Genomic DNA, 144,179 nt, shown 5'->3' on the forward strand with positions numbered 1-144,179 from the left:
CTTTTTGAATGGATGATTTGGGAATTTGATGTTTAATTTTTTTAGTTCTTTATAAACCTGGATATTAATCCCTCCTCAGATGTACGCTGGAAAAGATTCTCTCCTGTTGTGTAGGCTGTCTCTTCACTCAACAAATCCTTGACGGTGCAGAAGCTTTTGAATCCCACCCAATCCCATTTGTCAGCTCGTGACATCATTTCCTGAAAGACCTAAGTCTTTTTTCAGAACATCTTTGGCTATACTTATCTCTTGAAGCATTTTACCTGTTTTCCTTGAGCAGTTTGAAAGGTTCCAATCTTGTCAGAGGCCCTACTGTTTGTATATAAAAAGCTACTGACCGTTATACTTTCATTTTTTTTTTTTTTTTTGCTACTTTATTGAAATGATCACTTACCAGTGCTATCTAGTGAAGTCAGAGGATCTTCTCAGTACAGGTCACGTCATCTGCAAATAGGGATGGTTGAACTTCTCCATTTGCTTTTGCATGCCCTTTATTCCTCTTGTCATCCTACTGTAATGAAGACTGCAGGCACTGTATTTAAAGTGCCTGGGCTAAGGCACTTCCCACCCAACCAGGTTTGATCCCCAGGACCCATGTGGTAGCAGGAAAGAATCAACTCCTGCCAGTTTTTCTCTGACTTTCATACCCACATCACAGCACATGCACACCCACACCGACCCCCGCCCCAGCCCTCATGTCTACCCCACACAATCAATTAATGCAATGCAATTTAAAATTGTTACGTGTATGAATAGATCAGCAGAGAAACCAGTAATGCTAAGCATGAAGGATTGTCCTTTCAAAGGGAAGGACATATAACCTATTTTTCCATCTAAAAAGCTAGGAAATGGAGGTGATAAATAGGCTGGTGATCTGCATTATCTGTTGGGCCAGGCCATATCAAGCTTCCAGAACAGGACCAGAAGTGGCTAGTAGTCAAAATGACCCTTACATTATCTGTATAGCCAGAGGGTCCCCCAAACAGAACTGGAAATGGCTAATATCCTAAATGACCTCTGTGCTCTCCTATGGCTGAGACCAGGCCAGATCCTTCCTTAGGCCCTTAAGCCAGTACAGGTAGCTCATCTCCAGATCCCACCTCCTTGGAAGAAATGGCACATACTTTGAGTGGAGTCGAAGTACTTATGCCTCCTTGAGCACCGGGGTTTACATTACACCAGGAAACTTGTTCCCAAATTGTACTGTGTTTAAATACGCTGGCAGTAAACTGCCTGGCATCCGACCCTCTAGAAGGTTGATCCAGCCTGATGAAGTCAAGCTGAACTGAGTTTTCATTCTCATCTCTCCATGGTTCATTTCCCTGCCTGCCATGATGCTTGCAGGGTCTCCCTCATAAAATCAAAATAACATTTTTTAGAAGGAGATAGGGAATCAAGTATGGTATGTAAGACAACATCACAACTGTAACAGGATACATCAAAGAGGTGTCAAATGCACCCAGACACAGCAGACAATGAGCAAAGGTGGGGTTTCCCCATGGAAAGGTGTCAGTGAGCATGGCCAACCAGCTTGTTAGTGACCACGGTCCAAAGCACTGTCTTCAGTACTGCGGATCCAGAAACATCATTGAGTCTGTGCGCACAAGATTAATCAGATGATATCCACATACCAAAGACATTGGTAATAAGTGACAGCACAATAATGTATGGAAAGAAATGAAGTTGATGTCCCTGGGGGCTCATTTCTTCCAATTTCTGGGAGCTTAGGAAGAAGTTGACTCAGCAAGCCTCCCAGAAATAATTCCAGATGCTGAGCCTCAAAGACGTTCCTCCATAATGAGGCCAGGAGCTTGGGTGACTACAGGGACATAGGGGCAGAGATATCTCTCTATCCATATGTTCCTGGGCTCAAAGCTCAGATTGGAACTGTTCTGATGGTGATGTGAAGGTTGCGTCACTCTGTCAATCAACATACTACTTCCTCCACTGAGAAAGTCTGACCACAGGAAAAACTAAAGCAAACACTGTGCTTAGGGACATTGTAGATTGACATTCTGGTGCCATGTCATGTGTCTTTGTGGACTGGCAGCAACCAGCTGGTGGAGTACAATGAGTAGTATCATAGATGTGGGTCCCTCTCTGTGCACATGAGAGGGACCCCGCTAGACCAAGCTTAAGTAGATCTCTTGGTAAGATAATGAGAATTTAGAGTTCCTATTCACCCTACTCCTTGATTTCCCTGCTTTCATTTTAATTCCCACAGTAGATCCTGTTCCATGTTTCTACTGCATTTACAGCAGTGAAGAGCATTCGTGCCCATTTTACAAGACAGCATCTGGACTGATGAACATCACCTTTCTAATGCCTGAGGTTGATGGTTTTCTCCTACTACCTCAGAGCATTTCGCACATCTTGGCACCAACACAAAGAAAATCCATCAAAAAATGCACTGTTTAAATAAGGCAGCTGTTCTTCATGCCCAGCAGCCCCTTGTCTATCACTTCACCCCAAAAACCAACAGAAGCCATGCTTCAGCATGGTGTAAGACCTTTGAGGCACACTGGTGTGCCCTGGTCTTCCTTCTCTCCTGGAAAGATACCCCCAGTCCTTTTCCTTCTATTGAGTAAGGATTCCAAAAGGGTAAGAGAATCCATATCTCAGCATAAGGCCTTTGAGGCTCATTGATGCTCATTGGTTGTCCAGCCTCAATCTTCCCAGAACACCTGTGATAAACTGAAGTATGGGCCTTTCCACTTCCATATCCCGCTATCATATGCTGAAGTCCCAACTCCCAGCACTTCAAAAAGTAACTGCGTTTGGAAATGAGAGCTTACCTGAGTGTTTACATATGACTGATGTCCTAGTAAGAAGAGGATGTGTATGCATAGACAGATCAACTTCTGAGAGCAAAACAGAAAGCGGCCATCCATTAGCAAGACAAAGAGCAGTCTCAGAGGACACCAGCCCTGCAGAGCCCTGATCCTAGACTAGTGGGAAGGCAAATGTCTAATTGAAGGCCCTCCCTCAGGGTATTTTATTATCACAGTCCTAGCAAACAAGTACAGCTTGCTGCCCTACTTGAGGGTTGTTTGGCAAGTGCAGGACACAATAAGGAGAGACTATCTTGTGGAAGGAGAATTCAGAGTCTGTGTCAGGAGCACGATACTAGATGGGGAAAAAAAGACCAGCTGGCCTCCAACATCTTTCCCAACATTTAGATTCTATCATTTTGCACTAAAGACCTAAATTTCTCTATGGGAAAAAAAATTGTCACCTCCATATCAAACATAGTTGGCTCCTTCTATCCAGAAATTAAAAATGTGTAAAGATTTTCCTTCGGCTCCACTGGCTCCTCCTTCCCTCACTCTTGAATCTATGAAATACGTGGTCTCTTTCTGCTGTTGCCATTTTCTTCCTACTTTGGGGACAGGAGTATTTGAAACTGACTTTGAGAAGCAGATAGCATCTTACCCAGTGGGAGGAAAGCGACTTGGGGTGTCTCTTCAGGTGAGAAGGAAGGTGGTATACCTATGCTCCCCATCAGGGTCACCAAGAGGGAAAATGGTCTTTGCAAAGCTGCAGTTACCATGAGGAAAGCATAGTTTGTTAGCATCTTCTGCCAGGCTGGAGAACCACCAAGCCTGCCCCACTGTGGTGGGTTCTGAAGAGTCAGTCATTCAGCTTAGGAAACTATAATCTACACTCGGTTATGAGTAAATCCAATTCTATTAAGAGAAAAACATAGCAAGAATAATGGCCCCTGCTAAGAGCACATTTTCATTTTGGTCAATGAATTCCACTTCTGGTGCCATCCAATCATCTACAAAAATGTTACTGAGAGAACTTGTTACACAATGGGGCCGTCTATCCTTTTCTGCCCCATGCTTTTCTTTGGTAAAAGTGCTAATGAGTCATGACCGTTAATCTTAACAACTTGACAGGGTTGAGAACTGTCTCGGGATCAGGAAAGCACACTTGTAGGTATGTCTGTGAGGTTTCTAGAAACAATTGACTAAGGCAGGAAGACCCACTCTAAGTGTGCACGTCACCATTCTGCACTGTGGTGGTCCTGAAGAAATCAGAGAAGAAATTAAGAAAGCCAGCTAACATCACCTTCCCCATCCCCAGCCTCCTGCCACAGAGGGGACAAAAGTAACTTTCTCTCTCAAGCTGTTGGGTGAGGCATTGTGCCACAGCAACCAATAGCTGACTAAGACAATCACAAGTGCCCATCCACCCCAGGTGAATGGCGATTTTATTTTAAAAGTTAACATATGATACAAATATCTCTGAACTATCTTATACAATTAAAAATGGTATAAATATAGGTTTTAGTTTTTGAATTTTGTTTTATTTCGTTTTGTTCTTCGAGACAGGGTTTCTCTGTGTAGTTTTAGAGCCTGTCCTGGATCGCACTCTGTAGACCAGGCTGGCCTCAAACTCACAGAGATCTGCCTGACTCTTCCTCCCAAGTGCTGAGATTAAAGGCGTGTGCCACCACTGCCCAGCCTATTTTTTGAATATTTTAATACAATAAAAAAAAACTACACAGAGTCTTAATTGCATAAGATATTGCCTGTAAGCATCTTAAGTCTTCTAAATGAACAATGATGAGCACCATGTCGGACAGCATGATGGGCAGGAAGTTGGCAGTGTATTAATGAGAAGTCAAAGTCTTCTGTTTAGACCAATACGATGACCTTACATGCAAAGGGGCAGTGACATTGCCCTGGTGGATTTCATAGGGTCACACCCTTTCACTGTTTAGAATTTTCTACAAGGTATTTATCTACCGGTTTTGAAAGAGGAGGTCAAGGCCCAGGGTAGAAGGCCAGACTCCAGATGTTGCCACTCACACTGTCAGAACCAAACTGACCCTTTCTGTGTGGACTGCAATTGGAAAAGACAATGGCCCCATTCCATGAAAAATCTCTGCTCTGTGTCTGCCTTGAGAGTGTGATTTCTTGTTTAGCTTTCAATGCAGAACCGTAACAGACGACACTGATTAGACTCTTGCTGTATGCAAAAACATACCATCGTCTTGGGGTTGTGGTGAACCCCTGCCATCACCAGGCTTAGAATCTGGACAGGCTGACAAAACATGTTTCTAATTAGCAATGGTTACCCTGATGAGATTACCAGGGAAGATTAATTACAAGGATTCTTCTTGGCATGCCCAGACTGTTTCCCTCAGTCAATATTTCAACTGCTTGTCATCTATTTTGTAATACAATTTTGACTTGCAGTCCAAATTCCAATGACAGCAACATTATGAAAAATAATTGGATCTCTCTCTCTAATTGAGCGAGCTTGACTTTCTTTTCAATGTGTGACTCGGGTTTGCTTCCTTTCTTACCCATGATGTTAGCACGGCCTTTGGTCCTGACCCAGTCCTTAACAGTTGAGTAACAGTCCAGTTCCGCGAGTGAGCTGGGTCAGTCTCCCAACGCCTCATTGCATCCGTGTGCAAAGCTCCCAGAGGCAGCTTCTGTGGGTGGAGCTGGCTGCCACAAAACACCACAGCCTGCCTGGTGAAATGAAAATAACAGCACATACGCGAAGTACTTACTGTGTACTTTGTCTAAGTGCTTTATTTTAAACTCTCACCGGGGACTTACTATGGTTTAGATAAGTGTCCACAGAGGCCCATGGATTTAAGTTTTGGTTCTCAGCCAATGGTTCTTTTGGGAGATGGTGAGCCATCTCTCCAGCCCCAACAATTCACAACTGTTGTGAAGTGTTTACATATAGGTGGTGGCCTTAGTGCTGCCTCCTCTACATAGTTTCTTTCTACCTATAGCCACAAGGTAGGATTCATATTGTACCCCTCAAATTAGAGGGCCTTCTTATGGATTTGTCTAACAGATGTGAATGAGATTGACGTGCACCACTTCCAAATGGAAGTATTTATCATCTAGTGATGGGCTCTTGGGCTCTCTCTGTCTATCCAGCAATTGTGTGTGCAGATCTTATTATAGCAGCATCATAACATAAAGCAGCTGAGAATTCTGAGCCTGGAAAATAGCCACCCACAGAAATCTTTGCCCTGAGAAACAAATTTCTGTTGTTTGGGTGGCAATTGTTTCAGCAGCATAGCCTTGCCCAACCTGACTGATATTGTGTGTGGTCTACGACTGAAATTACACTGAAGCCTAGAGCCAAGTACAAAACTTTTAAATAACCGTCTTGCCTCATCAATGCTTCAGCATCATTTTGATGATAGAATTGTGAAAATGGTTACTAATATGTAGTTCCAAGGGGAGTTGGGGGAAGATTGTGTGGTAGTTTGAATAAGAATGGCCCTCATGGGCTCCTGTTTGAATACTTGGTCCCCTGTTGTTTGAACTGTTTGGGGAGGATTAGGAGGCATGGCCTTGTTGTTACTGCAGGCAAGCTTTGAGGTTTCAAATGACTCCTCCAGTGTTCCTCTCAGCCAGGTATAGTGAAACACGCCTTTAATCCCAGCACTTGGGGGGCATAAGCAGGCAGATCTCTGTGAGTTCTAGGCCAGCCTGGTCTATACTACATAATGAGTTCCAGGACAGCCAGAGCTACATAGTGAGACCCTTTCTCACACACACAAAATAATCTAATATTCCTCTCTCTGCCTCCTCAAGATGTGAGCTCTCAGCTATTCCCACCACGATGCCTTTGCTCTGCCATCTCGGACTCTAACTCTCTGAAACTGTAAGCCCAATTAAAAGCGTTCTTTTATACAGTATTTCAGTCATGGTGTTTTGTCACAGCAATAGAAAAGCAACTAATATGGATTGTTTACATAAATCCTAATTCACAATGTATCTCTTTAATTCTATAAAAGGGAATGATGGCAAGCAGCCCAGTGATCAATAGGACAATCCTTCAACATAAAGAGCAGCCCATTATATCTTAAAAATCAAAAACCTTATTTAGCTAAATACTTCTGAAAGCAGAACATAGATAGTTACAACATGTAAACACCATTTCTTCCAGCACAAAGATGGTTATCAAAGGGCTTCTGGGTACACCTTAGGAGCAAAAGGAATCACTCCCAAAGCCATCAAAGCAATGCTTGCAACTGCATAAACTCAGCCTCATTACCCTCCTGCTAAGCAAATTAGGCTTTCCAAGGACACTCTCCAAGCACTAGAAAGCCCTGCTTCCCAGAGCACATTCTTGTCTGCACAAAGGGATACTTGAAATACATGAATGGGAAAAATGATTCAGAAAAATAAGGACTAACCCTTCTCAAATTTTAACCACACCATTTTTGAGGTTAAGAGAAAAGTTCTATTGGCTTTTTAAATTTTAATTTAAAAATCAAGAATTCCTCTTTTCAACCAAGTTGGTATGGGAAATGTCATATTGAGGAAAACAAGAAAAATTCTTTTTGAGATTTGGCAAATCTGTCCAAGTGCCAGACAATATTATGATCAAATTTCTACATCAGGAGAAATAGAGACAAGGAGGCACTCATTCAGAGACATCCCAGGCACAGTACACAGATCTCAGTGCATTTGGCAGCACTCTTGGAGACATAAGCAAGAGGGCAGCCATCATGACAGCCTCACACTGTTGAAGCAGGTACGGCTAGAGTAGATACATAAAGGTAATTCGTTATTGCATACGTCTCCATTCAACATATGATAAGTTCTTCCAAATTGTAATGTACCATTTGCTCATATTTTTAATTAGTTTATGTGTGTGTGTGTGTGTGTGTGTGTGTGTGTGTGTGTGTAGTGCAAGTATTTACATGCACATGTGTGGAAACCAAAGATTGACATCTGCTTTCTTTTCTCAATCACTCTCCATATTATTTTCTGAGGCAGGAGCTCTCACTTAACCTGGAGCTCCTTACTCAACCAGACTAGCTAACCAGCTAACCCCAGCAATTCTCCTGCCTCTGCCTCCTCCACACTGGGATTACACGTGGGCACCACCACGTTCAGATTTTTGCACAGGTGCTAAGAATCCACACCCAGGTTCGCACTCTTGTGTAGCAAGCATTTTGCCAGCTGAGCCATCTCCCAAGCCCCTTACTTGCATTTTTTTTTTATAAAACTTGGTGTGTATTCATTCGCTCTTGAAATGAAAAAAATATTGTTTTTCACTTTTTTTTTTTTTTTTTTTTTTTTTTTTGTTCTTCGAGACAGGGTTTCTCCATGTAGCTTTGGAGCCTGTCCTGGAACTCACTTTGTAGACCAGGCTGGTCTCAAACTCACAGAGATCCACCTGCCTCTGCCTCCCGAGTGCTGGGATTAAAGGCGTGCGCCACCGCCGCCCGGCGTTTTTCACATTTTTTGTAGATCAGAGTTGTGAAATTGAAGAGATTTCTACTAACTCCTTTGTAATTGTGTGTAATATGAATTTTTAAACTTCAAATATGTGTTACAAATGAAAAGATCTTTTTTTTTTTAAGAAAAGCAAGCCCTGAGTAAACAGTTTGACTTGAGTCTGTATGTGTTCCTTTTGTACTTTCTACAGTACTTACCTATTGGTTAGGGAAATGCAAAATTGTTCAGCATACCTCATTTATCTCATGGGCCATGTAAATTCCTGGTACATTTATTATAATGTAGGGTATTCAAATACATTTTCACTTTTCATTGACACAGTAACTGCACACAGGCGTGGAGAGGTGTGACATTTCCAGACATATATACAATGTGTGATGACAGATTAGACAGTGACCACAAACACTCATAATTTCTTTTTGTTGGAGAAACTCAAAACAACTTAGGGCTTTTAAGGCAGACACGCTCCTCTCTGAAAGCTGTTTATAACGTAGACAAAGAACCATCTCCCTTTGGCAGGTTAAGCTGGTCTTACATGAAGACAAAGAATGGGCCTCTGGAGACAGTCTGCACAGGTTTCTCTGACTTTCCATAAAACTGAACACACCACCACTCACTCAAACAGGACCAGCAATGGATCAGTCTTGGCTCTGTTGCTGCTTTCCTGGGTGACACATGTTCCTACCCCATGAAGACCTCCCCCCATTAACTGTTGGCTACTAAAAAATTTCTTGTTCTCAGAAAGCTGTGCCATCTTCAACTTTAAGCTAAATGCAGAAGAGAAGAAATTTTACTGTTATCTGCCAATACTAAGCCCCCCCAAAAAAATTCACTTGAAGTTGGGAACATTTTTACGTTAATGTTGCAGAACATGATAGAAGTCTTTGGATTGGATGGATGGAATCAAACCCCGATGGGATTCCTTTCAAGGCAATAGGCTGCATCATCGGTGAGAAGGGAAACAGCGTAAACTGTCCGGCCTGCGGTGACAAAGTGACATCCTATGACAATCACTGTCATGTCTACACTATCTGTAAGTTTCTTCAACTCTCATGGAAATGAATGTGCTACAGAGTAACACTATTTTCCAAAATTTTCAAAATGAAAATATATAGAGACATGATCTAATTTTGAAGTCGGGTATGAGAAAAAAAAATTACCCTCTTTTTTTTTTCCCTTTGTGGTCCCTCCTGCACCATCTCCCCTGAATAGAACAAGAACCTTCAGAAATCGAAGGTTTTAACATACTACCACCAAGCAGAAAGGACTCCAACACGTTTTCAGCATTTGCTACAGAGAAGAATCTGTCCTAGGAAGCCCGCAGGCTGTCTTGTCCATCTTCAGCTTTCATCTGGAAATGTGAAAACTGAGAAGGGTTTCTGGGCCCCTACAGATAACACATTATCATACTCAAAGCACTCTTCAACTGACTCTCTTCCAGGGTGGGACTTGTTGAGAGCCTCTTTAGCTAATTAAAACTTCACAGAAACAAGGGGGGAAACAGCTTTGCACAGTCCAGCCAAGATGATCACTAGACACTTCACAGACTGGCCAAGGACCAGGAACCCAATTTAACATTTGCAAATGTTTCTGTGACATATTTGACTCCTCCCTGTACAACTGGAGATTTACAAACTATTAAGGAATACTGAGCTTACTAACGAAAACTTTATAAATACTTAGTGCCAGTGAACTCAGCCAGGGCGCTAAGTCTGCCTGGGCTGGACACCACGGTCGGAAATAATATGTTGCATGCTTAACCTTAGACCAGCCCAAATCCTGCAGCTTACTAAAGCTGAGCATGTCCTAAACTGATGAGTCAATTGAATGAATCTGACAAACGTCTTTATTTGGGCTGTGAAAAAAATTCTACCAATTATAAAATCCCAAATTACAAAATATGGAGAAGCATCCCTGAAAAGATAATTCAGTAAGGATGGCAGAGCTTTCCATTCTGAAGTCCATCTGGGAAGAGCACACACACATGCAGCTGCTCAGGTTCCATCTGCTGGGGCTGCTGCTGCTGTCATTCACTCCTTGTTTATTTGTTTGTTTGTGGGTTTTTTTGTTGTTTTGTTTTTTAAGCAGAGCAGGGAGACCCTTCGCCCTTTTTCCCAAGATTTCAAGGGCCATTCTCTCCTTGAAAGAACAGACGGAATGGAAACTGGTCCATGCAAGATACTAGCCACAAACAACCTTCTCAATATGCCTCACCACCACCACCCCCTCCCCACCCCCAGAAGAGCTTTCTCTAAAGCAGTTCTCTGGTCCATCTCTAGTCTGCTGGTGACCGACTTTCCCGTGGCCAGGGAAAAGCACTGTGACCACTACAGATTAGGATCATGTTAGGGTAATCGTTTTTATCGCGGTAGAGCAACTGTATTCTACTGCTGTTTTTATTTTTGTCTTTGAAACAGAGTTTGGCTATAAAGTCCAGACAGGCCTAGAATTCACAGTGTAGCCAAAGCTTGCCTGAAACTCATGGCAATCCTCCTGCCTCAGTCTCCAGTGCCGGGACTTTTGTCTAGCTTCTTTTAGTCATTTTATGTGTAGTTGTGTTTACTTGAATGTATGCATAGACACCATGTGAGTACTGGTGGAGGAGAGAGAGCTCTGGATGTCCTAAAACTGGAGTTACAGAGGATTGTGAGCCACTCTTACGTGGATGCTGGCAACTGCCCCTGGCTTCTCCGCAAGAGCAAGTGCTCTTAACCACTGAGTGGTCTCTACCTCTTTAGCCATTGTTACAGAACCACCAAAGTATCAGTTCATTGACTTCTTGACCTTTGTCAATGAGCAAGTTCGCTACACTTGGGACAGAGAGGGCTCAGGTATCCTCAGGTGGTTGGAATCTGCCGACCACAGGATTCACTGAGACCCTAGCAATTATTGTTCTTCCGACAGGCTCCTTCTGGGGGTGAGTTAGCCACCAAGTCGGGCATGGGATAGCTCGGCTTTGTCCTTAGGGGATCATCGTTTCAGACGCCCCTGACTGCAGCCTAAGCCTGTGCTATCCCTCCTGGTTAAAAAAAACTAGATGTGGGCCTAACCCCCACCCCAGTAGGCCTCCTCCGGCCAACCAGCTTCCCTGGTCTAGTCCCTTGGCTGGTTTTCGCAGGTTGGAGCTGAGGCCCTTGAAATATTAATAAAGAAATATGCGCAAAAGCTCTGTTCAGTCGTTGGCATAGTCTTCGCCCTCAGTCTAGCCAGTTCTTAAAATGAAAATCCAAAGCACCGGGCTGCGGCCCCTGGGGTCACCCTCTCGAAAGTCCTGGGGTGAGAAGCACCTCTTGTGGTCACTAGCACTTGTGCTCCCTGCGCCGGCGCAGAAAGCTTCCCTGGAGTGGGGACCCGCGTCCTCGCTAGTGACCGGACGAAAGGGAGTCTAAGAAATGAAGTCTTTGTTCCTCCGAGCACCAAAAGCCATCCTCTTGAGCAGCCGGTAAGAAAGTAAAAGATCTCAAAGTTCCCACAGCTAGAGAGGGAAGCAACACTGGCCAGACTAGAGACAATCTCTGGTTTGGGAAATGGCGCCCCCAGATGGCTGCATGGAATCGTGGACAGAGACTTCGCCCTGGCACCTGGCAGCCTCACCAGGAGCCTGGGAAGACCCCGGAAAAGAAAGACAACACGCACCCCTGGAAAGTCAGTGGGTAAAAGCCAAGTAACAACACTGCTGGCGACAAACAAAAGGACAGAACCCTGAAATTGACAGCTGTACCACTTTCTGTGTCGCCTGGTTCACCACTTAACCCCTCTGTGCTTGTTTCCTTCCAACTGGGAAAACCCAGAAGAGTAACAATCAGGGCACCTTGAATGTTTGCCTTACCAGTAACAATCAAGCCTGACCATCTGAGCTTTATCTCCGGGACCCACAGGGTACAAGGAGAGAACAGACTCCTTAAAGTTGTCCTCTCCAAACGCATGCTGTGGTCCATCAACTCCCAAGAATAAATATGTGTGTGTGTGGGGGGGGTGTTTTTGTTAAAGATAATATTCACGGCCACCTGCTGGGCGGCAGTGAGGATTTCTAAGGACAAGATGACATTGGTCGGGCAGTTGTCCTACTACGTGCTGCTCCACTATTATTCTTAGCTCCGAGGCTGCTGTAGAGCCTAACCCCTCCCGCGACGTGCGTTTTAACAAGGAAATTGGAAACTTAGCACCCACATTTTTTCCATCTAAAGGAAGGACAGGCCAGTGATGCGAACACTGAAGGGTGGGGGTGAGAAACTGGTTTCCATTTCAAGTTGGCCTCCTGCGCTGCCGCCGGGAGCTGCATAGTTGAAATTAAGAAACCAGCGTGCACGCGGCTGTCTTGCTTTCACTCCTTCCCAGGGCTTCCGTAGGCTTTCAGGACCCCATTCCCGAATGCAGGCAGAAGCTCGCTTTCCCGATACCCAGTCCACCCCGCGACCTTCGCGAGTGCGAGTGCGGGGGTGGGGGTGGGGGGCAGAACTGGGGTTGACAAGCTCCAGAGCTTGGAGGTCCCCCAAGCATCTGAGTGTGAAAGCGAAGATCTTCCCTCTCCAGAAATCTAGCAATCAGCAAAGGTTTAACCAAGCAATAGAGAGACTTGGGGAGGCTTTCTTTGTCCGTCAAGATTCTTCAGTCCCCTAAAGACAGAAAACACCAAACGGAGAGGCAGGACCAAATGCAGAGTTGTGGGGACTCTTCAGGCCTGCAGCATTTGAGTGGGAGGTTGTTCGCTGTGCGCTGGGGTTGGGGGGGGGGGGGGGAGTGGCAGGAGGGGACCTACCCATCTCTAGCGACCAGTAAGCAGCGTCCTCTAAGCAGAAAGCCGAGGCCTGGCACTGCGGATCACAGTACAGTCCCTGTTTACTAACTAGGTGAGGGTGAATGGAGCTTCTCTTCCTGGAAGCAGGCAAGGAGTAAGTGGAAGAGGGTCAACATGGTCTCTCCGCGGCAAAGGCCTGTTGCTTTGCATAAATAGTGAGGAGGGGAGGAGACCTGTGAATCGGGGAGCCTCCAGGGAGCACTGAAGAGCCTGGGCTAACCCAGGCATGCCAAGTGAGTGCTTCTCCAGGAGTTCGCGCCTCCGGGCAACGTAAACTCACACAGAAACCCCCGTGGGGACGATCACCGAGTGTCGTTGGGCTGTGCCTTACACATAGACTGTGGTCCACTCTCTGCCGGAAGCGAATGCCCTGCTCCCCAGCAGCCGGCTGGCCTCACGGGAGTGCCTGTCACACACACACACACACACACACACACACACACACACACACACACACACACACTTGGATGGCCTCGCGGGCATGCCACACACACGCGCGCGCGCTTGCTTTTGGAGGGTCGCGGTCGAAAGGAAGGTTCATGGCTCGAGATGGAGAGGGAAATGCAGCTGGAGCCAGGTGTGATCCAGGCCGAGTGGCACCGATGTTGGAAGGGTCTGAGACAGGCCTCCTAGATTTGCGCCGCCGGCCGGGCAAGCCTGCAGGCGGGAGCTAGACTTTGCGCTCGGTGGCGCTACGGACTCCTGTACGACTGCGGGCGCCCCCTGGCGGCGAGCGGGACGGACGCAGGATCCCCCAAACAATGCCGAGGCCGGCGGGAGTGCGCCAGGCGCATGGGCAGCCCGCTGCTGGTCCGAACACAAAAGCGAGTGACTCAAACAGGGCGGGTTGGATTTGGGCTTCTTGAGCTCCCACTCAGGGGATCTGCAGGCGGGATGTGACCCCATGGGAGTGCTTTGGAGCCACGAGCAGTGGATACCAGAGAGCCCTGAATTCCACTCCAGGGTCCAAGTTCGGTATTTCAGAGTTCAGGCTCTGCGTAGCTGTTTGATTTAACCTGTTTGTGTTTATGTGGCTCACTTTCAAACTAGTTTGTATCTGGGAAGAAGGACTTTTAAGTCTCTGGCTGCTTCAGTTAGACAAGGGAAGGCCTAGGGCCAGTTGAATGGAAGCTGCCCCGATCTTCCTTCAGCAGAGCAAGAAAAATGGAAGCTGGACCTTTAGGAACTCAGATGGTGCGCTCGCTCCGGATGTTTGCTTGTGTTGTCTATTACCAGGAGTGGGTAGAAAACAGCATTATGTCGGCATTTCATTACCTCTTAACCTCTTAAAAACTGCGGGGGCCACAAAATGTGCTAACCACTGAGCCCCCAATGCATCATCCAGGAGGATGGAAATGTAAATCGGGCGACAGGGATCAGAGCCTTCGGATGGCTCTAAGTGTCCAGGAAGCTATAACAATGTACCCACCTTACATATGAAAGAGGATCGCTTTCCGGGGGCGGGGGTCACTGCCCAGGACCTACAAAGTCCCATAGAAGAGGAAGATGACTCTTAAGACAAGGAATAGGTTTGGGGAAAGGAGCCCCCTCCATTCCCTGCACGCGTGCAAGCCCACACATCCTCTCAGCCCTCCTTTACACTCGTTCCCTACCCGGGCACCTTACTATTCGTGGTTAGCCTCCACCCTCTTAGCGTTTACAGTCCACCAGCACTAAGTTCCCTATTCACACCGAGCAGAGGATGGCTTCTTGGTTCACTTCTCATATCTGGTGACCAGGATGGTGCCCCTGATTATTATAGGACGAATGAGCCAACTGTACCAAGGACACGCTCTTGTGAACCTCTAGGCAGGAGTCTCTGCCCAGTTCCTTCCCAATCTGTTCAAGCCTTCTGCCCCTAGTACTCATAAGCCCCAGTTATTGCTTTGGTGGCCTATCCTGAGGCAATCCTGAGCCCTTATGTATTAGAACCTGTTCTGCCTTCAAGTGTGGACGTCCCTGCAGAAGGCAAAGTCTCTTCTCCAAAAAAGGAGAAATGGCGGGCAAACTCTTGTTGAGTCTGACAAGTCCTCTGCAGCGACAGAATCCTATAGACACCCTAGCAAAACAGCAACTCGATGCATCATTGCTACTACGTTTTCTAATTCACAATGCGTCGAAAGGCAGTGAAAAGGCACTGCACGAGCCAGCCGGCTCAACTTCGGCTGGAGTTGAAGCCAAGTTCTCCCGGACAGCCTGGAGCAGGTAGTCCCGGGCTGGAACCCTGGGGCACAAAGAGCCCCGAACTGCCGGCTCCTGGTTGCCCGAGGACGCAGTGCTGATAAGTAAGGGCTAGGGCACATCAATAAGGATGCAGGCCACGCGGGGCGTGAAACACGTTCCAGCCCGAGAGGCTGCTAGCCTTGCTCCACGCGTGCCCTCAACTTTTCGCTGCCTCAGCTTCACTCTCCGCTCTCGCGCAGTGGGACGCAGGGGCCTCGCTAGTCCGCTGGCAAGGGGGTTGCCAGAGCGCGCGCGCAGCGGCTGCTGCATCGGGGTGGGGTCGCAGCCCGAATTTCCTGCCAGCTAGAGCGTGAGGGGCATTCTCAACGCAAAACCAGCTCCAGAAAGTAGTGACCTGCCTCCTCAGATTACTCCGGGCTGGCTCCTCCCTTGCTCCCCCCCCCCTTCCACCTCCAGATTTGCATAAAAAAAGCCAAGAAAACTCTGGCTGGGCCCCAGCCGCCGCTCACTCTGCTCCCCCGGGTCGAGCCCCCCGGAGCTGCGCGCCGGCTTGCAGCGCCTTGCCCGCGCCGACTTCCCCGCTCCCCGCTTCGCGCTCTCGTGTAGCCGGCCTTGCAGAGCCCACGAGCAGAGCGAGGGGGTCCGGGACGAGCTCGGGCTCCGGCTGCCTCGCGCTTCCCCGACTCGGCTGCCTCCGCCCCCCCGGGGGTCGCTAGTCCACGATGCCGCGGGGCCCTGGCTCGCTGCTGCTGCTAGTCCTCGCCTCGCACTGCTGCCTGGGCTCGGCGCGTGGGCTCTTCCTCTTCGGCCAGCCCGATTTCTCCTACAAGCGCAGCAACTGCAAGCCCATCCCGGCCAACCTGCAGCTCTGCCACGGCATCGAGTACCAGAACATGCGGCTGCCCAACCTGCTGGGCCACGAGACCATGAAGGAGGTGCTGGAGCAGGCGGGTGCCTGGATTCCGCTAGTCATGAAGCAGTGCCACCCGGACACCAAGAAGTTCCTGTGCTCGCTCTTCGCCCCTGTCTGTCTCGACGACCTAGACGAGACTATCCAGCCGTGCCACTCGCTCTGCGTGCAGGTGAAGGATCGCTGCGCCCCGGTCATGTCCGCCTTCGGCTTCCCCTGGCCCGACATGCTGGAATGCGACCGTTTCCCGCAGGACAACGACCTCTGCATCCCCCTCGCTAGCAGCGACCACCTCCTGCCGGCGACAGAGGAAGGTAAGCCTTCTCTCTTCGTTCCACCCACTCCCAACTAGCCTGAGGTGCTGGGACTGGGGGCGGGGGAACCCCGGAGCCTCCATTCTACATTCTCGTTCGCCCCGGCTGGGGATTCCAGCCTTAGATGTGGCAGAAGCTCTTCCCTGCCCTAGTCTGTTGCCATACCGTGTACCAAGCTTGAGATATCCACCCCATGTGCCAAGACCCCTCCCTGGTTATAACAACAACTCCCCTTAGGGATTTAAGCCAAACAAAAGTGCCAATTCTTGTTTGGAGATGCTTGCTCTGCGGCCACGCTTCTGAAAGCCTTTAGCATGGCCGGGTCCTGGGGATGAGCACCCAGGCCAGAGGCTTCTTCTGCTTAGCCTCTCTCTCTGCACGTTCTTGTCCCACTGGACAAAAACACACGATACACACGGACCGCCCTTTGAGCTACTTTGTCTCCTTTGCCAATTTAGGTTTTGGAGATAAAACGAAGGCTGGCTGGGAGTGAGTCGGTTTTAACTGCCCAGGTGTTGGAGGAAGAGAGGATAAAGGGAATCTCCAGGAATCATCTTTTTGTGTGTGTGTGTCACTATCAGCTTTTTTTTTTTTTTAATCTTAGGAGTGGTTTTAATTAACTGGAGAAAATCATGCAGAAGAGTCTCCTCAAGTTTTTAGAAAACAGAGGGAAGTTCATAGGCAAAAACCATCAAAGCAATGAAAACCTCATGGGCTCTTGATATTTTCCCTGAAAGGAAAAAGTATACAATGTGTCTGAGCTGATTTAGGCCCCCTGAGATAGAAAGGGGGCTTCCTAATCCGTCTCAGGGCTTCAGCAGCATCCCCTTTCAATCTCTAATTGTTTTCCTGTAGACATCATTAGTTAAAGAAAATACAAAGTTGTTTAGCAATCTTTCCTGGCAGGCACCATGAGTCTGCAATCATCTTATTGGTTAGGTTTCTAATTTATTGCAAATGTTTGGCATTTTTCAAACATTTGTCCAACATATACCATAGAGTAACCGATACAGACAGGTTGGTAGCATTTCATACACATTGTGAGCCTCCCCACTGGAAATGTTTCTCTCAGGTTGGGTAGAGCTGAGGCAATTTTGTGTGGGTTGCTTTTGTTTTGCTTCCTACTATCAACCCAAACATACACTGGGTGTTTTCTCCAAAATTCACTTTCCTTCTTCAAAATAAGTCCATATGCCTGCAAATTTTGCTCTTTGATATTTTTAAATATCAAATAACTTTTCTATTGTGAGTCACGATGGGAATTTCTGGGTGTGAAAATTCCATTTCATACTAGTGAAAACCTATATAATTACACTTAAGTTTTAAAGATAGCACTAGGCATATTTATAAAGTAGAGGGGGAAATGTTTTCTTTTCTTCTTGAACATACGTTCTTTTACAACACTCTTACACCTATAGCTGTGAAAGCACACAAAATCCTGGGTCTGCTCAGACAAAGCCCACAGAAAGTTTTCCTTCATCTGGATCAGCTTGTCTCCAGGTTTGTTGGCTTGCATAGGATGGGCAACAAGTACCTGTACCAGGGACCTGGAGGGGAATGATGAAATAAACCGTAAGAAATAAACCGTAAGTCAAACACAAACTTGGCAGGAAGCATGAGGTGAAGGAGAGCCAGTTAGAGCTGGCTGTTGGTATTACTGAGATGTGCTTCCAAGATGCAAGCAGGCCCTAGAGGTTCCCCACAGCACAACACTAGCCATCCTTCCCAGCCGAGATGAGAAAAATACATGCAAATTCCCCTAGACCTAGCACCCTGCTGAGCAGAAGGCTTTTCTCCATGTCCTGCAGATGAGAACTATCTCTTCGCTCTACTTTATGTTCTTACATTTTCCCAAGTACCTCCAGGATTTGGATCTTTTGGTGCTTTTTCCTTAGATACTTGGGAAGGACTGAAATCATCCGAGGGGCGAGGAGGATGAATTGAAAAGCTACGACCTCTAGGTTGTCTTGCAACACACACCTCCCCACATCTCCCTTTTTGTTTTTTGGGGGGGTCAGTGCTAATAAAGCAGGACATGGGCCATTCTCATTTCACCCAACCAGAAATGGCAAGGGCAGCACTTAGGAATGAGGGGTCCTATTTTTATAGAGGAGGCAGAAACAGGGGTCATACAGGACAATGGCTGCTCTGGTCTGGCTGCATCCTTTTGAGTTGTTTACAAACGCCACCTGCTGTTCCTGTGGAAGCAAGCTCACTAAAGACCTTGTCACGTTTCCAGCTCCGAAGGTGTGTGAAGCCTGCAAAACTAAAAACGACGACGACAATGACATCATGGAAACTCTCTGTAAAAATGATTTTGGTAAGTAACCGCCACCACCACCAGATACCACATCCACCCAAGTTTTATTTACCGGGGAAAGTTAAAAGTGTAAACCAGTAAGAAGTCTCCAGATGAGGCTAGGTGAGGCATGACCACATCTCTTGCTCCCTAAAGTTGCCTAACTGACTGGTTCTTAGTTCTTGTCACATGTCACTGTCGTACTGAGTTACACTGGATGACATTCACTGTTTCCTTAGACAGTAATCAAATGGGAATTTCTCAAATTACCAGTGCACAATGGCTAACTTCTGATCTCTCTTTGGTTTGTGGGTGTGGGTGTGGGTGTGGGTGTGGGTGTGTGCGCACTAGCACACAGAATCCTGTGCCATGTTATCTTTTTCAATTGCTTGAGATGTGCACCAAGAACAGAAAAGCACATATGACCCTCAGCAAACATTCAAGCCCTTAAACTGGCCCAAAATAAACACTTGCATTAGCATCAAACGAAAGTATTTTCACTCTGTTTGTAGCGCAGAGTGACCCATTGGTCACGGTTTTACAAACAGTCAGGAAAGAAGAACGTTTTCCAAGTTAGGTGAAGGAGGTTGTCATGCTGTGATGCTCGGGATGCACGAAGTAACACAACATGAGTGATGTTAGCCAAGGACCACAGACAGTAAGTCACTGCCCTTAGGGGGTTATAGGAGGAAAGACAGAGATTTTATCTGAAAAAAAACACTACCTGCTGTCCTCAAGCCCCCAGGTGAAGGAGGAGACTAGCCAGACACAGGGGCAAAGCCAAAATCAGAATCAGGAGCGGCCAGGGACTTTACCCAATTGCTGCCTCACCCAGAATGCACTGTTGTTTTAATCCTACTCCAATGATAGGTGCCTTTGGTTGTATTAGAGGGGTTAGTATCCCTTAAGGGTATTATTCAGTCAAAAGTGGGAAGTTATTGGTGAGCATAGAAGGCCACTGGTCTACCAAATAGCATGGAGTCTAACAGATTCATATGAACATTTCTGCACACTCCACAAGTCCCTAAGACTGAGGAAACTGGTGTAGGCTGCCACTGTGGAAATCTCAGGCTGAGTCACGTCTCTAACACTGTGAACAGCCCTGGTCGGCCAGTCTTCGTCCACTTCAGATCTTTGCAGGAAGCGTCCTGAGTTGAACCTTGGCTGGTTCCTGAACTGTACCCCTGACACAAGGAGAGACTTAACACTGTTGAGGAAGGAGACAGACAGAATAAGACTCCAGGTCCTCACTAACAACTTTTCCTAGCAGGAGGAGCCACGCATGGGGCCTACAAAGTTTCATATGTCTGTCTTCAAACATACAGACCTCAAACTACCTCAGTAGTGGATAATTTTCAGTCTCGAGTATCTTACCAAATCCCAGTCCTTCACTGCCACAAGTCAGAGGATTATTTGGTAAAATTTACAATTCTATGAAGTATTTTCTCCTGGAAGCTTACGCTCTTTATACCACACATAAAATTTCTCTTCTGACTTTCATGGGACTCCCAAGCAGATACATTTAGGAGACCACGTGCACACCCAGTGCACACCACTTGCTTGCTCTGTGGCTTACCTCACAGAAGACAAACTTACTGAAAATGCCAATATGAAGATCTGAGCCAAAGAAGCAGTGTGACTATGCTGTACAGTGTAGCAATGAGGATCTCTGCCCTCCATCCCCAGACAGGGACAATGAAGACGTAGTCCATTTTGTCTCTGTCCTTTGGGGAATCGGAGATGGAACAGGCTGAGCAGTGAAGCTTATTTACTGCACATCGGCAGCAGGCACAGCACGCCCCGCCCCACCCACACTGGAAACAGAGGACTGGAAAGCCCCTCCTTCCCTCCACGGTGCAGGTTACACAGCGTGCCACGGGGTGGGGAACTGTCACCTGTGCTTCCTACCACACCCGGTGTCCCCATTCACACCTTCCAGAGCAAGAATGCTATTTTGGGTCTTTAATTCCCTATGTTTTGTTTCAGCTTCAAGTCTAAAGAGGAATCCCACTTCCCCCATGATATATATTTTAGAGCTAAAGAAGGGTAATTAAGACACCTCCTTCCAGCTCAAAATGATAGATTTTTTTTTTCTGGTGTTTGAAGCTCAAGAGTGTTCCATTGACCAGATACGGCCTTGCACTGGCCCCGTCTACGTTAGAGACTGCACACTTTGCTAACGTATAGTCAGTTCAATTCACCCCTATGGTGGCCTCCCATCCCTATTAGAGACAGAAGAACATGTGGCATCTCCATGTGCTTATTCCTGAAACCCTGAGGAGTCCATGGTTCAGATGAGCACTGTATCAGACAAACCTGTCACTCACTAAGTCACAGCACCCTTGCTTTACTGGGTTAAGTAACCATCATTTCCTTTTTGTCTGGAAAGCTAGCTCAGTTGAGTTCCTCGTCTGAATTTTTTTTTTTTTTAAGGAAAAGAAAACCTCAAAGACATACACACACACACAATTCTCCACTATTACTAATTTAAACAATGCATTAAACCCCATCAAAGTTGGGAAGTCACACACGCGTGTCATCTACTACAGCTGTCAGTGGCACCAAGAGTCTTAGGACACACTGGAATTGAGTGACTTAATGCTTCACAAGGACGGGAATTTGACATCGCCTGGAAGAACACAGTGCCAGTGTAGAAGGGGGTCTGGGGACTAAGCTGGGACACAAGCTACCTGGGTGGCCTGGTACAAGTCATGGACACTTCTCTCAATTTGCATCTCCATGTACTAATGAGCTTTTAACAGGATGACCCTTTCTAACCTGAAAACTCTATCCTTTTCCTGCATGTGTGGAGTCCTGAAATTTAATCCCCGCATGTGTATTTCCCAAAGCCTAGTGTTCATGGCTATAAAACGTGTCTTTTATAGTAAACAACTTACTTTGGGGTCTTAACGTTCTAATGACTCTACATACACATTTTTGGAAACAGTACATACATGATCTGTAAATGCCTTGGCGTTGGCCAGGCAAATGAGAGCACACAAGGATGGAGTCTTCAGAAAAGACTTTTATGGCTAAACATGTTGTGCTCCTAAAAAAGAGACTTGCATATTTCTTCCTCCTTGTTACTTTCCCAAATCAAAAGCAGCTGCAAGATCCATTCTCCTTCCCCTGTAATCTGTCCTTCAGAAAACAGCGACCGAGACACCATTTCCTCACAGGTTTGTCCAGAAACCTCTGTGGCATAATAAACCCAGTTTAACATTGGCAGCCTGGGAGGCTCACGTTCCACTAAGAGTTAGGCCTTTCTCCCCACTCTGAGGTCTCCTCCAGTAGGGGAGTCATGTGCTGAGGGTGGAAAGAACCGCATGCCAAGGGGCTTACCAACGGAACAGCAGTGTGAGAAGAGTTAGTTACCTGAGTCCTGCAAGAAGGTTCTGAAAGGATGGCTGATTTGGAACGAAATGCCCAGCCAATGCTTTGGGACTTTGGAAATGGAGCCACCTACTGCTCCCAGGGCCAAAGCCCCTCCGTGCAGCCCCTGACCAAGCGCAGAACAGGCAGCCAAGCTGACAATCGACACAGTTCTCCCTCATCCTAACTCGTGTTTTGTGTTGTTCCCACCCCCACCCCCCCCCCCACCCCACCCACCCCCCGCTTGCCTTCACAGCACTGAAAATCAAAGTGAAGGAGATAACCTACATCAACAGAGACACCAAAATCATCCTGGAGACGAAGAGCAAGACCATTTACAAGCTGAACGGTGTGTCTGAAAGAGACCTGAAGAAATCGGTGCTGTGGCTCAAAGACAGCCTGCAGTGCACCTGTGAGGAGATGAACGACATCAACGCGCCCTATCTGGTCATGGGACAGAAACAGGGCGGGGAGCTGGTGATCACCTCAGTGAAGCGGTGGCAGAAGGGCCAGAGAGAATTCAAACGCATCTCCCGCAGCATCCGCAAGCTGCAGTGCTAATTTGCTAGTGGGGTGGCTTCTGACTAGCCAGGCCCAGGGCTCCATGGACCACTTCCGCTCTGCGAACTCACTTCCGGTTTCCCAAGCACAACCCCGAAAGCTCCAACTCCAACTTGCCTTGCCTCTTGCATGTGTGTGTGTACCCCCAACATTCCCTGAGTTATAAGGCCCCTAGGCGGCCTCGGGAATGGATAGCTGTCTTCACATAAAGCGAAAGCCCGTCCAGATCTTGTAGAAATATCCGAACTAATAAAATCGTGACTATTTTTATGAAGTTTTAAAACAGCTCATTTTAAGGTTAGTTTTGAATAGGTAGTACTGCGACCTGAGAGGCATGTTCCCTCTTTGGTCAGTCCGTTGGTTTATACTGTGCACTCAGATTGCCCCGTCAGGCAAGTGTTTGATTTTTCTCCGTGGGTCTACACTTGTGGGTCTCAGACTTGGTTGAGATAAAGCTGGCTGTTATCTCAACCTCTTCCTCAGCTCCAGCCTCGGCGGCGTCTAAGTCTCAAAACCCTTCATTGCTCATTTTACACCCTCCTTAACTTCGACTGTTGCATGCATCCCATCAATTTATAAGAGTACAATTAACCATTCCTCATTGCATGATGCCTTCAAATAAAGGCGAAGTAAATACAGTTTACAAATTGACTTGAGTATTTTAAACTTTGTTTGAAACATTTTTTTACTCTTATTTTTTTTTTCCAGTTTTGCAAATTAAATCATTGTAGCTTACCTGTAATATACGTAGTCGTTTACCCGGAAAAGTTGTAAAAATATTGCTTTAACCAACACTGTAAATATTTCAGATAAACATTATATTCTTTGTATATAAACTTTGCACCCTGTTACACCTATTCTTCGTCTTCTGTCATGACTCCTTTGACCAAGCAGCTGGGAGGGAGCTCTGAGGCCCGGTCTTCCCTCCAGCAGGTGGAAGTACCAGCTCCTCCAGGGTTTTACCAGGGACTTCCTCCTCCGACATGAGCAGGGACCTCACATTTCAGCCAGGTTTCAACACTGCTACTCCTGCAAACGGCGAAGACTTGAATGCTCCCCTTGGCCTCTCTCAGCAGTTCAGTTATGTGCAATACCACTCTGAGCTGCAGGGTCACGTGCTTCATAATCCTGCTGTTCCTTGCAGGAGGTTCTTACAGTGGAAAAGAGCAGCCATTGTGAACATGGTAATTCCTTCCCCCTCTTAAGCTCCAACCCTGAGGTAAAGAAAGCCACAATTTGGAGAGCATCGCTGGGAGCCAGGATAAAGGGAAACGGCGCTGGAGAGCGGATAAAAGTCAAACAGACAGCCGGGCGGTGGTGGCGCACGCCTTTAATCCCAGCACTCGGGAGGCAGAGCCAGGCGGATCTCTGTGAGTTCGAGGCCAGCCTGGGCTACCAAGTGAGTTCCAGGAAAAGGCGCAAAGCTACACAGAGAAACCCTGTCTCGAAAAACCAAAAAAAAAAAAAAAAAAAAAAGTCAAACAGACAGCCATAAACGTCTGTCTCAATTCATGTAGGCCACTATGACAGAGTGGCTTAGACTGGGCAATTAATAAACAACAGAAATCTATTTCTCACAGCTCTGGCAGTTGGAAAGGCTAAGGTCACGGAGCCAGCAGATTCAGTGTCTGGTGGAGCCTTTGCTTCATAGACGGCTCCTTCTCACTGTCCCCTCATATGGCAAAGGGGGTGAAAAACATCCCTGGACCTCTTTAACAAGGGCAGTAATCTCATTGCTGCCATTATGACCTCGTCACAAAGGCTCCACCTCCTAATACCAACTCACTGGGGATTTGATCTCAAGATGAATTTTAGAGAGGCACAACAGTCATTAGCAATCTATTTCATTCGTTTATTAGAAAACTTACTTAGAAATTCTAGCCAACACATGAAACCAGGCAGCAGAGCTCCTAAAACACTTAAGCCAGTGAGAGGACAGATTCTGCCACCTGCTCAATGTAGGAGTGAACTGTGGAACCATGAGGGGCTGGCCTTTGCACAAGCACTTAGTGAGCAAGTATTTACTGACAATGTGCCAGACGTGTTTTAGGTACTGAGGACACAGACATAGTCTTTTTCCTTATAGAGATCATGTGAGGGACTGAGGAAAATAAACAACCTCAAGATTGTATCTGTAAAACTGGTGACTTGAGTGGAGACGGAGTTCAGATCATGCGAGCACAGTAGTTCCTTATCTAGTCTGACTTTCTAAAAGATTTGTTTTGTTCTTTACAGTGTGTGTGTGTGTGTGTGTGTGTGTGTGTGTGCCTACACAAGAGTATAGTACCTGAGAAGTCCAGAAGATGACGTCAGATACCCTAAGCTGGAGTTCCAGGCAGTTGTGAGTCACCCAATGTGGGTACTAGGAAGTGAACTTGAGTTGTCTGCAGGAGCAGCACATGCTCTTCACCAGAATCATCTCTCCAGCCCGAACCTGGCTTTTATTTTGAGACAGAATTTTTCTGTGTGATAGCCTTGGCTGTCCTGGAACTCGCTCTGTAGACCAAGCTGACCTCGAACTCACAGAGATCTGCCTTCCTCTGCTTCCCAAGTGCTGAAATTAAAGGCATGTGCCACCACCAGCTGGCCCAACCTGACATTTTTAATGGTGGCCATGTGAGGACTTATTCTAACAAAATTTATTAGATCTAGCTGAATAACCTCTTATCTTCTATCCATGACCATCTCTCTATAGCACCCTCTCTCTCCATAGCTAATGTGGTCCACTGCCCAGGCTGCACAGTTTAGATGCTCCCTTTCATTTTCCTCTGCACTATCACTTAATTCTGCTTCTCATCAGATCTTCAAATTCAAGGCAAACCCCTGGATATCTACAAAGGATGACCAGAATTACCAGGGAACTCTGTGGAGGTCCCTGCAAATGCTATGTGGCCAGCAGAGTAACAATCCACATGAGGCAAGAAGGAAATCCAGTTCCCCACTACTTAGCTGGCCAGTGTTGGTTCAAAATTCTAGAGTCTGACCCCAAGCAGTTTGTTCTGAACATACTTAAACACAGTACAACTTTGGGGAAAAGTTCCCTTGAGACAATTATCATAATAGAGTTTAAGACATGACTACGTAGAAACTCCTTTGCAAAGTACCTGTGACCTCTTCCATAAAAATGGGTTCTATTAACTGAGAAACAATGCTCAGAAGTCTGGGAAGGAACTGAAATCAACATAGTAGTCTGGGAGATTTGTGTGAAGCCTGCCCCCACAGATAGCAAAAGATCATCAGGTTATTAAATACATCCATTCCCAGCTTTCTGGGCAGAAACAGGTATAAATCCTTCCATTAAAAAGAAAGCAGGCAAGTTTAATATTTTGGGTTTCCCTACTGCTATTTGTGAGCTTGAGGACCTCGTACCCTCTACAGAACTTATGGTCAAACAGTTAAACTGGGAGACTTGGGGATCAGGAAAAGACAAAGGAAGAAAATAGTAAATAAAAATTCACTTCATCAAAAATCAGGACTCAGAGTAACTTGGAAGGAACAGAGGTGCGATGGCAAAGGATATATATATATATATATATATATATATATATATATATATATATATATATATATATATATATAAAATCTCAGCACTTGATGGAGATGGAGACTGGAAGTTCAGGAGTTCAAAGTCATCCTCAGCTACACAGCAAGTTCAAAGGCAGCCTGGGCTACAATAGAGCATGTCAAAACAAACAAGCAAACAAACTTGGAAGAAAGCAATCTGTTTGAATGTTCTCTCTCCAAACAAGCCACAAGTTGCATACTTACATAATGGGATGCACAATCTTGGACTCTAAAAACCACTTTGATGCCAGACAGGGCCTCCCTCAGTCCCTCTAGCTCATGCCACCGTCTGCTTCCTGTCATGTACGTCTTTTTGTGCACTTTCCAGCTCTGCCCACGACTCATCTAGTTCCCATCTTTGACACAGTCGCAAACAACAAGGTGTGCTTGTAGTAAAGCAGATCGGCTTGTGCTAGATTTTATTGTTGCTGTTTCATTTTATACTAATAAACACAGCTTATTCATCCTTGAAATGGTTGTGACTGTAGTCTTAATTACATCTTCAATCACCAGATTTCTTTTGTAGGCAAATGGAACCACGACTGTGCATCCGTGAATGGAAGCAGGAAGGGCTTTGGACGTCTGAGTTCCTTTAAATGATTTGTGACTTGTGGAGACACTTAAAGTGGAAGACTGGCCTAAACATAAAAGCTAAAGAATATTAAAATTATATGTCCCGAGGCAGCGCATCCCTCTTCCCTTTAATAGATAGCTCAAGATAGGATTTGATCTATAAAAACGAATGTAGGAGTTTCTTGAGTAGCATTTCCCAATTCCACAAAGAATAAAAAGCATTGCTTACAAACACAGTTCAGTAGATTGAAACTCATAGCGCAAAGGCTCTTCTCATTGAACAATAATATGTCTGAGTATTTTACCTTACAGCTCCCTCACGCTCAGGTCTTCAGTGTTCTTGGGTGGAAGGGGAATGTCAACACTGAAAATCAAATCCAGACATAAGCTTGACACTGCCCTTTGCCCTACATTTCCCTTATGCAGTTACTGAGTCTGCGGGATTGAACTGGGTGATTTCTGCCTGTGAGACACACTAATGTATGTGCAAACTAATTTAGTAACTCAGCAAATATTACTGACCACCGGTTATTTGACAGTGGCTTCTTCATCAATAAATGCACATCAAGTGTATATCCACAAGCCAGGCCCTTGTCTGAGTGTGAGTGCAGCAATTCTGCCCTACTCCAACGTTAGTCTGGAGGAATTATACCAATTCTGGTGATACGGGGGTGGGGTGGGGTGGATTCCAAAAGGACTCAGAACCCAATAAAGAAGAGAGGCAGACACCATCAACATGATGTCAAAGGGACCTGTACATAGCCTTCAGGGATGCCCAGAGGAGAGAGAAGTTAACCAGAGTAGAACACAGAATGTTCGGCTCCAGTCGAGTTTTAGGATCATTCAAGAAATGTCAGTGACTCACACCACAATGTTGTCTATTAAGACAGTTCAGAGAGACTGTACTGCCTATGGTGGTTCATTTCAGCTGTTAACTTGACTGGATGGGGAAATGCGTAGTGCATTAGTAAACCCAGCTCTGGGTATCAGAGAGAGAGAGAGACATCATATGCGCTCTGATCTAATCCTTCATGAGTACATAATATGATAGCGTTATTAGGAAGTGGTGAGAGGTAGGGGTGAACTGAGTTGGAAGAGAGCGGTAATCTGTCACAGGGAAAGTGTCTTGAGGGCTGCATCTTGCTTGGTCTCTTCCTGTGTCTCCTTTCCCTGCTTCCTGGTTGCCATGATGTGAACAGCTCTATGCCACCATGCCCTAGGATAGACCAAACCCTCTGAAACCGTGAGCAAGCACAAACCTTTTGTTATTGTTGTTTTAAGTTGTTTATGGCAGGCATTTTGTCCCAGCAATGAGAAGGCTGGCTAGCACAGCACAGCCCCTTCTGGGGCTATCTGATGCAAAGACTCCCTACTTTGCTACTCTGTGATGCCATCTAGATGCAGAAGCCACCTTCCTTTTCTAAATGATGGGTGCTGTGCCGGGAAAGCCTTCTGCTGTGAGGAAAGCCACCTCTCCTCCAATGCTACCTGTACACCACCTACTAAGCCTGCTGGGTCCACTGAGGTAGCATCAACTTCCCCTCCGACTTTACCTGCTTTGTTCTGAACTTCATGAACTCACTGCACAGTACAGCAGAACATCCTCCAGCTCCAGAAACACAGGAGACATGACCAACCTCAGCCAACATGTAAGGATTGCCCAAAACAACAGCACACAGAAGTAGAGGTGAGTGACAGAGGAGGTTTGAGACACTCACAAAAATGTGGGAATTCATACATTCCTGGATGTGTTTGAAATTGTAAGAAAAGTGCTCTTCGTGAATATAAATTCCCATTCCTTTGAATATGTATCAACAGGCACAGATGGTGAGTCATACAGTAACTCTGTGTTTAGAATCTTGAAGATCTGTCAAACCGTTTTCCAAAGTGGCTGCGTTTTACAATTCTGCTTGTAATGTGTGAGGAATTTCACATCTTCACCCGAACTTGTCATTATCTGGCTTTTTCTTGCCAGCCATTCTGGTGGGTGTGAAGCAGCGTTTCAGCGTGGATTTGGCCTGTATAATTTCCCTACCAAGTTTTCATAGCATCATTATTCACATGAGCCCTAAAGTATAAACAACCCCAAAGTTCTTGATTTGTGAACAGAATGTTGTGTGTTCCTGAAATGGATTATTACTCATCCATAAAAGGGAATGGAATGCTGAGGCATACTACATGTATGCATATTGGAAGGACGGCACTTAAGAAGTCCCGCAAAGCCCACATAATGTAGAGTTGCATTTAAATGTAACGTCCATTATAGACAAGCCACAGGGAGAGAGAGTGGATTAGTGGTCACCACATGGTAGGGCAGGAGGGAATAAAGAGTGACAGCTAATGAACTTGGGATTTCTTCACAAGGGTAATGGAAGCATTCTAGGGTCAGTAGTGTTGACTGATCCAGTTTGTGAATCTATGACAAATCGCAGAACCATCAAATTTAAAAGGATGGATCACACTGTGTATAAGTCAGATCTCAGATGTGTGCGTTTTACAAAGCCAGGTATCCCAAGATTGGAAATCACACAGTGAGTGTGCTGTAATCGAATGAAGCCCAGCTTCTTGGTTGTCAATTCCACTGCCTCAACCATCACAGCACCTACTGGACCTTCTTCTTGTCTCAAATTGCAGACCTCTGGTGACATAGTCACTCCTGGAGAATTCACCACTGTCAAACACCAGATCTCTAACTTTATGTTTCCATTTTTGTCTTCTGGCCAAACACAAAAAATGATGTGCATTTCTATAGGGATATGAAAGTAAGTGAAACAGAACAGGCCCAGGCTTTGCCCTTTGTGTTGACTTCATGTCAGAGAGCACCTCCCAGTGATGGCAAAAATGTACTTTCTAGCTGGGCGGTGGTGGCACAGGCCTTTAATCCCAGCACTCGGGAGGCAGAGCCAGGCGGATCTCTGTGAGATCGAGGCCAGCCTGGTCTCCAAAGCAAGTTCTAACAAAGGCGCAAAGCTACACAGAGAAACCCTGTCTCGAAAAACCAAAAAAAAAAAATGTACTTCCTAATTAACAGGCTATGAACTAAGAACTACAGTAACATGCCATTCAGCAGCAGGGATGTGTTTTGAGAAATCCATCACCATACAATTTTGTCAATGTTTATCACCCAACGAACCCACACAAAGACAGCTACGGTGCCAGTAGGTCACAGAATCTCATGGGATCACAATAGGACAGACTCCACCATTAACTAGAACAGAGTTAGACATGGGACACGGCTGTAGCACACGCCCACTACAAAACATTAATAGTCTCATATAAAATAAGAACCTGCTCACACAGATGTGTGGTGCACGGTCACTGTACAGTAAGTAGCAGCAGGTGCTCATTCTGAACTTCATGGAATTGCGCTGAGGGCGAATGGGAAGCCTCTTTTCTTATTTGCAGTCTGTAACCCTGCGCAGTCCTCAGTGGTTCTGGAGTGGGTAGATATGGGAAGGCTGTGGCCACGGTAACCACAGCCCTCTCTCATTCCGAGAGACCCTCTGCAGGTGATGGGCTGAGGGGGACCTTCCGTGCTTCCTCTCCCTCCAAATGCCAGAGAGAGGCCTGGAGGAGAAGTGGTACCAATTGGACTTGGCTCCAGATGGATGGAGGCAAAGAAAACCGACTGGAAGATAGTCTCCACTCTTCAGAGGCTTGCAATGCTCTCTCTCTCTCTCTCTCTCTCTCTCTCTCTCTCTCTCTCTCTCTCTCTCTCTCTCTCTCTCTCTCACACACACACACACACACACACACACACGTACACACACTTATCTTTGGAGGTTTTTTTTTATTAGCTTCAATCACCTGTAGTCAACTATGGCCTTAAAATATATTACGTGGTTACATGGGAAATTCTAGAGATAAACAATTCACCAGTTTAAAAATCTTAAGCCATCTGAAATCTTTTTCATGGAAGCACAATGAGATCTTTTGTGGGTGTCTTGCCAAGGACATAAACCGCCCCTTAGTCCACTGTGTCCACACTGTATGCACTGCCCATCTGCTAGTCCCTAATAACTCCTTTAGTTATTAGATCCACTGAGGTCACCCTGTGGTCTTTTATATACTGTTTGGTGATATCCACAGTTTCAGGAATCCACTGTGCTTTGGAATGACCCCATCAAGCACAAAGAAGAATTATTCTACATACCAGCACCTTGAATATTAAGCAGTCTGGAGTGGAAGTAGATGCAAAAGACTGGGCGAGCGAGCGAAGGGTAGAGAGAAATGTATTGCCACTGGGGTCTGGGAAGGACCAGTGAATGAACAGAGGCAGCCAGGCCCTGAATGAGGGGTGGCACTTCCACCTCTTAAATGAGGAAAGCAGAAGGTTCTGCAAGCAGATGGGTGGCCTGGGAGCCCTTGGGTGTAGGCGCTACAAGAAGTTTCAATTACCTGGAATGGGGATGAAGCTCAGTGGCAGAGGGCTTGCCCAGCACATAGGAAACCCTGGCTCTACCCCTAGTGTGAAAATAAAGATATGGATGACAATAATAATGACAATTTTCAGCTATATTCATGGATAGGAAGCAGAGTAAGAGATCAAACGAGTGTTAGAAGTCAAAAATTAATGACAGCCTCCTGTTGGCAAGTCTATAGATGGTCTTGTTTAAAAACATTCATATTTTTCTTTCATAAGAACATGGCTTTAGTGGAACAGAGCCGTGGTGTGATTCTGGCATTTAATCCTGAAGTACAGGAGCTATATGGGCAAGTCCTAAATACAGGACCCACACCACCACAGCCTTGAAGGCAGGAAGCTGGGACAGCCTGGATGTTGCTGTGCATTCTCTTTTGATCTTGCTGTAAGCTGGTGACAACTACTACTGGGGATGATTCCGAAGACGAAATGACATCAGACACAACCCATGCTAGCCCAGGCATGGGCAAGCCGTGAGTGTTTGAGAAAGATCGACTCTTTTCACGGCCAGGTCAACGGACAGACGAGTTTGCCGGGGATGGGCTGTCTGGGTTCTGACTTAGTAAAGAGGAGACATGTTAGAGGAGCTGGCAAAAGAAAGCAGGGTGAGGGGAGGGGCAGGAGCCCCAGGGAGGACTGAACTGTGGTTTTCCCTCCCACTGAGGGGCCCCTGCACTCAATAAACTAGAATGACCCTGGCTGAACTTCCAAGCTTGAAACTGCGGCTGCTTTTTAAAAGGAGTTCTTCTTTCTCAAGATCAATTGTTCGGCAGAACTGAAAAGCTTGCTCTCGGAAGAGCCTCGGTCCTAAAAACCTGCAGGGCAAGCCATTAAAAGCAAGAATGTGGCGTTTCTCCTGGGGAGCGGGCACACCACACCCTCCGGTGTCACTGTGGAGACTCTGCTGCCCTCTACTCTAAACTACCCAGAAACCGGAGAACCTAAAAGCCCTGGGTCTAGCTAGCATTATTTAAATGAACTGGCTGTTATATGAACCTTAAACCACATGTCATTTGGTTGTGAGGGTGCCCTGGGCCAAGAGCTGTTTGTTAATACTGTCGGCCCCAGCTTACAAACAGACTGTGTTCCCAAAGTGCATTTGCAAGGCTGTGGTTTGAAAGGCAGAATGCATTTTCCCCATAGATGCAAAGTTATAAATGACAATTAGGGCTGCAAGCCAGCTTATAGGGGCGCACAAGGGCATGCACACACGTGTGTGCATGCACACACGTGCACATACACACATGACTATACGATGACCAAGGCCTGTACATTTTAGCTGGGGAAAAAAAAATACCAACCATAGTGTCACAATACCAATAACTAAAGAATGAGATAAGCAATAAAGTTGAGTATCTTTCCGTTGCACTGGTTCTCAATGTTTAAACAAAAGCAGACTTCCTCAAAACACCAGACAGCACCAATGGGTCTGTACAGCCAGGCTCAGGGCTCAGGGAAAAATGGACTATAATGAAGAACCAGGTGGTTGGGGGTCAGACCAACTTGCAGGGAGCTTAGAAATTCTTAAGGGTCCCCCAATGTCTGTACCTAAGGAAAACATGGTGTCCACAAAGCAGCCTCGGGTGAGAGCAGAGTGCAAGACTTCGCCTGATCAAGACTACACAGCTGTTCCTTCACCTACACTGGAGACTGGTTCGGAGCCCCATCCTGTAGGCAATTAATCCCACGGAAGCACAAGTTGGCCCCTAGTCCCCGGGAATCAGAGTCCAAAACCCTAAGTGTTCTTCCACACTGGTAACTGAGACCAGACAAGCTATTTCAACTCTAATGGCCTGGATGACTTTGAATTCAGTGCTCCCAGCCCTGACAGACACCAACCCTACTGTTCACAGAGGGGCCCCACCAGATGTCTGCATTTTACCTCTGCTTTTCCCAGTGCCCGGTGCTGCACCTGGCTCATTTGGAGCCACTCAATTAGCTTAATGCTAATCAGTTACACATTTTGTGTCACTGTGAAAAAGAAAAAAAGAAAAAGAAAGGAATAAATAGAAGGAAAATTCATTTGTAAAACAACACGAAGGAGTTTTGCAAGATCTAACCATCAAGGGACCTGTCAGCCCAAGGCAGTTGGATTGACCTCAGAAAGCCAGGAGAACGGGAAGAATGAACGGGCAGAGAATGGGTAGGAAGGAGCTGGGCTAAGTAGCTTAATGTCTCCATGATTCCTCACGCGTTTCCCGGACTAGTACACATCCACGCTAATGCAACTGTGCCCTCGAAATTACAAAACCTTTCATTTCTTCCAACTGGTTTGTGTCCTCTCCCATTTCCTACTGACTGGGACTTTTTAAAAACTATTTGCTTTGGGTTTGGGTTGGTGAGTTTTTTGCTTTTTGTTTTTCTGTTTTGTTTTGTTTTGTAGTTCTTGAGCCCACATGTGCTAAGCAAACAAGTGCTGCCCTCTGTACCTCCAATTCCTCTTTGCACTTTCTGTTTTGATGCAGGGTCTCAGGAAGTTGGCCACCCTGGAGACTTGAACTCGTGATCCTCCTGCCTCAGCCTTCTTTGCAGCTGGGATGACAGGCTTGCAAGTAGATTTTTAGCGCTTTTATCAGCTAGATAAATGCAAACAAGTTGCCTTAAAGAGGCAACACAGCTTGCCTCTTTAAAAAAAAAAAAGGATTGCTAGATTGATTGATTGATTGATTGATCGATTGGTTAGGGGGCACATCCTGGGTCAGAGGACAACCTGTGTGAGTCAGGTCTCTCCTTCAGCCCTGTGGATCAGAACTCAGTTCATCATACTGGGAGCCATGTGTCTTAACCTACTAAGCCACCTGGCTAGGTCCTTCACTTAAAGATAAGGTACCTGTCCTTGAGTCATGTTTAATGTAACCTTCCCCACCCAGAGCTCCAATTCCTCACACTCATATTAAACTTTAACTTTCCCATAGTGTTTTCCCATGCTGTGACATGACTGCTCACATGGATAGGTCATCTACTAGCCTTGCTGTGACATGACTGCTCACATGGATAGGTCATCTACTAACCTTGCTGTGACATGACTGCTCACATGGAGAGGTCATCTACTAACCTTGCTGTGACATGACTGCTCACATGGATAGGTCATCTACTAGCCTTGCTGTGACATGACTGCTCACATGGATAGGTCATCTACTAACCTTGCTGTGACATGACTGCTCACATGGATAGGTCATCTCCTAATCAACCTTTTCCCTGCCCATGAAACTAGGTCCCCAAAAATACATGTGCCTGTCTCGGGTGGTTCTATTCTGTTCCATGGGTCTGCTCGTCTATTCCTGCACCAAATATCATATTTAATTAGTTAGCTATTCTTAACCCCCACTATATTTTCCAATACCTCTACCACACTCACTCATTTCTTCTATTACATCATTACCATCACAGTCTCGGTGGCAGGGGGATGCATAGACGATCTAACATTTTAAAGATATTAGCACCAAACAACAGAAAAATTGTTCATCGCATCCAGAATTTAATATGCTGTCTACTGCAAACTGCCTGACTGGGAAACAGCATTGCAAATTAGTCTTACATCTCACTCTCTTCTGTTGTTTTAACAAAATACCCAAGGCTAAGCACTTTTAAAGAAAAGAAGCTATCTATAATAAAGTCCTGAAGGCTGAAAGTCCAAGACCAGGCAGTCATTGTTCAGCCTCTGGTGAGGGCCTTAAGGTGGATGGCATCATGATGGTAAGACAGGAAGCCAGAGAGATTCAGGGCCCAACCTCACTTTTTATAATAACCTGCCGTTCTCAGTCACCATTCTCTCGCTGTGAAGAGACTCCATGACCACGGCAACTCTTATAAAGGAAAGCATTTAATTGGGAGCTTGCTCACAGTTTCAGAAGTTTAGTCCATGATCATCATGACAGGGAGTGTGGTGGCAGGCATGGCAGGCGTGGTCCTGGAGGAGTTGAGAGCTACATCCAGATCCTCAGGCAAAGGGGCCAGGGGGAAGCGGGGAGGATTGGCCCTGAAATCTCAAAGCACACCCCCAGTGACACACTTCCTCCAACAAGGCCTCATCTACTCCGACATTGGCACACCACCTAATCCTTCTCATCTTTTCAAACAGTTCCACTCCCTGGTGACTAAGTGCTCAAGTATATGAGCCTGTGGGGGCCATTCTCATTCAAACCCCCGCAACTCCTCTTATGGACATTAACCAGTGTCCTGAAAGTACTACATTTTTTAACTCCCATGACCTAGTGCATTCCCATCAGGTCACACCAGCTCAAAACCACCCCCTTGTGTTCTTGAAGACTAAGGTTTTGGCAAGCCATGGCACCATGGTTCAGAGAAGTACCATAGGAGGTGTGTTTGGGGGTTTTATTCTGATGTTGCTGTTGAAGGGACACCAGAAAGAAGATGCCATCTTTGTGTCTCCCCAAGTCTTCAGTGCAGTATTTGGGCCTTTATGACACCAACCAGGGGAGACAGTCCCAAATCAGAAAGCCAGAACCCAATAATGATAACTGGTCAGAACTGTGTAGGAAGCGAAAATTCTGTTTTCGTCTGGAAATGTCTTATTGTCTTATTTATTTGACTGACTTGGAGAAATCCAGATAAATATGAGGACATTCTGCACTGGCTAAAAACACTGACCTTTGCCCCAAGAAGGCAGGCCAGAAGCTAAGACAGGGATGCAACCTGCTCCAGTGGACCTCAGTTGCCCCAAATCTGCCTTGCCCGTTCTCAGGAATGGCAGCAGCACCTCCCTAACTAAATGGAAGTTGCACCAGCCACAGGCCTCATCACTGAACATTAGTCATGCCTTGCAGATCCCATCACCTAAACTTTCGGGGTTTGCCCGAATCTTTCTATCCCCTCCCACTAACAAATATCCCAACAGACAGCCTGAAAGCTACTGTTATCTGTGGTGGAAATTACAGCGACTTCTGATTATTCTTTCTGCCCTAAGTCACAGCATTAACTGCTCCTTCCCATCCTCAGAGCCAAAAGACAAGCCTAGCAAATCCCCCTCACTTAAAACTGGAAATTCCTTTCCATTCTCCCGAGTCCACATCCACACTGTTTAATATGTCATACACAGACTCTCACAGCTACTACCTTGAGTGGTTAAGAGCCCAGGCAATAGATTTGGGCTTCTTGGGCTTCAAATTCCTAATGTACAACCCACTAACTTTAAAGTGTCAAGAAACTTTTTCCCAGAGTACTGGGACTGGAACCCATGAGCTTTGCATGTTAAGCAAGTGCTGTATCACTGGGGTATACCCTCAGCCTCTTTAATGAGCTTCTGAACCTCCATCCTTTAGTTTGGAGATGGTAAGAACATGTCTGTCTGGGAGGGTCGAATGACTTGATGCATATAGACAACTTGGTGTAGCACCTGGCACACAACAAGCATTCTATGTCATCTAGTCCTTTTATATTGGTCCCTTCCATCCATGGCACTTTCCCAGCCTCCAGACCTTCACAACCCCCTTTTCCTTCAGCTGGAACACTGTCAGTACCCTGATCATTCCAGGGAAATCTCTGGAGGTAGTCAATGGCAGCTGCATCACCAGAAAATTCTCATGCCCCGGCCAAGACCCCCTATACCAGAATCACTCAGGAATGGGAGTTGTCATAGCCTTTCTGACAGAGTTAAGCTGCAAGCCTATGCATTGACCTTCACAAGCTGTCCTTGGATGTTTATCTGTCCCTACCTCCTGCTAGGTAGTAAGTTCCCCGATCGCAGAGACATCACCATCTAATCTAGTTGGCCATTTAATCTACACTGGTAACTACTGGTAGGCGATGAAGTGAGCCACATTCTGTAGACTTGATGGTTTAACTGTGTTTCTTCGTTGTGTATTTCTGCAAATTTACAGCAGGTGTGTGTGTAGGGGAGCAGGACTAAGTCTTAGGAGAAAGGTGCCCTCTGGAGGTAGAAGGGCAAAGGCAAGTTGCCAGTGATTTCCCAAGGGACCTTGCAGGTCCTGGAGCAGCACCCTAAGGGCCATAAGGTCCTGCGTGCTCTTCCTTGTGGACCTTCTCATCTTCGTCATCTTTGGAAGTACCGAAGGTAGAGGAACAGTGGACCCAGGAAGCAAGACCTGAGGTCCAAGCTCAGCACGTGGGCAGCCACCCAGACTCTGCTCTTTTAATGGACCCCTCTGGAGGACAGCTAAGGAGGAAGCCTCTTTCTGCCTCCGGTCTCTCAGCCCCTCCCCTCCGCTGCTCCCAGTCCTCTGCCCTCTCTCTTCCTTCCTCCGCTTTTCTCCTCGCCCTCTTCCCGTCTCCTGATTCTTCATCTTCTGCTCCCTCCTCCCCTCCCTCCCTTCTCTGCCTTCATCTCTCCTCTTCCTCTTTCCCCTCCTCTCCTCACTCTTCTACCTCCCTCTCCTCGTCATTCTCTTTCCCTCTTCCCTCCCCCCTTCCTCTTTTCCTTCCTCCACTTCTTCCTTTCTCACCCCCTCTTCTCCCTTCCTCCCTCTCCCTCTCTCTCTCTCTCCTCTTCCCCAGCCTTCCTCTCTCCACCTCCTTCTGCCTCTGCCCCCTTCCTCCTTCCCGTGCCGGCTCTGATCCATTTGTCCTGAACTCCCCACGTCTCTTCCTACCTGTTCGGGACCCTCTTCCAGCCCAGTCACCTCTGGTTCCAGAGGGGAGCACGAGGCGGGGCGCGGGACACTCCGTCGCCTAGAAGGACCCACAGACCACGTCCCCGCAGTAGGTCCTGGGGCCGAGGGGATGCGCATTGCTCTGGCGAGGTGCATGGTGGCTCTGAGCTCCGGAGGCGGCACTGCATTGCGCTGCCACTGCCAGGCCGCCCTCCCGACCACCACCACTGGGCGCTCCCGGTGGGGATCCAGCGCAGGGATCTGGCGGCACGTAGGGCGGCGGCCATGCTGAAGGTGCCCCCACCCCTGCCCCCCGAAGCTCGAGCAGGTACGGGAAGGGCGAGGGCCAAGGACCTGGCGAGGGCCAAGGACCTCGCTAGGGTCCTGAAGATGTTGCCCAGCTAACGTGAGGCGCGGTCTGGTCTCCAAGACTCCGCCCACAGGGGTGTGAGCCGGCCCAGAATGGAGGCTGGGTCGCAGGACCTTCCGCAAGATGCTCCCTTTCTCTCTTTCTTCCTTTTCTCCAGGCCTTCTTTTTCCTCTCTGTCTTCTCTCCCAGGCTGTCCCCGACCCATCCCTACCCACCAGGGAGGCTGCCTCTTCCTCCTCCTTCCTGCCTGTGGCAGCCCCCAGTGGCCCAGAGGGTCTCGATCTAGAGTGTGCATCTGGATTACTAGGTGGCTCCTTAAAGGGCACCTTGCTGGACTCTGCCCCAAGGTTCTGATTCAAATCTGTGGGTTAGGGCCTGGTTAATAATTAGTTTGACGACCCCCAGGGAGTTGCCAATACTCAGGCTTGGAGGTCTGCTGGGCTAGTCCTTGCCTCCCGTGGGTGGGTACTGAAAATCCACTCTTTATGTTTGCTCATGGGATGGTTCTGCTCTGGCTGGAACTGGCGCTGTGTGGAGTAGGCTGGATACAAGGATACCATCAGAGATGGGCTTTTCTTCTGGGGCCTGCATCCTTAAAGTAAGGGCAAAAATAGCCCAGAGTGGGAGACTAGACACAAGGGGCTGCTCCTGGTGTGGGAGAAAAGTGGAGGAGACTGGGGGCGCACCTGGAGGGTGTGTATTTGAGCTGGTCTATGAGAACTAAGTGCTGGCTTCAGTCAAACCTCACAGGAGCTGGAGGTATAAAGGAAGACTGGAGCAGCTACTGACGGGCCTGTATGACAACACCCCACCACTCCAAACATCACCCCATTTTCTTTTCCTACATCACCTAAAGGTGTCTACTTGTGCATTTGCTTCAAGTTTCAGGAGAGCGGGCTCCTGGCCGCCTTTGCTAGCTGCTGGCTTCCCTGTATCCAGAACTGAGCCTGGCAAATGGCCGGTCCTCAGCATACACTTATTAAGTGAATAAGTCAACGACCAAATGAACAGTAGTACCATGGTCAAGGACCTCCCCTTCTAGCCCTCCTTCCTAGGCAAACACCAACCACAGGCCCTGTGGTCTAGTGGGCCAGTTAAAATGCCTTCCGTACCTGCAAGACTCCTCCAATCTACCAAGCGATTTCAAACAATTTTTAAAAGCAGGGACCATTTGTGCAGAAGGAGGGATCATAACTTTTTCTTTCAAGAATTTCGGTTGGTGCAGATAGGCCGCAAGCTGTCTTATAAGAAGGGGATTACATTCTGAAGAGCACAAACTGAGCACATAACTCAGGTACAGAGCACTTGTTCAGCATGTGCAAGACCCTGGGTTCCATGAAAAAAAAATGTTCTCAGAAAAGAAGGGAGAAATGGTAAGAATGAAGAGAAATTCTTGGGGAGAGGAGGTCTTGGGGGAAGATGGCCCTGGTCGCTGTGTCCAGCACTGAAATGTTCTACCCTAATGAAAACCGTAGCTCTCCACACGTAGCTCCAGGACGTGGCAACTTGCATGGCCTCAGAAGTACACTTGGAGGCAGGCATGACTGAAACATTGTCTCGTGTTCTGTCTGGCGTTCTACAGCAACCCAATCTGCTCTTGTCTGTTTGATTTTTTTTTTTTTTTTTTTTTTGTTATGCCCTAGAGTATGCATTGCTTAACAGGAACTCAACATGTGCTCACATGTGGCCAGGGGACATCAGCAATTTCTGAGTTCATGCTTCTGGCTTTGTCAATTTGACAAAATCTAAAATCACCTGGCATATGGGCCTGTGGGGGGTTATCACGATTATATGTCAGTTGATATGGGAAGAGCCATCTTAATTATATCTCGATTATGTCAGTTGATATGGGAAGAGCCATCTTAATTATATCTCGATTATGTCAGTTGATATGGGAAGAGCCATCTTAATTATATCTCGATTATGTCAATTGATATGGGAAGAGCCATCTTAATCACGAGAGGAACCATTCCCCCTGCAGGTGATCCTGGACCGTATAAAATGGAGAGTACAAGCTACACCTTGCTGTCAGTTTCTGACTTCAGATGTGATGTGACTAGCTGCTTCAAGCCCGGGCTGCCTTCACTTCCCCACCATGATAGACTATCCCTTGACCTGTGGCTAGCACTACCCTTTCACCTTGAAGTTGCTGTTTGAAGACAGTAGCATCTCTTCAAATGTGTTGAGTGTACAGTGTTCCACCCATAGGTATTGTATACAACTCTTCTGAAGCATGCTTTTCTCCTAATGTGCCACGACACTCTTTCTGTGTGGTGATTTGTTTGCCTTTCATGGGATCACACTTCAAGTTTGATGCAGAAGAGATCGCAGGGTGTGGGGGCAGGCTTCGGCCTGCTCTTCTCTATCTTGTCCTCAGGGTGTTCCCTAGCCATCCTAGCTCAGGAGTGATGGTACCTCCCTCCTGTTGCTTATTCTCAATGGCAAATTCTGTTTATTTTCTTCATAGTGCTTACTATATTAGGTGCTGGTTTTGATAGCTTATTTCAGTGGTTCTCAACCTTCCTGATGGTGCTTCCCTTTAATATAGTTCCTCATGTTGTGGTGACCCCAACCATAAAAATTATTTCATTCCTACTTCAGAACTGTAATTTTGCTACTGGTATGAATCATAATGTAAATATTTGTGTTTTCTGATGGTCTTAGTTGACCCCTTTGAAAGGGTTATTCTCCCTGGCTTATCCACAGTGGCTGATTTCCTCTGTAACATAGGAACCCTTTGTCTATCCTCCTTCGCCATTGTATGTCATCTCTTAACCTAGCACCTAGCACAGCCAAGACTTAGCTGCTGAATGGATGAATCAATAAATGAGAAGATAGTTAACAATCATAGGGGGTAGAAAGGAGTGGACATATGTGTGAGGTAATACTTAGAGATAGGGTCAACAAGAGGGTAGGATACAGAATGGAGCTCTGGGTTTCTGCTTTCAACAGTTAAATACGTGGGACGTGGGTCTATGGCACAAAATTGGAGACACAGAAAAAGGTGACTGGGGCAGGGGCAGGAGGTAATGTCCTCTCAGAGTCAGATTAGTTCACAGTGGGTGTGGCAAGTGAGTAGAGGTTTGTAGGAAACAATTAGAAGACTCTGAAGCTCAAATGTGAGATTTGCCAGGCTACAAAAAAGGTAAGAGGTAGATTCATTGAAACAATGTAGAGAGATAGGAAGAAGAGGTCCTAGTATCTGATCAGACAGAAGGAACAAAGATGGGGGAATGGAAATGGCTTTCTAAGTAGCATTATTCATGTAGAAGACAGTCAATGAAGACAGAAAAGGAGAGCACCTGTCCCAAGATACATCGCCACCCGTGGGACATTCTTGATCTTTATTGTAACCATTGTGAGTGTCTTGGTCATCCAGATGTCTTTTTATATAAGAATGCATGTACATAAATGGGTTTGTATTAGTCACAGCTATTTTTGATATATGCTTTCCTCTTAATAAGTCATGAAGCAGCAACCTGTGTTATCATTTTAAAGATCCCACAGACTTCTTTTCAAAGGAACAACAAATGTATGGGTATTTTCATCCACTTGGTAAGTATTTCATTTTTCAAAAGAGTACCTTTTAGGCTTTGGTAACTTTCTATGTAAGTTACACTTTTCTGCCATCTGCTAGAAACTGTTATTTGGATGCGAGCCCTCCTCACGTTCTCTAATATTATTTTCTACCCTAAATTTGTTCTTTTAAGAGTTCTTAGATTATTTGAGTTTCTTCATTTATATCTAGTCCTCCCATTTAGTTTTATTTCTGTTACTTTATCTTATTTTGTTTGTGTCATTGTAGGATTCTTGTCATTATGGGTGCAGAAACTTCTGTCTCAAACAGTATGCCTTTGGCTGTTCACTATACACATACTCCAAGACTGGATGCTCTCTTACAGCACAGAACACTGTCGACAGACTGTGCTGCTGGCTGACTTGCTAGACATTTTCTCAGAGTGAACTGTCCACAGCTACAAGTCCTTTTTCTTGGGTTCGATTGTTTCTACAGAATGGAATCTTCTCATCTTCCATGTGAGGGGTGTATCTGGTCATCAACATCTGAGTCAAGTGGGTAGGTCTGTATTCCCCAACCCAAGGCCAAGAACACAACAGAGGTTCACATGCCAAGTTCCTTATTATTACAAATCTGCCCATCCGCCCCAGGTCTGCACAGCCTGGAGGGGCTGTGTTCTTCCTGTTGTGCCAGCATGGGGGCCCTCCACTGACTCTCAGCCAAACCTGAACCTGTGGTTATTCAACTCTACATGCACTCCTGCCCTGGAAGTCCTGGGACTCCTCAGTTGGCCCCTTCCCTTGAGGGTGTTGGCATGGTCTCTTGCCTTTTGTGCCCTCCTATGCTGGCCTTCTTGGTGTCCTGTCTCCATGTTGCTTTCCCAGAGTCCATCTGCTTTCAACCCTGTAACTGTGCTTGGCTGCCCTTCTCCCCTCCTTGTATTTGAAAACTCATGCCAGTTTGTCCTTCTGATGTCATCCAGCTGGGTGTGAAGGAGAGGAGGCGAGTGCATCCATTTGACTTAATTGTGTTTCACTGGAAGGCCTTGTTTTTACTTGATTCTCTTTAAAAGAAAAAAAAAGCATGGTTATTATTAGTGAGTTTGAACATCTCTTCACAAATATACTGACTATATTTCTTTTGTGAATTTCTTGTTCGCATACTCCATCCTTTGGAATTTTGTATCCTTTTAATAGATATACTACAAAGTTCTTTTTAGATTTCGGCTGTCAACTTTAGGTCTCTCGGACTGTAGTTTTTTCCAAGCTTGTCTTTCGGCAGAGGCAACTGTAGTATATCCGATTCTTATGTGCTGTTTTGCTTTATTTATCATTTGGGGGCTCCGTGTCATACTTCTAAATGTCTTATCCACCACATGATGTGTAAAAATATTTACCCATATTTTCTTCTAATGCTTTTAAAAGTTCCATCCTCGACCATGGTAAATGAAGACCACATGAGAATAGGAAGAAACAAAGTGCTAGAGAGGCCCACAGAAATCCATAAAGATACCCCCACAACAGACTGCTGGCAATGGTCGAGAGACAGTCCGAACTGACCTACTCTGGTGATGGGATGGCCAAACACCCTAATAGTCGTGCTAGAAACCTCATCCAACTACTGAGGGATCTGGATGCAGAGATCCATGACTAGGCCCCAGGTGGGATCTCTGGGAGTCCAATTAGCGAGAATGAGGAGGGTTTATATGAGCGAGAATTGTTGAGACCAAGGTTGGATAAAGCACAGAGACAAATAGCCAAACGAACGGAAACACATGAAATATGAACCAATGGCTGAGGGCCCCCCAACTGGATCAGGCCCTCTGAGTGGGTGAGACAGTTGATTGGCCTGATCTGTTTGGGAGGCATCCAGGCAGTGGCACCGGGTCCTGTGCTCACTGCATGAGTCGGCTGTTTGAAACCTGGGGCCTATGCAGGGTCCCTTGGCTCGGCCTGGGAGGAGGGGACTGGACCTACCTGGACTGAGTCCACCAGGTTGATCTCAGTCTGTGGGGAAGGCTTTGCCCTGGAGGAGATTGGAATGGGGGGCGGGCTGGGGGGAAGGTGAGGGGGGCGGGAGGGGGGAGAACAAGGAAATCTGTGGCTGATATGTAGAACTGAATTGTATTGCAAAATAAAAATTAAAAAAATAAATAAAAAAATAAAAAAAAAAAGTTCCATCCTCACCTTTAAATATTTGACCCATATGGGATTTATTTTGAAATACAGAATGAGTATGAATTTCCCAAACCTTGACAGTTGTCCCAGCACCATTTATTAAACAATCCCTTCTTTTTCCAAACCAATTCAAAGTGGCTCATTTATCATAGGCATTTGGGTTGACTCCTGGATTGCTCTGTTCCCTCATCTGTCTTCTTGTCCCTCAGCAAGCAGTTTTCAGACGGCTGCTGAGGCTGTACCGTGGATTGCAGAGTTTGGTGATCCACACTCCGTGTTTTCAGATGGCTGCTGAGGCTCTATCATGGATTTCAGAGTCTAGGGGGTCCACCCTCAGTCTTGACTCTTGATATGCTCATCCTTCTAGACGAATTTCAGTGTTAACATCATTTCCAGACTCTTAGGACCTCGAATAGACTTACCAAATAGTGTCTCGGAAAACATGGCCTCCAAAGTAGATACCAGCTGGTGAGGTGGGTGTGGCTGTACTACTGAGAACTCTAACAAACAACTTTTTACAAAGTGTCTCTAAGAATATTGTCATTCGTCACCATCACCTTCTGTTAGGAAATAATAGTGTCAGTATCGTATTACCTAAGGGTAATCATCACTACTAGATAACAGAAAGTGTCTGAAGTACAATTCTACACCCTCAACTTGCCTAGGCTTCAGAAGAATAATTTAGCACCCTCCATTTAAGAAGTGACAGATTCCAGTGGATGGTTGCAGACAGTTATGCCCAGAACTCTGTTACTAGTAAAAGGCAAATAGATCGTTCCCCTACCGAATACCCAGTTCCTTGTTTGAATCTAATTTTAACATCAAGCACCATTAACTGAAGATCTCCAACAGCAAAAGGAGGAGAGTCCTCTAGATACTACTTTTGCTGAGCTAATTGGCTCTTGGGCTAAGTTCCTTCCTATAAACCTCTCACAGACTATCTCACATAGGCTCACACTATTCCCATGAAGTGGACACAAGCAATTATTATATCATTCCAGCGTCGAACGAGAAGAAAACTGAGACAGACACCAGGTTAGTGATACATTCGAGATCAATATCCAGAGAACTGGGAACTCGTTATTTGATAGTAGGCAGTGCTGGATGGACACAGGGCTCTGGGCTCTAAACCCATTCAATGTTTTCTCCTCTGAAACAGGAACCTGTAGAGGGAGATTTATCAAAGAAAGGAAACCTGTTGTTTTAGTTACTGTGAAGAGTATTGCTGCTGTGAAGAAACACCACGACCAAGGCAGCTTATAAAAGAAAGCATTCAATTGGGGGCGTGCTTGCAGTGTCAGAGGGTGAGTCCATGACCATCATGGCAGGAAGCATGGTAGCGGCAAGCAGGCAGGCACTGGAGCAGTAGCTAAGAGCTCACTTCTAACCTGCTTGTTGCAGGCAGAGAGGGATAAATTGGGCCTGCTGTGGGCTTCTGGAATCCCAAAGCCTGTCCCCAGTGACACACCTCCTCTAGCAAAGCCACACCTACTCCGCAAGGTCGCATCTCCTAATGCTTCCTACACAGTCCACCAACTGGGAACCGAACATTCTAACATGAGCCTACAGGGGGCATTCTTATCCAGCCCACCACACATAGACACTGCTATTACTTGAGAGTTTCTACGTTCCTAGAACTTGGCACCTGAGCCCAGCTGTGTGGTGACCTCTATCCAGGGCCCGCCTGTGGAAGCCATGGGATGGATGTCAGCATCAAGCATTGCAAGCAGCCACCTCCTGTTAACTGGCATCATCCAGGAAAATGTTGCCCGAGCCTATCTAAGAAACTGAGCAGTCGTCCAGAGCTTTGCTCTCTCTTCTAAGGGAACGCCTCGTGCCTCTCACAGAAGCACATACTCATATAGAGTCCATTTGAGTTGGAAATCTTAGACAGAGCCATGTCAGAATTGCCTGTACCATTTGAAGAAAGCATAGAGGGGAACGTGTGGGCAATGCTAAATCTGTGTAACAGGCGTTCTATTTGCCTTCTCTTCTCTGCTATCTTCAGAAATTTCAGCTTTTGGACGGGATCTTCTAACACTGCTGGCCTAGGCAATAAGCTGTCATAAGGTTGTTTTTTCTACTGATCGATTTGAAGGTTTTAAGTAACTAGAGGCACTCTTTGGTGGATTCCGTTCTGGGAATGTCTGCGCGCGCCAGTTCAACTGTAAGGGTATAGGGCTCTGCACAGTGATGCCTCCTTACCTAGAAGGCACAGCAGTAATGCCAAACAAATTCAACTTCTAGTTAGCTCTGACTCTAAAGCCTTGAACTTAGAGATGGCATCCCTCCAGACACCATCCACCAGATGGTTTTTAGGAGGACTGGATTTACAAGCCATATCCCTGAAGCTAACGGGGTGCTGCCCATGAGAGGCCACTCTCCACAGTCTTGACTGATTTGCCAAAGCTGCAGTACAGGAATTGGAGACACATCTGGTTTCCTGACCTAGGAAGAGAATCAAATATTTATTAACAGTGACCTGGTTGCTGGTGTCTTGCTGTGTTTTCTGTTTGTTTGTTTTGTTTTCATTCTGTAAGCAAATTATTTTATAATTACTTTCATCTTCAGTGATTCCAGTGTCGGAGAACGTTACAGGTTTTTTTTTTTTTCTAGTTTGGATTTCTCATGTAATGTTTTAAAATGCATGTTGAGAAAATAAAGAAATTTTAATGTGTCCTTTTATGTTTTCCAGCTCTCCAAGCTCTCCACAGATGATGCATGGAAGTAAGTTATTAGTACTTTTATGGCTGTTTTTATTAACAGTAAGATTCTCCTCTTAACAGTTTGAGAGATTGGATGAAGTCATTGTTGTGTTTGTAAATGTCCTAAGATAGAGTGGGAGCAAGATAGCGTGTGTGTATGTGACACAGATACTTTAGACCCAGAGTGTGGATTTTAATGTGTCTTCTCCCACGTGACCCTTGCAGTACCACCAAGTTAGATTTGTGTGTTCTTAAAAATGTGGCACTATGAAGTTCTCATTTATTTTAGGCCCATGACACATCTGGTTTTCTTTACGCATTGTTTCCTCTGTGTTCTGGGACCTATAGCAGGGCCATTGGGTACTGTGAGCACCACATGAAAGAAATAAAAATGACAAGCCCCTCCCTTTTTGCATTAGAGTAATCAATTATGAATGTATTCCTATTCAAAATAGGAAATAGTTCTTACATGTGTATACTAATTTATGCTCTTCAAAGTACTTCCATGTAGGTTCATCCACTTGGGATGCATTTTCATTACATATACATGGGGGAATGCAGTGGGGTGTTATATAGGTATACACACACACACACACACACACACACACACTAGATTACTGTCATGAGGCAGATTTTGTTTTCTGTCTATGGACGTCCCATTTTAGATTGATGCTGAATCCATGAGTCCTGTGTCCTTTCCACGTGGCCTTTCTGTGTGGAAAGGCCATTCATTTCACAGGATAGTTAATGCTCATTTTGGATTTAGGTCTGCAGAAGGCGTGAGTTCTTAGGCTGCCATTTCTCTTTCTTCGCTTCCATTTCTCTCCGGAGCGAGTGTGTCTCTCACAAACGTTCAGCAGTCACGCTTGTCCCTGATCGACGTCCAACATATCCATGTAACCTTATCCGTGTGACGTCCCCGATTTGACTCCACCTCCTTCACTTGGTAAATGAAAGGTTCTAGTCCATCCTTGTCCCTTCCAAGACTGATGTCCTAAGCCCATCTCCAAGCTCCACGTAATTATCTCAGAAAGCTCATTTCTGTGCCTTCTCCAGCAGGGGGCACCCCGGGGTTTGGATGGGGCCCTTTTCTGAAGTGCTGGACACTTCCAGGCTCTGTAGAAATGCTGGAAAAGGAGAGACCCCAAATGGCTGGCATACCCAACAAGAACCTTTAAAAGGCCACAGGCTTCTGGCTACAGCGCTAGCTAACTGCACATGATAACAGCCAGAAGGTTCTGTGACTGAGTGTGTCCCACTGCCACGGAGATCATGCTGTCCTGTACTGACATTTTCCTCCCCTCCCCTGATTGATTTGACTTTAAGTCTGACTAACTTTGTCTGTCTGCCTCCCTCTCTCTCTCTGTCTCTGTCTCTCTCTGTCTCTGTCTCTCTCTGTCTCTGTATCTGTCTCTCTGTCTCTGCCTCTCTCTGTGTCTCTGTCTCTCTGTCTCTCTCTCTGTCTGTCTGTCTCTCTCTCTCTCCCCCTCCCCTTCCTTCCCCTCCTCTCTCTCCCTTTCTCTCCTCTCCCTCTCCCCCCCTCTCTGTCTGTCCCACCACCACCACCACCACATTGTCTCTCTGTCTCTCCCTCGGCCTTTTGGACTGGTGGTTCCCAGTCTTGACCACCCTTAAAATCACATGAGGATTTTATTTTTAATTACTGACACTTTAAACATTATGCAGCCTATACGTGTATGTAAATATTGCACCACATCCCATTAAAATGCAGTTAGTTTTATGTAGCCATGAAAAGGAAACTTATCATAGCTAAATTTTTAAAAAATAAGTTTCTCTCCTGGGAATCTCCATCCCGTTGCTAGGACTACCATAATAAGATAACGCAGATGGGATGGTTTAAGCAGCAAACACTGATCTCCTGGTATTTGTAGAGGCTGAAGGGCTGAGGTCAAAGTGTTGTCAAAGTTGGGCTGACAAGTGATGGTGACAGGGCCTGTATCTCCAATGCATGAATTCTGGCAGGCTGAAGAACTAGGGGCTGGCCTTTCTGTGTGTGATCCAGCTCTCAGCGCCCCTTATGTGTCACTTAATGGCTCTGGGATGCAGCTTGGGCACCGGGATTTTCGAAAGTTCTCTAATAATCTTAATTTACTGTCAAGGTCAAGAATACTTGCTCTAGAGTCTCTTCAAGATCACATATCAGGTGGCATGCTATTTTAGTGATGTTATTTATCACAGTGCAAAAGAGTGTCCAACTAAAACTGAAGCCCATTTATCATCTGTCCTGTCCAAGAAAATTCTTAGACATGTTTTTCTCCCTGTCATGGTCGTATTAATATAACTGTTTATGCAGCCCACTCTAGAGCGATCAATCGCCAGTCGGTTAAGATCACCACCGTGGGCACAGGCACCATGTATCTGCAGGACAGCTTTTTGCTTAAAAATAGTGGAAACTAAAGTCAACTTGTAAGTTCTTTTATAGACCTGTGTGTTTCATGAGTTACTAAGGAATTATTGCAGAGAAGACAGATGACATTCTCAGGGTTGTGAGACAATAAAGTGGTTGATCTGGAACCAGCCAGAGCCTAACTCTCCTCTACCTACTTAGTCGCTTAAATGAAAAGACAAGACTGGGGTCAAAGTCGCACATGAAAGCAAAGGGCTGGGGGACTGGGGGGTTGGTTTTGCTGCTCCTTCCCCTGATCCCAAGGGAAAGGAAGAAACCAAGAAAATCTCTTTTCAAAGCTTACCACCACCGCCATTTGAAATCCTCATGTCCCTCTGAGCCAGGGTGGGGTTGTTTTGCCAGACATGCAGAGGTGTTTTTCATGGCCTGTTTGTCGGGTGCAGCCTGAGTCAGGAGAAGATGCCTCAGATGCATGGGGGCAATGAGGCCGTGCACATGGAGATGGTCTTCTTCTCTGACCTGATCACCGTGCAGGTGGTGCTGGAGACAGAGGCACAGCCACTCCTACAACGTGAGTCCTCCAGGCCGGTCCTCTGGCTGCCACATTTCCCCTTCATGGCCACTATGGACTAGGGCTGCGTTGGCTAGATCACTGCTTCCCAGCCAAGCACATTTCTGTTCTGCAGAGGTCCCTGGCAGTGTCTAGAAAGGCTTCTGGTCGTCAAGACCTGGCTAAGGGGACAGTGTGGAGGGAGAAGTTCCTTGTGTCCAATGGGAAGAAACCAGGGACGCTGGTAAACTTCCACCATGCAGGCCAGCTCCTTCAACAAAAATTGCCTAGCCTAAATGTCTTTAACGCCAAGGTGAGAAGCCCTGGATTAACTACCGTTTTCCCCTTCGTGCATGAAAAACCTCTGCCGAAAGCCTAGAAAACGAGGTTTTACGAGAGCAGAAATCAGAAGTTGAAACTGTTTCATGTTGTTTCCTCAAAGGTGAGTAACAGTAATGGCCATTGCTGGCAGTCATCTTGCCACAGATGGTCTGCATTTCCTTGGATATGTGTAACCCAGACCAGGATGTCCTTTCTGCAGACCAATCCCACTGGAGCATGTCCACCGAACCTCGCCATCTCTGTGGCCTAAGGTACATCAGAACTCCCTAAACAGCTTTGTCCAATCAGATTCTCAGGCCCCACTGTCAGAATTTCTGATTCAACTGGGACCAAGTTCGCAGGCTTTTCTGGTGCTGGCTTTCCTGAGACCACACTTAGAAAACCCCTGGTTTATGTTCAAAAGCAGCCCAAATGCAGAAGCAGAGCAAAGGGAGCAGGCCCTCTGTGGGTGTTGTCTGTGGGGATGAGCCTTGCCCTGCTTGCTATAAAAGACTTGCCTGTGAAAGATAAAGGATTATCTTAGACCAGTATTTTATTTTATTTCCCCACCATAAACATTATTTCCTGTGTAGCCCAGGGTTTAGCAGAATTTTCAGTACAATATACTGTGGTGATATATTGTGTCCCCCAATATATTGTGCATCCTAATAAATTTATCTGGGGTCAGAGAACAGAACAGCCACTAGATAGACACAGAGGCCAGAAAAGGGTGGCACACACACCTTTAATCCTAGCATTCTGAAGGCAGAGATCCATCTGGATCTCCATGAGTTCAAAGCCACACTGGAAACAGCCAGGCGTGGTAACAAGAGCCTTTAATCCCAGGAAGTGATGGCAGGAAATAGAAAGGTATATAAGGCATGAGGACCAGGAACTAGAGTCTGTTAAGCTTTTAGGCTTTTAGCAGCAGTTCAGCTGAGATCCATTTGGATGAGGACTCAGAGGCTTCCAGTCTGAGGAAACAGGATTGACTGAGAAGTTGGCAAGGTGAGGTTACCTGTGGCCTGTTCTGTCTCTCTGAACTTTCAGCGTTCACCCCAATAACTGGCTCCGGGTTTGTTTTTATTAATAAGACCTTTTAAGATTCGTCCTACAGTATATTATTTAAGTTGAAGCAATTTTTAATATTTTAATGAGAGAACAGCATCTTGATTTATTTTGGTTTTTTTTTTAAAACAAGCCCATCAAAACAGTATGTCATCATTATCTTGTCAATTTAAAAAAAGGGGGAAAAGGCCTACCTCGTTGGCCGCTGGTGGATTGTCATGTTCCTGTGAATGACTTTACAACCATGAGGATATGGGTAGTGCCAAGTGGACTCAGTGGGTCTGGGGTTTTGCCTTCTCTTTTTAATAAAGGGCATGAAATGGGGGTGTGGGTGGAGACTCAGGAGTTAGAGGGGGTGGGGAATAACATTGTATACCTCTGTGACCTTCTCAAGAATAAAAAAAAAAAAACATAGTAATAAAAACCTTTTTAAATAATAAAAACAACCTGTTATATTGCACTTGAATAAGTTTTAAATAGATGAAACTAGAATCAAATACCACTGGTTTTCCACTGTCTGCATCACAGAAGAACACTTAAGTATATCTTGCCCCCCACCCCAGGTAAAAGGGAAAAACCTAGGATGGAACTTCCGAATCCTCATGCAAAAAGGAGCCTGAAGACCTAAGAAATCACTCAGTGCTCCATTCCATCTCTGCTTTTTTAATACTTTAAACAATTATTTATTTTATGTGTCATGAGTGTTTTCCTGCATATATGTAGGCACGTCACATGGGTGCAGTGCCCGAGGAGGCCAGAAGAGGACATCATATCCCCTAGAACTGGAGTTATGGACCCGTGCTCTGAACCCCTGAGCCATCTCCCCATCTTTTCTCCATACTAGACAACTATCTCTGAATTAGATACATGGGGGATTTTGTTTCTGCACTAACGGGGTGTGAATTTTGCAGTTAGCTCCCTGCCCTTGAAGGGAAACACGCCACAGCAGCCCGGCTGCTTTGCCCGGCTTCCTTTGATAGTTTTATCTGTTGGGCTTTGTGGTGGCAAATGCTGAGGACTCCGTCCTTGTGTTTAAAAAAGTAGCTCCGGTGTCAGCTCTGAGAAAGTATGTCACTGCAGCGGCAAGTGTGGAGCTCTTACTGACGCCGTGACCCAGGTAAGCCTGTCCAGCGGAAAGTGTCTCTTGGAGGACTTGTGTCCGTCGTCGATATTTCTGGCCCTCTCTGGTTGAAGACACATCAGGTCCAGGTGGGCTTTGCAAGCCTGACGTCTCGGCAGCAGCTCTGCATTGTCTTCTCTCATTCACATTGCCGACTCAGACACTTGAGACACCTGTGCTTTGGGATGACCCCAGAACCCCTCAGTCACCTCCACTTTTGCTCTCTGAGGTTGAGGATTTCTGATTTCTGTCACACAGCTCTCCTATTTTATGAATCACTATGGAGATGACCAGGTGACTGAGATCATGGCCTCTCTTGCGGCAATCCTGTCTTACTCTTCCCGAAGCTGGGAGCCATGATTAAAGGGGTTCTGACAGTGATCGCATGCAGAGCCAGCTCTCTTTGGGGCCGTACTCTGTTGGGTTAGCTTAGAAACTAAGTAGGCCATCAGTTTCTTAACGGCATTGTCCCAAAGGAGCAAATCGAGTAGCTATTCCTCCTGCATGTCTCCACTGATGCTGTCACTCATGGGTAGATTCAGCAGTGAGGCCTGGATTTTCCACATGTAGGTAGCCCTGGTTGTTCTGGGCTTCACATCCCTTCTTGGAAATTCATCTCCAGAGCAGGTCATCACAATACAGCATGACTCTGGTGATATCTGCCACCACTGGAACTGGGAGTGCTTCCTGAAGCACCCACAGCCTGTTGAGGCTCCTCTTTTCAATTATGTGTTAAATAAACTATGTTCAGAAAACCAGGACTGAGTATGTTACTTGAGGTAGTATCTTGAGGCTACAGTTTGGTATTCTAAAGGACTACCCAGAGAAAGCCAAGTTTCTGAATATTTTCTATGGACACATGAGATCACATGGCATCTGCCAGGGCTACTGAGAGCCTTGAACTCACTTATAAGACTTATAAGTTTCTAGCTCTTCTACAACACAAAATAACAGAGGACCATATCATCTACAATATAATATAAAAAATGGTCATGTAATCTACAATGTAGTATAATAAAGGACCATATAGGTAAAGTTTATTGCCATGATTTGCTGCTGTAATTACCACCAATATATTAGTAGCATATCGATATACAGTATATGCAATTATAATTGCTATAATATCACATTATAGTAATTATTATAATCACTGTAATAGTAATGTAAACTTCCTTAATTACTATTATAGCCTTTTGAACATTAGTCCAGGTACGTGGAATGACACTTAATTTTTAATCTCACTTTGCACAGTGTAGTTCATAGAGTTTACACATATTGGCCAAAGCTGTATAATTAATAGTTGTAGATAGAAGTCTAGAATCCAGCCTCCCTTGCTAGTCATTTACTCTCACATCAAGAGCCAACTCCTTAAATATCCCTGAGTCGTGATTCCCTTCTCTATACACCAGACATATCTAAGGACCCGTCCTCACACAGAGTTGTGGCAAAGAAACATATCTATGAGGATTTCTAGCATGGAGACTAGATGGTTCATTAGTTGACTCTGAACGTGTGCACCAGACAGTCCATCTATCTAACATTTACACATACATAAACATGTACTACTAAAGCACTCTGTTAATGGAAGAATTCTTCTCTGGATATTTTTGTAAAGCTATATACCACTTTAACTCACTGGTCATTGATCTACATTTTATATCCGGGCATTTTGATGTATTAGCTTCTGGAAAGCAATACACTTGTACATGTGTCCCGCCTTGCCATACCCTTCTACTCTGCTGTGTTTGTTTGGAGAACAGTTCCCTGGGCTAATTTTGTGAGATGAACTCATTGGAACTGGAGGCAGGATGATGAAGGGGAAGACCACTGGCTTACTCAGGAGTTGAAAGACTCTAGCCGCTCATGTAATCATAGTGAACCTCATTTTCCTAATATTTAAGATAAAAGACTGTAAAGAAGTAAGAAAGACAGCCAGTTTCTGCTCCAACACATAAAAACTGTAGAAGTCATCACTCCCATCTTATAACAACAACAAAACAATCAATCACCTGAGCAAACTGAGCATCAAAAACTATTGAACCTGTCAGAGGAGTGAGGACACAGGAAGCCACCACCTTAAAATCACAGAGATAGGTAAATGGGGGCGGTCCCAGGGGAGGTCTACCATTCATAGTAGCAGTCAGAAAGCTTAGGCATATATCAAAGAAAATATGTGCAGGATCTCTATGCAGACAACCAAAAAGCTCTAAAATAAGCAGAAAGATACCTCAAGTTCAAATTACGTGATGTTAAATGCTAATTCTTCCCAATTTGACCTATAGAATCAATTAAAAACCCAATCAAAATTCCAGCATGCCATTTTGTGTAACACAAAATGATTCCACAGTTTACATAAAATGCCAGAGGCCTAGCAAGCCTGACACTGAAGGAGAATCAAATGAGAGGATAGATACGGTCCGACTTCAAGACTTGCTACAAAACTTCAGTCAACGACAGTGTGGTGCTAGCAAACAGAATAAACACACAATGACTGGCCAGAGTGGACAGTCCCCTAATGCAAATATAGTCATCCCAATCAAAGGCAGACAATTCAAAGAAAAATGTCTAGACTTTCAATAAATGGTGATGGATCAATTCAACTCCCATACGCAAAAAAAAAAAAAATCATTCTACTGGGTGTTTACTTGGTTGAGTTTAAAACCTGCATTCACTAAAAACTCTGGTGCAAGTGTGTGTGTGTGTGTGTGTGTGTGTGTGTGTGTGTGTGTGTGCATGTGTGTATGTGTGTGGGATGGATAGATAGATACATAGATAGATATATAGATACATAGTTAGATAGATACATGGAGAGGTATCAGCTTTATTCATAATCATCCCCAACTAGAAACAACCCAGGTGCTCTTTAACCTCTGAACAAATTGACTTACTGATATGTCCATGCAATGAAATACAATTCAGAAAAAAAAAGAAAAAGAAAAAAAAAGAAAGAAAGAAAAGAAGCTTCCAAGCCCTGGAAAGACATGGGAAAACCCTGGTGAAGGGCTGCGTCCTGCATGGTTCTAATTATATGGAATATGCAGAAACATGAACCTATTCAGTAAAACACCGAGTGGTCGCCAGTACTTCAGAGGGAAGAGGAGAAATAAACAGATGGAATGAGTTGGGTTGTTTTTCAAGATCAGTAAAATTTATCTGTGTTGTACTGTATTCATGAATACAAAACACTCATTTGTCAAATCCCATAGAACTGTATGGTGCAGAAAGTGGGCCTTACCAGACAGAAATTTTTAAAGGTGAGATGAGATTGGGGATCCCAAGAAGAATGCAGACTAACAAAAGGAGCTGAGTAAATTGCAGATGTGGGAAACAATCCTTCAGGAGGTTGGTGGGAAAGCTGCCAGGGACCAGCCTCAGCAGTTTCAAGGGTCTCGAAGGGCAAGGATATCTGGCAGGCTCAAGAAAAGACTCGGACACACGAGTTGGTGCAAGCTGACGAGTCTTGTCAGATCTGGAGATGTGTGTCTTCTCTGCCTTCTCCTGATCCGACTCAACCCCAGTCTTTTATTGTAATAATACAAGGAAATAGGGGATGAGAAAATTCAACAGGTGATTGGGTTTTTCACAATAGTTTCAAAAGTTCTTTTTGGAAATCAGCAAAGTGTACCCCATGCCCCTTGATTGCACATAGAAGTTCCCAGGCAGAAAGCCAAAGCATACCAGCTTATTCTTTCACAGGTTAATAATTACCAGAATATCTGAGGTTATCACCCCAGAAGCCATCTACTTTCGGGTTCTCAGAAAGCACAGAGGTATAAGGAATGGTTTAAGGTGCCAGACTGCCAGCTTCCTCTCAGCTTAAGTCTTCTTCATCACTCTGGAATCCATCAAGTTGTCTTCTAACTAGTGACATATAAATATGTTTTCTGCCACCAGCCTTCGGGGTTTTTCCCATGACCTGCAGAACAGCTTTAACTCCTGCCACTGTCACAATCGCAATATCATTTCTAATTTCATGGAAACCACCCGCAGGAGAGAGAAAGAAAGTCATAAAGAACAAATAGAGTAGGAGGATCATGAAAACCAGTAACAGTTGGATGGGTGAGAACATGACATGCATACGCCATAAAGTCTGCCCTCGGGACACAAGGGTTGTTTTCTCCCTGGCCCACAGAAGGCAGGCTTAGTAGAATATCTGGAGGGGCAGGTCCGGAGGGATCAATGCCCTCATTCTCGGGTACCTCCAGCACAGATGCCGCTGGCAGGTTTTTCATACGCCATCTCCGGCAGAAAGCTCACTCGCAAGTCATGTCAGGAATCAGTGGAGTCTGAAGATGAAGGCATTGCAGTCTGCACATAAGCACAGAATTCTTAGTTGGTAAAATAGCTTCCCACATGGTTAGTGGTTAGCGGTCTGGCCCTGCTCTGTAGTAGTATGCAGTTGGGTAAACAGGTTCAAGTGGGAGCTGAGTTTCTTGTTGTTTGTATAGGAGTTTACAGATTCTATGCAAGAGAAAGAAATAGGTGGATATATATACATATATATATGATATTCTTTATATACGTTGTTTATACTCTGATGGTATCATTACCTTCACATCATTTTCTTCAAGCATAATGCAGGGAATGTACTTAAGTGGACAGAGAATTTACAAATCTCAGTACACTTTCTGAAACAGGTGTGGTGAGCCATGCCTTTAATTCCAGTACTGCAGAACTAGAGGCCAAGAGTCCAGGAGTTCAAGGCCAGAGCCTGCTACACAGCAAGTTTGAGGCTACTGCCTCACACATCACACACAAACACACACAGAGACATGTACACATAGTTATAAAATTGTCGTTTAATTTGTTCTAACAGATTATGCTCTGTGGTCTACAGGAGCTGCAAAATTCAGAGCAAATTATTATAAATATATAAAGCAAAGAAAATTATCTACTTGTCAAATAAGGTCTAAAAATACAATTAGCTGGCCTGTGTGATATCAGAAGTGTAGGTGCAGAGTAGGAATCTCCTACTTTGTTTGGCATACTACTATATGTAGAGGGTTCTATCCCCCATTTTCAGCATGGCATAGATCGACCATTTGAAAGTTGGAATTTTTCTTTCCAGACAGTAATCTTTTTTTTTCAAGGTAATAATCTTGATATAGAGTAGGCATTGTCAGAACTTCAATGTTAAATCATTTCCAAGTGCTCTTAACAGCTCTTAATTAAAACATAAAACCTTTCAATGCTATTATCTCTCTCTCTCTGTTTAAATGTGAAGCTATTTTTCATATGTTCAGGAAGTAAAGAGATGGCTCCCCTGAAAAAGAATCCTTCAATGACTCCACAAATTAGTAGAGCCTGAAAACTACCTATACAGAATTCAGGGTTCAGACACACCATTAACTTACCTCAATGCAAAGGCAAATAATTTATGGCAGATCAAAGTTTTGTTCTGTTTAAATCAAACTTCCTACCTAGTAACAGACATGAAACACTAGAAATGATTATTGTGCTAATAGTGCATGTGTCTGCTCACGTCTTCTGAAAATAAAGCAAGATAAAAACACAGACAGTTATGAGTGTACCATTTCAGGATCTACACAGGCGTAGTTATGTACATACCATTGCAGGATCTTCTTTAAGAGTTAAATGACAAAATCAACTATCTGGGTTGATTGGGGGACAGCAGTGTGGGTAACTGCCATTCTCAGGCCCATCATATGCCAGGATTCCATGCGTTCTTCTTGCTCAGATTTATGTCCACACTTTCTGTAAGTGCCATAGAACTGATGGCATCAGTGTTTCCTGGAGTCATATATTTCCATAATGTTTCTCTCCTTCTGTCTGAGTATCCCCCTGCCCTCCCTGTATGCCATCCGCACATACAATGGTTGTAAATAGTTGGGGACTTCAGTGCAAGGAAAACAAGCATCACATAACTCCTTTCCCTTAATACTCTTGGCCTGTTCATCATTTTGTCCAATTAGACAAATGAAATGTAACTTTGATTTGATTTGATCTGTGATTCTTTTGCCATTCATTCATGTGCATGACAACACGAAAGAAGAAGAAAAAAAAAAGGTACATCTGATTTGTCAGGAAATCCCTCGTGCTATGATGTGTGGGTGGGGAGAACATGGGTGATGTGATCCGGATGCTGGAGCTGCCCTCCACCAATGATGCAGATGTACGTTCTCCTCACATGCCCAGATGGTGACCCCTCTGGCATTGTTAATATGTTCCACATGCCAGGCATCCTTCTTTGCATGTGTACGCCTTGATCTCCCTTAGTGCATGTGTTTATTTATGAGACATAGCATTCCTACATTTCATATGTGGCAGTAACTATTAAAAACGAAGAGTTTTAACTGCTCTGGAAATTGATAAAGAATCTTTTAAATTGCTGTGAAATATGATCCTCATTTTTGAAACACCTCCTCATATAATTATTCAATTCGTAATGCGAGTTTTTGCCTTTCTCTTGAGAAAATACAGTGCTGGAGACACAATTTAAAGGTAGTTTAAAACCCAGTATTTCATGCTTGCATATTACAATGATACCTTTGCTCTGTTCTCATTTCTAATCTCTGAAACCTGTTTTTAAGAATTATGTCTGTACACGGGATGCTACTATTTGTTGCTGGTTAAGTCCAGGCATGAAGGAAACAGAAAATTGGGATCTTCTAGAAGTGGCTCCTTATTTTTTTAATTTATTATTTCTAATTACGTGTAGTGGGAGGAGATGTGCATGTGAGTATATGAGTCCATAGGACCCACTTATTGCCCTTACAGAGGACCCTGGTTAGGTTCCCAGCACTCACATGGTGGCTTGGGACCATCTGTAACTTCAGTTCCAACTGGAGAGGTTCCCTGGCAGAATTTTTGTGGTCACTTATGTATAGTATCATATTATCTTCAGACAGTAAGAGTTTGACTTCTTCCTTTCCAATTTGTATCCCCTTGATCTCCTTTTGTTGTCTTATTACTCTAGCTAGAACTTGGAGTACTATGTTGAATAGATATGGAGAGAGTGGACAGCCTTGTCTTGTTCCTGATTTTAGTGGAATCGTTTTGAGTTTTTCTCCATTTAATTTGATGTTGGCTGTTGGCTTGCTGTAAATTGCCTTTATTATGTTTAGGTATGTTCCTTATATCCCTGATCTCTCCAGAACCTTTATTATGAAGATGTGTTGGATTTTGTCAAAGGCTTTTTCAGCATCTAATGAGATGATCATGTGTTTTTTTCTTGCAGTTTGTTTATATGGTGGATTACATTGACAGATTTTCATATGTTGAACCATCCCTGCATCTCTGGGATCATGCATCTTGAATATGGTGGGTGATTTTTGTGTGTGTGTTCTTGGATTCGGTTTGCCAGTACTTTATTAAGTATTTTTGCATCAATGTTTATGAGGGAGATTGATCTATAAACCTCTTTCTTTGCTGCATCTCTGTGTGGTTTCTGTATCAGGGTAACTGTGACCTCATAAAAAGAATTTGGCAATGTTCTTTCTGTTTCTAATTTGTGGAACAATTTGAGGAGTATTGGTATTAGCTCTTCTTTGAAATTCTGATAGAATTCTGCGCTGAAACCAACTGACCCTGAGCTTTTCTTGGTTGGGAGACTTTTGATGACTGCTTCTATTTCCTTAGGGATTATAGGTATATTTAAATTGTTTATTTGGTCTTGATTTAATTTTGGTATGAGGTACCTATCAAGAAAATTGTCCATTTCTTTTAGATTTTCCAGTTTTGTGGAGTGCAGGTTTTTGAAGTATGACCTGATGATTCTCTGGATTTCCTCAGTGTCTGTTGTTATGTCCCCCTTTTCATTTCTGATTTTGTTAATTTGGATGTTCTCTCTCTGCCTTTTGGTTAGTTTGGATAAGGGCTTGTCTATCTTACTGATTTTCTGAAAGAACCAACTCTTTGTTTCATTGACTCTGTATTGTTCTCTTTGTTTCTATTTTATTGATTTCATCCCTGAGTTTTATTATTTTCTGCCATATACTCCTCCTGGGTGAGTTTGCATCTTTTGTTCTAGAGCTTTCAGGTGTGCTGTTAAGTCGCTAGTGTGAGATTTCTCCAACTTCTTTATGTAGTCACTTAGTGCTATGAGCTTTCCTCTTAGCACTTCTTTCCTTGTGTCCCGTAAGTTTGGGTATGTTGTGCATTCATTTTCATCGAATTCTAGGGAGTCTTTAATTTCTTTCTTTATATCTTCGTTGATCCCATGGTGATTCAGATTAGAGTTGTTCAGTTTCCATGAGTTTGTAGGCTTTCTGCATTTTGTGTTGTTGTTGAACTCTAGCTTTAAGCCATGGCAGTCCCATAAGATACAGAGGGTTATTACAATTTTTTTTGTATCTGTTGAGATTTGCAAATGTGTTTGCCCTAGTATTTGAGGCATAAATGTTCAGAATTGAAACTTCATCTTGATGGATTTTTCCTTCAATGTATATGAAATGTCCTTCTCCATCTCTTTTGATTAATTCAAGTCTTGAACCATTTCCTTCACCTGTTTATTTTTTTCTTGGCTTTCTTTATGGGATTTATTGATTTCTTCCATTTTTGTTTGCCTTTTCCTCGATTTCTTTGAGGGAATTTTTCATTTCCTCTTTAAGGGCCTCATCATCTTCATAAAGTTATTTTTAAGATCATTTTCTTGTGTTTCAGCTGCATTGGAATGTTCAGGTCTTGCTGTTGTAGGATCACTGGGCTCTGGTGGTGCCATATTGCCCTTTCTGTTGTTGAATGAATTCTTACAGTGCTGTTTACTCATCTGTTCTTCCAACTAGTGTGGGTCATGCCTGTGTCTATGCAGTCTGTTCTTCCAACTAGAGTGTGTTGTGCCTGTGCCTATATAGTCTGCTGGGGTTTCTGGGTAAGGCTGGACATGGAGAGAATGTTCAGACGTGTGAGCTTGGGTGGTGGAGTGGGTCTTGAAGGGACAGAGTTCAGTGGGTGGTGGTGGTGGTGGTGGTGGTGCAGCCTGGAAGCAGGTCTCTCACCTGCTTGCTGGCTGGTAAGGATTGCACCAGAGCAGTGGAGTTCCACCAGAGTTCATAAATTTTATTTTTATAGGGGAAATGTAAATGATGAATATATTCTTAGAAGGATGAAGAAAAAAAAATCCAGATGATAGAATTGTGAAAGACACCCATCTTCTTTAATATCAGAAGTAATAGGTCTTAAAAGCCAGAAAATGTGTAATTCATGATACATAAAAAATGATTAAAAATATAGATGAGTTTTTTAGGCTGATCATTTTTATTGTTAATATCAGAATTCTGCATGTCACCAATTGTGAGTACTGATATCTGTGTATCTTTAATCTTGATTACCTAACAAGTAATCTCAGGCCCTTATGAAAACTGTTCTATTTCCTAAAGTAAGGCCTGTTTCCTCCTCCATACACACACACACACACACACACACACACACACACACACACACATGCGTGCGCACACTCCTATATGTGCACACATACACACATATGCACACTCACACACATACACATGTGCACACACATTGACCATATCCACAAATAGAGTGGAAAATGCAATGATCTGACTAATTTGGGAAGAATAAAGAACATTTTCTCTTTCCTGAAGTATTCTCTGAGAAGCATAGATAGCTGAATATTTTCACCAAAACTCTCCAGATATTTTTTTTTTTTTTTTGCCCTGCAGGCACTTTTTTTTCAAGTGCATGTGAAAGATTACCACCTTAGCATTTTCTGAAAAATGATTTGGAGCAATGATTTTGTTTCTGAAGCTAGAGGGAGTGAAAAAGGACAATCAACAGTCATGGGGATTCCTCATTATTTGCTTTTTCTTTTTTCACACCTTGACATCTTGTCCTGCAATTTGGTTTTGTTTATCAACCTCAGACCATCACAACTGAGACCTTATTTAAAGGAGACACAGACACAGACAGCCATTTTTCCCTAAGCTCTTCTTTTGTGCTTGGGATAATAAATATGCAATATAGCCTACCAATCTTCCCACCTTGCTGGAAGTGTAATGAACAGGCAGGAGGCTCTTTAGTGTGAAGTCAGGATCCAGGACCCGAATCTTCAAGATTATCCTAAAATGTAATTGTTCCCACCTGGAGATGAAACTTCACTGGCCATCCTTTGTGACGTTTCTGAGCAGCTGAGAGGTACAGATGCTGTAAAATGCCAAAGACTGAAAGCCTTACTTTCCAGGTCTGCTTTTTACAAGAGAAGTGGCTAGCTGATAGACAGGCCTGCTCTGAACATACAGCTGTTGCCAGAATAACCCTAGCACCCAGCAATCTACAGCCCATCAGCTTAGTCGGTCCTCATCCCTGCCATGTGGGGTTGGGCCCAGCCAGATTTACTTTACCCTCTGGAGGCCACTTGGCCTCTGGTCAGTGGTGCAGACACAGAGCACTACAAATGAGTGAGGTCCATACATCATGCTTTCCGGAAAGGGCGCCAGTAGCTGCTGAAGAGAGAGAAGGAAAACGGGAGAGGATCTAATTAATAGAGGCGAGAGGTGAGCTACAGAACGCACTGTGACCCAGGCAGACGTCCTGGAAGCCGCTGTGAGTCACTGACCACCGCTTCCTCCTTTGACAGCACTATGCCCTTTCCCATGGGCATGTGCTGATAACCGCAGACCCTGGGCTCCGTGTAACACAGTGTGGTTTTCAGAGCGCCTTCCTCCCTGGGTTGTATTTTAACTCGATGTCACCCTGCAGGATACCAAGGCTGCACAGACACATATTCCCGGTTTTACAGCTATGTTGACGCTTGCCTGTCCAAAAGCCCTTCCCTGTCGAAGCCCTGCACAGCTTGTATCTGAAGTAGCCAGGCAAAAGGAACAGCAAGGCCTGGGCGTTCTGGAACGTTCCCACGTGACCTCGCTTGGACCAATCTCAAACGTACCAATTCTCCGTGACTTATCTGTAGAGTTAGCTCACAGCTGGTAGGTGAGCCAATGTTATGGAACAGACATGATGGCAAGGGTGCTTTTCACCAGAAGGAGTCTGAACCATTTAGTGAGTGATGGAGGTCCCAGGCCCAAGGTCTCATCCAGAGATTGCCAGCATCACACAGCAAACTGAGGTGCCATTTGGGGCCCGTCTTTGAGGGAGACTTTCTCTTCATTTCTCTGATAGCTGGTGACCTTGCTGCAGATGTGGGTTGTCCCTTTGTACTTCACAACGAAGCTTTGCTGGTGGCGGTTTCAGTCTACGTGGGGAATGTTCTCCATTCTTACTAGTGACATCCTCTTCAGAGCTACCCAGAAACGGCTTTCAGGGCAGACACTTCAGTGTTCTACTCACTCCTTCCTCACGGTCCCTTTGATTTCATTTTTTAATTTGAGTTGAAGTTTCCATGTGGCTGCTCTTGGTTTTTGTTTGTTTGTTTGTTTGTTGTTGTTGTTCTTGTTTTATTTCGAGACAAGAATTCACAATATATACTAGATCTATGCCTAGAACTCACAATCTCTCTGCCTTAGCCTCTCCCAAAGCTGGAATCAACATTTTGTCTTTCCTGGTATTGTAGATGGTAAAACCAAATGTTTAAGTGGGTAAGTGATCTTGAAAATATTTTTACAGACCTCTACTATCATGCCTGGCTTCATCTCTTTCTTGTAAACAGTAAAAAGTATACTTCATTTCCTTTCGTCTTGACGTGTCCACAGGTTTCCGGTCATCCTTTGACCCGTTTCTACCTTTGCAGCAAAACCATCCGGAGACTGACTCTCACACTCGTAATGCACATACCCTGTGTGAAGGCAACTCACACTAGCCTCCTGTACAGCTCATAACTGCAGACTCTAACCAGCGGAGGAAGAGGAAAAAGGAAGTGAAACTGTTTTTTTTTTTTTTTTTTTAATCTCTAGCGCACACTTTGCATGTTTATTTTTAGCTCAGCATTTTGTTTTATTCTCTCAGGTCACATACACATTAAAACAGGGTAAGGAGCCGGGCGGTGGTGGCGCACGCCTTTAATCCCAGCACTCAGGAGGCAGAGCCAGGCGGATCTCTGTGAGTTCGAGGCCAGCCTGGGCTACCAAGTGAGTTCCAGGACAGGCGCAAAGCTACACAGAGAAACCCTGTCTCGAAAAACAAAAAACAAAAAACAAAAAACAAAAAAAAACAAACAACAAAAAAAAAAAACCAGGGCAAGGACTGAAAGTTTATGGTCCGACCTGACCACATCTAACACATCAGGCATGTAGGGAAGCGTGTCTAGCAACTGGGGTTGTAATATCACAGGCTGGCTGTCATCCTCTTGAGAGTTACACAATTCCACGAAGTCGTGGCAGGTTTTTCACCGGAGCTTATACACCTACAGGCTTGCTCTTGCTCCCTCTGTCTGGAAGTGGAGTGCAAATCCTCACCAAGGCACCACTGCAGCAAGATAAGGAGAAAGTGTGTGATGTGCAGTGGTCATGAGACAATGGCTAAGTTTTACCCTGTTGGAGAGAAAAAAAAAATCATAGGCCTGAAGGAAACATTTTCATGATCATTTCTCCATTTGTGTGTTTGGTTTTCTCCTGTTAAATACTAGGAAAGATGAAATAGTAAGTTTTCCTTTTAGCTTGGAAAAGGAAAAGTATACAATGAGAGATATTTAAATAAACGTGATGATATATTTGAATTCACTGCTCTTGAGGAAGACTATGGGTTTAGGCCAGCCTGGGCTACATGGTAAGTTCTGAATGAGCCTGAACTATATAATAAGACCCTGCATTGTCGGCTTTTTTATTCTTTGTTCTTTTTATTCTTTGGGGGACCCACCACCCAGGCTCCCAAAGAAATCACACACGGAGGCTTATTCTTTCTTATAAAAGCCCAGCCTCAGCTTGGCTTATTTCTAGTCAGCTTTTGTTAACTTAAATTATCCCATCTATCTTTTGCCTCTGGGCTTTTACCTTTCTCTATTCTGTATCCCTTTCTTTACTTCTTACTCTATGACTTACTGTGTAGCTGGGTAACTGGCCCCTAATGTCCTCCTCCTTTTCTTTCTCCTGAATCCTCCTTCTGTCTCTCTTTTTCCCCTTCCATTTATTGTCTCTGCCTGTCAACTCCACCTATCCTTTCTCCTGCCTCGCTATTGGCCGTTCAGCTTTTTATTAGATTAATCAGGTGTTTTAGACAGGCAAAGTAACAGCTTCACAGAGTTAAACAAATACAACATAAAAGAATATAACACATTTTTGCATCATTAAACAAACGTGCTACAGCACAAACAAATGTAACACATCTTGAAATAACATTCCACGACAACCCTATCTCAAAAAAAAAAAAAAAAAACAGTTACATGAATGCAGGTTTGCAGACAGTTAATTTAATTCCCCATTGGGAAGAACTTGGGAATAGTGTCAGGAGACAATTTGGACTAGCCAGATAAGGTCTTAGAAAGCCTTTAAAAGTCAGTAAAAAGTGGGCACATGGCTCCCTTTCTCCTGACTACCAAATATTATAAGCTATTTAAGATTTGTCAAAGTGTTTTGAGTTTCAGAATCCAAATGTATTTGAGTTCATCCCTTGAACACAAACAGTACAAGTAGTTCACTTCCAACGAAACATTTTACTTCCCACTGCATAATAGTTCAATGCAGGCTCCTAAGTAAATGAGTTCACCATAGCAGAGACCCTTCACTACAGGAATTACCCAAATGTGCTTTGCTACTCTTCATGGCCCATATATCTCAGATGGCCAGGGTATCATGCCATCTACATCTCAGCAATCCCTTTCAGCTTCTGCCTGCATAGGGCTCCACATATCTCAAGTCAACTCAAGAGCCAAAGTTTCTACTGTGTTTCAAAGCAGAGTTTCTTAAATGTTTTCAATAAATTTTTATATATCCTCCCGATACACTGATTTATAAAATATGTGTGTGAATCAACATTTACTGATGATAAATTATAAAGTTTTTTTTTAAACCGTTATTTGGTGTACCTACAATTTTACCCTTTACTAAAGATGAGAACAAATGTGCATGCTGAGACAGATGTAGTTTTCCAACACAGCACAATTCAAAACTATTAACTGGATATTTACATTCAGAGGAACGGCAGTAGGATTATATTTTCATATGGAGGCTGCTCTGAGGCAGTAGCACAGTTCCTTACCTGGAGTAAGTTCAAGAGGCCAGGAAGCTCTGGGTTCTACTATTCCCGGAAGTATGTAGCCCAGTGAGTAAGGAAATGAGCATAGACATAATCTAATACACCTGAGACATGCAGCATGTCAGGGACTTCATATGTCCAGTCTTTTAAAGGAATGCATCATATCATATACACTCCAGATCAGTATTAGGAGTCAGCTCCATCCTCATCACTTTACAAACGAGACAGTCATGGGAAGAACAGCCAAGGAAGTTGACCAAGATCTACAGTGTCAAGCCAGGGTCAATTCAAAAATGACACTCTACAAAGCTCTACCTCCAACACCATGCTGTGACTTCCTTAAATCTGTAAGTCACTTGGCACAGAGTAGCCTTGCAGTTAAATATGCTATTAGCTGGGAGCATCTCCTATGCAGGCTCATGCCTAAGAGAGGCCTTGAATATGTGTGGAGTCCAAGGAACCTACTCTGTGGTTCTATCTGGGGATAGGGCTGGGCCAGGAGGACCCTCTTAGTCATTGTTAATGTCCCAGCATATCCCCATTATAACATAAACCTCCACTCTGAACTGGCTGCTCTTGCAGTGATGTGAACTGCTCAGCACAGGCAGATCAGAAGAACTGACTACTCAAGTATCTCTCAGCAGAAAGACCCCACCCCCTTCTCTGGCCTTTTTTAGAGACACAACAGTCTTGTAGCGTTGCAAACCAATCTGTGCAGCTGTGTAACTGTCTGTTCCACAGACCCTACCATTGCCTGACCCTAATGGGCATGAGTGCACTTGGGGAGGAGGCGCCAGTACACGTGACTCTCAAGTGTCTGCTTCTTGAATGTGGAAAGATGTTCTTCATAAAATTTATTTAAACCACCAACTCAGTTCTCAGGCTAGCCCACAATCCCTATTCAAACCAAATTCAAATAAGGATTCAAAAAGTCCTTTCTAATTGGAACTCAGTGAAGATAAAGTAATAAAGTATGGCCATGGCAATGCACACCCAACACTTTCTTTCCAAAAAGTGAAAGAAAGTATCTTTTTAAATAGTAATGAAAGCTTGACTTATTAATATCAGAGATTTTAACTATGTATGTGGATACGTTGCTTCCAACAGGAAGCCAACTGGGGAAGGTGGTAGGGTGGCAATAAGCAGATGATTTGAAATCACAGAGGAAAACTGGGCTTTGGAGTGAGGTAAAGAAAGCTGAGGGGCAAGCAGAGTAATCTCACACTCCAGAAGCGGAGGCAGGAGGATCTCAAGTTTAAAACAAGCCTGGCTGCCCACTGAGACCCTATCTTAAAAGACTAAAACCATTTTAAGATCCTCAACCCAAAAATCTATATAGAAAGATTTGGTTTAAAGGCTGTTTGAAAGACAAAGTGCTTTATTGGCTACTCTGTGTTACCTCTACTTTCTATTCCCACAGATTGGTCTACAAAAGCTTTCTTCTATTCTATAAGATCAGCTATACGTTTGGTGTAGTGGGTTATTTGGCCATTGTGTTTACAATGTGTGGATTCAATCTAATATTCAAGTAAGTATCTTTACTTAAGACACTAATATCTCTAAGTGTCTGCTTGGATCATTCACCTGGCCATGTCCTTCTCCCACCTGGAAGCACATGGCCCTGACATGTTCCATGTACACGTTTCTCATAGTAGGTATCTACATAGAGTTTTATCATTGGAGGACCCAAGAGAAATGCAAGAAAGGAGCACCTTTCAAAATAAAACTTTTTAAAAATTAAGAGCTTTTATGATAATTGTTGTGGGATATTTGTACACCGTGTGAAGGAATATTGTTGTGATTGGTGTAATAAAAAGCTGAACAGCCAATAGCTAGGCAGATGGTATCGGTGGGACTTCCAGGCAGAGAGAGGAAGTAGGAGGAGGTAAAGGCATGCAAGAGAGACACCAGGAGACACAGAAGAAGCAGGATAGGCAATATGTGACAGAACATAGATTAATATAAATGGGTTAATTTAAGTTATAAGAACTAGTTAGGAACAAACCTAAGCTAGGGCTGAGCATTCATAATTAATAATAAGTCTCCATGTCATTATTTGGGAGCTGACTGGCAGAACAGAAAAAGACTCATTACAGATAATATATAGCTCACCTGCAAAGTGAGACCACCATTGAAAGTGGGCTTCCAGTGGTGTAGAGTAACTAATTAAAGTGTGTGGTCCATTGCCGTGAAATTTTAGTGTCTAGAGCTCCTTTGAGTATCTTGTTTCTTAAAATCCTTAGAACTGAGCTGGCCATTGCCAAATCCGCTAGCTTATATGACTACTGAGCACTTAAAATATGAAAAAAGATGTACCACACATGTAAAATGCACAATGGATTTCAAAGGCAGTAAGATGAGAACAAGGATTTGTATTGATCCCATGTTGAAAGGGAGTATTTTAAATATATCGGTGGGATAAATGTCACCTTTTCCTGTTTACTTTTGAATGTGGCTGCTAGAAACTTTTAAATTGCAGGCTTGGATTGCTTGGTGAGGATGATGTGCTCTGAGAATTGTGTTAGGCAATTTCATCGTTGCATAACTCTCACAAAGTATGGCTGTATTTTCATCCAACATCACTGATCTCCAGGGGAGGAGAGTGGGTATTTAGAAACTGAAACAAAAACAAAAAGGATACCAGAAAAGTAGAGTCTTGTGAGGAAATAAGCTGGGGTAGGCAATCACATTCTACGGTCAGAACTGCTTCTCCAGTAAGAAGGTAGCTCAGGAATTAATAAGGCCATGCACCATGCCTGTGCTGTGGGATGGAGATTTAGGAGGAGTCACACAGCTTACAGAAAGCAGCTCAAATAAAAATTCCCCAGAATATCCCTCGCAGTGAAGTCACTCCAAGTCTCTGGGACCATAACGAAAATTAAAAAGCATAGACTGGCAACTCTTGAGTCATAAAACAAAGAAGGTAAGTGGGTGAACAACAGCCCTGTGTTGCCAAAGGCACTTCCTTTGGCCGTGCAGTGATCCAATTTCATAAGCATTTCATGGAACTTGAGAGAGAGCTCCTAATGTTGCTAGCAGAGCTGAATAGAAAGTAACGGAGCCAACCCAATACTGCTAGCTCAGACATAGAAGGACACAGACGGCTTTTTTTTTTTTTTACACATATCTATAATGCTTCATTTTTGTGAGTGTAGAAATATTTGAAAGGGTTTTCATGAAACATTTGGGACTATAGTTGTTCCAAAACTATTACTGCTTAGGATTTTCAGACCTTTATCCATGAACTTTCCTACAAGAAGGCATACCAGGAACTTAGCTCTTCAGATTCAGAAGGTACTAGTTTTTCACTGCTAATGGTAGTGAACATATTACTAAGATTCGTCTATATGAAGCAATGAGTTAGTTACTGTAATTTTAATCAATTAGATGATACATACATGCTGCTCTTTACGTAGAAGGAAGATAAGAGTTTTTGTCCCCCATTGTCCTAATTCTTATAAATACATGGGTGAATCCTGAAAGAGTGAATAACCATCTACTTCGGAATTCCCAGTTCATATAACACACACACACACACACACACACACACACACACACACACCCCTGTTCTTTTCTAAACATGAAAAGTCTCTACTATGTCCTCCTTAAGTTAATGACCATAAAGTTGATCAGAAAAGCTGGGCATGATGATGAGTACCTGTAATCCCAGCACTTGGGAACCTGAGGCAGGAGGATTGACAGTTCTAAGCTAGGCCTAGCTCTGATCACACAGCTTGTTCACTAGTCTTGCCTGATCAGTGTAGCTCTCAGCCCTCGTCGAAGAAGTTTTGTTTTGTTTTGTTTTGTTTTTGTTTATTTTTTTTTCAGCAGATGGAGACTGTTACAGAAATCCATAACTGGTCAAAACGCAGAAAACAGCTGTCTGTAGGATACGTGAGTCCCAACCCGACTCACGTATCTTCAATGCAGCACCTATCTGGAAGCTCAGGAATGTCTTAGAAGAGAGAGCAGAGAGATTGCAAGAAGCAGAGGTCTCCTGTGGGATTGTGTCTTCTTCTGTACATGACCGGGAGCTGCACCCCTGAAATCTCAACCATGTCCCCCAAACATAACCTACATGATGACACCGGTTGGCAGGCCAGTGTGGATGGAGGAAGTCTCATGAGGCTCCACTCCCAGATGAAGAACTCCAGGCAATCAGCGGCTACTGGAGAAATCATACTGGCGGAATCAGTCCTCTCCAGGGACCGGCCCTTGATAGATTATCCAATCCCAAATGGTCAACCATAAATATGTCTGAGTGACACTGAATGGACGTGTGTGTGTGTGTGTGTGTGTGTGTGTGTGTGTGTGTGTGTGTAAAACATAATAATTAAAGTAGAAGAGATCATGAATTTGAAAGGGAGTGGGAGAGACAGAGGAGGAGTCAACAGAGGAAAAGAGTGTGGAGTGGAAATTATACATTAAAAAACAGTATTCATGTATAAAATTCTCAACAACAGATTTGAAGCCAGACGAAAGGAAAAAGTGAGCTCTAGGTCAGCTTGGGCAGCAGAATGAACTACTATCTCAAATAAATAAATAAATAAATAAATAGATAGATAGATAAATAAATAAATAAATAAAATTCTCTCCGCCTCACTCCCTTCCCCGAATCAGTGAAGGCTGGCAGGCCACTGCTGGCATTGGAGAGTGTTTTACAGATAAAACACACCAAATAATACGAAAAGGGTTAAGATTCATGAATCAAGACTAGGGCTAATTGTATGGTTTGTTTACAACAGGGGAGGGGACTGTCCCAGAGAATTTGAAATGTAACTCAACTCACAGAAACAAGCTTCTGTTGCCCTGTGGCCGCCACAGCAGGGGAATCAAGGGCCGGAAGACCTGAGCTTCGCTCTTGACTATTGTCCCTCCAGTCCCCATGCTTTTGCATTCGTAGAAGGAATGATATCTATTCCAGACACTTCTTCAGGCAATTCAGAGTATTTGCAAACATTCTTCAGAGCCCGAAGTCTATGGCAGAGAATCTTCAGCCTTCGATGCGCCTGATAGCCGCCCCAGCCAGCCTTCTTTCCCAACTCCAGCACACATGGACTCAGGAGCAATGGAGGGAGGCCCCCTGCATCAGGACATCAGAAATCTCCCCCAGGTGGTTCTAGTCTGTGTTTAGGTCAGGAACTATTTCCCTAGTGGTTACCAGTGTTAGGGGCCCTTAGCATCCCTTAGGGTCAAGGGACCTTCAAAAATTATTGCTACACAGTCTCTCATCCCAAGACCTGTGATCCCATCCTGGGATTCTTACGTAAGTGGGATACAGTGTCCTCTGGAGATGGTTTTTCTAAGCTGTCCAGGCCTTCGGATGTCCAGCCAAACCTTGAAACTGGTTAGAACAGGCTTGTCTAAGCACTGCATTACAAAGAAGCGTTTCATGATTCCAGCAGTCCCTCTTCATCCACAGTTTCACTTTCTGTGGTCTCCGTTACTCATAATCTACAAAGATGCAATACATTACATGGACAGTTCTGTAAAGGAATAGTAGCATTGACTCCACGCCGTTCTCAGCTCAGCAGTCCGCGCAATCCTTCATCATGCTGCTCCATCTCACCTGAAACGTGAACCACCCTTTGTCCAGTCTACCCACGTATGTGCTACCACCCCCCCCCCCCGTACTAGTCACTCAGTAGCCAACTCGGCTATTAGATCAGCTACCACTGAATCACAATACTTGTTTTCAAGTAACCCAGATTTTCATAAACTTCATTCTCAAAGCACAGACCGTGTTTACTATACTATGTTGTTTCACTGTTACTGTTTTTTTTCTAACTTCTTATAGTGCTTAATTCATAAATTAAACTTCACAATGGATACGTGTGTGTGAATGCATGGGAAAAAAACACATTATACAGCAGGCTCGGTACTATCCAAGAGTTCATGCATCCGTGGTGGCTTTGGGGCATATCACCCAAGGACAAGGGGGACTCATCAAGGATTCCTTTGTCCACTGGCACTGAGTGATACAGTCTAAGAAAGAGAACTTTACAGTCTTTAGTTTTAAAGACATAAAACAGAAAAAAGTTATTGAACAAATGTATAGCCATAAAGCTCTGTTAAATAATACGGCAATAGTATTTCCCAAGCTCCAGCCCTCCTCTATCCCACCCAAATACCACATTCTTTCTTGCTTCCACATTTTCCCCCACAGAATCAAATCTAGAGATTCCCTGGTTTGGGGGATTGGAACCTTGTTCCATGGCCTTTACTATGGAATAATAGAGTGAGACTTCGCTGAGATCTGTTTAGACTAGGTGGCATCTACTATGGGGTAAGTGTTGTTTTCTTTGTTTGAAACCATTTAAGATGGAGGAAGAAGCATCATCTTCTTCTATATCTGCATCATTTCTTTTGGTGTTGTCACGGCTCTCCAGGCTCATTACTCCCCGGAGTCTCATTCTATCAAAAACTATTCATTGTTAGTTAATTAGAAAAATGCATTCCTGGGGCCAGCGAGACGGCCCAGTGCATGAAGGCACTTGCCACTAAGGCTACTGACGTGGGTTCAATATCTGGAATCCACATGCTCGAAGGAGAGAAGTGACTCCTGCACGTTGTCTTCTGACCTTCACACATGAGCCAGGTGGCATGTGCCCATCCACTCCACCACCACACACACAATAAATTTTTAAATGTAGGGAAAATACACTCTTTGTATAGAAGTATTGGGAAATACGTTATTTTTCTAAAATAAAATGTTACTTATTCAAGTTATCATGCCTAGCATATTCCAATTGCCAACATTTATGGAGTTAATCAAAAATGAGCCATAACAAAACCCACTTATTTCTGACAGAAGCACCATCTAGTAGGATAAAAATAACATGTAAGGGGCTAGGATAGAGCTCAGTAGTAGAGCACTTAACTAACATGTGTGAAGAAGGCCTGAGCTAACTTCTTAGCCATGTAAGAAAATAATCACGTTTGATGCTACATAAAACATTTCAGAATCAGCAGTAACTCAGGGAAAGCTTGCCATAAAGATTAGTCACCATTATGCAACATGTAAAGAAGTAGAAACATGAAAAAAAGTGATAAATGTGTTTGGACTGTGCATTTGTGACTGGATTTTTTTAAAATCTCAAATAGCTGTGTTAATTTTTTTGAAATTCTTAAAATTAAAATTCAGAATGGGCATAGCTCCTGGTTAGGTGGGTTCCAGATTCAGTGTTGGGAATATTCACCTGTGTCTGGCACACGTGCGTCTCTGAACACTCTGAAACTGAGGATCTCGTGTTCCTGTGAGTTTCAGTCCTGCTCTTCCTGTGTCTTGTGCACAGCCAACCTGAGGTGGGGACTTCGTGTAAGTGACAGAGTGTGAGGTTCTGGCTCTTCCTCTCCTTTGTGGAGCAGGACTTAAAGTGACATGCACTTGACTTCCTCTGCACCTCTTGTCTCCATCTGCCCCAGGCTCGATTGTACCCTCTCTCCAGAGCCTGCAACCCAGCTTGCCAGGTGAAATGTTGAAATACCACACCTTGTGGCTCCTCTCCCATGTGTTGCCTTAGGGACAAGTGCAGGAAACCACACTTCTCATAATGGTCAAGGTGTGCACAGGAAACAACATTCTCACTCCCAGCTCCGACAAAACCCAGACATCCTGTCTCTAAGATGATCATCGATGCCTCTTGTGCCTGTTTATGAACATGAGAGGAAGAGAAAGATTGTACGTGTTCTGTCTTCCCATGGACCAGGAAGAAGAGCTTCAATGGTGGGACAGCCCAATCACGAAGCACAAACTCTCTAGACATCTCACCGGATCCCACCCCACAGTCCTGTACGTTACTGTCTTCTATCATCTTTTTCAGAAATCTATTTTAAAAAAAAAAAAAAAAAACATTTTTATGGTCACCAGTAAGTTGGTGTATACATACGGGTGCTTTTGTGTACACACAAAGGCTCACCCTTGTTCATGTGTTTGGGACTGAGGTGGAGGTGAGGGAGGAGCAAACCTCTACTCTCGTGCCAGTATCTGAGCCCCACACCAGATCAATTAAATCAGAATCACTGGGAGTGGGGCCAAAGCATCTGCTTTGTTTTAAAAACCTCCTAAGAAAAAGGAGTAAGCTTTTAAGCCATCCACAAATGGATGGGCCTTAACTGCACATTTCTGAGTGAGGGGAGCCAGTCCAAAAAGGCTCCACATGATCTGATCCCATTCATTCGACACTTTGGAAAAGGCACCACTACAGAGATGCTGAGCAGATCAGTGCTTGCCAGGGGGTTAGAGACGGAGAGGGTTGGCAGGGTGGAGCCTGGGGAGGCTTGGATAGTAGTGGAATTGTTGTTTGATACCAGACTGATGGATACATGACGCTGCATTTTCAAAAATCCACAGAACCACATAGCAGAAGAGATGTATCCTCATGCATGCAAAAATTTAAAAATTATTTATGAAGTCAGAGAATCCCAGGATAAAAAAATAGTCTGACAGAAGGAATCTAACTGTTTTGCAAATGTGTGAAATCACCATACTGAAGATGGGGTGTGTGTGTGTGTGTGTGTGTGTGTGTATGTATGTGTGTGTGTGTGTGTGTGTGTGTGTGTGTGTGTGTGTGTGTGTGTTGGGTGGGATGATAGTCTTATGCTGACTTTAAACTGAGTGGAGAATATAGGTCTAAAAGCAAAGGGAGTTTATGTAGCACTATATTCTCACTAATATATACTCATCACCCCAGGGCTATGGATTAATGAATCTGATCTTTTTATGCGCACATTCTAGAATGGATCCATTAAATAAATGGACAGCTGAGAGTGGAATCTGAATTTCTCCTTGCCAGAATGAGAGATTACAGATAAGCCAGGAGAAATGCCCGAATCCTCCCTATTAGTAAAGGGCTAGAATAGGTGCTATCAGTACAAATTCCTGTATTGTCTAGTAAAGATGCAGAAAAATACACACAAGAATATTTATAGGCATGCATATACACACACAAGTTAGTATGTGCTGATACTAACTTGCTCTCTTAGCTAATAGATCCTGGAAGCAACGGCACTCCAGTGCCCAGACCCTGGTTTCTCATATCATCCTACAATAAAAGGGCTCGGGTCTCCTTAGAGAAGTAGCTGATTGTAGATCTGGGTGAGGAATAGTCGGTATGAGCCTGGGGCCTCCTATAGCACCCAAAGGTAAGAAGACACTGAAAACAAACAAAACGCACAGTGACAGGCAGGTGAAAGGGAAGAGAGCCTCCGATGTACCCAGCGGGTCACAGACGCAGCGTTAGGTCATGACCTGGAGTGTAAAAACAGCCCAGGGTTCGCACTGATATAAAACCATGAATAAAATCAACAAATCCGTGAGAGTAGGCAGATTCTTGCCGAAGGCCGCCTCACTGGTAATAGACACACACACACTCACGAAGGTTGCAATATCTGAATTTGCTGCGGGCTGTGAAGCCCAGCCGCTTGTTGAAACACTAGTCTAAATGTAGCTATGAAGGTCTTTTTTTTTTTTAAGCTTGAAGACAATTTTATTAGAGTCTAAAAGAAAACCCCCAAGGCAGGCAAGCTGTAAATCTTGGCAGCTGTCCAGAGAAGAACGGGAAAAAGAATGGGGGAGGAGGGGGGAGAAGGAAAAAAAAAGAGCTGTGCCATTTTGAGTAAGTGAGCATGAAGATCATCCAGGTGATGAACAAGCCACAATATGGTGGTGGGAGGGTTTAGAGAAAGAGTGGAGAAGGCCAGAGCGACAGGAGGAACACGCTTAGAACACAGACGGGGAGAAGGAAAGGGAAAGTGGGCTGACAAGAAGGCCTTTTATGGAGGAGGGGCGGAATAAGTGAAAAGCGCCTCCATGGTGAGGTTTGACCTTCAAGCATCCAGAGAAGGAAGCCTGATTCCGGGGGGCCGGGGGAGGGGAGGGGATCCACACTCGTCCCCAGTCTTAACCAGGCTGCCCTGCAGGTTTCTGACTTGGCTCCATAGACTTGTCAGCCGGATCCTTCAAATAGATCTCCTAACAACAACTCCTAACAACAACAACAACAGACAAAGTCGTGTGTGGCGCTCTCTGTCCTATCTCTGAATGTTTTCTTTCTTTTTTTTTTCTCTCTCTCTCTCTCTCTCTCTCTTTTTTTTCAAGAATATTTTCTTTTAACCTAAAACTATCATAAGATAAACGCTATGTTCAGAAGGAACTTTTTCGCTTTGTGAGGGTTCTGGTGCGTTACCACTGTTGATCAAAAAAGCTCATCGCGGCTCTGGAAAATGAATGTTTCCCAAGTTCAAATTCTCAATGTGTTTCTCTCAGGGGCTGATGGGGCTGAGTGCGCAGATAATAACGTGGAAGTCTTGAAAAGGAAATGAATGCTTGAATTTGATCCAAGTCTCTGACTGGGAATCTCCAGGAGAAAATAGATCAGGGAGGGGAGGGACTGTATCATAAGCTCAACAGCGGCCCCTGTGACAGAATCGCCATGTGGAAGTCAACCGCCACTCAGAGGGAGAGTAAATGCAGAGGCTTGATGGATGGCTATTATCGCAATGCACTCTGGGTATGTTGGTCCTAATGGGCCCCACTGGGGATGCTCAGCACTTCTGAGTGTTGTCCCTACCTGAAAAGGCATCTCAGATGCTAGTTCAATTCAGAAGCAGTGAAGACCCCAGGTCCCAAGGACTGTCTAGTACAGTATGTGCAGCGGCTGTCCTGTGTGCACCCGATGGCATGCACTCTCCTCTTCAACACCATTCCGTTTCCCTTCCCTGGTAGTTCTTCTGTGTCAGCAGGATGCCCACCAGGAGTCTGTCAGGCAGTATCTGTGCGATCTGTGGACAGAAGATCTTTGTGGCACTTGACAAGAAGGGCTCACCGAATACGCCTCCCAGTTGTCAGGTAGCCACACATGTCCTCTCCACAGAACCCTTGATGGGCTTTTCCTGAAGTTTCCCATCTCCTCTGCCTTGCTTGACTCCCACGCTTAACCCCCAACCTTTGTCTCCTGGTCCTGTTTGTACTTGAGACTTTCTGATGAATAATGAGCGGCTGATTAAGACATGCCTCCTCCTTTATTGTCATTTCCTTTAAAAGGAAGGCTTTTCATCCCACATGGGCAGGAAGGCTGATGCATTTGAGGAGGGTGCAGCCTGGAGAAGCTGCTAGAGGCCATGAGTGAGCAAATGGACAAAAAGGAGCAGAGAGAAAGGAGGGTTGAGAGTGAGAAAAAGAACCAAGTATAGTGTAGGGGTGTCATTCAGTGCCGGAGTATGTGTTTAGTGTGCAGAAGGTCTTGGATTCATCCCAGCACCACAAAACTCTGTGGAGTATATCAAGTCCAGGACTGAGGAGAATGCAAGATGTTCATAGAGAGCAGTACTTCCCATCCTTCCTAATGCTGCAACCCTTTAATACAGTTCCTCATGTTGTGGTGACCCCCAAGCATAAACTCATTTTTGTTGCCACTTCATAACTGTAATTTTTATACTGTTGTGAATATCATAATGTAAATATCTGTATTTTCTGATGGCCTTTGAAGACCCCTGTAAAAGGATTGTTCAACACCTAAAACGCTTGTGACCCACAGGTTGAGAACCACTGATATAGAGCCTGGTGTCTAAATCTTGGTAGAACAATACATGCAAAGTCCACTTTGACTGGAAATGGTCTTAGGAACCCACTTGTAGCAACAGAGTGGGGGAGAAGAAAACCAGACCTCTTGTAAAGTTTCTAAGATGGGGTCTTTAAAAAGGGTGACACCATAAGGCAGCCCAACTCTTTAGGACACAAAAGCAGGGACTGGCTTTTGGCATTTTGTTTCTGGACCACCTAGCACTACTACCTACGAGGTCCTGATCCAACAGCTCTCTGCTGGCTGAAGGACCTGGAGTGAGTGGTAGGAGCCTGTATTGGTCACCTTCACATAGCTATGACCAAACCGCTTCGTGGTAACAACTTGAGGGAAGAGAGGCTGGTTCTGGCTCACAGTTTCAGGGGGTTTCAGCTCATTGTGGTGGGGCAGGCATGGTGGTAGAGCATGTGGTGCGTGTTGTTCTTATCATGGCTGACTGTAATACAGAGGGCAAGGCTGGAACCAAGGCTCAATACAACCTTCAGTGGTCCATCCCCCAGTGACATTCTCCTGCCACAGAGGCCTCACTCACCCCCTCAGGATCCTACAGCCTTCTGATTTGGTGCCACCACCTTGGGAACAAGTGTCCAAACACATGAATCCATGAGGGATGTTTCACATTCAAACCACAGTGGATAAGCCTGGACCTATAAACCAGGTTTCTGTGAGAATAGCCCCAGTTAGAAAACGCTGGCTTAGGACCCTTGAACAACCAACCCATGATGGCCAAGACTGAGACTGTAGACACCAAAGCTGTGTTTGGTTGGCCAGCGGTCCGTATTTTCATTTGTTCCTAAGCATACAGCAAAGCATCGCTCATCTTTACATTACGGCACTGATTTCACAGCACGGTCTCCACACACCTGATCAGACCAAAGCTCTGGCGTGGTGAGATGCTTGAACCAGGTATCCTTTGCCACTGCATCCCACTTAATCCGGCCAATCATACCTAATGCCTTTGATGTGCATGGCCAGTGATGTGCATGGTCCTTTTTAATCTGAACACTTACCACTGGTTCAGGTATAAGAGTCAGAAAGTGGTCCAAATGCATCTCAAATGTAATAGGAGCCTTTCTTCAACATTTAAGCCTTTAAAACTTAGGGGAAGAAACACAAAGATATCCCATATGGAATTCTACAGTGGTTTTTTTCCTTAGTGTGATACACACACCCCCAAGAAACTATCATTCTTCATAGAAATTTTCCAAGTCTGGCTCTAGTTTTAAGTATGATTTACTTTTCAAATGTTGGAACAGAGCCTCCTCTGCCATTTTCAAGTGAAAATATTTTCTCTCTCCATCTTTAAAAGCCCTTAGGGATTGCTGTACATGTGTGCATATGTAATCTAAAATGTAGTCACCTTTAAATATGCTTTGCGGGGAGTATTATTAATGGCCCATTTTAGCATGAGTCATATTAGCAAGGAGTGAGCAAATATGAGTCATATTAGCCAAGAGAGACTATCTGAGTTTCTCTCTGTAGCAGCTCTGCAAGTTTGCAAGCTTCCAGCATTGAAACTTCCAAGATGAAAGGGCGCAGTATAGAGAGGATGGGGCCGTTTGGCACTGGCTCCCTGACCCCAGAACTCTGTACCTGTCTGGAAGGTGTGGCTCTATGCCAGCCTTTTTAAATAAAAGACTGGCTGTATGGGATTGAGCTCATGATCCTTCTTATAATATACCACTTTATGTTAATCCAAGCACATTGCAAAAATGTCCCAGATTCCAAGAACATAAAATAGTGGAAACTTTTAGTTGCATAGAGAGCTAGTCTGGAGGCATTAGATCAATGGCCTCACCAGGGTCCCCCCTCCACAGCCCTCTGTTTCTTAGGGAGGGAAGTTCTATGTCATTGCTGTCAACACGGATGGGTAGCAACCTGGCTGGAAAACCATATGCTCTTGGCCCCCAAACCACATTGAGACCAAGGACTGTATACCAATCTGTAGTTACAGTTAATCATTTTCCCAAGTCTGAAATACTGGAGAGCATGGAAATACTAATTTTCAAAAATAATTAGTTTTGAAAGATCCATTCAAATATTCATTTGATAAAAATTTCCTAGACTCCTGCTTAAGGCGGCAAGGGAAAAAGATGAGTAGCACGTGATCATGCGGTAACCTGTAACCTAAGAGGCCATGAGTTTTCACAGCAGGTTCTGGTGTCTTAGAATCCATCCCTGGTCCTGTCAGAAAGCAGGATTTGTGCCCGACGGAGGACAGTGAGCAGACTTTCTAGAGATGATGTGTATAAATGAATTTGTGCATGCTTGAAGATGAAGTGTTTATTGTATTAAAATAATTGACCCTTTATCTATAATTTTTAAAAGTTGAGGAAAACACTTAAGAAGTTATTAGAAATATTTGCAATTTAGTGGTAATGGTTAGCATGTATGAGGCCCTGGGTTCAATCAGGAGGGGGTTTGGGGAGAGGAGGAAGACCTATAAGCTTAAGAACAGACATTACCCTGGTGCCTGCCCGTAAAAGATGACAAGTAGTGTGCAGAATCTAGGATCAGGAATGCCAGAGCGTGTGCACAGATAGTGCACAAATGCAGGGTCAGGGAAATGCAAAGACGCCTTTGCACAAGAAATTGCTGTACAAAAGAGTCCTCACGGTCTTCATCTAATTCTTATTATAATCAAGCAAGGTGAGAACAAACAAGGCCAAACTGTTGAGCAAATTCAACAGGTCCATGAAGCTGGTGCAGCCCCAGCCCCACCCACCCCAGTGTGCCACCCCCATTCCATCCTAACTGTCCCTGTCTCTCCCTGAAGTAAGGGTATGCACACTCAGAGTGAGTCACGGTGGCCAACGGACTGCCACTCTCAGCCTCGTAGTCCTAGGCGGAAAGATCATTTCCAGGCCTCCATTATTGGGGTATTGCTCTCTACTGACCTTCCCTAACAAGGTGTTTAGCTTTCGTGAATTCTGCATCCGAGGCTGGTGTATTGTCGGGAAAAAGCAGATCCTGACTTCAAAGAGAAGGTTGATCTGAAGAGGATGATCAGCAACCCGTATCCTTCTAGAAATGAACAAAATATTAGCTGAAATACATCTAGGGATGCACTGTGCCCTCTGAACCACCATCGTTTAGCTGTGGCAGAAAATGTTCGTTGTCTCTAACAACCTATTTCAACGTGACTTTATGGATTTCCCATGCCTGTGTTCCTATTCTGGCTAGGAAATTAAATATCCAAGACTATTCCACATTTTACGGCTCATACTCTCCGTGTTAAGAGACTTAGTGGAAATGTGTTGGGCCAGTTCAAAAAATGGGCACAATATGAGGAAGAATAATGGGAATGATGAGTGGATGTGTGGATAAGTAGTTGAGTTACATGGGTTTGTGGGTAAATCATAGATAAATTAAAACTGAAACTTTAAAAGCTCAAACTGTGAACTAGTGTGCAGAGAGACATTTGGGGGCAAAACAAACTTTTATTTTTACCAGTTATGACTAGATTTCTTCTTGTCTTGCATCTTAGCTTTTTTCAATTTTCTTGTTATGCCTAGTCTCTTTTTAGACTAAATTCCGGCAATAAAGATATTGAAATGAAACAACGACCCACAGACCCAGGGAGCTCATGACAGCAACTAGGACTTTCAAAAAAAAAGTATGTGTTTCAGTATTTGCCTGCATGTATGTCTGAGCACCAATTATATGCCTGGTGCTTTCAGAGGCCATTGGATACCTTGGAAGTGGAGTGACAAGTAGTGTAATTGTCAAGCGGGTGCAGGTGTTAGGACTTGAACTGGGATCCTCAGGAAGAGCAACCAGTGTCCTTAACCACTGAGCCATCTCTCCAGCCCCAGCAACTAAGACTTTTATAGACACCAAGATGCCCAAGAGAATAAGCACGGGTCCCATTAGGATCACAAGAGGGTAACAATAGACACCAAGATGCCCAAGAGAATAAGCACGAGTCCCATTAGGATCACAAGAGGGTAACAGCCCTCAACCAGAACTAACTAGAAAGACTTAGTCCTCCATGTCTCCGTCCCAAGACCACAATATGTTTCTTCTAAGGATTAAAGGGATTTGAGCACATTGCCTCTTACGCAGAAGGGCACTGAAAAGGTGGCGTCGGCCTGCTAGACATCTTCTCGTGAGAGGCTGCCCTTCGGGACCAGCTGACAGTCAGTGACTTCACGGTGCTGAGGAAGCAGCTTCCTCCCTCTCCACTCCTCTGTTCCTCACCAACCCAAAAGCATGTGGCTTTGTGGTGGCTGTTGACAATGTCTCATCTCTGACTCCTCCAGACAGGGACTCTTTCAACTAGGACATCAGAAGAGGCTGCATCAGTGGGTCTTTGGGTCTCAGGGCCAGGCTGTGGGTGAGACCACCTGCTCTGCCCCGAGGCTTGGCCCAGCTCAAGTCTGGAAATGCGCTGTGTGCATGGTGTCCCCTCTCCTTCCTTATCTGAAGTCCCTGAAGTTCCTGAAGTCCCTTCTAAGGTGAGATGATTGGGTTCGACAACTTTCAGTTAATAACTTACAAAACTACGGTAAGCCCATCTGTTAGAAAACCAGTTATCAAGTTAAATAATAACTTAAATAACAAAGAGCGATCTGATTCCTTATATTGTCTAGAAAGAACAAACCACTGGCTGCAACATACACTCTCACTGAGATTTATACAAGGAGGGGCTGGAGAGATGGCTCAGCGGCTAGGAGATTTATACAAGGAAAAGCTTGTGCGAGAAAGCTGGCCTTCGTAATATTGCAACTAGTGATACTGGGCATCAGTTAAGCTCCCTGGGCACAATTTATTAGTGAAACTAGAAAAAATAAAACAAAAGATGTGTCCTATGGAATAAACTGATGCCACTCTTCTTAGTGTGTCCACTGCTGGGGAGTCCAGAGTTCAGGTTCTGCTCACATAAAGCACTTCCTGTGTCCCTTGGTTTTCCATAGATGGATTCCTCTTTTCCTTTGTTCGGTACAGTCCCTTGCCTTTATCACTGTTTAAACTTACCATGAGGGATCCTAATTTGTTTTCAGAAAATGAGTGTGGTGTAAATAGCAATACCCATAATGCCACAAATTTCTGGAGATGTTTTATTTATGTATTTACTTTTTTTTTTATTTTTCAAGAGGCAGGCTCTCAATATGTTGCCCAGACTAGCTCCAATCTCTCAGGCTCAAATGTTCCTTCTGCCTCAGTCTCTCTAGCAGCTGGGACCACACACATCATGGAACTTACCGTGCAAAACTCTTTTAGGAAAGCACATAGAATTTGCAAGAGGAATTGCCCCTTTGAGACACTGTTTGTTATATTTACAAGTGATGTTGATGGGTATCACTTCTGCCTGGCTCTGTAGAGAACGAGCCCTTAACTAAGCTTCAGCTGGGAGTGCACACACATGCTGTATGCAAAGGTCTTGGATTGACTTCGTTCCTTGGTGGCCTGGCAGCCTAATTGGAATAGTTCAAGGCATTAACTATTTCTTGAAGCTGGAATAGCATCACAGACTTCCACAATGCATTGCATGGTGGGAATATTTTTAAATCCTTGGTCCTGCATTTAATATTGGTATGCTGTTTGGAATTTGGAGATGATCCAAAGAGGTCAGGAAACAAAGTTTGATGTCACACTTAACACAGCTTATCTCTATGGAAAGAATTAAAAGCTAAACAATGGAATAAACAAAGTGTGCGTTTTCCTCTTTCCTGGAACACTTACTATTTCGCCCATGCTTGGAACACACTTGTTAGATCTCTTCCTGCCATGGGCATTGTCCCCCTGTTTGGCTGATTAATGATTAGATCTTCAAAGTGTTTGAGAGGCTTGTGACATATGTCACATACACAATGGTGACTGTCAATCCAAGATCATCCAAATGTCAGTAGCGGTGCTAAGTAATCAACAGCTTAGGGAGCACATCTTCTCTGCTCTGAATTTGCCAGCACATGCAGTTCTGATAATGTGAAGTCCCTCTGTACACACTCAGCTACCACTCTCAAAGGTCTATGAGCAGGGCCATGGCTTTTTGGGGGACCCTGGGTACTGCCAAATTCAACCTGCCTGAGAGCTGAACTAAAGGATAAAGAATCACTTCTAGGTTCACACACACCAGCACACATGTACGCACACGGATAGGCAGCACAGTTCTGTTTTGGTACCTGATGGTACCTTCTCCAGAGAACTCATCAGTATCTAAAATCAAAGTCATAGCCTTGTGTTTGTCTCCCACTCCATGAAGCCAAGTTTCATCTGTTTCATCCCCTACTACCTCTACAGCACCTCAAGCAGTGCCCAGCATATAGAACCCTTCAGAAATAGTTGTTGAAAGAGTAAGTCAATGTGGCAAAAGAAACTAGGTTAACAGAATACATAAGACCAGTTAGAAAGAATTGACCCAAGATATGCTGCATTCCTGTGGTAGTCTGAATGAGGATGCTCTCTCTGGGCTCAGGGTTTAAATGCTTGGTCCCCCAGTTGATGGCACTGGTTGGGAGACTTAGGAAATGGGGCCTTCTTGGAGGAAGTTTGTCACTGGAAGCAGCTTTAAGAGTTTCGACACTTGTACCATTTCGTGTTTGCCCTCTCTGCTTCATGCCTGTGCTTTAAGATATGAGCCCTCAGCTTGCTGCCATTCTGCCCCATCTTAACGATGATGGACTCTTAACCTCTGGAACCACAAGCCCAAATAAACCCTTACTTCTATAAATTGCCTTAGTTGTGGCGTTTTATCACAGAAGTGGAAAAGGAACCAATACTTCTACAGTTAATGGATCTGACATCAGTGATCACATGTTAAACAGCAAACACTTTCTGTGAAATGGTAGACACCCATTCTGCAGTTCCTGAGGGTGTGGCACTTTCATGAAGTAGAGGGAACTACACCCATTGCTTTTCTTGCCTTTTATATCCCGGCAATGTGACATTCAATGTTTCATCATCAGAGTAACTCACTTTGTTTCCTGTTCAGACTACACAACACCTCATATTACAATTGGTTCACTGTTCGAACTATTAGATTTAATTCTGGTATTTCTTTACCTGGAAAAATATCATAATAATTAGACACTAGGTGTGTGCATTGTCTACTAGGCATATGCAAGGACTGAGAAAAGAAAACGTTCTTCGTATTGTTTTGATCACATCTTCTCCCCACTCTCCCCCCTCCCTTTTCTCCCACCGCTTCTCCACGACTTCCCCCTTCCAACTTCATGTACTCCTCTCTTTTCTTTTGAACGCACCGAGTCCAGTCAGTGCTTGACCGTATGTGCATGGGTGTGGGGCCATCTCCTAGAACACGGGTAACCTATCAGGGACTGAATCCAAAGTAAATGGATCTAAGGGTGGGACTCTGTGGTCCATTCGCATTCCATGCTGGGATTTCAGCTGGCTTGATTGTGTACAGGTCACAGCCACTGTGAGCTCTTGTGTGCAACATCCTGGTGTGACTGGAAAAAAATTCTTTCACAACAATCCTCTTGTCACCTCTGTGATGATATCTGCTCCTCTTCCATGATGACCCCTGAGCCTTGGGGGGAAAGGGTGTAGTACAGATGGTCCAGTTGACAGATGAGCACTCTGCAGTACTTTGACCAGTTTTGAATCTTTGTATCAATCACCAGTTTTGAATCTTTGTATCAATCACCATCTACCGCAAAAAGAAGGTTCTCTGAGAAAGGCTGAGAGCTGCACTAGTCTATGGGCATAAAGTTAAGCATTTAGAGTGCAGTTTAATACCACGTCCGGTCAGTTCAACAATAGTAGTTAGTTCTCCCCTAGAACCTAGAACCTACCGAGCCACAGGTTCTTGGCCTATCTGACAGTGCCAGGCATGGGCACTCTTGTGGAACAGGCCTTAAAAACCATCATACAGCAGCTTAAAAACACTCAGGCCATTCTTTCACTGATCAGCACATGCTGTCAGACTGGTTGTTACTGAGTTGGTAAGGTTCCCAGCCATGTAAGACTGCTGATAACTTTTTTCACCCAATAAAATGCACCGCCCCTTCTGGTACTGTGAAAGCTAGCCAGTGAAAAGGAGCCTTCAAGGTCAGTACTAACCTAAATTGTCCCTGTCCTGTGATTTAGGTATACGGTGTCTTCAGTGACAGGATTCTACTCTATAAAGTTCTGGAGGGCAACCCAAAACAAAGGCAATTGCCTATGTTGTAAAAGAAGATTCCTAGGCTTGTATCACAGTTACAAAAGCTTTCACATTTGGAGAAGTGCTAAAAATTAGTTTTATTCCTGAAAAAAAATAGAGAGAGCCCTTACACTGATCTCTGGTGTGAATATGTCACTTAGCTTTTGTGGACAGTTACATGAAAAGTAACTTCAGAAATGCTCTGGAACTCTGAGTGGGTAAAGCAATATTTATTTGAATGCAATCCAGAATTACCCTCACAGTTAAGAAATGTTATATAGTCAGAATATTAGCTTTCTGTCACTGTAGTGAGAACTTGAGATAACCAACTTAAAAGGATGAATTTTTTGGGCTCACAGTTTTTGTTGTTGTTGTTGTTTTGGTTTTGTTTGTTTTGTTTTTTGTTTTTGTTTGTTTGGTTTGGTTTTTGAGACAGGGTTTCTTTGCATAGCTTTTGGAGCCTGTCCTGGAACTCACTTTGTAGACCAGGCTGGCCTCAAATTTATAGAGATTCACCTGCCTCTGCCTCCCGAGTGCTGGGATTAAAGGCGTGCGCCACCACCATCATCCAGCCAGGCTCACAGTTTTAAAGGTTTTAGTTTGTGGTTAGTTGACTCTGTTGTTTTGACGTCTGTGGGAAAGTAGTAAACCATGGCAGGCAGTGCGTAGGAAGGAAGTGGCTTTCTTCATGGTGACCAATAAGCAAAAAGCAAGAGAGGAAGAACAGGGATCTAGTTACCAATACCCTTCCAAGGGTACACCCAGTGTGAATTAGCTTCCTTCTGCTAGGTCCTACCCACGTCCTAAAGATCCCACAAAATCTCACTTTGTCTGCAGAGACATTGCCCAAGGTCTCTCCAGAGACTCAAGGCAAACTCATAATTATGAGCTCCTGAAAAATCTAAACACAAGCTACATACTTCTAATGTAACGCCATTACACATTCCCATTCCCAAAGAGGAAGCATGGGGACATAGTAAGACAATACTGGACCAAACCATGCAGCTTCGTGGTATCTGAGGCACACTGTAGCATCCTCTGAGCTCCAACAGGCTTGGCAGCCCTGCCCTGTAGGGTCCCATTTTTCTTCAGGGCCACCAGTCTGCAAGGACAAAGGCGCAGAAGAGCCTTGGATGGTCCTTGAACATGACAGAAATAGCCTTCCGGCAGACTGCTTCAGTGAGACAGCTCAGCTTTATTCCAGAGTATAGGGGATGTATAGGATGGGGAATCACCTAATTTGCATTAAACAGCATGCTCCCATTGTAAAGCTCCTAGCACAAGGCCTAATTACCATATAGGGAGAGGGGAAAATCTTCTGCCGGGTACTGTGCAAGTGTCAAGGGTTATACTAGAGATAAGTCAGGCATCAAGCCTAGAAACTGTCTCCAAATAAGGTCAGGTAGAGAATAGAGCACCTTCTGTCACGGGAGGGAGTCCTCCATGTTGCCGAGCTCAGGGAGAGCGGCCAGGCCATGGTCGACCAAGGGAAACCTCTGACCAGCAGGGCCTCCCAGCACTGCCCCTCTGCCCCTGTCCCTTGCGGTGCATACGAATTCTGAGGGCAGCTCCACTTGATGCCTGCAAATTTTTCTGCCATTAATCTTAGGTTTTTACTGCAACTTATATCTTACCCTCAGGGCTGCACACATAGGCCTCTCGGGGCTCCCTGCAGGAAATCCAACCCAGCTACACACTGCCTCCCCTCCTCTCTTTGTTTGGTTTCTTTGTGTTTGTTTCCAGAAACATGGTGAAAGCTTTGATCACCAACTACTCTTATATCCTGCATGCCTACAAAACAAGCACCATACAGATGATACCAAGTCCTGCTGCCAGCTTAGCAAGGATCCAAACCCGCTTGGACTATGACTACAGCAGCCTCCATGAACCTCCTTAGGCTGCTGTTTCTCGGTAGACCTCCAGATGACCTCTCAGTGAAAGTCCTTCATTTCTACATCAATGGATGCCTTCAATGGATGGGATCTTGCCCTTGATTACATTTCTTATTTGACCAACTCAAGGTATATGGTTTCCTCTTTATTGTACTAATCTTGTTAGCAGCTGCCATTTTTTTCCCTATAGCACTTGCTTTGTTCACAGCTTGAAACATGTTCACATTCTCTCCCTTGCCACATTACAAAGTTTTCAAATCTGCTCTACTTTTTCCTTCTCTTCCTCCCTGTAAACATGGCTAACACCAGCAAGCAAAAACCATTTCCCAGCCTATAGGTTACACTGTCTTGATATTTCCTCCACCAAATAAATTAACCCATTACTTCTGAATTCAGCTACTCAAACTTTCGTAACAGAGGCAGACTCTAGACCAATTCTTTGCTGGATTGTAACATGAGTGTCACCTCACCCCATTCCTGGTAAATCCTTCTTCCCATGAAACCTCACGAGCTGCTCTTTACTGTCTGCATTTCTATTGCATTCTAGTCTTCCAAACTCCTAGTGGAACGGCCAATAATCTCTGAGTGTAGCATTCAAGGACTTGTCACACCTGCAGTTCCCAATGTTTCAGCATTTCTCCTATAAACCAGTTTCAATGGCCTAAACAGTGCATGGTAGAAATACCATTGCAAAGAACCCACTTCCTGGTACCTTTTCCTCTATCAGTTTCGTAGTTTCTCATATTGAGGTCCTTGGTCCATTTGGAGTTGATTTTTGTGCAGAGTGAACGATAAAGCGTAGTTATATTCTTCTATGTGTAGATTCCCAGTTTTCCTAGCATCTTCTGCTGAAGTTCTAGTCTTTTCTTCAGTGTGTATTATATCTGGAACCTCTACTTTATTCCATTGCTTGGCATATCTGTTTTGATGCTGGTATCATGCTATTATGTTACTATGGTTCTCTAATATAATTTGAAATCAGATGTTGTGATTCTTCTGGCAGTATTCTTTTTACTTAGGATTGCTTTGGCCATGTGGGGTCTTTTCTGCTTTCCTATGAATTTTAAGGGTTTTTTTTCTACTTTTGTGAAGAATGGCATATGAACTTTCATTGGTGTCACACTGAATCTGTGGACCACTTTTGGTAAGCTGGCCGTTTTCATAATAGAAATTCTTTGGACCTTTGAACATAGCAGATCTTACATTCTTTTAGTGTCTTCTTCAATTTCTTTCTTCAGTGTTTTAAAGTTTTTATTGTAGAGACCTTTCAGTTCGTTAGTTAAATTTACCCCAAGGTATTTTCTTTAGGCTACTGTCAATGGGATTGTGTCCCTGATTTCTTTCACAGTATGTCTGTCACTGGTTCGTGGAAGGCTACCAACTTTTGTGTGTGTTAATTCTACATCCTGCCACTTTGCTGAAAGTAATTTTCAGCTATATGAGTAATGAAGATGAGAAGTAAGTTTAAATCTATCAAACTGTGAAGTTATTTCTATTGCTGTTTAAATTCTTGAAAAAAAGATCTGTAATGGATCAAGTCAACACAATCCTGACTAAATACATAGATTAACTCTATGTTTGGTCTTTCTCGCTGTAGGAAATGGAAAAGTAAAAAAGAAAGTTCATTACTGTGTTGGATTTCTGTGGTATCTCCTCAAGGTTCCTTCTTCTGAGTTTGTTCATTTATTTCACAGGCTGGTCTATGTTTTCTTCCCTTTGTGAAAGGAAGAAGCATTGTAGGAGTTCCCACACTAAAGCTCATTATACACTAATGAACTTTTTCCTTGAGGGCATTTTTCTATGAACAACAATGTCACTAATCTCTCTGCTTGTGTACATAACAGGAAAATATCTATATATGAACAGTAAAATACAAAAATGAATAATTTCCTATAAAATACTAGTATCAGTAGCAAAGATCTACAACAGGCATCCCTCTAATGCCATGCGTACCCATAGGTCCCATTTGGACAGGTCTGAAACCTCTGTCCCCATAACCCTTCTGGCAGTGATGACAGCCAGGGAGTGTGGTTTTCTTTTATATTGCTGCCTCTCAAACCCTCAATAATCCAGCATGCACAGACCATACTGCCCATTTTGAAGACAGAAAAATATCTTGAGTTAGGTCAAGTGACTTGCCCAAGATTGCATAGTTAACCCAAATGTCTCTGACTCCAAAACCCAATTAACAACACAAACGTAGCTCTGGCCAGGAATTTAACACAGGTCAAAGGAAGTTCAATCCCTTTTTGAACGTGGTTCCCAACACAAGATAAAAATTGCTGAGAATCAGTGAAGAACTCTTAACAAATAGCCCATTAAAACTGATGCACTATCAAATCTTACTTAAAAACATTAAAGGCAGTGGTATTTGTCTTCAGATTACTGCATCTTGTAAGAATCATAAGAAACCTCTAGGTATATAATTATTTTTAAAATATTATGTTCACATGGTTTTTTTTTCAGACAGAAAAAAAAAAGAAAAGCTTTATAGAACTAGAAACAAGACTTTTCCCAGGAGAAAAAGCAACAGATTGTCCAAGGGGGGCAGGAGCCAGAGTAACCAGACACTGAGAATGGACAGCTGAAATCCAGTTCTGCACCAGAGCATGGGAGACTTTCTTCAGACCCTTCCAAATCAATATTTTATTTACACTCACTAGTTATGTTCTCATGGTAAAAGAGGATTTACTGTATCTTGTGTTGCATACATTATTTCAAAGAATTATGTCTAGAGAAACCGATCAAATACTCAGAAAGACAAACCCAGTTTACATGAAAATGCGGCCTGTGCCATTTATACTGAGAGATCTGATGAGGGGACAGAACCCTCTCTAGGAATAGCAACACATTTGTCTGAATGCCCCCAATATGGTGACCCCTTGCCCTTGAGATGTTACACAGAAGGATGGCATGTGAATAGACTGGCAAATCCTCCATACCCCTGTGCTTCTATGCAAAGAGCACAGTGACTTAATGCAAATATTAAATCTCCAGTCTACGTGTGCCATTTCCAGATGTGCTGAGGGAACAGGTTATTCAAATACTAGTACTGGAGAGAGATCTTGGCTACCTATAAAATAACAACAACAACAACAACAACAAAAACCATTCTCCTAATATAAAATATTTATATAACAGCGTTCAAGATAAAGCTCACAATTATTAGTCATACTTAAATCCTCAAGGGTACAATTCTATGGTACTTAAATAATTATGTCAGAATAAACTTTGTTACAGTTCATGTCACAAAGACCCATGGTTAGCGCAGGACAGGAACTGGGTGGAGAATCTAGGACTTTATTGCAGTTCTCAGATTTACCCAAAACACTTCCTGCTGGGCTTCATCCTGGGGCCACTCCAGGTAGGTCTTGGTGTTCATTATCTTGCGAAGCTTGCAGAAGCGCTGGGGAATGGCCTTCTTCTCAATGGGCTCCAGCAAAACAAGGATGCCCGCATCGTTGTTCTCATCAAAGAGCCTGAAGTGGGAGAAGTCCAGTTCATACTTACACCACTCGCTGCGGACAAAGTTCTCGGAAAGCACAAACACGGTTTTGTGGCTCTTTTCAATGGAGTCGATAATGTTGTCAATGATCCACTTGCCAGGAACAAAGTCCCGCTTATGGAGACATAGCTTGAAGTGCGGGTCAGAGTTCTCCAGCTGCTGGACCATGAGGTTCTCCACCCAGTAGGAATCCTGTTGGCTGTAGGAAACAAAGGCATCATAGCAAATGTCCCTGCATGGAGCTTTCTTGGGCTTCCTCTTGGCCTGGAGCCACGCCCACATCATTCTCAGGTACCACAGCCCATGGAAATGGTGGCACAGGCCGACTACGAGCAGGATCAACAGGAGAAGGGCACAGCAGACGCCAGACACTAGTAGAGCCTGGTGGCACTCCAAGACTGAGGGCCGGGCGTCCTGAACCCTCTGGCCACGCAGGCGGGGCGGAGAGTCACACAGGTAACTGTCTGGCCAGTCAGCCAGGACCTGGAGCAGTGCTGACTGCTCCAAGGTGAAGGACAAGAGTTCGCAGGAGCAGATGAAGAGGTTGCCACCTGCTTCCAGAGTCTCCAGTTTGGGAAAAGAACCAAGTTGGTCTTTTGAGAAAGTACTTATGGCATTCTCTCTGATCTTCATGACCAGTAACACGGGGAACAAGGAGGCATCCAGGAGAGTCTTCAGCTTGTTTCTGGAAATATAGAGCTCTCGAAGCCGAGGCAAAGACAAAGAAAACGAATTGAGGTTGTTGTTACTAACATCCAACACCTCCAGCGTCCGAGGGATGCACGTTTTTACAGCCTGTATCCCTGTACTGGACAAGTTCAGGAAGCGCATCTTTTCTGGCCACTGACAAGTATCAGGCATAGGATGAAGGCTGTTCCTGCTGATGTCGAGGGCAGTCAGGTTTTTCAGAGTCAGTAAAATCTTTCCAGTTTTCTCTATTGACCTCAAATGATTCTGTCTCAAAATTAAAGTTTGTAGAGAAGGCCAGCCGTTCTCGCAGGCTGAGTTTCTCAAATATTCTTCAACCACCAAATTTTCACTCAGGTCCAAGAATTCTAACGATTTTAAGTGCCGTGAAAACAGGCAAGGGACCAGAAAGACCTTGCTGTTCTCTACTGTGATTCGCTTAACTTTCTCCAGGAGGGGATATACGGTACTCAGATCATAAAATGAATAGAATTTGGGGATGTGCAACCTCCGTATCATTAGTGTTTCTACTTTGCCTAGCTCTCTCACTATGTCTGACTCAGATGGGTTAAAATCGCCCACTCCATTGAGGGTGCAGTCATCAAATTCTACCTCCGACAGTTCCGGGACATACCGCAACAGCTTCAGAAGTTCATTAAAACTCGCATCAGTGAGATCTGCACTTCGGAATGCTAGCTTTTTCATAGGTGAATTTATTTCATCCGTGGACAATTCTGAAAAGCGGAAGCTGGCCAAGCTAGCATCCCTCAGTTCTAAATATCCCACAGAACTCAGAATATCTGCAAAAATCCTCAGCAGGAAAGCAGATTGGCTCAGGTGAAGGGTCAGGTGGCGGATGTTTTGAATCGACTTCAGACTTTGGGGCTCATAGGTCTGGAGACTTAGCACTTTGATTTCAAGTTCGTCGAGAGAATTCAGTCCAGCAAAATCTGTTCTCCTAATCCCACTGAAGGTGGCAACATTTCCTACCCTGAGGGTTTGTAAATTTGTGAGGCTGGAAAAGAGTGACGATTCCCCCAGTATCCTGTAAGGATTTCCCAGTAAGTTTAAGTATCTCAAAGAGGACAGGGGCCTGAACCAGGAGGAAGATAAGCTGGATAAGTGGTTATCAGACAAGTCCAAATGTTCAAGACTGCTCAGGGAAGAAAAGGCACCTTCCTCTATTGTGTTGATTCCACTGGACTGCAACATCAGAGCCTGGAGGTTCACACACACCCGCAGGTCATCATGGCCAATGGAAGTGATCTTGTTGTTAGACAGGTCAAGGCTCCTCACGGCTGCTGTGAGTCCTGAGGGAATGGAGGTGAAAGACTTGGAGCGGCCATCACACACACCAGCAGCATCACATGACAGGAGTGCCTGAGCAGAACAGTCCTTCCTGGAGAGGCCTGTCATGGCCACCAAGATCCAGAAGGTCCACAGAGCACGTAGCATCCTCCAAGATTTGACCTTAAAATGAATGAAGCATAAGTGAGTGATCAGTTGTATTGTGATTCTCACTCTTGTGTACATCTCCCCGCTCTCAAATGCATGTATACAAAGCAATACGTTAGAGACAAATGCAATGCATGAATGGGGACTAAAACTTAATTTCCTGATATATACAATAGCACTGGCAGATATTCGTCTGCCAGTGAAGAAACTTAAACACAACCATCTGAGGACAAAAAAAAAAAAAACAAAAAAACAGGACTCAGTAAGCATGGGTCGAACAATAAACCAACGAATACATGGAGGAATGAACAAGCAAATAGTTAAAGACATGAACTAGACTTGGCCATATGGGTTTCTAGGTTTCTTTAATGCCCCTGGCATGCCTCATCAAGCATGTCTCTTCCTTGATTCGTTGCGCCCTTGGCTCATGATCCCACAGGACTAAACCACCTCTCTTACTGGGCACATGAACCAAATGAAGGTCCAGAAACAGCCCATTCTCTGACCAAAAGAAAAGTTTCATGCCCGCTAAGTCTGCTTTGCTCCTACTACTATCGGACAGGAGGATGGTTTGGAGCCCTAGGCAGAGGGAGTCAATGGTTTGCTGAGATGAGGGGCATTTAGATCTTCTCTTTCTGCAGAGTTAAGTCCAAAAAGCTATGTCCAAACCCACAGGGACTGCTTAGATGAGTGTGAATGAAACATGGCAGTTTGTCTCACTTCGCCAATATGCTTCCATGGGAGAATCCAACACTTTTCTGCCGGTGTACCTTCTGGGTCCTATTCCCTGTAGCTATTCCGTGCATCCATGTGCCATTGCCATATTTGCTCAGTTAAATAACACCACGATTTCCCAAAATACTTTCTGCACTTATTTATTTTGGGGAGGAGGAGTACACATGTGCCACAACACACGTGTGGAGGTCAGAGGACAATTTGACAAAGCCTGTTCTTTCTTTCTACCTTGTGGATTCTGGAAATTGAACTCAGGTCATCAGGCCTGGTGGCAAGCACTTACTTTACTATATATATATATATATATATATATATATATATATATATATATATATATATATATGTTTTAACTGAATATATATACATGTGCACCATGTGGACAGTGCCCTAGGAAGCCAAAAAAAGGCAGCAGATTGCCCATAACCATGTGGGTGTTAGGAACTGAACCCAGGTCCTCTGGAAGAACAGCAAGTGTGTTTTATGGCTGATCTATTTCTCCAGCCCCTATAGCTTTCTCTTGATAACTGGTTGTGCATTTGCCCTTTTGATTTTTAGTGCCGTTAAGAAATGTGTCTCTTGGAATCAGCAGGTGACAGCCTGGGATACAGCTCATCAGCAGAGTGCTTTGCTGGTCTACACAGACGCCTTTGTTTGATCCCCAGCACTGAATGACAGGGCACAGTGGTGCACACTGTGATCCCAGCACTCCGGAGGTGGAGGCAGAAGGAGCAGTAGTTCAAAGTCATCCACAGCCACATGGTGAGTTCAAGGCCAGCCCAAGATGGATCAGACCATCTCAAAAAGATAAACCAGCAGATAATTTCTAGGTTGTGCATGTTAAGTTGACATCTCTAGGTTGTAGATGTTAAGATGTTAAATGAAGTCACTGTTATTCAGTATAATTAATATTTTGAGGTTTCCAATCATTGCCTATGTACTTCTTCATTTCCCCCCTATTTTATGTGTTCTCTCTTAACTTGACTTCCTTAAACGTGGGGGAGTGATTTTTTTCATTGGGCATTTATCCAGTTAAATGTTAATTCACTTACAAATTTAGAAGTACAAAAAGGTTAACTGATAGCTTAGATACTTCCAAAACATAACTGTCAACATCTGGCAATTTTCGTAAAAATTAAAGGTTTAAGGTGCAAATGTTCCTTTCTGTTCTTGGAACAGAAAGAGACTTGGAATATGGTGAAATAAGACACTTCCCAATAGTCATGATGTTCGCTATTTCCCTTTAGGGGAGGAAGAGGGTCACTGTCTAAGCCAAGCCTCCCCCCCCCCCCATCTTTTGTTCTTTGCTAAAGATTCGGTAACACAGGCAAGACCTTCCGTCAGATCAGCAAGCTGAGCGTTTTACACCCAAAGTAATTTCTCTTTTTTGAAAACAGAAAAAAACAAAAAACAAAAAAAACAAAAAAACAAAACTTTTCCTGGCATCTAAGATGTAAACACAAGGTTCTCGTTTATGGAACTGAAGAAGCCTTAAGAGGACCTTCAGAGAGTCCTTATGTAAAGAACTCCACATACTGTGTTTGCATGCGGTTTCGTTAAGTTGTTTTCTGAACAGAGATGCAAGGATGCTTCAGAGGTAAGGAACATAGAGAAGAGAAGCCCCAACACGCCAGAAGCAAGATCACAGTTAGAAAGGAATAGTCTGTGCACCGCCTCGTGCGACATCTTTTCCCCTTCTAGGTCGCAGTACAAAAACCTTCACTGCTTCCAAGTTCGAAACAGTGATTGCGGACACACCTCCAGCAAAAGAATGTCTTTACCAACTCTGCACCAGGCTCCGAGCCAGGGGCCAAGAGAGGGCTGGGCTGGAGGACAGCCCTTTCCGGTAATGCTGGGACAGTGCCTCGGTCACCAGGGTTCAGGGGCACTGCAGAGGCTCCCCTCGGTGACCCCGGAGCTAGACAGGCTGACAGGACACCTGTTACACTGCCCCGGGCTCCGGGCTCCGCAGGCGCCGCAGCTCTATCCTACTCCTCCCCTCTCTGGGTGTCCCTCTTCCGGCAGGGACCACCACTAGAAACACGCCAGTCTCCAAAGCTGAACCGCCCGGCTGGGGGCGCATGTGCATCACCGTGGGAACCGGGTCCCCGCACCACGGAGCTCCCAGCGGCCGCCCCTTCGTCCCTGGCCCTGCCCTCGAAAGGGGTGCGGAGCGACCGACCTACCTGGGGGACACCAGCTGCCTCTCGCCCGCGCCCTCTGGCTATCTGGGCCTCGGTCCTCGAGGACCGGGAAGTGAAGGAAGGGGATGTCCCGAGCCTAGGGCCCGAACTTCCCGGTCGCCAGCACCGCCCTGTGCGGCTGGCGCCGCCTACAGGGGTCTGCACGGGGAGCTAAGCGAGGCACCAGAACTTGGCAAGGGCTGCAGGGCAGGAAACCCAGAACTGAGAGGCCAGTTGCTCTGTGTGGGATTTCCCCTAGGCTACCAAAAAGAAAGCTGTGTCCCAGCTGGCTTTTTAGCTGAGTCGAGCACCCTACTGCAAAGGTTCTGGCAGGAAGGAGATATTCCAAAGGGACACTTACACTCTCCCTTTGGTTATTGGATTATTGCAACAATGAAGTCCCAAGAAACTGGAATTCTCCCCTAGGTGTCTCCCGCTGGGAGAAGTTAAAGGTTGCAACCTCGTGCCAATCAAGGGAAGTTTTCATCAGCACATAAAGGTTGCAACCTCGTGCCAATCAAGGGAAGTTTTCGTCAGCACACCACGGGGGAGAGACTGGAAGCCTGGACGACAATGGCTGAATGACTCGGGGTACCACGCCTTAACCAAGACTGCCTACTTATGGATACTTCTTGCCATACCTAAACTTAAATCTGTGACGGGCTGATGGGCTTAGGATGGGGGTGTCATGTGCCTCTTTATTTAGTCGTCTTACTGATGTGGCTACCTTGAACAGATATTTCTCTGCTCTCGACTCTTATTCATTGAAGTAGCTTATTGATGCCCAATAGGAAAGGCTAGCTAGCCAGGGCTGCCAAGACCCAGGTTCTAACCCTAACTACTCCAGTCACAAAACCTCACCTTGCCCTCGAACACACTCTTTGAACTCTTTTTCTGATTTGTCTCCATTCTCAAAAGCTGCAACTTGGACTCCCTCTTTTCAACACTGTCTCCCGGCCAGTATATCTCTAGCATCCGCTTCTGCTCAACATCTGTTAAAAGAGTCTACTATCCAGTCTACCATCCAGACCTGCACCACAGCATTTTGTCCAGGACACGATTGGATAAGGACAGCACAGATTTCTTTCTTTCCTCCGCCTGGACCAGTCCCTGCTGGTGTGCTGAAGGGCCACCCATCCTTCCACCCAGCAGGAAGATTCCCTGCCTAGGGGCCACCCATCCTTCCTCCTAGCAGGAAGATTCCCTGCCTAGGGGCCACCCATCCTTCCTCCTAGCAGGAAAATTCCAGGCTCTCCCTTCTGCCTGTGTCTTTGAAGCTAAGTGCTTCCCTTTCCCTGGCCCATATTTGCATCTCACAGTGATTCTAAAGACAGCCCAGATAGAAGACATGGATCTATCTTCCTCAGCAAGGAATAATTGTAAGGGGAGAACCTCCCACGTTTAAACAAGTTAATAAGCCTCCCTTTGTGCCTATGATTCCATTTGACCTTGGCAAAGGGAGATCAGACACAGAGCAGGTATCCTTACTCCTGTTTACCTAAGGAAATGTCCTGTGAATCTAAGCGAGATTCGAAGCCAGAATTTTTCCTTAAACCGAGGAATGTCCTCAGTTCCACATCTCATCCTTCTTAAGGCTCTATAGAGAGTTACACACGCCTTCTCTCTGTCTCTCTGCATGTATCTCTCTGTGTGTCTCTGTCTCTCTCTGTCTCTGTCTCTCTCTGAAAGCTACATCCTTGAACCTGCTGAAACAAACTGAAAGCAACAGAGCAGACCTCTTCACACACACACACACACACACACACACACACACACACACACACACGTGCCTGGGGGCCGTACAAGACAAGGAGACTCAAAGAAGGGCCAATATGTTGGTGCCTTAAAACCTTTTCGTGCTGAGCATGGTGGCACGCACCTTTGATCCCAGCCCTAAAGGAGGCAGAGGCAGGCGGATCTCTGTGAGTTCGAGGCCAAGCTGGTCTACAAAGCAAGTTCCAGGACAGCTAGGGCTGTTACACAGAGAAAACCTGTCTCATAAAAAAACAAAACAAAAATGAAAAGTCGCTTCATGGGAGAGAGGATGTGTTTGAGAGGGATTTGCTTCTAGGACAAAGAATGCACCCAGAGAAGGGACCACTGGGCTCTAGTATGATGTGGTTTTCTAATCTCTTTCCCTATGGGTTTAGTCTTTGAAAGAGTCAGTGACAATCATGTTCCTCCTTGGCAGATCCAGACATTGTGAAGATAAGAAGACTCAGAGAAAGCCCCTCCTGCATTTGCTGCCATACAAGCTGTGAGTTTGGATTCCAAAGTGACTTCTTATGGATTTCTAACTGACCCTTCCAAAATCAGCGAAACTTGATCAGTAAGCAGCAATGCGAACTCGAGAGTGAACTGTGTTCTGCAAAGCTGGGTTCTATAGGCTGACCACGTGGATAAGCATTCCGGCTCTGCAGCAGCTGCCTGCCTTCCTCGGGTTTCTGGGACACTTGAGCAAACATCTTTCAGCCCCCTTCCCCTAACGCTGTGAACTGCTCTTCTTTGTGCTTCTCTCGTTGAACTTCCGAGGTCCCCTGAGTTTACTCATTTGTAATCCTAAAAGCAAAGCTGAGGAAATGCCATTGATTTCCGCCTGGTGTGGTGGCTCACACCTATAATCTCAAGATTTGGGAGGCCAGGGAAGGAGGAGTGCAGGAGTATTAGGCCAGCCTGGGCTACACGAGATGCCGTCTCAAAACAAACAAAGCCATTCATTTAATTACAGATTCCTAGCAGCAACATCTACACACAGTGTAGGAGACCCTACAGTGATGGTTAGCCTTGACTATTAACTGCACTGGTAGGTGCCGGTCACCATGAAAACATACCTCAGGTCTATCTCTAAGGATGCTCCAGAAAGGATTGACATGTGGGAGAATTATTTGATGTAGCCACATTGGGAAGACGACCAAATAAAGAGGGGCATGACACCCCCATCCTGTTGGGATTCTACCACCACTCCAGCTGCAGGACCGCACATGCGCAGTTCAGGAGCTAAGCAAGGGGTCTTGTGTCTTACATCATCAGTGTGCGCTGATGATTACATGCACGCAGCAGGGGTCACGCAATCAGCGCATGCGTGGCATAGCTCCATAAGCCCACCTGCGCTTTAAAAGGCTGGACACAGATGCCTCCTCTCTCTCTGTTCTGTTCTCTCTTCCCCCCCATTATCTCTATCTTTCTCTCTCTCTGCACGTGTGTCTTCCCCACTCCTGGTTCTTTTGTCCCGCCCCCCTCCTCCTAGTAAAGTTCTGATCTTGGGTTTTTTCATGGCTCATGCCTTGTGGTTTCCGCATGGAAACCAGTGCCGCTTATCATTTTTAACACATCCTAAGCCCATCAGCCTGTCACAGGTTTAAGTTAGGTATGGCAAGAAGTACCCATAAGTAGGCAGTCTTGGTCAAGGTGTGGTACCCCCAGTCATTCAGTCATCATTGTCCAGGCTTCCAGTCTCTCCCCCATGGTGTGCTGACAAAAGCTTCCCTTGAATGGCACGAGGTTGCAACCTTTAACTTCTCCTAGCGGGGGAATTCCAATTTCTTGGGACTTTATTGTTGCAATAACCCAATAACCAAAGGGAGAGTGTAAGTGTCTCTTTAGAATATCTCCTGCCTGCCAGAACCTTTGCAGGAGGGTTCTCGACTCAGCTAAAAAGCCAGCTGGGACTCAACATAAACTTCCTTACCCAGAACTCTGCTGGACTTCCTCTTGGCCTGGAGCCAGACCTACATCATTCTCTTGTGCCATCTGTAGAAATGGCGTCACAGCCCCACCCCACCCTTAGCTAGTTCCTTAGAGGATGTTTATTTTTTCAAAGCCTCTGAAAGACTCTTAAGCATGCATCTAAAAATGTATTGTTCAAGTTGTGACTGAATGAAAGATTATGGTGTGGCATCCGGAAGATACTGAGTTAAATTTGGCCGCCTGATGCTGCACTTTACGATAATTACCTTTCCCGCTGCTATGACCAAGGGGACCTAATGAAGGGAAGGGTTCCTTTAGCTCACAGTTTGAGACTGTGCTCTAAAGGGCAAGGAAGGTATGGCAGCAGGCGTGTGAGGCTGCTGGTCACGCTGTGTCCATCGGCAGAAGGCAGAGAGGTGAATGCTGGTGCTCCACTCACTTCTCCTTGGTATTCAGTCTGGGATCCCATCACCTGGAACAGTGCTGCCCGTGTTCAGGGTGGGTCTGCTCTCTTCAGTTAAGCCTCTCTGGAAATGTCTTCGGGGTGTGCCCAGAAGTGAGTTGCCTATATGCTTCTAAGTCAGTAGAGTTGATGATGAAGCTTAATCACCACACACTCCTTCTGGCCACTGGTAAGTGTTCAGGAAAAAAAAAAAAGTGCAGATGTATGGAGATCAAGGTAAGCCAGTGTTTCTAGACCAAGACGCATCTTCAGAGGGTAGCAATATTTTGCACTAAGTTCCAGGCATCTAGTGAGTGCCAGGCATCCCTTTGGAGTGAACGCTTCAGTTTTCAACCATCCAAGTTGCACCAAAACCCCAACCCTAACTTTAAATATGTGTCAGAGATAAAGTCTCCAGTAGGTCTTGATGCTTTCAACTGCGAGGCTCCATAGTTCGCATAAGAGCAACTGCACTCCTCAAGTTCTGCCACCTTGAAAAACCCTCCACGGCTAACTTCTGCTGCTGCTATGGTAGCTTCCGGCAGCTTCCGGCAGCTTCCGGCAGCTTCCGTTAAGCCTGGCCTGAGCCTGCTGTCCTGTGTTCATCACCCTGGTCTTCCTCCAGCAGCTGATTTACAGGTCCCACTGTTCTGCTACTTCAGGCTCTCTCACTGTTGGTGTTCACTGAACCAATGGTAAGGCTTGCTTCTGTTTCCTTTCATCTTGTAGGAGGAATGGCCGGTTTCACTCTTGGAAGTTTGGAAGACTCAAAACTTCAGTGATTGAAGCTGACTGTTTCCGTATGCTAGCCCAAATGACAGGTCTACTCCCACTTCAGGCTTCAGGGTTCATCTCTGGTGTTCAGAGATATCTGTCTTGGCCCAGACGCAGGCTGTGTAAAGAAATCCCATTGGGTTTTGGTTGTTGTTGTTGGCTTTGATTTGAATTCTGATGCCGGGTTTGAATCAAGGACCTCATGTGCTAAACACATGCTCTACCACTGAGTTCAAACCCCAGCACCAATATTTTTTATTTTGCTTTTTTTAGAGAACTTATATTTCAGGAACATAAAGTTTAGGAGAGTAGAGAAATACAGAGAAAGAGGGAAGGAATGAGAAGGGGAAGAGAAGGGAGAGAGGGGAATGGAGAAAGATAAAGTAGAAGAGGAAGGGAAGGAGGGAGGGGGAGGCAGAGTGAGAGAGGGGGGAGAGATAGAGAGACCTTGAGTTTCTTATACTAGAAGAAGGGCCAGTCTGTAGGTGATAAATGAGGTGAGCTACTTTAAATCCAAATATAGAAGACTTCCAAAGACAAGGCAAACGGTTTTCATTCATTGCATGAGTTCTTTTAGACCATAAAAAAAAAAAAAAGGAGCTTCCAGATCCACATACTTCTGCTGAGTGTGACTAGATGGAAATACCCAAGGCGTGAGTTTTGCTCTTCTGCGAGGAAGTGTGCTAGCCTCTAGGATGCAATAGGTGTCCATCTAGCTCCCCAGAGTCATGCATCCCCCCCCCCCCCGCCCTTTTCAGAGCTTAAACCGGGCACTGGGGAGTGAAGTGTAGACACCAGAACCAGCTGTTGACAGACACAAGGACGACAAGGGAGAGAAGCTCAACAGTGTTCTCTTGTCCTAACTGACTCACTAACTTGGTGACCCAGCAGCTGTCCCCACTTCAAGAGGAAAATGAAAGAACACTGGGCACTGTTTTCACCCAGAGGACCAGGCAAAGCTGACCGACTGACATCATTTCGTACCTGTCATAACACCAGGCAGAAAAGTACGAAAAGAAGGCAGAGTTTTACTGTATCCTAAGTTCTTTGGAACACCTTAGAATAAAGTATCTCAAGGGCCAATAACTGCTAAGCCTGTGGTACCATAATACAGCAAGGGTTGCCAATTTCCATGTAGATGGAAAAGATGAGTCATTAAAAAAAAACAGACGCATGACCTGACCTGTGTGACTACTGTCTTGCTCGGGTTTAGTTTCTAATTATTAAGTGTAAGTGGAGTGCAGTGCACGACAGTCAGGGTCACAGACAGACCATCACCAACTTCTTGGCCAGCATTATTGAACAGCTAAGAAGGAATTCCCCAGTTATGTAAATGTAATAGTTTACTGCATGTGTCTTTCTCAAAGCCTAGGAAGTCGTTGTCCTCTTGGCAATTTATAGACAGTTGTATCTGACCCAAAAAAAGTTTCCAGGCGACTTATAATTATCATTGCATTAATATTTTATATAAAGAGGTCCATGGATGCTTTTTCTTTCTTCTGTGCTAAGGATAGAATCCAGGGGCTCATGCCCTCTAGACAAAAGCTATCATACTTGCTCTAGATGTTTGTTTAATGTATTTCTTGTTTTATCATTTCATGTACACATATATAATATTCTTTGAGACTTTTTAAAGGATTTGTCACATTTAAAGGAATTTTGGCTCATTGGAGCATCTTTCTGGCACTGGAGTTATCAGAAAATTGTAAGCAGCCCAATCTGGGTACTAGGAACTGAACTCTGGCCTTCTACAGCAGCAACAAGTGGTCTTGATCACTGAGCAATCTCTCCAGCCCATGTATCCATCTTTATGTTAGAGATAATTTCACAAGCTTATGCAACTTTCTGCTCAGTCAACTGGGCATTGTTTTTGTGTTCGGGCAACACATTCCTTCAGAATTCTTTACATCTATGGCTATGGATTACTAAGAAGCAACTTATTGTAACACTATTTTCTAGGAACACTTCCCTGGCTTGCCCCAGCTCCTGTCCAGTAGCCCTGCGGGTGTGAGATGTTGTGTTTAAGGCTTTTCCATAGCACAGTCCAGATGCTCCAGATGGACATTTAAGAGTCCTGCCACCACCAACATCACAGAGTTAGAGTCACACATTCCACAGTGCTCCACGACACCCTTAGTCATCACAAGCTGATGGAGACACAAGCCCCTCTAGTGAATTTTGAGGTTGGGGGGCACAAGCCCCAGTGCTGTTTGGAGGAGCCAGCCCAGCAGTAGGTGGCCTATCAACATGACACAGAGACAGTATTGCTACATACAGACTATGTTGTTTTGGTCTGCCAACTTGAAACAGTTTTTCATTTAAAACATCATATTGATTGATTGGTTGATCTTGTGTGTGTGTGCACATACTCATGCATGTGCATGCCACAGCACACTTGTGGAGATCAGAGGACAACTTGTGAGGATCAGTTGCTCCTTCTACCGTGTGGATCTCAGGGATTGAACTCAGATCATCAGGCTTGGTGGCAAGCACCTGCTGGTGGAACCAACTCACCAGACCCAGACTGAAGCAATTTTGAACACCTGTGAACTACAACGCGTTCTTTAGCAGGAGAAAAACTTGGACATTGGAAGGTGAATATTCCCTCACTTTTCCAGCCATAGCCCAGTTACAGGTATTGTAGGCATAGCTTTATCAGGGTGCCCAAATCAAGTTCCATTTCACAGGCCCTCGAGGCATGTGAATGTCTGCTCAGCATACACCTCACCCCCATAAGGCAAAAGTCAGAGATATTCAAAACATTTGCTTTTTTCCAAGTACACTCATATGTTTTCTTTTCAGCTGAATGGCATAATGTCTCCCTAGAGGAACAGAAAGGCACCCCATTAACAGACACACAAATGTTGTCTCAGCTGTAGTCTGCCAGCAAGGTGGCCCTTTAAGTTGTAAAAAGTAAGGGGAGACAATTGCCTCCTCTGGCTGGCACCAGGATTTCAGCCTTGCCTTCCCCACAGCCTGGGATTCCTGGGGAAATTTAATTATTTGAGGGTCTGTTGTTTCTGTAGTCTGATCGCTGTTGGTGGGGGGAGTGGACAGGCTGATCACTTGGGGCGGAGTAGACAGGCTGATCATTACGGAGAGAGGGTAAACACAATTGTATCTCTGTAGAATACCCTGTCTCCTGCAAGGATGATTACAGACCCTGACTTTACTTTTAGACTTTACCCTTGAGGGATTTGGGGGTGATCTTCTAGACTTGGTATGAAATTCCTGAAATATGCTCATGCCCGAGACAAATACAATAGAGAGAACTCTGGTGAGAGTCAATGTCAGAAAACAAGACTCGTCCGGTGTCGGGTGAGCACACAGGAGAGCAGCTTCTCCACAGCCTCTCCCAAACCTGCTTTTGAGAAGTGACTCCCCTTGTCGTTGGCTTAGAGACAGAGCTTCACCAAAAGGCCCAGGCTGGCCTCAAACTCACAGTCTGCTGCTAGCCTCCCAAGTGCAGGGATTACAGGTGTGTGCCGCCATGGCCAGAGCGATTTCATTTCCACTCTGACTTTTCCCTTTGCCCCTGAACAGTTTGCTCTGAAGACATTGCTAAGGAACCACTGCTAAGAAATATTTGCTGCCAGTTTGGTCTCGACCGTCGCTCATGAAAGGAATGAAATCTGTTCCAATTGATCTCCTCTGTCCCCATGTTGGTGGTAAGTGGACAGACATCAGGAGCCAGGACCTACACCCTCCCTGCTTTTCCATCAGATTCAAAGAACAGGAGAGGTTCTTGGGCCACGCCCCCGCCTGGCACCCATCCCCACGTTTAGCTCTGTCTGTCCTGCTGTGGCTGATGTTCAAACATCTCAAAAAAGGAAAATGACTGTGTGGGTTCTTTGGTTAGATGCTGCATTTCTGTGTCAACAGAGAAGCGTCACAAAGCTTTGCAGAGGAAAGGCGTTCAGCATCCAGCGACAGCAGATATTCAGAGGAAGCTAGTTTGTAAAGGGGGTGCTAAGGGGGATTTTTCAAGAGTTTCATAGTACATTCTTTAGAAAAGGACCAAAACTGGGTATGAAAAGCAGCTTAGACCAACCAAGGTTAGGATTTTGTAGAAATCTTAGCAATTGGCCAAACCGTCTAGTTACCTTCGCCTCAAACTGATAGTCAGGATACAATTAGGGAAACCTGAGCACAAGCCTGGACAAGACGAGCATCGCTAACAGTTCTAGTTTGGAGGACCCCAGCTTGGCAATGTGTTCTAATCTTTTACATTCTTGGAGGGTTATATATTTGAGGAACATAAGCATATTAACATACAAAGACCCAGCAGCAAGCAGTTAGCACACAGTCAGCATACATATTAATAAAGAGTTTGCACACACACACACACACACACACACACACACACACACACACACACACCTGGTACTCTAAACCTGATCAAAAGCCCATGACTGGGGAGGACACCGTGCTTAGTAGGAAAGCCACGTCTGTTGTGTTACTGAATGGACTTGGTGTGCCTACCAATTGCTTTCCAAACAGTTGTTTCTGCTCACAGATCAGTGGTGCTGTCGGACTTGCTCAGAGAAGTTTCTGTTTGCAGTAGGCAGAGGTAACTGCAAGACCTCCCGACTGGTCAAAATGCTGATAACGAGACATCTCTGTCACCCCCTCCAAGGCTCAGGGAACATTGTGGAAGATGGGGCAGACAGAATGTAAGAGCTGAGGAAGGGGTGGAGGGGTGAGGACCAGATGTGGCCTGGTCATTACGCTTCTGAACTCTGGCAGTTGTGATTACCTACATTGAGAACTACAGAAGGTTGGACCCTTAAGCATTCCTTCATGGAAGGAGGCAGAGCCCACCCCCTGTGCCTCTGTATGATTTATGGGTGGTAAAGGGATGCTGGGGTATGTGTATCTCACTTCCCTGAAGACCCATAGGCGGTTCATGTTTGGGAACATTTTCTTCAGTGGTGTAGCTGCTGGAAAGTTGCCCATGTCTGTTAATAACCTCTGACCCGTGCTGCTGTGAGAAAGCCTAGGGGAGTTCTCTGGGTAGCAACAATAACAACACATCAAAGGCAGGAAAGCAGAGGGGGCCTAATTGGGAAAAGGAAGAGATCAGTGAGAACAGAAGGAGACAAGAGAGGGTATTTGGGGTGAATATGATCAAATGCATTATATACATTGGAAAATGCCACAATGAAATCCATTATTATATATTAGTATATAATCATGTAAAGTATTTAAAAATCAGTTCCTTTTTCATAAACTAAAATCTAACAAAATCAGCAGAAAACAAGCAAATATGTTAATGAAATACAAAATCATTTAATGTTAGGTATTTTTAAATTTTACTAACAGTAGACTGATATTTAAGAACATCTAATTGTAGCTGGGCAGTAGTGGCACATGCCTTTAATCCCAATACTTGGGAGGCAGAAGCAGGTGGACCTCTGAGCTCGAGGCCAGCCTGATCTACAGAGTGAGTTCCAGGATATCCAGGGATGTCTTGAAAAATAAAACAACAAAAAAAATCTAATTGCTTTGAAACAAGCATAAAACCTTTATAAATAATACTTTGGTCATTATCATAATCTGATAACCTAATCATACATAAACCTTAAAGGATTTATTTTATAAACTTCATATAAATTTGTATTTGTTTTTCTGATAAATTACAAAAGTCATTTATAGCCACAAATAGAGTATATACGTGTGTGTGTGTGTGTGTGTGTGTGTGTGTGTGTGTGTGTATGTGTATCTATGTGTATGTATGTATGTATGTATCCCTGAAGCAGCCACACATTTGATAGTCTGTTATTTTCAGAAGGTCCAGGAGCTTATCGAATTTCGTTCCATGCTGTTTTAGACACAAAATGACACATAAAAACAGTGACATTAATTCAGAGTGAACTCTTAGTAGACATGAGGTAGGAAGTTTGCATCTCAGAACTTCCTTAAGTGAGAGCAGATCAAAGATGGGGTTTGCCGTGCAGACTTCAGGTAATACCTGTCCTTATTTCAGTCCTTGGCAAAACAACAACTTTGAGATTCATCTAATGGACATTTCCCTCAAGAAGCCAGTACGTAGAGTAATCAAACTATATTGTGATAGCACAACATTTTCTTCCTTTTCAATGGGTCATAACCACAGTCAGACCACATTTTCCACAACGCATTCCAAGAGGCTGTCACCAGGAATGGTCACCACCCTGAGTCAGACCACTGAAATAAACCAGACAGAACTCAACAGAAAGGCCCCTATAGACTAAACAGGCTTTATCCCAGGAAGGAAGTGGGGGGAAAGTTTCCCAGATGGAGCAAGAAATCACCGAAAGCACTTTCAGGCCAGAGGCCAGATGAGCTAAAACCCAGGAACAAACCCAGAAGGTGCATTGATTGAACTGACGAAGTGGAAGCGTGAGAGGCTGTTAGGGGCCGCAAAAGGGAGAGTGAAATTAGCTCAGTGACTGACAGGAGAGTTCTCCAGCCACTACAGTGGAGTCATCAAAACACCTGACCAGACTCCAGGGCTCACGCTGCCTGCCATTGCAAACACCACTGAACAGAGACGTGACTATTTGAGTTTGCTTCGTTCACACAGCCAGCAGAAAGCAGCAGGTGAACACCTCAGAAAACAAAACACCTTAAAACCCACCTCCAGCCAGCAGGCTTTACAGGGAAGGGAAAGGTATCCAGTCAGAGCTCAGTCTTGCCCCTCTACTGGAGTGGTCAGCCATGTCCATGAGACTTGTGATGTCAGTGCCGTGATTCTGACCACCACCACCCCGCCCCCCCTGCACTTCCCTATCTCCGGACACTTGGGCTCAGGCATTCCTTTGGAATATTAAGTCTGGTTAGTATCTGCCAGTATCAGCCATGTACTCCTCCAGTAGGCGCTGAGTTAGAACAAGCAAGCCATTTACAGTGTGTTCATGATAAGCTATTAATAACATGCAAATGCAGACTCCTTTCTACTGCATGGATACAAATGTGTACCAATAGTATGGTCTACATCCCCTAGCGCCTGTCAATCTTTCCTTCTTCCTCAACCCATTTGCTAACTCCTTTCTTCTCAGCGAGCCCTTGGTGTCAACTGAAGCTCAGAGGTGGATGGGTCTGCAGATTCTTTGGTTTCTGAGTCCCTCAGTATTAGATGGAGAGCCATACCTACCCCCAACACTTCTGATTGGACTATAAGATGAATCCTGTCCACCTCTTAGAAGGGGAAAAAGCTCGGTTTGGTGTGGGGGACCAACCCATTTCTCTGTGGGAGGCCGGCTCCCACATTTTCTCCAGGGAACTCTTGAGGAGGGAGGAGGGAGAAATATTTAGATAGAAAAATTGAGAGGAAAGAAACAGATAGAAACACAGGATAGCCTCAGGAGGGCCTGAATCAATATCCACTGGCCCCTCCTGTAGCTTCTAAAGGGCCTTTTATAGAAATGCCAAGGGGTGGAGCAAAAGACCTCCCCCTAGCACAGCCAAGTGCAGACCCTTCCAGTCACCTGGTAACCACACACTTGGTCAAGCCATCTAATGCTGCCCTGCTGGGTAAAGCAAGCTCAGATCTCACTAGGAAACCTGTGTGGACCTCCACAGCTTGGGTGCAGCCATGAGCTATTCTGAGCACGAATGCTGACTGCCCGTGGAGCGGTGAGTGAGTTGCCAGGTGATGCTCAAACAGTGCACAGTCATCCTGTTGCCACATCAATGCATCACTCCAAAACCTGAACATCCCAGAGCCCTCACTCTCTTCCTTATGACCCCGCTGTCTACCTTCTTTGAGTTGCCCAAGTGCTTCATTGTATTTCTTAGACATCCCTGCCTTCTCCACAGTGGTATCTCAAGCTTGCTCCATGCCCCTTCAGCCACAGGCGGGCTCTACCTACTGGTACCCTCTCTGGGAATGTTTCATTTGCATCTCAGCAAAGTATAAAGCCATTCAAAGAAGTGATTTCAATTGTCACTTTGGAACTGCCCACACCCATCCTTTCTTTCCTGTCTCAGTAAAAGACAGAGTCTCTACCAGGAGCATCAGCACACCCTATCCTGACCTGGAAGCTGTCTGCATTCTCTGCTCTTTACCCACGTGCACTTTCTCTCCCTGCCAGCCTCATATTTTTTCTACCCCTCTGTCTCAGCCACATCATCATTAGAATGTATACCTTAAACCCCTCCCTTCACACACATACATACCACCTCCATCATCTCCACCCATTCTCTCCATCAGCAGCATTAATTCTACCACCCCCCACATCTCTAGGTTCCTCACTACTATCAACAATCATTTCACCACCATAATTTCCATCAACTCCACTATTGCCATCACTTCTATCAATTCCACTACGCTCTACTCCACCATCACCACCATCACCATTCCCTCCACTGCTCTCTCTCCACCATCACATCCCTACCTTACCTCTACCACCATCAGTACCAGATCTACCATCATCAGCAACTCTCTACCGTCATCACCACCACTGACACTACCTCCACCAGCTCTGCTTGCCATAGACAGCTCTGGATCCTCCTATAGGTCTTCACTTTCCTTGCTCTTCAACTTGGCATGTGGTGTTCTCCTCTATGACTAGCCTGATGCTTATATAACTATGCATTATGCCACGAACAGCAATATATATATATATATATATATATATATATATATATATATATATATCCTCAAGGCAACCCTAGTAACTTTGTGAACAATAGCTGTTCAGTAAATACATTGGGATATACATATGTGTATGTATATATATATATAATATATATTATATATATATATCATATAACACACACGTTATGTAAGTCAAGGCAAGTAGAAAAATAACAGTAAATGGCATCATCATACATAATGTGAGGGAAAGATGAGAAGGCAGCAGACACTTCAAGGTTTCATAAATAAACCCCAAAATGGGGATAGAGGGATAGAGAGTACACTTTACTGACACCCTACCTTGAGCTAGAATCCATTTTTTTTTCTTTTTCTTTTTGTGCCATTCTTCAACAACTTTACAAAAGAGGTATTATCTTCTTTTTTGCCAAGGACGCTCAGAGAGTTTGGGAACTTGCCTGGGTTTGGCTCTTCCATCTGATCACAAGCCCACACACTGTACCCTTCACTGGCTTCTCCCAAGGCCAGTGTCCCAGCCTTCATAACCTTCTCAGTCAGAGGAACATAGCCACACACTCAGGTAGTTCAAGAGGCTGAGGGCTTTTTTGTTTTGTTTTGTTTTGTTTTGTTTTATAATGTGTGAGTATCTTCCCATTTTGCTATGAGTTCTCTTTACAGGAATGTTGCCCAATACATTTTTCACAATTCAACTTCGATTGCCACACGGGAACATTTTAAGCCATAAGTCCTGCCTAAAACAATGTCATTTAGGTCTAAGATAGAAGTCAATGATAATTGAATAATGACTCAAGTATGAGATATCACTCCAATAACAGGTGGGTTTCCTCCCTGCTTAAATCAAGTTATGCATATAATATGCTCAAAAATGCTGGGTATACAAGAGCTCAATAATGGTAAACTATCATCATTATCCTTGGCCTGCAGGTTATAAGTCTTCATTTCGGATCTAAAATGCAAGCCCTCTACACTGGCTCTAAAGGACTTACAGCTGATCACTACTCTAAATCATCTCCTGGACTGACTCTAGGCGACCTTCAGCAGGAGCCCATGTGCCTCTAATCCAGAGCTATGTCAGCTGACTGCTGGGTACCAGAATAATGCCCCCTATGTTGTAGAATATTATTTTAAGGTGTGTTACTTTTGTGTATGCTGCATTTGTTTAACTCTGTGAAGCTGTGTTACTGTGCCTGTCTAAAACACCTGATGGTCTAATAAAGAACTCAACAACTAATAGTGAGGCAGGAGAGAGAAATAGGCAGGGCTGGCAGGCAGAGAGGATAAATAGGAGAAATCATGGAAGGAGCAGAAGGAGCGAGAGAAGGAGGAGGACATCAGGGGCCAGCCACCCAGCTATACAACCAGCAACAGAGTAAGAAAGAAAAGTATACAAAAATAGAGCACAAGAAAAGCCCAGAGGCAAAAGATCGGTGAGATAATTTAAAGTTAAGGAAAGCTGGTAAGAAACAAGCCAAGCTAAGGCTGGGCATTTATAATTAAGAAAAAGCCTCCATGTGTGATTTATTTGGGAGCTGGGTGGCAGGCCCCCCAAAAGAGTAAAAACAAACAAACAACAACACCCCTATAATCCAGCCTCCAAAGCATTGTGAGGGCCATGTAGTGTGACTCCTAAGGGTAAGTGCTTCTGTCAGGAAGACTTGAGTTTAAATCTTGATCGTTCTACCTACTGGCTGTGTGACTGATAGATTACAAGACTCCATTTGCACATCTGGGAAGTGGAAATCATCCTTGTCCAGAATAGGGGGCCTGGAACAGAGCAAATGCTCAAGTTAGCCAGTGTTTTCAAGAAAGGCTTTACAATTTAAATTAGTTTCATCTCTAGTTTGCAGTTCATCTAGACTGGTCAAACTGTTGAAGGATTGGAATAAAAATGATGGGAATGTTTGTCCTGGGAAAAGAAAGGTATCATGCAATCCCTTGCCTTGTTTACATTTAGCCTTCTATTTCCAGATTCAACAGCTTCTGCTTTGAACAGATACCAGAATTTGCTTAATGTGGCAATCTCAACAAAACCATTTCACCATCCCTGAGCATGTCCTGGGTGCAAAAGGGCTGAGTCCCACCACTGCTTTGTTTGATCCAGACTGGCTTTGTAAAGGCTAGGACACCATGACTCTGCTATAAAAAGATAATAATCCAAAGGGCTTTGGAGACGCATCTGGCCACTTAAAGGGAACTGAAAAGCAGTGCTGAAGCCGGGTGGTGGTGGTGCACGCCTTTAATCCCAGCACTCGGGAGGCAGAGGTAGGCAGATCTCTGTGAGTTCAAGGCCAGTCTGGGCTACAGAGAGAGTTCCAGGAAAGGCGCAAAGCTACATAGAGAAACCCTGTCTTGAAAAGCTAAGGGAGAGAGAGAGAGAGAGAGAGAGAGAGAGAGAGAGAGAGAGAGAGAGAGAGAAGCAGTGCTGAGTACTGATTATGAAAGGACTCTCTCGGCTATCTTGCTAACTGTGAAATCTCAACCAAGTCCTCCTCACTGTGAAAAGTGTGAAAGGAAGTTTGTGCAGGGTACAAATGGTGTTTGTGGAGGGTACAAATGGTGCTTGGTGTTTGTAAGTGCTGGGGATGAGTTGGACTGTTAAGAACAGTCATATAATACATGTTTATTTTGTGGAAACAAAACTGCCCACCTATACTCATGCAAAAAACACCAGGCAGAAGAGTAATAATAATAATAATAATAATAATAATAATAATAATGCAGAAAGTATATCGTTATGGGAGGAATGAGCTAAGAAAGGGAATTGTAGGTCAGTTGGCAGAGGAACATTTAGACTCATGAAACTGCAGTACTCCAAAGTTATGTTGGCAAAGGATAAAAAGTATAGATAAAATATAACAGTGTGAATGGGTGGCAGCAGCTAGGTTAAGTTTTGACCTACCTTTTCCTAAAAAGCACTTGTTTCTAAGAATATAAGCTGATCATCAGGAGGATTACAGGGAACAATATCAATGTCTCACTTCTCTCCACATCCACACCCCATGTCTATTCTACACGGCTCCTTCACTGAGGGCATCTGTGGTGCAGACCAAACAGTGGACCATGCCTCTCCCACCCGTCACTGGACTCTTAAGGAAACAGACTCATCAACAGCTATTACTTGAGAGTCAAAGGTCGCTTCCTGAATTACGTCATTGAAAGTACTCACTTGACCGTGTGTGGTGGCCCACACACAGAATCCCAGCACTTGGGAGAGGAAGGCAGGAAGAGCAGGAGTTCGAAACCAGCCTAGGCAGCGTGAGACTCTATCTAACAGAAAAGAAAACAAACAAACCTCACACAAATTAACACCAAAAGGAATGTGATCATCATCAGCCTTTCAGCCTTTCATATTTAATATGAATTAGGTCAGGCTATTTTCTTCCATCAAGAAATGGCTTGTTTCGCTCAGAAAAAGCCAATGCTGGTGACTTACATAGAGCAGGGAGTGTCATTTCCCAGAGAAACGGCCAGAACAGCGCAGGAAAAAAAACGTGGAAAGAGCAGAAATAGAGAGTCCAGGAAAATGGAGGGGGCCCCCAACAAGTGAGGCCACCGGTTAATGGAAGCTTGTCTGTGGCAGGATTTTTGCCTCCCTGAAGGTAGGACACCAGGCTGAAAAATACCAGCTCAACAGCAAATGAGACTTCCCTCTCAGAGAGGACCCAACACTTGGCTGGGGAGATGCAGGGGGTTTCCACGGTTGTCCAAGGATAACAGACTGACTTGGACAAGTCAGCTAAGAATGCTGGCACCCCCTCTTGCATAACCAAGAGAAGCCCGGCTGCATCCGGAGTTACCATAGGACCAGCACCCCCTGCTCAGGGGCTCCAGTGAGTAACAGCTGAAATTCCCCTGTTGCATAAGTCGCTTCACACAGGTTGAATTTCTGGTCTGATTGAGCCCTCTCCCATGCCTGGCCTCATGTCAGGCAGAGGAATGCTAGGAGAACCACAACCCTCAGGCACCAGAGAGGTGCTGAGTGAGTACTTACCGCAGGGAAGTATGTGTATGTTACCCTCTCCGGAGCCAATGGCAGCTAGCCAGGGAGGGTGACAGTCGGGAACTCAGGGGTCTGCCCTGGCGAAGCTCACAGCATAGAGCATAGAGAGCTCATAGCAGAGGGAGACGGAGAAATTTATACCAAAGAACACCCCACACACATTGTGTGTGTGTGTGTGTGTGTGTGTGTGTGTGTGTGTGTGTGTGTGGTGTTGTTGTTGTTGTTGAAAAAGATTGAATTACATGGTAGTGGTAAAACATGGTGGGACTGAAGTGGTCTTGTCTGACTAAAGGTGAGGTAGTTTCTAAAGGAAAACCCATCATTCTTGGGCTTGTTACTCTGTTAGGCAGCTGGACACAGTTCAGGGTGCTGCAGAAACGGGCAAGCAGAGAGTGCCCATCTAATTGTCTGGCGTTCAGTACTGCCTTTTTTCTGTTGGATCCACCTGAATGAGTCCTGATGTCTTTGTTTCCTACCTAAGATCCACCTCAGTTTGCCCTGCAAAGCATTTGGAAGGCAGTATGAAGGTGGATGCCTTAATCCCAGCAGAAAGTTGAAACCAGCCTGAGCTATGGAGAGATTCTCTCACAAGAAAATAAAAAGGCATCGTATTCTTCACAGCAAAGAAAACAACCAAACAGTGAAAGAATGAGTGGCGGATGGGAGAACATTTTCAAATCATATATCCAATAAAGGACAATGTGCAAAGACACCTCATATAATAAGTACAAATAACTGGATTTTAAACGTGGACGAAGGAGGGCTGGAAAATTGCTCAGAGGTTAAGGACACTTGCTGCTCTTGCGGAGGATGATGGATTGGTTCCCAGCACCTGTGCCAGACAGATTACAACCACCTGCAACTCCAGCTTCAGGGGATCCAATGCCCTCTGACACCCTCTATGGGCACCAACACTCACATGCACAAACCCACACGTATGCACATAATAAAAAAAATCTAAAAAAGAAAGATGAAGCAATTTGATTGACATTTCCCTAAAGAAGACAGAGACATCACACAGGTGTACAAAACCATGATTAGCATGACTAATCATGAAGGAAATGCAAATCAAACCACAAGGAACGTCACCTCGCCTCTGTTAGAATGGCTGCTATCAAAAGGTTGGAAGATAGCGAGTGTTGCCAGGGTGTGGAGAGAGGGAAGCCTTACACACTGTTCAGGAGAGAGTAAATCAGTTATTGCAGTTATTACAGAAAACTCGGTGGGGATTTTCTCATAAAACTCAAAGTAGCTACCAGCTGAGCCTCCAATTCCACTACTGGGCACTTAGTCAAAGCAAATGAAAGCAGTGCATTGAAGAGACACCTGCACCCCTACTTTATTGCAGTATTACTCATAGTAGCCGAGATGTGGAATCAACCTGTCTCCAGTTGCTGCTGATGAATAAAGAAAGAAAGGGGGTAGATATGCAAATGTATATTCCACAGCCTCGAAAAGAAAATCCTGCCATTTGAAACAACATGGGTAAACCTAGACTATTTTATGTCCTGTGAAATAAGCTGCACTCGTAAGGCATACTGTAATATATGATCTCATTTATGAAATCTTAGGAAGAGACTCAGGAAAGGAATAGGAATGTCAGAGGCTGGGGCATGTGGGGACTGTGTGAGGAGGCTGAGAAGAGGGTACAGATTGACATTTATGAGGGACAATTTCTGGAGCATGTTATACTTCATAGCAACCTTAGTTAAAAGTGCTGTGTTAAACACTTAAGGCTTGATAAGAGAATAGATCATAAACATCCCCCACATGTATGGTTCACTGTGGGGAGTAATAAATGTTTATTAGCTTAATTCTGGTCATCATTATACAAAATATATGAATATCAATGCTTCTCATTATACCATTAAATATATGTCATTTTCTCCAGCCATACTTTAGTGGTGCTAAAAACAACAAAAAGAAGCCCTGGAGGCTGAGTGGCAGGTGAGTGGGCCAATCAGAGTTGATGGAATGCTGTTCAGAAGCTCTGTGAAGGTGGAGATCTTGCTCTGGCACTCGGCTTTCCTTCTGTCCACATTAAAGCATTTACATCTATTTGTAGTAGACTTTTTCATCGGGCCACCAACTGGCTCTCAAAACATGACAAGGAGACTTAGTATCAATTATGAATGCTTGGCTTTAGTTTGTGCTTGTCCCACTAGCTCTTATAACTTAATTTAACCTGTTTCTCTTCATCTAAATTTTGCCTTGGGGCTTTTTACTTTTCTTTCATTCTGTATGCACTACTTTGCTGCTTTCTCCGTGTCTGTCTGTCTGGCCTCTGGAGTTTCCCTCTCTTCCTACCTCTTGAGCCTAGATTTAGCTTCTCTAAATTCTCTTCTCTCCTATTGAGCCTAGATTCATCCTTCTACTTATTCTTTCTGCCCACCAGCCCCACCTATCCCTCTACTGTCTAGTTATTGGCCTTTCAGCTTTTTATTAGACCAATCAGGTGCTTTAGGCAGGCAAAGCAACACATCTTTACATCGTTAACCAAATACAACATACCTTTACATAGTTAAAGGAATATTCCACATCTATTCTGTATAACTGAGTCAGTTTCATATCTAAACACTATTCCACATAGGACTGTGTGTATGTGCATGAGTATATATGTATGTGTGTATATATGAGTGTATGCATGTATAAGTGAGTGTGTGTGTACATGTCAGTGTGTATATGTATCTATGTGTGTGTATGTGTATATGTAAGTATATATGTATGTATGAGTGTGTGTGTGTGTATGAGAGAGAGAGAGAGAGAGAGAGAGAGAGAGAGAGAGAGAGAGAGAGAGAGAGAGAGAGAAGCAGCCAATTCTTACATGGCTTCCAGTCATGGCCAGGTTCCAGTCTTGGCTGAGTTTTGTAGAAAGCACAATTGTGGCTATCATGACCTGGTTTAACTGTCTGTCTTACCATTTCTTTGAAGATACAGCCTAAATACTCCCCTGAATGTGTGGATAAGCAAACTTGTAGCTAGAGTTTTCCTGCCTGGCCCACAGTCAGGACAAATCTCTCTCACCTGCCAATCCCACAGCTGCTCAGACCCAACCAAGTAAACACAGAGACTTATATTGCTTACAAACTGTATGGCCGTGGCAGGCTTCTTGCTAACTGTTCTTATAGCTTAAATTAATCCATTTCTATAAATCTATACCTTGCCATGTGGCTCATGGCTTACCGGCATCTTCACATGCTGCTTGTCATGGCGGCGGCTGGCAGTCTCTCCCTCAGCCTTCTGCTTCCCAGAATTCTCCTCTCTCCTTGTCCTGCCTATACTTCCTGCCTGGCCACTGGCCAATTAATGTTTTATTTATACAGAACCGATATCCACAGCACAAACTCTTTACACTATATACTGTTGGTTGGTTGGCGCCTAGTATTGCAAATGCTGAAGAATAAAACCTTGGCCAATGAGCCCAACTAAAAACAAAAGTGGCATTCCACTCCCCTTGTGGTTAGATATTTCCATGTCTACACAATAATAGGCCCCATCTGTGACAGCTTTAGTGACACATTATTTGGGCTTCCTGCTTAACAGTGTTCATCTAGAATAGGCTTTGGAAGAGATGCTGTCTCCCGCTGGGGCAGAAGACAGACTCACAACAGTATTCCTTGATTGGCAACCAGGGTGTGCCCCAACATACCTGTCACAAGATGAAAATATCAAGTAAAAAATTCATCACTGCCCCTAACCTACTGAGCTCCATGGCTCAACCTGGTTAATCTTAACTGTGCCCAGAACACAAAACCATCCTCAAGTGTTGCCTGTCTCGTGCAATCTATTGAAAATGGCACTGGAAAACTGGAATGTTTATGTTGGGACGTTTCCACACCATCTAAAGTTGAAGGCTCATTAACTCATTCAGTTAAACCACACGAGCCAGCTGTAGAATCTCTCTTCAGGCATTCTTACTCTTCACTCTCAAAGATCTGCCTACCTCTGGATTCTTCTACTATGACATAATCTACTGTGTATGTACATGTCACATGACTTTTCCCCATCACTCTGAGAGGGTCTGAGTTCAACGAACCTGTACAAAATGCTGATCCCTTGGCTTCTTCTATTGCTGTGGAGTAATACTTGCCCAGTGTCTTCTGCCAGCAACCAGGAAGCTGACAGGCAGACTGGTTAACGATTGGGGAAGTTAATAAGTCTTCAACATTGCTGTAGCCGCTTACCACAAACGAAGGGGCTTGAAGCAGCACAGGTCATTATCTTACAGTTCTGGAGGGCAGACACCCAGAATCTGCCTCGTTGACCAGTATCAGGATATAGCAGGGCTGCTCTGCTATCTGGAGACTGTAGGCCTAAACCTGTGTTGCTAACTTTCTTGACCATTAGAAGCTACCAATATTCCTCCATTCTTGCCTTATTCCTTTGTTTTTAAAGCCAGCAGCATAACACATTCAAATTTCGCCCAACTCAGACCCTTTAGCCTCTTCCTTTTACCTGGGCCTACTCAGACGAACCAGAATAATCTCCCATCTCAAAGTCAGCTGACGGCATCCTCCATCCCATCTGCAGCCTTCAGACCTCTCTGCTATGTGCAATCTGTGTTAGTCTACAAAGGAGCAGAATTCCTAGGATGAATATATATTAAAAGGGAATTTATTACAATGGCATAACATGATATGGTCTGGTCCAACAATGGTTGTCTTACACTGGAGCATCCAGGAATCCAGTAGTTGTCCAGTCCACCAGCCTATGTGTCTCAGCAGTCCCAATCTGGTGCTGAAGGCCTAGAAGATTCCTGGAGAGTCTACATCGGAGGCTGGTCTAGCATCAGCGAAGTAACACAGCAACAGGGTAGATGATCTTACCAGCGAGAGTGAAGGCAAACAGGCAGGGGTTCCCCCCAAATTCATATTCTAAAACTTAATTTCCAAGGTGATTTTAGTAAGAGGGTGGTCTTTAGGAAGTGATTAAGCCATGAGGGTGGAGCCCCATGGGGATGGACTTCAAGGAATAGCTTCACTCTCTTCTGTAGTGTGAAGATACAGATTTATTCCCTCTGAAGCAGTGGTTCTCAACTTGTGGGTCATAACCCCTTTGGCAAACCTCTACCTCCAATAATATTTACGTTAAGATGCATAACAGTAGCAAAATTACAGTTATGAAGTAAGTAGCAATGAAAAAAATGTTATAGTTGGGGGTCCCCACAACATGAGGAACTGTATTAAAGGGGTACAGCTTTAGGAAGGTTGAGAGCCACTGGTCTAGAGAATGAAGCATCAGGCGCCATGGGAGATGCAGAGAGCAGCCCTCGCTGGACACCAGGCCTTGACCCCGAACTTCCCATCCTCCAGCGCTGCCACATGCATTTCAACTTATAAGTCCCTGGGACGTTGCTGTTTTTGCTGTGGTGGCACCAGAGGACTAAGACACCACTCAGCACAACTGGGATGAGTGCCAGGGACTGGGTTAGGATGTCTAAGGGAGACCATAATTGTGCCTACCCAAAAGTGGTATAAAAGGTAACCAGCATGTAATAGTGGCCAGGAGGAAGCCACTCTGAAGTACAGCATTTGCCGTGTGACACCCCAGATCGGAATCCAGCTCTGAGCTTGTGTGCTCAGAGGAAAGAATCCTAAGCATCAGTGTGGAGTGAGTCCCGATGGCACCTCTCTGACACTGCCCAGATCTTCCCCTGCTGCCATGGTTTCCACCTACACTGTCCTTCAAAGCCCCCTGAGTCAAAGGCTTAAGCCCACGTGCGGGGTTATCAGAGGTGGAAGAACATGTAAGCGGTGGGGCCTGGTCGGAGGCCTTGGTTCACTGGGGGTGTGTTCTAGAAGGAAGGGCTGGATCCCAGCCCCCCCCTCTTCTTTCTCCCTCACAGTCTGGCTTTTTGCTGTTGCCCTTCAACCACAGTGTGGGCTGTTCCTCTACAGCCAGAGGCTTTAAAGCAACAGACCTATCCGATTGTGGACCCAAACCCCTCAAGCCCAGGAACCAAATCAAACTTTTCTTCTTGTAAATTGACTTGTCTGCATGGTCTGTCACAGTGAAGGAGAACTCACCAACACTAATACACTAACGGCTTTCCCTTTGAGGCCATTTTACACACACACACACACACACACAAACACACACACTCATTTGTTGTTGTTGTTTAGTTTTTTTTTTCTTTAGTTTTTTTGGGGACAAGATCTCTTGTCTAGGCCTTGAGCTCACATCCTCTTATCTGAGGCCCCAGATACTTAGATTATAAGCGTGCATCACTGTACCCAGCTATAGTCTATGTTTTAATTAAAAACTTCCAGACACACTCTACAAGTTTAGTGAAAAGACCAATAGTCTATTTCTCATGATACATTAAGGCTAATGGAATTTTTGTTTACTTATTTATATGGATTGAGAAATACTCATTTTATGTTAAAATTCCAATATTTCTTTCTTTAAATTTAGTTACTCTATGGATCAATACTTGTTTCTTAGATATGAGGAGAATGGGGACTCAGAAATAATCATGGTAGATTTTTATCTATTTTTACTTTAAATTTTTTATGGATATATATGTGTGTGTGGTTGTGTGTATGCTGGAAGGTTTTGGGCTGGGATGCCAGGGCAACACTGTGGTGGATTGCTATTCAGGTATGTGGTGGTTTGAATGATAATGGTCCCCATAGGTGCATAGGTTTGAATGCTTGGTCCCCAGTTAGTGGAACTATTTGGGAAGGATTAGGAGGTATGGCATTGATGGAGGAGATGTGACCTTGTTGAAGGAGGTGTGCCTCTGGGAGTGGGCTTTGAGGTTTCAGAAGCTCACACCAAGCCCCTCACCTCTCTTTCTCTCTCCTTCCCCTGCTGCCTGTGAATCAGATTATGCTCTTAGCTACTACTCCAGTGCCATGCCTGCCTGCTGCCAGGCTCCCCACCCTCAGAAACCCAGTAAGCGAGCTCCTAATTGAATGTTTTCTTTTATAAGTTGTCTTGGTCATGGTGTCTCTTCACGGCAATAGAACAGTAACTAAGACAAGGTGGGAAATATATTAGAAAAGTTATTAACACCACAGACAGACAGACAGTGGCATGAGGGGACATCAGACACATATAGTGGAGTGAAGGTCACTGATATGCTTTCACCAGAAGTGGGTGGGAGATAGATTGAAAGGTTTACAGTTAGCCATTGCTAGGCATCATCACTGAGTGCTCAGTTAAAGGATGTCAGGTAATCAGCAAACATCTTTCCTGGCCATTACTGGGGGTTGATGAGGCAGAGAAGACAAGAATCTAGAGAAATGAGTTACTTCAGCTCTGAAAATCAAATTACTGTAGTTTGGGAATTGTTGTAGTTCAACCAAAAGGAGGAACTTTACAAAATGGTGTGGCCCTGGCTAAGATATGCATGTGTCTTAGTTTGGGTTTCTATTGCTGTGATGAAACACCATGACCAAAAACCAAGTTGGGGAGGAAACATCACTGTTCATCATCAAAGGAAGTCAGAAACTCAAACAGGGCAGGAACCTGGAGGCAGGAGCTGATGAAGAGGCCATCAAGGGGCGCTGCTTACCTGCTTGTTCATCATGGCTTACTCAGCCTGCTTTCTTATAGAACCCAAGACCACCAGCCCAGGGATGGCACCACCCACAATGGCCTGGGCCCTCCTTCATCAACCACAAACTAAGGAAATGCCCTTCAGCTGGATTGTATGGAGGCATTTTCTCAATTGAGGTTCCCTCCTTTCAGATAACTCTAGCTTGTGTCAAGTTGACATAGAACTAGCCAGGACAGCATGTTTCCACATTTGTGGATACATGTGCACATGTGTGAACAACATGTGGAAGGCCTAATGTTGATATGGAGTCTCTTCCTTGATCACTCTCTATCTTGTGTTTTGAGGCAGGGTCACATGCTGACCTGAAGCTCACTATTTAGGTTTGTCTGGCAGCTCACCCTGGAACGTCCCTGCACTCCCACCTGGCTTTTTATGAGTTCTTTGGGGGTCCAAACTCTGGTCCTCACGCTTTTGCAGCAAGGGCTTTAAGCTGTCTCCCCAGTATCATTAAATTTTTTTTTTTAAGTTCTGGGAACCTAACCCATAGCCTTTCATATGCTAGCCATCCACTCTACCATTGTACCATACTCCCAGCCTCTGCATGGCGGACTTTTCAATTACTATAGGCTTTTTAATAGTACCACAGTTATCCAGAGTATTATATATATATATTACAAATTATATTACACTAAATGAATTCATTAGGTACAATAATCCCCCTTCTCTTTCTCTGTTTCTCTCTGTCTGAGACAGAGTTTCACTATGCAGTCCTGGCTGTCCTGGAACTCACTACGTAGACCAGACTGGCCTCAAACTCATAGACACATCTGCCTCTGCCAGTCTCCCAAGTGTTGGGATTAAAGGAGTGCACCATAATGCATGGCTACAGTAAACTACAATAATCTCTCTTAAGGAAAACAAAGCTTTTCCCCATTTGTCCATCCATCCAGTGAATATTTAGCAGGTGTCAACATGTAAAGCACTGGGCGAGGTGCTGGGAACGCATGAGCAAGCAAAGTATTTTGTTCTTACTGGTCTCATTCTAGTCAGAGAAGTAGGAGGCCGTCATGGTGGCCATGGCTCAGCTAGGTCCACTATTCAAGCCTCATCAGGCTGCAATCCCAGTACTGGCTGGGCTGCGTTCTCAACCAGGGCTGAGGAGAGACAGAGTACCCACTGGAAGCCCTTAGTTCAGAGCATCACCCATTCCCTGAGGCCGTGGGCAAAGGGCTCAGTTCCTTGCTTGAGGTGGTTTTAGCTCTCTGCAGTCTTCTTATCACTCAGATTCCTCCAAAATGACTGACTTGCTTGAGAGCTGCTTCTTCAAAGCCAGCAACAGAACCAGAGTCCGCGAATAAGGCAGCATCTTACATATCATAGCCGCGGAGATGACAGCCTACCACCTTGATGAAATTCCATTGGTTAAAGGCAGATTATAGTCACTTCCGCTCTCAAGGGGAAGGGATTTTTACAAGGGACTACCTGCCAAGAGGCAGGGATCATGGAGACCACCCAAGTCACACTCAACACCCCATAATGATCTCCAGGGGCCAGCTGTACTGAGTGGAGACTCTAGGTTATGGGCCCACCTAACCACAGTCCTATGACATGTGTGTCCTGAGAGAGGAAATGTTTGGCAAGGGCAGTACTGGCCTCTACAAATCAACAAACATATACATGTTAGGTGACAGTAAGTACTAAGGAGAAAACAGAGATGCCGAGGGACATCGCGGTGGCAGCGGCGGCAGTGACAGCCACAGAGCATATTGGGAATACAGCCAGGTCCCCAGTGGAATTTTCCTCCAGGTTTTCCCTCAGAATCCCAGCTGATGTCATTGTACCTCCTCCAGTTCAGCTACCTGAATCACATGACCTCGGGTGGGTGGTTCGGGGCCATCCTAGTTCACTTTCCGTTACAGCCTTGCAGTGATAAAACACTGACCAAAACCAGCTTGGAGAGGACTGCGTTTATGACACCTTACAACCCAGATCACAGTCCACTGAGGGAAGTCAGGGCGGGAACAGAAACAGAAGAGGCCATGGAGGAATGATACTTACTGGTTTGTGCCCCAGGGCTTCCTCAGCTTTTTTTTTTTTTCTTATATCATCCAGGACCACCTGCCTAGACACCACCCACAGTATGCTGAGCCTTCCCAGATCAATCATTAATCAAGAAAATGTCCTATAGACTTGCTTGTAGACAATCTGATGGAAGAAAACTGTCAGTTAAGGATTTCTCTTCCCAGATGACTCTAGCGTGTATCAAGTTGACAAAAAAAAAAAAAAAAAAAAAAAATACAAAACAAAACAAAGCCCACTAACCAGCAAACGGGCAATGATTACTTTCATACATGCTTCAACCTAGAAGTGACAGATGTAAATTCTGTTCAAATTCATAGTCTAAAGCAATACTACTACACAGGGAAGTAGCATCTCTGCGCTGACCACGATCAGGAAAGTCCCCTGATAAAGTAATAGGTAGCCGTCAGAGCATAGGATGTGTCATGTGGATACACAGGAAATGAGTGTGACAGAGAAAACAGAACTCACAAGGGCTTGTGGGCAAGAGCATCCTTGGTGTATGTATATAAGAGATGGCAAGGAGGCAGTATGGCCAACCGTGGGAAATAAGGATGTGGGAGGGAAAAGCATGCGCCCCTTGGGGCTACGGCCCTACAGCGTCACTGGAAAGCTGGGTGTTGAGATGGAAGTAGGAAGTAGTTCCACATTTAGGAAAGGGCGTTCATGGTTGTTCGTTTGCTTTTGCTTCTTGAGGATATGTAGGCCGAGCTGCTCCGACACTTGCTGTGTAGACCAAGCAATCCTCCTCGCTCTGTCTCCCAGGTCCTGGATTCCAGGTGGGAACCAATACGGCTACCGGAGCGCTGCTCTTTTAGGAATGGACTGTCCCGATAGTCTGCTTCCCACACCAAAGCTTCTTTACTCCATGGCTCAAACTTCGTTGGATGTATCGGTTACTTTTTTCATTGTTGTGACAAAAATATTTGAGGGGAATAGAGAGGGCAGGTTTATTTTGGTTTGCCGTCCATCATGATGAAGAAAACATGGTAGAATGACTCAGGCCATGGAGGCAGAAGGTCGCAATGGAAGTTTCTCTCCGGGCCACCCAGGAAGCAGAGGTCATTCCAGTAGAGACCAAATGTTCAGATACATGAGCCTATGGGAAACCGTAACATTCCACCACCACCACCCCACATAGGTTCATGAGCAGCATCTTGTAATACAACACCCATTCATCCCACCCCTGCCCCATAGGCTCATGGGCATCCCATAGTGCAAAACCCATTCATTCTAATTTTAAAAGTTACCATAGTCGTAACAATTTCAATGTTTTCAAAAGCCTTTTCTAAGACTCAAGATAAACTACAAGCCTCTGTAAAATGAAAATAAAAATAAAGGTGTCTCTTTCCATTATATAATGACCCAGAGTAATATTCTCATTCCAAAGGGGGCCAGGAATGGAGAAATGGGGGCATAGCAAGAACCAAATAGATTGGACCAAAGTGTGACAGACATCCAGCAGGGAAAGCTCCATATTCATCATCCAAGGTATGTGGTGACATCATCTGAGTTCCAGCAGACGTGGGAAGCCTGTTGTCCTCAGGACACATGGGCTCTCTCTCTGGCCAATTTCACTGGTGTCTATAGGTTCCCTTAGTAGATACCTCATGTTCCTGACTTCTCCAACATCCTGAATCTTCCATTATATCATAGACTTCATCCTCACCACTCACACAGAAGCTCTTCAGGGTTTTTATTCAGGAAATTTGCCCCAGTAGCACATTGTCTGGCCTCATCAAATGTAAGCCCTGAGACTCCATCTTTCTTACATTCTAAGCACCTACAGAACTAGTTCTACAGGGACAATGAAATTCTGCTGTCAACTTGATATGGAGCCTGTAGACATTTGACTGTCCCAGGCTCAAACAGCAGCCTAGATCTGAACCTGCCACTCTGGGGCAGGCGGAAAGAGTCATAGATTAAAGGAGTTGGTTATACAGGGCCCACTGAAGATGAAATTGGAAGCTGGCATATTGTTACTAAGCCCCTCATTTCATGGTCAAAGCAAAAAACTGGGTTGAGGCTGGGTTGAGGAGTAAGGAGTATATTTTACACAGAGAGAAGTACAGGAAGGAATGTAGACTTGACCTACCACAGTCAGAGGTCTCTCAGGGGGTCAAGACACAGCTGAAAGTTATAGCTGAGTCTGTTGAATCCTATAGGGAAGAAACAGGAACAATGCCTAAGAATTCAGACTTCACTACCCACTCTCAGAGATCTGTAGTGACCAACTTCTGTTTTCAAGCACCCTAGCATGTAGGCAAAGGACAAAGCAAGAAAGGGCCTGTAGCTCGGCCTCCGATGTTAGCTGATGTGGCCTTTGAATTTGATGGTGTGTCAATGCACATTATTCAACCATGGAACTTTCTAATTTTACTTATTATTATTATTAATATTATTGTTGTTGTTGTTGCTTTTGTTATTATTAATTATTAGGTTGCCAATGTGTGCATGCATGTATGCTGTGAGGTGTGTGTGTGTGTGTGTGTGTGTGTGTGTGTGTGTGCATGCGCACGAGCATAAGTAGAGGTTAGACAGCAATTTTCAGACGTCCGTTCTCTCCTTCCATGGTGGGTTCTGGGGACTGAATTCAGGCCAGCAGATTTGCACAGCAAGCATGATCCCCCACTGAGCCATGTCGCCTGCTTTTACCTGCTGAGCCATCTTGTTGGAACTTTTGTGAACACCCTCTCACCAGCCAGCACTTGGGAGGTGGGTAGTACACAGCTCTGTTTCAGGGAGGAACTCATGGAGCTTGGCCAACACGGTGTGAGCAGATGCTAGGAGGTAATGGCGACCTCCTGGTGAGTCAAGGCCCTATAAAAAAGTGAGTGAGGACCCTATCCCTGTGCCCCCCTAAGCCTTTGGTGACTAAGATCCATAAGGACTAGCCCAGACCCCTCCTCACCCAGGACTAGTGTTTCTCATAGGCACCGTGCAGGGAGAAAAACAACTGGAGAGAAAAAGAAGCATCCAAACAGACGTGTTGGAACAGTGTGTGGCTGGCCACAGTTTATTCTCCCAGTCACAAAAGGCACAGCTATGTCCCTGTCAGGCTGATGGAAGGCCCCTAGCTCAGCCAGGTTTGGCATCACAGCGAAGAGCTCACGGTCACACTGTCACTGCAGGGTGACTCAGTGTCCCCATATCCCCAGTCCTGTCTTGGTATTAGCCAGAAAGCCATATCCTGAGACTGGCTGGCTACGAGCCAGTGTTGCCTCATCCTTTCTGGTAGATTCTGCAATCAGCTTTCCAGACACCGGTGTGGTCTGCATGGATTGAGCAGGAGAGAAAGCAAGGTTTCCAACCCTCGTGTGCGTTGTCTCTGACATGCTGTGTAGTCTTAGGGAAGTTGCTCAATATTTCAAAACACAGTGTGCACCACATGCGCTTGTCAGCACCCCTTCTGTGTCACCAGGCACCCACTTCCGCACTTTGTCGTGCGCCCTCAGTATCTGTTTCCTCCCAGACCTCTCACATGGCTTGCCGTGGAGGCGGTGAGGAAGGGCCCACTGTGCCTCTCTGCTTACCCACCACACCTCAGAAAAGTGTCCTCTCAATGCCCCCACATGCTCTGTCCATTCCCATTTTCTTTCTGGGGGAAAAAAAAAGATCTGGACTTGTTTATTTTTCTCTTTAAAATATGAATTATTGTCTTCACTGTACAAACATATGGAGCAGAGTACAGCAATTGGATGCATGCAATGATCCAAGCAGGGCAGTTTCCATCTCTTCCAACATTTTAAAAATCATTTGATTGCTATTTAATAATTATATGTTTTTATTGGGCACAGCATGGTGTTTCCATGCACGAATGCAGTGTGTTCTGATTAAATCAGTATAATAGCATTTCTGTCTTATCTTTGTGCTTGGAGTCTTCCAGCTCCCCCCTTCCAGTTACCATAAAATATTTAGTAGGTTACTGGGAAGGGTTCCCTCACCCCCGTATTGTACTTCAACACCTAGAACTTCTTACTCCTGTCTGTGTCCAATTATTCACACACACACACACACACACACACACACACACACACACACACACACACACACACACCAGACACCAGGGGTCACTCCGCTACAGACTCCCATCCACTGCGTTTCCTTGTTGACTATGGTGGGTACCCTCTAAAGTGGCTTCTGGTGAACCCCACTTCTTGTTCTTCTTGGCCTATCAGTGTAGTAGTGACCAACTTCTGTCTCCAAGCATCCTAGAATGTAGGCAAAAGGACAAAACAGAAAAGACCTGTCGCTCGGCCTCCGATGTCAGCTATCATGTGTCAATGAAGAGGAGCAGCAAAGGAATGTCACGCCCCTTCTGAGGCTGGGTCACATCTAAGAAAGGCCATGACTCCCTCCTTTTTTCCTTCTATTCACTCTCGTGCCCTCTCCTCCCTTTCCCATTGCTTGCTCTGATGGCATGCACGCTGCTCTGTTACCTGCTGTCCCGATAAAGAAGTGACTATTGCATACAGGGAAGGCAACGTGCAGCCAGTATCTCGACAGAAGCCAAGTACTGCTAACAGTCACCAATGGAGCTTGGAGGCAAATCCATCCCCATGCCACCCCCACACCTCGGAAGCCTAGATGATCTCAACCTAGGAAGAATCTTCTGCCACATCCTTTAGAGGAGCCCAGAAGTCATGCCTTCACGCCCTCAGACAAAAGAGTGTGTCCGGACTTATTTATTTGGGTGATCTGGTGTCTAGGTCCCTGATATAGACTTTAAAGACACTGAAGAAATAAGGAAATGAACAAGTGAGGCCTGGGTTTCAGTTAGGAAGGGATCAGAGGGGATGAGATGGGATTGATGCTTTGAGTGTGAGAGGCCAACCAAGCGTCTAATGGACACCCTGAAACAGCCTAGCTGTTCACGGCATAGTGAGAAAAATAACTTGCAGAAGAGTGTGAACATCCTATTTTTGGGCAAGCACACTTTTCTGAGTATACTATTCTAGAAACACATGTTCATGTCTTCCCACAGTGTCAGGATTTATTGAACAACAATCAATTCGCTAGGTTCAGCCATTTCAATGGCAATAGTTTGACAGATAATCCCACCTACCTTGGTAACCTGGCCGTGATAACCTGGCCAAGGTGAATACAGGTTCTTTTATTCCAATCTTAATAACTAACATGAACTCTTACATCACACTGCACACAGTAAATATACATAGGTGTGTGTGTATGTGAACCTCTGTGCATATGTGTTAAAATGGCTGCAGCAGAGTTCAGAAGGTTTCAGAAGTGGCTGAGTCTGTATTGAGAAGAAGACAAACCAGACTGCTACAGAGTCGGAGCTGTTAGAGTCAAGACAAAAGGGAAGCCGCAGAGTCCACCCACAAGGCAAAATGTTGACAAGGGTTCCAAGGGCAGGGAACAGAGGGTTCAGGACCAAGGGTTCAGGACCACGGCCTAAACCTACATCTTTACCAATTCAGGTGAAAGGTAGACAGACAGGTAGTTGAGGAGGCCATGGCAACCGTGGAGGGACTGACCTGAAGCTCCAGGGACAGCTGAGAGTCCTCTGCTTGACAGGCTTTGACACAAACATCCTGTGATAGGTTGGTGTGGGGCCGTGTCATTACAGTATTAGGTGTCCATCACTTTATGGAACCCCGGTGATGGAATTGCCAACTTTCCTCTGTCTGGTGTGCCTGATGTTCGGGGACCCACATGTTCTCACAGTTTCAAGTCACCACAATAAATTTATAAAGTATCTTCTTTCTTTTCCCAGGAATAAATCACTCATCAGTCTGTGCCGGAGGGGTGATTCCTCACTGTGAAGTTTACAGGTCCACCCAAGGGCTACAGTTCCACTCTTCTTTTCAAAACAGAACCAAAGGCTGCTTATAAAATGGATTCACTCAAGGCAAGGCCCAGGCTACAAAAACCCATTTTCACACAATGTGGAGTACGGAGTTGTTTAGAGCTAGCACACATTGGCATGCACGCCCTCGTGCACACGCGCATACGCACATGCACACAACTGGAGAGAGTCACACACCGCATGGCTGCATGACCACACATGTCAGCAATGAGTCACATCGAATCGTAAGATGGTCTTTCAAGATTGTAACAGAGGACTGCTGAGATGGTCCAGTGGGCAGACACACTTGCCACCAAGCCTAACAAAGTGAGCGCCATCCCCGGAATTCCCCCTGGTGGAGAGAGAGAACCAGCTCCAGTACATTGTCCTCTGACCTCCACACAAACACTGTGGCACGTGTGCCCCCCCCCAGATACATTCAAAATCGGTAATTTTAAGAACAAAGGTCATGACAGGGCTGGATAGTTCTGTCCCCCAGTGACACCACAGAATGGCTGTCCCATCACAGCACAGTGCAGCTGCTCACACAGTGGAGACCAATCCACTGCGGCACACAGTCGCGTGGAAGTCCAGCACGTGCATTTGCGCTCAGCACACGGCACTTGCGATGATAAGAAATTACTTTGCTGCAGTTAGTCAGAGTTCGTATCAATACAGTGTGCCGTGTCATCCCGGCAGCACCCTCAGGCATCTGGTGTTTACTGGGTCTCTTGATTGTGCCTCTGGATCTCTTGATTTTTGCACACTCTCCTGCTGTGTGTAAGGGCCTTTCAGCAACAGCTTTCTCGGGTTACAACCCTGTCATTGAGTGATTCATGGCTGTGCACCAAACGCTATGTGCTTTACAGTGGTCGGCCGACAGAGGAGGTTAGCATTTTTCTGTTCCTTAACTGTATTTCCTACAACTAGTGGAACAAGTGATAACGATACTTGGACTTTTGCTTTCTTTGGAGGGTGCAGTATGAGGACTAAACCTGGGGGGGGGGCATATAAACACAAAGCAAGCACTTTACCACAGACACCGCCACCCCCATTTTTTTTTTTTTTTTTTTTTCGAGACAGGGTTTCTCTGTGTAGCTTTGCGCCTTTCCTGGAACTCGCTTTGGAGACCAGGCTGGCCTCGAACTCACAGAGATCCGCCTGGCTCTGCCTCCCGAGTGCTGGGATTAAAGGCCTGCGCCACCACCGCCCGGCCAACCACCCCCATTTCTTAACTTATTCATAAGAAGTAGATAAAGGTCCCCCGGTGGGCTTAGAAGTGAGTGTGACAGAAGAGTGAATGAAGCAGTGTGGTGGGGGAGATAACCCTGAGGGAGAGGAGGCCAGAGGCCAGTGGTCACTGTAGGCAAGGCCTCAGTGTCATTTCTATGGCCATGGGCCTGGCTGAGTAGGAAAGACGGTGCTTTACCTTGACTACCAAAGGCCTGGCTGCCTCAGAGGCTGCCAAGCTCACTGGGCCTCATCGTCAAGGTTTTCACCAAACTCTTACATTTTCCAGTCCCAACCTATCTCTTCCACTCCTGTTGGTCACCCAGCTTTTCCTACCCAGTGTGGTCTCCCTACAAAAGCTACAGTGCTACGCCACAGATGTTTCGAACATTCTCTCATCCAGCTGGGCATGACATCACGAACTTCCCAGATGAGTCTGCCTTTATTGACTCTTCACAGAGGTGGGGTTGACACTGTCACTATGCTGCAGAGAGCCAGGGTTTTAGCTCCAAGACCACCACTAAGTTCTGCTCCGGAAGCAGTTCACCAGTGGCTACACAGCTGTCATACAGATAGATAGTTGCTTTGTGAGCTGTTAGTATGTTTGACTACTTGAACACCAGCTATCACATATTATCTAAAATGTTCTCTTCCTGATTGAAAAGCGTACTACTGTATTTGTAGAGCTCGATTAGGTTCCCACTGAGGCTATGATCTCCAGTTGCTGTGGTGTGGCTTGGATGAAGGCTCGGAGGGCTGGGTGCTCAGTGTCACAGGGGTTTAGTGCTTGGTTTAGGGAACGCCCAAAGCACAACCAGAAAGGCGGGGCTTCCAGCCAGAGTGCTTCTGGGAATGTAGGGGCTCCTTCTGTAGGAGGCTGCCCCAAGGCTTAGAGGCCAAAACTTCTCCAGCTAAAGAAGGCATAAAGAAATCATCTCCAAGACCATGCAAGCTAAACATTGCCGGTTCTTAAACCATGTCCGGTTCTCCTGTATGGAGGACACTTGCATACTTTCATCTTCCTGCCCATTTCTCCTTCAAGTAGAGCCATTTGGTCACTCTGACCTGTGGGCTGTGAACATAGGTGATAGTGTGTCACTGCAAAGACAACACAGAAGAGCAAGCTGAGCTTTAGGCCTTTCTCCTTCAGGGACAGACGGGAAGGCTTCTTGTGGAGATGCCAGTCCTAAGAGCCAAGTGCCCTGAAAGGCGGAGTCACGCTGGGCCCAGCTGATCTGGAGCATTGTCTAAGCTTCTTGGAGGATTTGTTTGTCACTGCATCATATTCTGGTGCTGTGACTTGAATGTGTCCTCAAGAGATTCACAAGATAATGGAATCCCCAGTGTAGGGGTGTGAGATAGGACATAATAGGAGATGTTTAGAACCTGGAGTCTATCCTTGGAAATAGATCAATATGATTCTGAGGCAGGCAAGCACAGAAAATAATTTAGCCTGGGGTTATGGTTATGTTTGGCTTGGGGTTATGCACATCGCAATACCTCCCCTTGTAATAATGATGCACTTGGCAGCCTAGACCCTTCCCCTGTACATACTATGCTCACACACTCTTCTCCAAATGCCTCTAAACCCCTCTGAATGCCATCCTGGGTTGGACTGCATGTGCATCCATCTCTGGACAATAGTGTAGGTTTCTCTGCCCCTAACAACAATCAGATTTGGATAATTTCTATGTAAATGTATCCCCAATATATGGGACAAATGGGGGTAGGGAGTGATGGACAAAGAACAAAAGGGTCAATCCAGCCTGAACTGGTTTTGGGTACAGGCACAGTTAGGCAAACTATATCCTTCAAGTGAATTTATAGGGAAAACCACATCTCCTATGTATCATCTCATATGCATGCATAATTGGGTGTGCATATGGTTAAAGTCAGTTGTATTGTGGTACATATGCAATAGGAAAAAAGGATATGACCTAATCTACCCATCAAAATAGAGAGCCATCCCAATGGCAACCCCAGTAACCAATTCCTTCTTCCTGTAGACCTCATAGAGCCACCAGGCTGTAACCTGGGGTGGCTGACTACTCCCATCCACAATGTCTGCAGTCAGTGCTGACAATATATGCCTTCTAATCGTTACTCTTCTATCTAAAAAGCTTTGCTCCGAAAGTAAGCAAAAGAAGATAAAGTCATCTTGCTTCCTTTGCAACCCATGTGAGCCCTTCTTTTCAATGCTTTGGATATAGATGAGAGGCCAAGAACTGGAAACACCCACCCCAGACTCCAACAACAGGCAACAATGTACAGTGCTCCTTGCAGGGGGTTCACTTCCCCAAAGTTATGTCCTTCCCCCCACCATCATGTGATGACCCAGCAGAAGACCCTCACCCAGCGCCAGCACCCTGATCCTGGACTTCCCAGCCTCCAGAAATGGGAAAATAAAAATGCCAGTTATTACAAACAACACACTCTTTGGTATGTTTCATGAACACAAAAGCACGATAACGACCTGGCTTATTCCAACTACTGAAGAATCCATGTGCAGGCCTAATAGTTGATTCAGTGGCTTTTTAAAATGTGAAATAAGAGAAGCAGAGGAGTGGCAGCTTCCATTCAACAGCCCCATGACTCTATGTGCTGGACTTGAACCTGGCTTGACCCAGCTCTATGTGATGGCTTTGCGGAAGGAATTTGTTCCAATCCTGAGCTGTCAGCAGAAAGGGTGTACTTCGCTCCACTGTTATGGCCTATTTAATCCCAGGATCGCAGTGGCAGGTCTGTTCCTTTTGTTAGGATTTTTAAATTGTTTTTAAAGTATTCGTGGGAGGAGTAATGTGTGCAGCATGCATGCAGAGGTCAGAGGACAACTCTGTGGAGTCAGTTCTCTCTCACAATTCTGTGGGCTCTGAGGACAGAATTCCCTCCACCAGATTTGCATGTCAAGCATCTCTACCGACCGAGTCATCTCGCCAGCTACATCTCACTACAGTTAGAAGAATGTGCCCAGATGAAGTGTCTCAGGGCACAAAGATGTGTTTGCAGTTTGTTTTTTATTTTTATTTTTTAACTTCTAAAAGCAAAAGATTTCCTTTGCCAATAGTTGGTCCATGGGGCTGGGGAAACAGCTCAGAGGGTAAACTGCTTCCTGCGCAAGTGTGAGGATCTGAGTTCGGATCCCCAGAACCCATGTAAATGCCAGGCAGGTGTGGCAGGCAGCCTACCTGTAATCTCGGTGCTCGGGAGGCTGGGATGAGGATCTCTACCAGCTGGCTAGACTAGCCAGATCAGTGAGCTCTGGGTTCAACTGAAAGACCTGCCTCAGCAAGTAAACTGGAAAGCAGCTGAGACTGAAGCAGTTACCCACTGCAACTTCTGATCTCCACAGACACGTGCTTATACACTTGCACACACATGTAGCCACACTAAGGCAAATATGTATACCTTTTATGTATATACACAAGCACACATACCATACCCATTTACACATGCAAGTTAGGTTAAGAAGTTAAAACAAACACTTGGCTGAAATCCAAGTATATCTTATTAGCCTCTTATTCCAACTTCTTATTGGAACTTTGAATTGTTCCAGTGTCAGAAGGCTGGGGATAAAATTCACCAGGAGAGCTTGCCCAGCATGCTCAAGGTCTTGGGTTCAATTTCCAGCACTGCAAAGAAAATACTCAAATGTCTGGGTCACGAAGAAGTAACTCTGGAGAAAATACTCAAATGTCTGGGTCACGAAAAAGTAACTCTGGATTTAGAACTGGAGTTTGCATGAAAGTCATGGGAGTTGCATTTGACAAAGCTGTATTATCCACGTGGCTTTTGGAATACTAGTCCATCCTTTCGATTAGCTGTGATTAGATTGCACGGGTTCTGTATGCTGGCTGTACTCTGTTTAAGGACCTTGCTGTGTGCCTTTAATCCCAGCCAAGGCATCACTCCATACCTAAGTTTATGGGACTTCATTGGGTAACCATGTACCAACACTGCACCTTCCCTCGGCCTTTAAATCATGTGCTTTACAGCATGATGTAAACTTTAAGAGGACTTTAAAATTTGTTTTTAAGATGCTTTTCACCGTTGTTAAATAAAATTCCCCTAAGATTTAATTAAAACTTTCAGGGAATGGAGGGGGTAGTAGTCGTAAACATGCTTATAACCGAGATGCCTTTCCCATAAAAGGAGGGGGGAAAGCGGGAATCACTTGGAATCCCGCTCACAATGGCACTCCAACCTCCCCCCTGTACTGTGAGGAGCCCCAGTCCACCTCCAGCTTTGCCTATGACTTTCTCTCACAACTACTTGGTTGGTGGTGCTTTTTTGTTTTGTTTTTGTTTTCTGAGATACAGCTTTACTACTTAGTCCAGGCTGGCATTGAATTTGTAATTCTCCTGCCTCAATCTCTTGAGTGCTGGGATTACGTTACGGAGGAACACCAGCATGCCTAGCTTTCACAGTAAATTCTAGAGACTTCCTAGTACAGTAGATTTCCACTTATTCTCGTGAGGTATATTTTAAGAAAAAACTCCTGTGTGTGTGTGTGTGTGTGTGTGTGTGTGTGTGTGTGTGTGTGTGAGAGAGAGAGAGAGAGAGAGAGAGAGAGAGAGAGAGAGAGAGAGAGAGAGAGAGAGAGAGAGAGAGAACGCATGCGCACATGCCATGGCGCACATGTGGAGGTCAGAGAACAACTTTGGGAATTCATTCTACCCTGATGAGGCATCATCACCTTTGTTCTTTCTTTTGCTTCCCTGTTAGCTGGCCATGGTGAGCTTCTGGCTGATTTGCCATCTCCACCTTCCATCTTGCTGTAGGGATTACAGATGCACACCACTGCATCCCACTTAACATTTTTTTATTTTTGTGTATGTGTATGTGTGTGTGTGTGTGTGCTCGCACACACGTGTGGACATGTATACCATGGCACAAGTGTGGAGGTCAGAGAACAACCTGCAGGACTCAGTTCTCTTCCCAGAAATTGAACTCAAGACATTGAGCTTGAAAGCATGTGGCCTTACTCACTGAGACATCTCAGTGGTCCACATCCTAATTTTTATGTGGCTTGTGGGGATCAAACTTGGGTCACCAGGCTTGCATGGCAAGCACTTTTAGCCCTCCCTAGTCTCTCTCAAGAGATACATTCTGAGATCCCCATAGATGCCTGAAATGGCAGAGTACACACACACACACACACACACACACACACACACACACACACACACACAATTTTCCTCTTTACCCTGCAGCACCACATCAGCACCAGAGCCACTGGCTCCTTCCACACTTGGGACCCTATGAAATCCTTTGCGTCACAATGGCTCTATGGTGGAATATTATTTTAAGGTGTGTTACTTTTGTTTGTGTTGCATGTGTTTAACTCTGTGAAGCTGGGTTACTTTGCCTGTCTAAAACACCTGATGGTCTAATAAAGAACTGAACGGCCAATAGCAAGGCAGGAGAAAGGATAGGTGGGGCTGGCAGGGAGACTAGAGAGAGGGAGAAACCTAGGAAGAGAAGTAGCCGGAGAAGGAGGAGGAGCCCAGGGTCAGCCACCCAGTTACACAGCAAGCCCTAGAGTACGAGTAAGATTTACAGAAGTAAGAGAACAGGAAAAGCCCGGAGGCAAAAGGTAGATGGGATAATTTAAAGTTAAGAAAAGCTAGCTAGAAACTAAGCCAGGCTAAGGCTGGGCATTCATAAGTAAGAATTTATGATTTATTTGTGAGCTGAATGGTTACACCCCCCCCCCAAATAGAACAAAACCAAACACCACCACTCCTCTTGTGCTTTGTGGCCACCATTAAGTAGGATCAGTGTCATATGGGAGGATAGGCAAGCCCCACATTTGTACTGCAGAAGTAGCATGGCCAGAGCTGGAGACTTTGTTGGTCACAGATGACTCAGCATGATCCTGTTTTTCCAACTGCTAAACTGTTATGTCATGAGCAGAGTTGAACAATCGCCTGAAGGTTCCATTTTACCATTTAAAACAACAAAATAACTATGACCTTGTACTATAGACCTGCTGGTCTTTAACCCTTTCTGCCCAGAGTCAAACATCAGCTAATCAGAAGAACTGCCATGCTTCAGCCCCTCATTTGCATAGCAAGAACCAAAAAGGTGGGCAGATCCCATATAAAACCAGCCACACCCCACTGTCTAGAGGTAGCCAGTTCTTCTCCATGACCCTGCTCCTGCTCCTTTGCAGTGCAGCCAACAGACTTGGCTTTTTCTGCTGTTCTGACTGGAGGGAATCCATTCACTGCCCACACGTGGACCTACCATAGACGGATGTTGACGTAGTCAATCTGATAAGCAGGAATGGTGCTTGCTGACTAAGGGTGGTGGCAGAGATGCCCTGGGCAACAAGATGATTCATGTTGCCAGCAGGATGGAGGGGAAAGGCCTAAGAGTTCATTGTATTACTCAGAACAGTGTGCAGGATTCTGGAATTTTCCATTGAATATTTCCTGACCATAGTTGACCACCAGTTTACAGAAAACACAGAAAGTGAGATTGTGAATAAGGGGAGACCAACGTCCCTAGCATCTGTATGACTATCATTTAAAACAGTGTTTCTCAACCTGTGGGTCATGATCCCTTTGGGGGGGTCACATATCAGATATCCTATCCTGCATATCAGATATTTACGATTCATAGCAGTAGCAAAATTACAGTTATGAAGTAACAACAAAATAATTTTATGGTTGGGGGTCCACACTACTATTTGTCATAGGCAGAATGATGACCCAGGGAGCCATCCCCTGTAGCTAGAGCCTATGACTTTGTAGAAAAAAGACAAGGTTAAACTAAGGACCTTGAGATACAGATGACCCAGGAGACCCACTCTAGTACAGGGTCCTAAAGCAGGAAAACCTTGCCTGCCTGTGGTCAGAGTAAAAGATGCAGCCATAGAAGCAGAGACAGACAGATGCTATCCTGAAGCTCTGAAAAAAAAGGTCCGGAGCAAGGGATTATGGTATCTTGGAAGCTGGAAGAGCCAGGCAAGGTAGCAGAGCCTCCAGAGTCCCCAGAGAGGGACACAGCCCGTGTGTTAGTTGCTCCACCAAAATGTCAGTGCTGGTAACAATGTCATATAAACAGGACTCTGGGTAAACAAAAGGATTGGTATTGGGTGTCTTAGTCCCTGTTCTACTGCTGCGAAGAGTCACCGTGAGGTATCCAGCCCTGTGGACTGTGCAATTCCCGGTTCTTAGCCTCTCTGGAGGGAGGCAGCCATCTGTTGGACTGCTCAGCCTGTATTGTACAAGCAGCCAACACACCACTTTTGACTATATGTCCATGCTGTGAATCCTGTTCCTCCGGAGAACACTAAGGAATGTGAAGGTCGAGGTTTTTCTTACCCCTTTGGTGTTTCGGTTTGTTTCATGGGAAACTCTTATGAAAAAGAAAGCATTTAACTGGGGGCTTGCTTACAGTTTCAGAGGTCTAGTCATTATCATCATGGCAGGGAACATGGTAGCCTGCAGACAGGTGCTCAAGCAGTAGCTGAGAGTTACATACTGATCCATAGGCAGAGAAAGAGTGCCTCGGCCTGGCATGAGCTTTTGAAACCTCAAAACCCACCCCCAGTGACACACTTCCTCCTCCAAGGCCACAGCTACTCCAACAAGGTCACAGGTCCTAATCCTTATAATCCTTTCAAACAGTGCCATTCCCAGGTGACTGAGCATTCAAATATGAGCCAATGGGGGCCATTCTTATTCAAGCCACCACATTGGATAAACAAGCACCTAAATTCAACATTCCTTAGGAATCTCCTAAGGCCAGTTTCTGCTCACTAGGACCTCCCTTAATCAGACCCCAGAGTCAACAATCTCAGACAAGGGCATCCACCTCCTGTCAATCTGAACAGCCGGTATCAGCTCAAAGACTGCATCCTGCTGACGGTCACATAAAACCCGCTGGCTTTTCTGCCATTTGGCTCCTCTCTGCCCCCCACCCTTGTCAATAGCCTTGGCAACGTCACCCCAATAAGCCTGTCTTTCCACTCATGGAGTGATCCAGTTTGGTGGCTTCACGGCACCATCACTTACACTGCCAAGGCTTTGATTTTAGTCCCTTTGCTTGTATGTAGTTCAGGTTTGAATTGGGGCCCGCAAAACTGCAAAGGAAACACCAAGTTTGTGGGGATGGTTAGTAGTAATATAGAAAACAAACGCATATGTTAAAATGTAATCTTTTTTTTTATTAAAAAGGTGATTTTCAACAAAACTGTCTAAAAGAAATGGATGGCACTTTGAACTACTATGAACAAGTAAAAAAAAAAAACTGGCTGGGGAGGTGGCTCAGTCTATAAAGTGCTTAATGTGTAGGCATAAGCATCCAAATTAGATGCCCGGCCCCTGCACCCACATAAAAATGCCAGCTGCATTGGCACATGCCTGTCTGTAATCCTGGTGTCAAGGAGGCAGAGACAGAAGGGTCCCCTGGGACTTGCCAACCATCCATCCAGATCAGTGAGCTCCAGGCTCAATAGAGACCCTGCCTCAAAAGAGAGGTGGAGGGTGACTGAAGACACCCAACATTGACCTCCACATGTACTTGAATATATCTGCACCTGCACCAACACATACCGGTGCACCAGTACATACATGTGCATCCCCCACACATACATACACACATACACACATAACCCACCTCTTACACAATCTCTCCTGAAGTCACAGAACCAATCAACCTCAAGACCTTCACTTGAAAGTGTTTAAATCAGGATTTATAAATTTACAAGTTCCTTCCCATGAAACAAACCGAAACACCAAAGGGTTAAGAAAAACCTTAACCTTCGCATTCCTTAGTGTTCTCCAGAGGAACAGCATTCACAGAATGGCCGCGTAGTCAAAAGTGGTGTGTTGGCTGCTTGTACAATACAGGCCGAGTAGTCCAACCATGGCTGCCTCCCTCGCGAGAGGCTAAGAACTCGTTCACAGGCTGGCTATCTCAGTAGTCCCAACCTGGAGCTGAAGGCCTGGAGGATATCTGGAGACCTGCTTGTTGTCATTCTATTTTGGAAGTCCAAAGAACCAGCAAATAAGGAGCTAGACATGAAGGCAAACAAGAAGGTTTGTCTCTTAGCCCTTCTTTCACCTGGCTGATACCAGAAGGTATCACCTACATTTTGGTTGGTTCCTCCTACTGCAAATAACCTTACTGTCTTACTTAGGATTTCTATTGCTGTGAAGAGGCACCATGACCACGGCAACTCTTAGAAGGAAAACATTTAATTGAGGGGGCTTGCTTCCAGTTTCAGAGGTTCAGCCTATTATCATCATGGTGAACAGCACGATGACGTGCAGGCAGACATGGTGCTGGAGAAGCAGCTGAGAGTCCTACATCTTGCAGGCAATAGGAAATGGTCTGAGGGTCACACTGAGCAAAGGAGAGCTCAAAGTTTGCCTCCATAGTGACACACTTCCCCCTACAAGGCAAGGCCACACCTCCTAATAGTGCCACTCCCTATGAGCTTATGGGGCCAATTACATTCAGACTATCACATTCCACTCCCTGGCCCCCCATAAGCTTGTAACAATATCATAATGCAAAATACATTTAGTCCAACTTCGAAAGTCCCCATAGTCTATAAGTCTCAAAGTTATTTAAAAATCTAAAATTCAGTCTCTTCTGAGACTCACGCAGTCTCGTAACTGTAATCCCGTTAAAAAATAAAAAAAGCAGATCACATACTTCCAACATATAATGGCACGGGATATACATTACCATTCCAGAACGTAGGGAATGGAGCACAGTGAGGAAATACTGGATGAAAGCAAGACTGAAAACCAGCTGGGCAAACTCCAAACTCTGCATCTCCATGTCTGATGTCAAAATGCTCTTTAGATCTCCAGTTTTTTCTGCTTTGTTGACTGCAACACACTTCTTTCTCTTGGGCTGGTTGCACTCCCTGTTAGCAGCTCTCCTCAGCAGATATTCCATGACTCTGGCATCTCCAACACTTTAGAGTCTCCCAGGCAATCCAGGCTTCAACTTCACAGCTTCAGGCAATGGCCTCTCTACTAGGCCTCCAATCAGGGACATCCCTGACACATGCCTGGCCTCAGCAGCTTTCCTTAGATGTGGAGGCAAATTCTATAACCCATTTTTTTTTTCTATCTTTAAATCTAAAGCCAGAACCGCATGGTTAAAAATGCCAAGTTCTGCTGCTTACTGGGCTGAAACATGACCCCCTTTTTTCGATTACATCTTTACCAGCCTTCTGTCCTTCACTGACTTAGCTTGGATGTCCTGAAACTGGATCTCTAGACTAGGCTGCCCTCAAACTCAGAGATCTGCCAGCCTCTGCCTTCCAAGTACTGGGGTTAGAGGCATGCACCACCAACCACACCCGACTCTAAGCTTTCCTTTAGTTCCATTTCACAAGCTGGAAACTTAGCTGGGTGGGATCTTGCGCTGAGGTCACCTCTCCCTCTATTCCATTTCTTAATCCAATTATCTCCTTGCACACAGGACTTAGCTCCACTCCACTTCCTGGTGTTTTTTCTCCTCAAAATTTACATTTTGAAGTTTATCCTGCTCAGCTTGCTCCTTTTCATTATAAATCTTCATTAGAGTTACCACTAATAACCACACGACAGAGTTTACACAGGGTTGTTTTGAGGTGTCCTCTGCCAACAGAATTAAACCAAAACACTTCACTTTTGCCTCAGGCAGTCTCTTTAGACAAGGGCAAAATGCAGCCACATTCTTCTCCAAAATATCAAAAAAAAAATCTAGGCTACATACTAAAATTCTTCTTCTCTGAAACCCCTTGAGTGAGCCTCCCCCGGTTCAAATAGCACTTAGCACCTCTGTCTTCCATGCTCCAATCAGTGTGGCCCATTAAGCAGTGCTTAAAGCATTCCACTGCTTTTCTAACCCAAAGTACCAGAGTCCAAATTCCTCCAAACAAAAACAAGGTCTGGCCTATCACAGTAACACCCCACTCCTAGTACCAACTTCTGTCTTAGTTAGGGTTTCTTTTTTTTTTTTTTGGTTTTTCGAGACAGGGTCTCTCTGTGTAGCTTTGTGCCTTTCCTGGAACTCACTTGGTAGCCCAGGCTGGCCTCGAACTCACAGAGATCCTCCTGGCTCTGCCTCCCGAGTGCTGGGATTAAAGGCGTGCGCCACCATCGCCTGGCTAGTTAGGGTTTCTATTGCTGTGAAGAGACACCATGGCCACAGCAACTCTTATAAGGAAAACATTTAATTGAGGGGGCTCGCTTACAGTTTCAGAGGTTCAGTCCTTTATCATCATGGCAGGGAGCATGGCGCCATGCAGGCAGATGTGATGCTGGAGAAGCAGCTGAGAGTCCTACATTTTGCCGGCAACAGGAAATGATCTGAGGTTCACACTGAGCAAAGCTTGAGCAAAAGAGACCTCAAAGCCTGCCCCAAAATTGACACACTTCCTCCAAGAAGGCCACACTTCCTAATAGTGCCACTCCCTATGAGCATATGGGGCCAATTACATTCAAACTACCATACTGATCAAGAAAATAGCTTACAGGTGTGCCTACCAGCTTATCCTTTAGTTAATTCCAGATTCCATCAGTTGATAACAAAGATTACCCCCTCACAGCCTTCTTGAAGGCCTGCCAACACTTAGAATTAACAAAATTTGGTTACACAATAAAAATACAGCTAGAAATAGCTGAAAAAATTAGTTCTTTTTCATGTTTAAGAACATTTTTTATATAATATTTCCTTGATTGGTTTTTGCTTGCTGGCATCCTGTTTTTTTTTTTTTTTTTTTTTTTTGAACCAAGACTCTAGAACAGAGTTTAGCTTGAAAGTATTGACAGGCAGACAGACAATGGAAATGCTGGAAATACTGAGAGGGACTCAGGAGGACACAGGCAGCCTCCATAACCAAGTTCTGAGTGGCTATTACCCCCATGTTACCGAGGAAGACGTGGGTACAGAGAGGTCACAGGGGAGCTGCAGGCAGGGCAGGCAGGAGGGCAGGAGGGCAGGGAGAAGGCAGGCCAGGCCTCCTCCTGCCAACCCTCCCACTGCTGTGGCTGGGTCTGCCCCCACAGAGCCACCCAAGTGCGTTGGTATTGCCGGGCCGCAGTGACTTTTCCATGCCTTGGGCCTGTGTGGCTGTAGGTATTCCCTTCTCTCCGCAGCTCCACCACACGGACCCAGACCTCGGCCCTACTCCACATCACCCCCTCGTGCCCATCCCACTAGTCCCCATCCACCCATCACCCTTCACTTCAACCACAGCAGCCAACATCTGCATGATTTTCAAACATAGATTAACACTGGTTTCTTCTTGCACTTGGAGGAAAACCCGCCTTTCTTTTGGTACCTAGGGCATTTACGAAGGTGGCCGTCTATGTCATTCTGCTGTGACCCTGAGACCAGTAAGCCCAGCTACATCAGTGGTTGGCCTCAGGGGTTCGGCTTTCACTATGGCTCCACCACAAACCTTCACCCACTGACCAGCGCACAGCAGGTCTCTTGTGGTTAAAGTTTTTACCCCAAATGCACCCCAGAGACTTTCCCTGATCACTTCAAAGGACCTGCTGCCCAGTTCCCTCACCCCAGTACAACTCTTACTGCCCCTCAGAGCAATGACTGTGTCAAATAATCTTTGAGCTTTTTTGGCCCTGTCCTGCCTCTGGGAGGCAGCAGTACATCAGGAAAGCATCTAATTCTTTGCTAGGTCTGCCTGTCTGTCCTGTCCACAGCCCCAGAGACAGCTCCCAGACCTAAGAAGCTGCTTAGCGAATACTGAAAAAAGGAAAGCTAATTTCCAGTATTTTATAAGCTTATAGGACCTGTCTTCCTTCAGGGCTCCCCACTCAACCACAGTAAAGCGAATGAGCTCCAGGTGAAGGACGGCAGCGCCCCACTCAAAAGCCATCCCACCTGAATCTCCAACAAAGACGAAGTGGAATATAAAAATAAGGAACTTTTATTCAAAGTTGGAAATGTTTCCAAAGTTTATATACTTAGCAACACATGCTGCCACCTCAGAGCTGGCCTCTAACACCAGTGACAAGCAGACACACTGCTCTGCCACCAGCACTCAACTCCCTTAGGTACTAGTACTGAGGGGAGCCTACTTCCCAGCAGTCCAACACCGGCTGGCTGAGCAGAGGGACAAGGACAACTGTCACCATAAGGACACAGAGAGCAGCACCTTTCCTGAAGCGTCTTCCCCCTAGGGGGGCTTTTTTCCACCAGCCTTCATCTTACTGGCTTCAGGGATAGCCTACGAGGTCCTCTTCAAAAGCCCTTACTGGCCCGGCGGTGGTGGCGCACGCCTTTAATCCCAGCACTCGGGAGGCAGAGGCAGGTGGATCTCTGTGAGTTCGAGGCCAGCCTGGGCTACCAAGTGAGTTCCAGGAAAGGCGCAAAGCTACACAGAGAAACCCTGTCTTGAAAAACAAAAAAACAAAAACAAACAAAAGCCCTGACTGCCAGAGACATGCTGGACTAAGTCACATTTTCTGCAGCATCCCCAGGGATCTGATGCTTGGACAGAAGCTACGCTCCCTTCCTGAATGGTGGAAGTTATGATCCTGGGATGCCGAGTCTCCGACACTCATTTATGAAGGGCTCAAAAAACAAGCACCCAGATTTAAAAAAACAAAAACAAACAAACAAACATTTATTTTTATATAAAAGTGCCAAAATATCCACCAATGTTGTACTCTATCTCAACAACCAGTTTACGGTAGGAATCAACACACAAGGCCCTTTATTCACATTGCTCAAGACTCGAACCCCTCACACATTCCCGCAGTAGCTGGAGTCTCTGGCCAGGGGGAAGTTGGCATTGCGGTTGGCTGTGCTAGTCCATATGTCCAGGTTCATGTAGGCACGAAACGGGTTGAAGCCTGGGTAGTACTCCTTGCACAT

The 144,179-nt window shown here is 45.0% G+C and overlaps 4 protein-coding genes and 1 long non-coding RNA gene across 9 annotated transcripts in view; 3 read left to right on the top strand and 2 right to left on the bottom strand.

Moving 5' to 3' along the window:
• Nucleotides 1–15,830: 15,830 nt before the first annotated feature.
• On the top strand, nt 15,831–23,529 carry Sfrp2 (secreted frizzled related protein 2). The gene is made up of 3 exons (XM_059265538.1): nt 15,831–16,440; nt 18,680–18,760; nt 22,368–23,529. The coding sequence occupies exons 1-3, from the start codon at nt 15,939–15,941 to the stop codon at nt 22,670–22,672; spliced, it is 888 nt and encodes a 295-aa protein (XP_059121521.1). The 5' UTR covers nt 15,831–15,938; the 3' UTR covers nt 22,673–23,529.
• A 34,550-nt stretch (nt 23,530–58,079) lies between these two features.
• Rnf175 (ring finger protein 175) lies at nt 58,080–77,610 on the top strand. The gene is given in 6 exon segments (XM_059266525.1): nt 58,080–58,130; nt 63,092–63,246; nt 67,479–67,586; nt 72,225–72,348; nt 76,785–76,907; nt 77,596–77,610. Coding segments are annotated over 6 exon segments (576 nt in total).
• A 13,149-nt stretch (nt 77,611–90,759) lies between these two features.
• Nucleotides 90,760–96,378, bottom strand: Tlr2 (toll like receptor 2). The gene is made up of 2 exons (XM_059264763.1): nt 96,205–96,378; nt 90,760–93,301 (listed from the first exon to the last, which is right to left on the bottom strand). Exon 2 carries the CDS (start codon nt 93,284–93,286, stop codon nt 90,932–90,934), a length of 2,355 nt encoding a protein of 784 aa, XP_059120746.1. The 5' UTR covers nt 93,287–93,301; nt 96,205–96,378; the 3' UTR covers nt 90,760–90,931.
• Nucleotides 96,379–100,896: 4,518 nt separating this feature from the next.
• On the top strand, nt 100,897–111,960 carry LOC131912475 (uncharacterized). Of its 2 annotated transcripts, XR_009379640.1 has the most exons (5): nt 100,897–101,025; nt 103,495–103,698; nt 104,648–104,772; nt 110,628–110,832; nt 111,672–111,960. It is a non-coding gene; the product is annotated as an uncharacterized LOC131912475 (long non-coding RNA). The 2 variants fall into 2 exon arrangements; XR_009379641.1 differs by lacking the exon at nt 103,495–103,698.
• Nucleotides 111,961–143,897: 31,937 nt separating this feature from the next.
• Tmem131l (transmembrane 131 like) overlaps nt 143,898–144,179 on the bottom strand; it is a 142,822-nt gene continuing 142,540 nt past the window's right edge. For all 4 annotated transcript variants that reach the window (XM_059265542.1, XM_059265540.1, XM_059265539.1 and 1 more), the window contains one exon: nt 143,898–144,179. This exon is cut by the window's right edge and continues 144 nt beyond it. In XM_059265542.1, coding sequence (XP_059121525.1) covers nt 144,048–144,179 — 132 coding nt within the window. In that variant the 3' untranslated portion in view covers nt 143,898–144,047.

Source organism: Peromyscus eremicus, chromosome 6, assembly GCF_949786415.1.
Source record: "Peromyscus eremicus chromosome 6, PerEre_H2_v1, whole genome shotgun sequence".
In the NCBI taxonomy this organism is placed as follows: Eukaryota; Metazoa; Chordata; class Mammalia; order Rodentia; family Cricetidae; genus Peromyscus; species Peromyscus eremicus.

Bases quoted from the DNA above. Each gene is read 5' to 3' on its own strand.
- Sfrp2 (XM_059265538.1), top strand. From the start codon at position 15,939: ATGCCGCGGGGCCCTGGCTCGCTGCTGCTGCTAGTCCTCGCCTCGCAC. The intron at 16,441-18,679 runs GTAAGCCTTCTC...TCACGTTTCCAG, and splicing joins CCTGCCGGCGACAGAGGAAG to CTCCGAAGGTGTGTGAAGCC. The intron at 18,761-22,367 runs GTAAGTAACCGC...TTGCCTTCACAG, and splicing joins TCTCTGTAAAAATGATTTTG to CACTGAAAATCAAAGTGAAG.
- Tlr2 (XM_059264763.1), bottom strand. From the start codon at position 93,286: ATGCTACGTGCTCTGTGGACCTTCTGGATCTTGGTGGCCATGACAGGC.